Source organism: Scyliorhinus canicula, unplaced genomic scaffold, assembly GCF_902713615.1.
Source record: "Scyliorhinus canicula unplaced genomic scaffold, sScyCan1.1, whole genome shotgun sequence".
Lineage (NCBI taxonomy): Eukaryota > Metazoa > Chordata > Chondrichthyes > Carcharhiniformes > Scyliorhinidae > Scyliorhinus > Scyliorhinus canicula.
In genome coordinates, this window is record NW_024055499.1 from 2,184,403 (window position 1) to 2,316,645 (window position 132,243).

General features: G+C 46.3%; 3 protein-coding genes, 3 long non-coding RNA genes, 1 pseudogene and 1 gene segment (V, D, J or C); 6 read left to right on the forward strand and 2 right to left on the reverse strand.

Moving 5' to 3' along the window:
* Positions 1–6,532: 6,532 nt before the first annotated feature.
* On the forward strand, positions 6,533–7,096 carry LOC119960405 (annotated as a pseudogene).
* Positions 7,097–8,208: 1,112 nt separating this feature from the next.
* On the forward strand, positions 8,209–25,110 carry LOC119960406. The segment is given in 4 exon segments: positions 8,209–8,261; positions 23,349–23,648; positions 23,856–24,164; positions 24,785–25,110. Coding segments are annotated over 4 exon segments (954 nt in total).
* A 5,937-nt stretch (positions 25,111–31,047) lies between these two features.
* Positions 31,048–31,863, forward strand: LOC119960414. The gene is made up of 2 exons (XR_005459407.1): positions 31,048–31,248; positions 31,388–31,863. It is a non-coding gene; the product is annotated as an uncharacterized LOC119960414 (long non-coding RNA).
* Positions 31,864–34,631: 2,768 nt separating this feature from the next.
* Positions 34,632–39,862, forward strand: LOC119960411. Its single transcript, XR_005459404.1, has 2 exons — positions 34,632–34,760; positions 39,612–39,862. It is a non-coding gene; the product is annotated as an uncharacterized LOC119960411 (long non-coding RNA).
* An 8,702-nt stretch (positions 39,863–48,564) lies between these two features.
* On the reverse strand, positions 48,565–51,938 carry LOC119960419 (zinc finger protein 239-like; the record flags this gene model as incomplete). Its single annotated transcript, XM_038788140.1, has 2 exons — positions 51,877–51,938; positions 48,565–49,507 (listed from the first exon to the last, which is right to left on the reverse strand). A coding segment is annotated over exon 2 (585 nt), but the record flags the coding sequence as incomplete, so codon positions are not given.
* A 2,711-nt stretch (positions 51,939–54,649) lies between these two features.
* Positions 54,650–56,081, forward strand: LOC119960418 (gastrula zinc finger protein XlCGF8.2DB-like). The gene has a single exon (XM_038788139.1). It carries the CDS (start codon positions 54,695–54,697, stop codon positions 55,658–55,660), a length of 966 nt encoding a protein of 321 aa, XP_038644067.1. The 5' UTR covers positions 54,650–54,694; the 3' UTR covers positions 55,661–56,081.
* Positions 56,082–59,178: 3,097 nt separating this feature from the next.
* LOC119960416 (oocyte zinc finger protein XlCOF6-like) lies at positions 59,179–119,968 on the forward strand. Its single transcript, XM_038788130.1, has 5 exons — positions 59,179–59,390; positions 60,930–61,045; positions 63,629–64,751; positions 97,982–98,954; positions 119,305–119,968. Exons 3-5 carry the CDS (start codon positions 64,040–64,042, stop codon positions 119,966–119,968), a joined length of 2,349 nt encoding a protein of 782 aa, XP_038644058.1. The 5' UTR covers positions 59,179–59,390; positions 60,930–61,045; positions 63,629–64,039.
* On the reverse strand, positions 86,804–95,545 carry LOC119960420. The gene is made up of 3 exons (XR_005459409.1): positions 95,478–95,545; positions 88,447–88,556; positions 86,804–87,309 (listed from the first exon to the last, which is right to left on the reverse strand). It is a non-coding gene; the product is annotated as an uncharacterized LOC119960420 (long non-coding RNA).
* Positions 119,969–132,243: the final 12,275 nt, after the last annotated feature.

Here is a 132,243-nt window from a genome sequence, read left to right on the forward strand (position 1 = left end):
TTAATTGTTCTACTATCAGGACTGGATGTGGGTGAACTGCAAAGTAGATCAGATCCATTGAAAACAGGATCACAGTGATTGTGTGATATAAACATTGACATGTACTGGTGCAGTATTAATTGAAACAGAGTGTCGTGTAATGTGAACAGAGACATAGTCTAGTCGAACAAAAATACAGGTGGAACCCAATTTAAAATTAACAGAGACAGGAATTAGTGCAGTAATTATTGAGGCAATGTCTGCTTCATGTAATGTAAAGCATCTCGATTTAAATTCCATCTGCTGGCCAAATTTTGCAATTGCAGTTACTGTGAAAATGTCGTTGTCAGGTATAATCCATGATGTTGATGGGTCAATAATTCATTTCCACAAATGTAATATCACATCGCCTTCTGCGGAGCTGCTAAAATCTCAGGTTTAACTCATTGCAGGTGTTGGTGGCTAATTCTTGCGCAGTGAGGTCAGCACCAGAGCAAAGCGGCACAATCCCTGGTCGCGTTTTTGTTCATCTTTGTTAAATGGAGGAGAGTGTTTGCCTGGGCCCTGTATGAAGTCCATAGGAAATTTAACATTCACCTTAACGTACATGATGTTGGGGCGAATTCGTTGGTTCATTATACCAGCTGAAAGACGGTTGGGGTCATTGTCTCCAAAGCCTCCAAGGAAGTTAAGATGGGATCTTAAGTTGAATGGGAAATGTGGGTGTGCGTGTAAGACAGAGCGAATGCATGTGTGAGAGGTTGTGTCTGTGTTTCGAGTGTGTGTGCGAAAGCGAATTTTGCGTGTCGTTGTGTGAAACACATCATGTTGTGTACAACTGAATTTCACTGAGGTCACAGGCATCCTTCTATTTCCAACAGATACACAACAAATATCCACTGATTTTGACGCAAGTGTTGCAGATGAAGCTCCCAATTGTCGTTCTGGGTTTTCATAATCTCGGTTTGTGTCTATTTCAAAGCTGCTATATCCACTGGTCCTGGTGGCTCACACCAGCCCACCGGAAGTGTCGCCATTTTTTTTCGTTTGCTGCTGGTCACACCCAATTGCGATGCTCAATATTTAGATTTAGGGACATTATGTCACACTTAGAAGAAACCTTGAAGTGGAATATCTGGCTCCCCACTGGATGCGTGGCCCCGGCTGCTTCGCGAAGTGGAAATTCCTTGGTCATGTGGCCATCTTCCATTTGGAGACCACACTAGAACCGTGCAAACCACCTCTTGATTGTTTTGAAGGGACTTGGAAGCTCTGTCTTTGAGAGAACTGCTGCATTTCTGATTTTGTCCTGCCAGTAAATATCCATAATGCACATAATGCAACAAAGATGAAATTTTTGAGCTATTTTTCTTGACAGCTGCAAGTGTTCCTTGTTTCACAGACATACAACAAGGTTCATAGAATCATAGAATTTACAGTGCAGAAGGAGGCTATTCGGCCCATCAAGTCCCTTGGAGACAGCATCCTACCTAACCCGTACCTCCACCCTATCCCCACATCTCCACACTATCTCTGTAACCCCATCTGACCTTTATTGGATACTAATGGCAATTTACCATAGCCAATCCACCTATCCTGGACATCTTAGGACTGTGGGAGGAAACCGAAGCGCCCGGAGGAAACCCACGCAGACACGGGGATAATGTGCAGACTCTGCACAGTGACCCAAGGCGGAAATTGAACAGGTGACCCTGAAGCTATGAAGCAACTGTGCTTGCCACTGTTCTAACTTGTTGACCTAAGGTTCTGAGAGTTTAGGCCTTTTAAACCCTTAGCTCATTCCAAAGCTTGATGTTATTCCATGGACATTTTAATGAGTCAAACAAAGGTAGTACCTGCTTTCCCCATGTCAGCATCAAGTTCTACATCAAGGCAGAAAGTGCAACACCTTGTCCACGATCACTGTTTTCCTCATGCTTATGGCAAGGAAGAACAAGTTACAGGCATTGGGGACAGAGTCCATGAGTCTCTGTGGATGAGGTTTTGTTTGGATGATAGAATTTTCAGCGTGGAGGAATTCTCTGATGCGGATGCATTGTGATTTTGTCTCCGTTTTGATGACTGAAAGGTTGTAGGGGTTGCAGCCTGACGGAGTGTGCTAGTGGATTTCATCCATATCTTCAGGGAAGGCAAGATCAGCAGCTTGAAGTGAAAGCTCCCGAATAGAGTTGGGTCAATCACACGGTCTCTTTTACTCAATTATTCACTTAGAATCTGTCGGAAGTGGAATCGTCAACCTGTACAATGCAGTGCATTTTGCCATGGAAGAGTGAATGAGACAGGGGAGCTTTGACAGACAGCCAATTATCCCCAAATCTTATAGTCCTGCTCTGCTGACGGTGCCGAATGTTATTGAGATTGATGAAAGCAAGGTGAAGAGGTAGACTTGTGGTATATGGAACAGATCACGCCCAGAGTAAATCGTGCGACACAAACACCACACCGTGCTTCCAGCTACATTCGGCCTGCAAGCAGATGATATGTTCAAAGTGTGAAGCTAGCAAAGGCCTTTCCAATGCTGCTATGAATGAGATATGTCAATAGTTGTTGCAGTCTTATCTGTCCACTTTGTTTTCAGATATTGGTTATGATTTTGCATCGTGAATCTCCTGTGGGATGGTTTATATCTTCCATCAGAGAAGGAGCAGGCCACGAATGTTCAGAAACATAGTAATTATACACATCAATCTTCATTCAATTATGAATATAAATAATTGAATTCACCAATTACCGTCGTTTCATAAAAATTGGTACAGTTTTAAATTAAGTTATATGGTGCGGGTGCGCTAGCTCGGCCATGATTTATTGACCATCGCTAATTGTCTTTCACAAAGTGGTGGTGTGCTATCTATTTGAACCTCTGCAGTCACTCTGGGGTCGGTACACTGACGGTGCTGTTAGGGAGGGAGTTCTAGTCATTCGAACCAGCGACACCGAAGATGCTGCGATATGTTTCCAAGTCAGATAGTGAGTGATTTGGAGGGGAATTTCCAGGTCGTGACCTTCCATGTGTCAGCTGCCTTTTCCTTCGAGAAGGTAATGGGCCTGGGTTTAGAAGACGTTTCAAATGAGACTTGATGGGTTTCTGCGGTGCATCTTGCGGATGGTAAATTATTGTCATTGTTCGTCGGTTGTGGATGGAACCTTGCCTCGCACATCTCCTCTAAACTTTTCCCCACGGACCTTAAACCTATGCTACCTGGCGACTCACCTGGCCACCCTGGGAATGAGTTCCTGCCATCCATTTGTCTTTTGTACATGAAATGACCACATGCACAGATATTACAACCGTCCCTCCTCAATGTAAGCATGTTCCCGCTTTCTGTCTTTGAAATGAAGATTCGCCATCAGCAGAGAGAATCACTAGAACCGCAGGAATATCTCTATTCCTCTTAGTGACGTCCAGCTCGTCAGTTCCCGATAGTCTGGGGATGGAATTCACCCAGAAAAGCTTCAGCCACCGAATATATTAGTCTGGCACTAATTATCATATTCATAGAGCATCATAGAATTCACAGTGCAGAAGGAGGCCATTCGGCCCATCGAGTCTGCACCGGCTCTTGGAAAGAGCACCTTACCCAAAGTCAACACCTCCACCTTATCCCCATAACCCAGTAACCCCACCCAACACTAAGGACAATTTTGGACACTAAGGGCAATTTATCATGGCCAATCCAACTAACCTGCACATCTTTGGACTGTGGGAGGAAACCGGAGCACCCGGAGGAAACCCACACACACGGGGAGGATGTGCAGACTCCACACAGACAGTGACCCAAGCCGGAATCGAACCTGGGACCCTGGAGCTGTGAAGCAATTGTGCTATCCACAAATTATGAAGGACCTGCTTTAATTTATCAAGCGCAAAATTGAGAATGTGGAACAACATCTTTCAGACCATCTATCCATCCATCAACCACATTCACTGATTCCTCATTTAAAATATTCAGGCATCCAACCAACATCCATCCCTACATAAAAGCAGTCATCCCTTTATCTTTTGGCAGTGGTGGTGTAGTATTCATGTTATTGTACCAGTAATCCAAAGGCCCAGGCTAATTCTGTGGGGACTCAGGTACAAATCCCACTATTGTCAGTGGCGGAATTTGATATCATAGAACATAGAACAGTACAGCACAGAACAGGCCCTTCGGCCCTCGATGTTGTGCCGAGCAATGATCACCCTACTTAAACCCACGTAACCCGTATACCCGTAACCCAACAATCCTCCCATTAACCTTACACTACGGGCAATTTAGCATGGCCAATCCACCTAACCCGCACATCTTTGGACTGTGGGAGGAAACCGGAGCACCCGGAGGAAACCCACGCACACACAGGGAGGACGTGCAGACTCCACACAGACAGTGACCCAGCCGGGAATCGAACCTGGGACCCTGGAGCTGTGAAGCATTGATGCTAACCACCATGCTACCGTGAGGCCCCCTGCTACCGTGAGGCCCCCCATATCAATTAATAAATATGGAATACATAATAATGGTGACCATGAAATCCCTTCTGCATCATCAATGAAGGAAATCTGACATCCCTCCCTGGTCTCACCTACATGTGGCTCCAGTCGGACAGCAACATGTCTGACTCTTCAGTTCCTTCTGAGCTGGCCCACTCAGTTCAACAGCAATTAGGGACAGGGAACACATGGTGGTCTTGCCAGTGAGTCCCACATTCCATGGAAGAATAAAGGGAAAACACATGAATTACGTGTTTATCTATTACAAAATGTACCCTCTGTCTGATAGTCTGCTTGTATTTCTATCCATCATCACAATGTTATGAGGTGTGGGAGAGATCCTCCAGCCGGTTAGTGTTGTTAAGAGAGGCTAGAAAAGCTGGATAACTCTCCTTTCCTTAGAGATGGGAACAGTTCAAATAAATTCGCAATTTAAAACATAAAATGATCTCCAGTACTGTTGCTGGGTAGATTTGTTTATAAATAGTCCTCATTGACAATGTTAAGAATTTGAAGTTGGCTTGCAGCCAAGCGGTTAGTACTGAGCAAACAGATCTCTGAAAAACAAATCCAGATGCTTCCTGTAAACAACATTGAACATTCGAGCCTCCCTGACTGCAGGCGACTGGATTGCTGCCAAATACTGTGTGGGCAGATTAGCCTGAATATGAATGGATAAAATGGGATTTATCCATTCAAACAATAAATGTTTCAGTCGCACATGAAGTAAACGTTTTAAATGGTGATCCATGCAAAGAAATATATTCACTGAATGTTTTGTTCACTATGAGATTAAACACAATGGGAAAATAGTTAACTGACCAGATGCTATTTAATTTATATTAGTTCCGAGGCAAGGTCACTCTAGTTATTAAAGTCCGTTTGTTAAGAGCCTAATGAAGTGAGAGTGAGTGGTGTTAATGGACCCAATCCACAAGTTCAATAAGATGACTTCAATTACAAAAAATAAAATAAAATGAATTTAAAGTAAATAAACTGCATTAAACTCGCGGGGATTCCTAGAATATTCTCCGAATTCTTGATCTCCTTGATCTCTTATACCCGATTAACACCGTGTTATGTACAGTTTAATTTGTCTGGATTTCAATTGCTTAACAGTCCCTCTCATTGCTGCCAATGAGTGGAGAAATGACCAGTTCATGACCTGCTTTCGTGGAGAATAAAACATTTATTCCTGTGATATTGTGTAATATGCCGCAAAGTCCTGATATCCTGTGTTCCCAACAGCAGTGAATGTTAGACAGCCGCTGGTCAGTAAAATTAGCGGCAACGATTTGGATGCTAAAGGATAACTTTGCTGATCGCCGCGTCCGTTCTGATTCATTAACTTCTCTGTCAAAAGCTGGTCTGAATTTTATGTTTCTCTGTCAACTCACTGCTGAATTATCAGGCAAGCGGCTTCTTTTACCGCTAATGTTCACAGGACTGTCTGAGGCTCAGGGGCAAATCGAGAAATGTAAAGAGAGGCATTGTGTAATGTGAGGAGTTTCTTCTTGTCGACAGACCCACATTGTACAGTGATGGCCATCCGCACTGCAAATGTAATCACGTCATTCATTCCCTCATTTAGTTACATTTCGTCTGATAAATTATACTTTGCTGTTGTAATTGGATAGACAGACGATTTATACCCTGAAAATGTAATTTATTCTGTTTATGTTCATCCCTTTATATTGGAGTGCAGAAATAAAGAGACTTAATGTAATGGAATTAGATTTTACTCAGAGATGCTCAAATATAATTTTCCATTCGGATGAGGATAGACATTACAATGAATCCTTTCAGCCAAACAAATATACCGATCTAATGTCACTTTTTAATAATAACCTATAGTAAATATCTGAGTCCATTCTGTTGGGGGTGTGGAAGGTGGGACGTGGATCCAGGCGCCGCCTCCAGGGAATCAACAGGCGGCGCCTGGAAAGCCGCCCCCTTCTGCCGGGTATTTAAATGCCGCTCACTGGGACCCGAATCCAACAGTCCGGGCGCTGGTTTGTTCACTGAGTTCCTGACAACCATTTCCCCCAAATGACCAGAAGGATGAGGTGGGCCATTTCTCTCAGTTTGTTGCTGACTTTCTTATCCCGTGAGTAGTTTTTATTGTCCAAGTCTCTCACTGTTACTGTCTCAGTGTTCGTCTCTCTCTGGAATGTTCCAGAGTCACCAATCATTTCACCAGCATTAATCCTCGGGCTTTTTGATATATTTGTACAGGTGTCCAGTCGGATGTTGTGTTGACTCAGCCGGAGGCAGAGACCGGGCGTCCCGGAGGCTCCCTGACACTGACCTGTAAAACCAGGGTTCAATCTCGGCAGCTTCAGCATGTACTGGTTCCGGCAGGTTCCCGGACAGGGGCTGGAGTGGCTGCTTTACTATATATCATCCAGCAACGGCTACGCCCGAGCCATTAAAGATCGATTCACTGCGTCCAAAGACACTTCGAACAACATCTTCTCTTTGGCCATGACGAACCTGAAGATCGAAGACACCGCCATCTATTACTGTGCAAGAGACCACAGCGAGAGGAACCAGGGCTGGACCCGCACAAGAACAGCTCGAGGGGAATTCAGCAACTTGCAGCTTAACCTGAAGGTCAGCACTTGATTCAAATGTAATATTGATGTCAGTGATCAGAGTCATTGCACAAGCTGCTTCTCACATAACTAACGCAGAGAAAATTAAACAGTGAAACCTAACAAACTAATCGATCTAATAGGATGAGCTTGTGTCAGTTTACATTTACTGTTAACAGTTTCAGCAATTAAAGACTTGGATATAATCATCGTTTTATTATTTCTGATACTTGGGAAATCTATGTACATTGGATTTGATAAACTGCTGTAAATTGTAAATTAGATCAGAAGTAAACGTGTATTTGAAGTGAATATTGAGCGGCAGGACTGAACAGAGAGTGAGTGCAGTTTTTGTGCGGGTGTCTGTCACTGTGACTACAGTGGGTCACAGTGCTGTGCACAGCGACATCTTCACAAAAACCTCAGTGATAGAGTTTGTTCAATTGGTGATCAGCGCCACAACAGGATTGTCAATGTCAATGAGTTTTAAATAAAACAACGTTTGGAAGTAATATTAGTTTGCAAAGGTATAAAAATCTCCACTTTGTCACTGTTGACCGACTCCTAAATCTGCCCAGAGGGTTTAAAAGTGTTCCCATCCTCTTTATAAATGGAATGACCGGAAGCTGAAATAACTCACCCATTCGCTCTTGGAAGAGACAGAGTTAGTTTTTTGAGTGAACAGTGAAATTAAATCTCTGTATTTTACAGTTAACAGTCTGCCGCAGTATTTGACACGCTGTGTCTCATGTGATACTGGCGCAGCACAGCAGTTACTGTCAATACAAAAAGCCTCAGCACTAATTCACTGAGGCTGGCTCAGTGCTCGTTTATAATCCAACTTTATTCACAGTGAAGCATTATTTGATTCCAGCACTGACAAAATAATAAGAATTAATGTGGAAAATTGGGGGTCGTTATTTAGTCAGTTCGTGTTTTCAATAACATTTCCATGTCTGTGAAATGTAAAACATTCGGTCATTTATGAAGAGAGAACGGTATCCACAAATATTAATATAATTTCCTGAAAATTAATCGTGAATTTTCTTTGCCGTTGGTTTGTGAATATTTAAAATAATGGTGGATTTCTATCTATTTTGTGCAGGTGCGGTTATTGAATGGAGCAGACCAGGGAATGTGACACTGTGACTACTTCGACTACTGGGGACAAGGGACCATGGTGACGGTGACTGCAGGTAAGAACCATTCTGTCATTTACCAACTGTTTTACTTGAGTTTGTTTTATATTTTTCTGCATTTTAAAATCCATTCGTTCACTGAAATGTGTTTTGGTGGATCATGTATTGAGATGTTGTTGCAATGTTTCATTTGATTCTGCTGAAAGGGGGATATAGAATCCCCGGTTTCTTGACAGAAGATGCTGCTGAGGGATTCAGTCCCTGTTTGCTGTGATTTGATGTTTATTTGCTGAGGATACTGTGTGGCTGGGTTACTTTAAATACAAAATGTCTGTTTTTACCCCATGTTTAATCTCGGTTCTATCTAATGTCTGCAGCTTGTACCGTCTTCCGCACAAGTGTTTGAGATCGAACCCAACATTGACAAAATGTGCTAAAGTTTCTGTACTATCTTATTGAACATGTTCTGCTTACTGAAAGTGCTGATGATTTATTCAAGTTTTCTGTTTAGTTTACCTGTTCATTCATTTGATGAATGAGGGTTTGGTGCATTCTAAATTGAGATTTCTTGCAATGTTACATTTGGTTCTGTTGGAAGTGTTTGTAGAATTGAGCTGCTTCTCCGTGATGTTTCATTCCTTCAGTGATGTGATTTGGTGTTTTCCTGCTGAGGAATGTTTTTGGGTGACTTTGTGTAGGAAAGTTTGTGAAACGGTTTGGCGTGTCTGTATTGTTTCAACTCGGTGACACTGAGCGGTTACACGTTTTGTGATTGAATGCAAAGAGTCTACGTGTTTGAAACTGCTTGTCGCACGATTGTAGGCAGAGAACAGGGAGGCTGTTAGTGCATCGTGAAAAAGCGAAAATTGCAGATTAAACTAAGCCACGTTTTACGACAATCCTTTCCGAGCACAGTTGGTGCTGCAATCAGTTTGCCGTTTGTGCAAAGTTTAATCTCGGTGGCATCTGATGGTTGCAGCTTTTACCATCGACTGCAAACATTAAAAGCATTTAAATATGTTTGAAAATGACTCAATATGAAAAAATGTGGTAACGTTTCAATATTTATTTGTTAAATATTCCAGCTCCTCGCAATGCTATTGCTGTTATTCCACATTTCTGTTTAGTTAAATAATTCATACATTTGGCGATGAGCTGGTTTGCTGGATATTTTCTTGCAATGTTAAGTTTGATCCTGTTCGATGTAGAGTTGAGTTGCTTCTCCATAAACGGGTTTCATTGATGTGATTTAGTGTTTTGTTCTGCTGAGGAGATTGTGTATCTGGGTGACTTTAAATGATTCAGATCTGTCAAATGGTTTAGCGTTTCTGCATTGTTTCTGCATTGTTTAAACTCGGTGACACTGAGTGGTTACACGTTTTCTGGTTGAATGCAAACAGTCTCGGCATTTGAAAATGCTTGAAGGGCGATTGTCCGGAGAAAACAGCCAGTTTTAAGAAAATAATCTAATAACAATATGTTGTTGCATTTTGTAATTTTAACTGATGTTTCTAGATGAAACGAAATAATGACGGAAACGCCCATGCAGAACATAGTAACATTTATATAATTCAAACCATTGCAATGCGGTGATACAACTCCATATTAACCAAAGGTTATTTATATTAATATAATTCATCATTAATCACCTTTCACAATCATGCTGTGTTCTGCACGAGGTTGACATGACCGGACAGGTTTCTAGGCTGGAAATACTTTGTAGTTCCAGTTATTATATTATTTCTGTGCCGCTGCAACCATATTATACCTTCACTGTAATTTGTAGTTCGATAGCGAGGGAATTATCACTAATCTAACCTGAAACAGTTTCTGAGATGGAAGTGCTGCCAATCAAGGAATTGTTCCCATGATTTTATTTGTATTGTAGGAAAGTTCAGATTGCACATGGCAAGAGATTGAAAAGTAAAGCTTGAATGTCAAACCGATTTATTTATTTACAAAAGGTTAACAGTACCTTTGCATTTTATAATGACATCCTGTCTCCCACGGCTGTGCTCTACACACGATAGAATTATAGGAAGAACAGATGATAGGAAAGAAAGAATGATTATATCTTAGCTTTAGGCTTAAATTTTATTAAATGCTAAATTCAACAACAAATTCTCCACTCCACTTGCTCATAATGGGTGCGTTTTGCAAATGATTTGAACAAACTCAGCTGTTCTCGTTATATTCATTACTTTCTGAGAATAGTGGGGTTATGATTTATCAATGTGTTCAGAACGGCGCATATTTTACACGTTTGTAGGTCGAATAGAGCAATTGGAGTGAAATAAATGTGAATAGAGTCAGTTAAATGTAAGATGTTTCCATCGAGTAATTTGGAGTTTACTGTTCAATATTGTTTGATTGTCAGGTTGTTTTAATTAAACCCCAATTATTTCATAAAGCTCTGGGTAAAAACAAATTGGGGATTATTGAATGCTTTTTTATTATATTTATTATTATAGTACAGATAATCCAATAAAGAATTAGCTGACAATTAACAATAACTTACAATACAATATCAGTGAGAATTAATTCACATAAATGATCTCCTACAATTGAGTTGTATCCTGGCGTGCAATATCTCAAATGTTTTAGAGAATTTTAATAATATCTGAAATTAATTTAGGAAACCATACATTCTTTATACTGCTGTGTGCAGCTAAATTCTTTTTCTGATTACATTCTTTTGCCCTGATTCTTTTTCTGATTTATTTAGTTGTGTTTTTAGATCACATCAGTGGGTAATGTGAATATTTCCTGGTTTGTTTAATTATTGCCCTGTCACTGAGTCTCTGTTCCGTCATTAATCTACCCTGAATCTGTAATATTTAATTTGCTCATTTTCAGCAAAACTACTTTTTGCCCAATTATCGAGTTTTGAGACAGACAGAGAGAAATAGTTAAAAACCGAATGCAGTTTTGAAATTAATCATATCAGTTTAATTTCAAATAAGTCACTAAATTATTGTTGTCGGAAGTTGGCCATTGATAAATTAAAATCAAACAGTTTCATGAAACTGACAGATTGAACAGATCTATCTGTGGAACTCGATTGTTGTCATGTGTATCTGTTCAGTTTCTGTGCGCGCGGTCACTGTGCTGGGACCAGGAATCTTCCTGACTGGTTGTAAATCTTCTACTTCATTTTCCAGTATTTCAGGGAGTGCAATTTGATCAAGTCCTTCAATAAAACTTGTATATGTGTGAATGTGGAAATTATACTTGATGTTTGACTAGGCGACTCAGAAAGGGGATTCCAACCCCAGATTGTGACAGTCAGAAAGAATTCAGCAACGCCAGACAGGCTGGAAAGGAGATTTGGTTGATTTTTAAGCAGTGATATATCGGTCTTGGGAATTTTCGATTCGGCAATGCAGAGAGTGATTTATTGGGTTACGTTCCGTGCTATGGCAGTCTTGATCTATTTAATGGGTCAGTGCAGCGGATAAATCCTTTGCATTTTATTTTTAATCCTATCCTAGGATTCTGGAGGCGCTGGCAAGGCCAGTTTATTATATATGCCTAAGGGTTCTTGGGAAAGTTTTGATGCGAAGCATCCTTGAATAGCTGCAGTCCATGTGGCGGAGGTATATCTGCAATATTGCTAGGGACGGAGGTCCAGAATTTTGACTCGGCGACAGTGAAGGATTGGCGGTGTGTTCCCAAATCAGGATGGTGAGTGTCCTGGAGGGAACTTGCAGGTTTTGGTGCCCATACATCATCACAAACACATACATACTCTCGCTCTCTACACATTCTCTCTCATCCTCACACAAACTCATTCTCTCACACATAATCACAATACTTCTTTCAAACATACACACTGTGCCTCACACGCATCACACACTCACAATCTCACTCACACACTGTGATGATCTCACTCACACGCTCTCTCACTCACACACGCTCTATCTCACACGCGCTCTCTTTCACCAAATCCTGACACACCTTGTCTCACTCTCACACCCACTCTCAAACACACAGACCGTCTCTCTCCCTCACATACATGCATAATCATCTTCAAACGTAGCATTTTTTCTTTCAGGCTCTCTCTACACACATTCCCTTATATACACACACAATATCTCAGACGCACACAAACTCGCCAACACATTATTACTCTCTCACTCTCCCGCTCTCAGGCACTGTCACAAGTGCACCCGGGCACACCCTCTCTCTCTCTCATGGACACTGTCTCATTCTCTCTCTGACACACAATCTATTTCTCCTTTCAGGCATGCAGTATCTCACACTCTCTCACATTCTCTCTCGGACATACGTACTCTCTCTCATACGCACATTTTTCTCTCACACACTCCCTCTCGATCAGACACACTATCTCAGACACACAGTTATCTCTCCCACACACAGTCATATCCATAATCGCTCTTCAAACAGAAACATTCCTTCTTTCACACACACAATCTCAAACATACTATCTCTCTCCCTTTCTCTCACACACACTTCCACAGACACACATACGCACCCTGTCACACACATACATTCTGTCACCTGCTCTCTCTCCCATGCACAGTGTCACGTGTCTCTCTCACACAATCTCTCTTTCGCACATGCACACTCATAAACAAAGACACACATACTCACACAAGCACTTATTTCTCTCACACACAAACACTGGTACATACATATCTCGTAAACACACTTTCTTTCACTCAAACACAGACATGTTGTTTGGCACACTCTCACACGTTCTCTCATAAACACACAACTCGTCCGCACAATCTGTCCTTCTCTGACACACCGTCTCTCCCTCACACAGACACAAACACTCGCACACAAACAGCATCTCGCAAACACACACATTCTCTCACTCAAACACACATGTTCTTTGGCACACTCTCACACACAAACGCGCCCCCACATTCTGTCTCTCTCTGACACACGTGGTCTCTCTCACTGTCTTCGGTACACATTCACATGCTCTCTAATCTCACACACTCAATCATACACACACTATCTCGAACTCACGCACACAATCTGCCATGTACACACACTCTCACACACATTGCCTCTCTCACACACAAAATCTCACACACACATCCCCTCACACACACTCACACAGAAACTCTCCCTTGCAGATTATTGTATTCTCCCTCTGACACCTATCTCACGTACATACATGTACTCTGTCTGTCTCTCTCTCTCTCACACACAGGAACGCACACATAGGGACACACAGGAACACACACGTATGTTCACACACACTTACACTCAGACGCACAACACGGCAACACACACACGCAAGGAAACACACACACACTCAAGAGCACACATACACTCATCACACACACAGCAACACACAAACAGGAACAGACATACACGCTCACAGACCCACATGATCACCGAGGAACACGTACACAGGGATACAGAGGGACACTCACACACACAGAGGAACAGACACACGCTCACACACACACACACATGAATACCTGGGAACACGCACACAAGGATACCACACACAAGAACACAAAGACAGCTGAGTGTGACTGTTCGTGACATCAAGGCAACATTTGAACCAGTGTTGCATTAAGGACCCCGAGCAAAACTGGAGTCAATGGGAATCGGGGGGAAATTCCCCGCTGGTTTGAGTCATACCGAGCGGAAGATGGTTTTGGTTTCTGGAGGTCAATCATCTCAGTTCCAGGACATCACTGCAGGGGTTCCTCAGTGTCGGTCCCACCATCTTTAGCTGCTTCAGCAATGACCTTCCAAAAGTCAGAAGTGGGGATTTTGGCTGATCATTGAATGATGTTCAGCACCATTCACGACTCCGCAGTTACTGAAGCAGTCCATTGCTAAATGCAGCAAGATCTGGACTATATCCAGGCTTGGGCTGACAAGGGGAAAGGAACATTCGTACCAGACAAGTGCACGTAATGGACATCTCAAACAAGTGAAGATCGAACGATCACCCCAATGCCATTCAATGGAATTACCATCGCTGAATCTCCTGCTGACCATTGACCAGAAACTGAACTGGACTCGCCATATACACTGTGTGGCTGTGACAACAGGTCAGAGACTCGGAATTCTGCAACAAAAACACCTCCTGACGCCCCAAAGCCTGTCCACCATCTGCAACACCAAGTTAAAGTCCGACAGGTTTGTTTAGAATCCCTAGCTTTAGGAGCGCAGTCCTTCATCAGGTGAGTCACCTGAGTGAGACTTCTTACTGTGCTCACCCCAGTCCAACGCCGGCAGCTCCATATCACGTCCACCATCTGCAAGGCACATTCAGGAGTGTGATGGAATGCTGTCCACTTGTCTGAATGAATACAGCTCCAACGACACTCAAAAACTGAACATCATCCAGGACAAAGTAGCCCGTGATTGGCACACCATCGACAACCACTCCCTCCCCCCACCACTGAGGAACACTGGCAGCAGTGTGTAACACCAACAACATGCTCTGCAGGAACTCGTCATGGCTCCTTCGACAGCAGCTTCCAAACTCACAACAGCTACCATCTGCACAAGGACAGCAGACACATGGGAACATCACCAACTGGAATTTCTCCATCCAGCCTCTCACCATCGTGATCTCCAAATATCACATTGTTCCTTCACTGTCCATGATTCAAAATTCTGGAGCTGCCTCCCAAACACCACATGGACGGCAGTGGTTGAAGAATGAAGCTCACCACCATCTTCTCAATGGCACTGAGGGATGGGAAATAAATGCTGGCCCAGCCAGAGACTCCTACAGCACAAAATGAAGAAAACACTCTGACACAATATGACAACAATTTTACGGCCTGAAATTGCCATTTGTAAAATGAAAATCTCAAGTTGCAGGAATGTTCATTGTTGAAGTTCCGAATTGTTTTGCACAAAATGAAATTACATCGGCATTAAAGCAGCTGCCCAGTGATCTACACTGCTGTCTGACTGTACACAGCCGGTGTTACTGAAAGTATTAAAGCAGCTGCCCAGTGATCTACACTGCTGTCTGACTGTACACAGCCGGTGTTGCTGAAAGTATTAAAGCAGCTGCCCAGTGATCTACACTGCTGTCTGACTGCACACAGCCGGTGTTACAGAAAGCTGATCAATGTGGAGAATCAGGACAGGATGGATGGAGAGGAAGAGGAGGAGGTGGGGTGGTGGAGACAAATGGAAGAGCCCCCAGCTCGACTGTGGACAACAGTCAACAGGAAGCTGAGCCTGAGCGGAACCTCATCCAGAGGAACATCGTCCTAATGGGCTGGGAGCACCTGGGAAGGACCATCGCGGTCACTCACTCATCCACGCTCATTCGCCCTCACTCACCAGTCTTCACTCACTCACAATCACTCATTCACCCTCATTCATCTATCCTCAATGATACATCTTTCCTTAACAACCCTCACACCACCCTCCCACACCCACAATCACACCCACCCTCACTCACTTACCCTCACTCACCCACCCACCCTGACACACTCTCACTCACCCACCCTCCCTGACACACTCTCACTCACCCCCCCCCGACAGACACTCACTCACCCACCCTCCCTGACACACTCACTCGCCCTCCCTAACACACTCTCACTCACCCACCCTCCCTGACACACTGTCACTCACCCACCCTCCTAACACACTCTGACTCACCCACTCTCTGATACACTCACCCACCCTCCCTGACACACTCTGACTCACCCACTCTCGGTGATACACTCACCCACCCTCCCTGACACACACTCACTCACCCTCCCTGACACACTCTCACTCACCCACCCTCCCTGACACACTCTCACTCACCCACCCTCACTGACACACTTTCACCCACACTCCCTGACACACACTCACTCACCCACCCTCCCTGACACACAGACACTCAGCCACCCTCCCTGACACTCTCATTCACCCACCCTCCCTGACACACTCTCACACACCCACCCTCCCTGACACACTCACTCACCCACCCTCCCTGACACACACTCACCCCACCCTGACACACCTCCCTGATCCACTCTCACTCATGCACCCTCACTCACACACCCTACCTGACACACACACACTCACCCACCCTCCCTGACACACTCTCACTCATCCGCCCTTCCTGACACACACTCACTCACCTCCCTCTCTGACGCACACACACCCCCACCCTCCTCACACACTCTCACTCACCCACCCACCCTGACACACACTCACCCCCACACTCCCTGACAGACACTCATTCACCCACCCTCCCTGACACATTTTCACTCACCCACCCTCCCTGATACTCTCTCACTCACTTACCCTCACTGACCACCTCTCACTCACCCACCCTTCCTGACACACACAGACTCACCCACCCCTCCCTCACTCACTCTCTCACCCACCCTACCTGACACACTCTCACTCACCTACCCAGACACACTCACCCAGCGTCCCTGACGCACTCTCTCTCACCCACCATCCCTGACACACACAGACTCATCCACCCTCCCTCACTCACTCTCTCACCCAACCTCCCTGACACACTCTCACTCACCCACCCAGACACACTCACCCAGCCTCCCTGACGCACTCTCACTCACCCACCCTCCCACACTTCCTCACTCACCCACTCTCCCTCACTCACTCACTCACCCACACTTCCTCACTCACTCACTCACCCACCCTCCCTGACACACTTCATTCACCACCCACCCTGACACACTCACCAGCCTCCCTGACACACTCTCACTCACCCACCCACCCTGACAAACTCTCTCACACACCCTCCCTGACACACTCTCACTCACCCACCCTCCTGCCCACACACTCATGACCCACATTCCCTGACACACACTCACCACCCCCCCCCATCCCTCCCTGACAGACACTCACTCACACACCCTCCCCGACACACTTTCAATCACTCACCTCCCTGACACACAGTCACTCACACACCCTCCCTGACACACTTTCCCTCACCCACTCTACTGACACACTCTCACACACCCCCCGTGACACCCTCTCACACACCCACCCCATCCCTGACACACCACACTCTCACCCACCCTCCCTGAAACTCTCACACACCCACCCTACCTGACACACTCTCACTCACCCACCCTCCCTGACACACTCTCACTCATCCACCCTCCCTGACACACACTCACCCCACCCCACCCTCCCTACCACACTCCACTTACCCACCCCTTGACATACTTTCACTCACCCCACTCTCCCCGACACACTCTCACACCCACGTGACACACTCTCACACACCCACCCCCTCAATGACACACACACTCTCTCCCACCCTCCCTGACACACTCTCACTCACCCACCCCTCCCTGACACACTCTCACACGCCCAACCCAGCCTGACACGCTTTCACTCACCCACACTCCCTGACACACACACTCACCCACCCTCCCTGACACACACACTCTCACCCACCTCCCTGACACACTCTCACTCACCCACCCTCCCTGACAAACTCTCACTCACCACCCTCCCTGACACATTCTCACTCACCCACCCTCCCTGACACACTCTCACTCGCCCACCCTCCCTGACACACACACTCACCACCCTCCCTGGCACACTCTCACTCGCCCACCCTCCCTGACACACACACACTCACCCACCCTCCCTGGCACACTCTCACTCCCCCAATGACACACACACTCTGACCCACCCTCCCTCACACACTCTCACACCACCCACCCTCTCTGACACACTCTCACTCACCCACCCTCCCTGACACACACACACTCACCCACCCTCACCTGGCACACTCTCACTCCCCCCACCCTCCCTGACACACTTTCACTCACCCACCATCCCTGACACACACTCACTGACCCACCCTCCCTGACACATCACTAACCCATCCTCCCTGACAGACCCTAACTCACCCACCCTCCCTGACACACTCACTGACCCTCCCTCCCTGACACACACTCACTCACCCACCCTCCCTGGACCCACTCTCACCCATCCACCCTGACACACTTTCACTCACACACCCTCCCTGACACACTCTCACTCACCCACAAACCCTGACACAATTTCACTCCCTCACCCTCACACACACAGTCACCCATCCTCATTCACCACCACTCGCCCTGATTGACTCACCCTTTCAGGCCCAACCTAACTCGTTCACCCTCACCACACACTCTCACCCCACTCATCCTCAAACCAACGCCCCATCCTGATTCATCCTCACCCACTCTCCTTCAGGCTCTCACCCTCACTCAGTCACCCCCCCCCCCCACACTCATCCCCCACCCTCACTCCACACACCCTCACTCCCCCACCCCACACACCACCCTCACGCACGCTTATTCACTCACCCACACTCACCACACCCACCCTCACGCACCCTCAATCAGTAACCCACCCCTCACTGACACATTCAATCTCCCCCCTCACTCAAATACCACCACCCACCCTAACTCCCCCACACTCACTCACCCTCCAATCCACCATCGCTCTCGAATCCCCCTCACACATCCACCCTGACTCATTTATACTCCCTCACCAGCCTCACTCATTCACCCTCACAAGACTCGCACCTACCCTCTTTCACACACCTTCACTCACAGATCCTTACCCTTCCTCACTCATACACCCTCACTCATTCACATTCCCTCATACACCCTTATTGAGACACCCTCACCAGACGCACCCACCCTCTGTCACCCACTACACTCACCCCCACTCACCCACCCATCCTCACACACCTCATTTACCCTCACCCATCCCTCACTCACCCTCACTCACTCAACCACCATCACACACCCACCCTCGCGCACCACCCACACTCATTCTCTGCCACTCACACATCCTCACTCACCTTCGCACACCCACTAATTCTCAATGACTCACCTCACTCACTGAGCCACACTTACATCCTCACTGACCCGCACTCACTCATACATCCTCCCTCAACCATCCTCACTCAATCACCCTCACTCGACCACGGTCACTGACTCCCCCTCATTCATTCACCCACTACATTCACTCACCAGCAGTTGACCCCCGACTCACCCAAGCTCACTCACTCACCGACCCCCTGACTCACCCACCCTCGCTCACTCCTGTTCATTGACTCTAACTACACAACCTCATTCACCCAGCGGCACTCATTCCTGCGTCTCACTCACTCTCCCTCACCCATCTTGGCTCATTCGTGCTCGGTGACACAGCCTCACCCATTACCCTCACTCAGTCATTCACTCTGATCTGCCACTCATCAACACTAATACATCCTCAATCAGCCAACTCAATCACCCGCACTCACTCTCCTACCCTCACTCAGTTACTCACTAACCACACTCACTCTCCTACCGTCACTCAGTTACTCACTCACACACACTCACTCTCCTACCCTCACTCAGTTACTCACTCACCCACACTCACTCTCCTATCCTATCTCAGTTACTCACTCACCCACACTCACTCTCCTACCCTCACTCAGTTACCCACTCACACTCACTCTCCTACCCTCACTCAGTTACTCACTCACCCACACTCACTCTCCTACCCTCACTCAGTTACTCACTCACCCACACTCACTCTCCTATCCTCACTCAGTTACTCACTCACCCGCACTCACTCTCCTACCCTCACTCAGTTACTCACTCACCCACACTCATTCCCCTACCCTCACTCAGTTACTCACTCACCCGCACTCACTCGCCTACCCTAACTCACTTACTCACTCATCCCCACTCACCCTCCTACACTCACTCAGTTACTCACCACACCACACTCACTCTCCTACCCTCACTCAGTTTACTCACTCATCCTCTCTCTCTGATGCTCAGGAAATGGGCAAGGGAGCGTCTGCAACGGGGGAGGAATAGAGAACTGGAGCGAAACTGATGTCCAGTGGCGCCCGAATGTGGCGGCATGACACGGGATGCCGGGAGCCAGAGGAAGGAACAGAGAGCCGGGGAAAGTGCGGAGAGCCGGGGGAAGGGGCAGAGAGCCGGGCGAAGGGGCAGAGAGCCGCGGGAAGGGGCAGAGAGCCGCGGGAAGGGGCAGAGAGCAGGGGGAAGGGGCAGAGAGCCGGGGGAAGGGGCAGAGAGCGGGGAAGGGTCAGAGAGCCGGGGGAATTAGCCGAGAGCCGGGGAGAAGGAGCCGAGAGCCGGGGGGGGGGGGGGGCAGAGAGCCGGGGAAGGTGCCGAGAGCCGGGGGCAGGAGAAGAGAGCCGGAGGAAGGAGCAGAGAGCCAGGGGAAGGCGCAGAGAGCCGGGGGAAGGGGCAGAGAGCCGGGGGAAGGGGCAGAGAGCCGGGGGAAGGGGCAGAGAGCCGGGGGAAGGGGCAGAGAGCCGGGGGAAGGAGCAGGGAGCCGGGGGAAGGGGAGAGAGCCGGGGAAGGAGCAGAGAGTCGGGGGAAGGGGCAGGGAGCCGCAGGAAGGAGCAGAGAGCCGGGGGATGGAGCAGAGAGCCGGGGGAAGGGGCAGAGAGCCGGGGGAAGGAGCAGAGAGCCAGGGGAGGGGCAGAGAGCCGGGGGAAGGTGCAGAAAGCCGGGGGAAGGAGCCGAGAGCCGGGGGAAAGTGCGGAGAGCCGGGGGAAGGAGCCGAGAGACGGCGAAAAGGCAGAGTTGGGAGGAAAGCACAGAGATGCAGGGGCATGGGCAGAGATGCAGGGGAAAGGGCAGGGATGAAGGGAAAGGGCAGAGATGCAGGGGAATGGGCAGAGATGCAGTGGAAAGGGCAGAGATGCAGGGGAATGGCCAGAGATGCAGTGGAAAGGGCAGAGATGCAGGGGAATGGGCAGAGATGCAGGGGAATGGGCAGAGATGCAAGGGAAAGGGCAGAGATGCAGGGGAAAGGGCAGAGATGCAGTGGAAAGGGCAGAGATGCAGGGGAATGGGCAGAGATGCAGGGGAATGGGCAGAGATGCAAGGGAAAGGGCAGAGATGCAGGGGAAAGGGCAGAGATGCAGTGAAATGGGCAGAGATGCAGGGGAATGGGCGGAGATGCAGGGGAAAGGGCAGAGATGCAGGGGAATGGGCAGAGATGCAGGGAGTGGGCAGAGATGCAGGGGAATGGGCAGAGATGCAGGGGAAGGGGCAGAGATGCAGAGGAAAGGGCAGAGATGAAGGGGAATGGGCAGAGATGCAGCGGAACACACAGAGAGCTGTAGAAAAGGACAGGGAGCTGGAAGGAAGTGCAGGGAGCAAGGGAAAGGTGCAGAGAGCCGGGGGGCAAGTGGGAGTGCAGGAGTCGGGAGAAGTGCAGGGAGCCGGGGGAAGGCGCCAAGAGCCGGGGAAGCAGCAGAGAGCCGGGGGAAGGGACAGAGAGCCGGGGGAGGAGCAGAGAGCCGGGGGAAGGCGCAGAGAGCCGGGGGGAGGCGCAGAGAGCCGGGGAAGGGGCAGAGAGCCGGGGGAAGTGGCAGAGAGCCGGGGGAAGGAGCAGAGAGCCCGGGGGTGGAGCAGAGAGCCGGGGGAAGGGGCAGAGAGCCGGGGGAAGGAGCAGAGAGCCGGGGGAAGGCGCAGAGAGCCGGGGGGAGGCGCAGAGAGCCGGGGGGAGGGGCAGAGAGCCGGGGGAAGGGGCAGAGAGTTGGCGCAAGTGCAGAGAGCCGGACGAAAGTCCATAGAGTGGGCGATAAGCCATAAGAATCGGGGTAAAGCGCACAGTGCTGGCGAAATGTTCAAAAAGCCCGGGGAAAGTGCAGGAACCGGGAAAAGTCGAAAGAACTGGGAAAGTGCAGCGCACATGGGCAAAGAGCCGTTGAAAAGAGCAGAGAGCTAAACGATAGTGAAGGGACAAGGAGGAAGGTGCAGCAATCCAGCGGGAACCGCAGAGAGATGGGGGACGCACAGGGAGCGCGGGGCGGGGGGTGGGGGGATCGCAGACAGCCCGGTCTCAGTGACAGGCGGAATGTGGGGTTAACACCACAATCAGCACAGCCGGGATCTTATTGAATGGGGGAGGAGACTCCACGGATTGAATGGCCTCCTCCTGCTGTCAATGTGCATGGTCCTAAAATTAGTGAATGTTGCAATTACTCAAATGTAGAGTTTTATTGTAATTATATAAAGATGCATTCAGAAGGTGTTTTTGAAGCAAAGCCACTATTCTCTGGTTTGGGGAGTGGGAGTAGTGAGATGGAGAGAGGAGGGGCATCAGTCAGTTTGAACAAAGGGAATTTCCCAAAACTGCAAAGATACAAATGAAGAGACAACTTTTGTAAGACAAATTGATTGTGACGTACACAGCTCAATTAGCTGGATTATGACCTACACAGCTCAGTTAGCTGGATTGTGACGTACACAGATCAGTTCGCTGGATTGTGAAGTAGCCAGCTCAGTTAGCTGGATTGTGACGTACACAGCTCAGTCAGTTGGTTTGTGACGTACACAGCTCAGTCAGTTGGTTTGTGACGTACACAGCTCAGTCAGTTGGTTTGTGACGTACACAGCTCAGTTAGCTGGTTTGTGACGTACACAGCTCAGTCAGTTGGTTTGTGAGTACACAGCTCAGTTAGCTGGATTGTGACGTACACAGCTCAGTTAGCTGGATTGTGACGTACACAGCTCAGTTAGCTGGATTGTGACGTACACAGCTCAGTCAGCTGGATTGTGACGTACACAGCTCAGTTTGCTGGATTGTGACGTACACAGCTCAGTTAGCTGGATTGTGACGTACACAGCTCAGTTTGCTGGATTGTGACGTACACAGCTCAGTTCGCTGGACGGCTGGTTCGTGACGAAGAGCGATCCCAACAGCGTGGGTACGATTGCTGTACCGGCTGAGGTTATTCATGAAGACCCCCATTCTCAACCTTGCTCCTGGCCTGATGTGTGGTAACCCTCATGTTAAATCACCACAGTCAGCTCTCAAAGGGAAAGAACAGTCTCCGGGACTATGGCCTCATTTGCATTTTATATTACATGGTGGCTGAAATAATGGGGGAAACGCTCTGCTCTTCTCTTTCAATCCAATGAAAGTTACACCATTCAGATTACATCAAAATATGTTTTTTTATAGAGACGGAGAAAGAGGTGAGTTTCTGAAGAAGGGACAAAAAGTAGGTGATTCCGAACGATAGAACTGATAGAAGATTCAATGTGGATGTGCGATTTAATCGGAAATGTTAGGATAAAATCATAGTTCTAGTCAAATTATGAAATGCTTGGTTACTTATAAATCACAAATACCAGAGTCTAACTTGCTGAATGGGCCATTCTCCCCCAGTGACACCGACTCCGCCCACTCTCTACAGTCTGGTCTCCTCCTGTCAGCAACATAACACCGACGGCTCCGTGACCTACGGCTGTTTGGCGATGGACTACTCCCCAGAAATCACCAGCCTCACCTGGAAGAACGATGGGCAGCTGATCACCACTGGAGTTAAGAAATACCCATCAGTAAAAAACAAGAAGGGAACCTACACCCTGAGCAGCCAGTTAACCATCACCGAGTCAGAGGGGGGATGCAGCAACATCAGCTGTGAGGTTCGACACAGCGGCTCAGACAAGAGCATTGGAATGGAATGTAAGTGTTGTGGAACTGTGAGAAATAGAAAACCTATGATTACCTTATATAGGGTCTTGGATATAACTCATTTGTAATACTCTGCATATTCCTGATCCCTGGAAAATCCAGCTTAGTGTCTATTGACCACAAACATTTTTTAAGTATATGAACTCATTTTGTTTATCAATTTCTTCTGCAAGAAATATCTCATTGTGTTTCTTGAAGGTCCCAAAATTTATGCTCCAAATGTTCTCCTCACCGTGAGTTCCAGTGAAGAAATCACAAGACAGAAATTTGCAACCATCGTCTGTTCAATTAACGATTTCCAGCCAAATTCAATGACGGTGAAGTGGCTGAAGAGTGGACAAGCCATGGGTTCAGGAATTGTCACCTCTTCCGTCTGTGAAGTGAACGGGAACTTCTCGGCGAGCAGTCGGCTGACAGTCTCCGCTGGGGAATGGTTCAGCAAAGCGGTCTACACCTGCCAGGTCACTCATCAAGAGGTCACCCAAAGTCACAACATCACCGCATCTGGTAAGAGACACAAACAGAGGAAACAATAAATCATCCTGCACTCTGATGTTAATCAAAATCAGGTATTTATTAAAATCAGTACAAAGCACAAAATAACTTCTAATTTACTGCCATGTAGTTTGTGTTTCATTCTGATGTAAGAGCTGCATTAGGATTGCTCACCATTCAGGATTTGATCAGCAGAGAAATAAATGTTTGCCTCTAATTTGAATTCATTTAGTGAGTGAGGTGGCCTTGATATCAGCTTTATCCTGAGACAGCTGATTATATTTGAGAGGCAGTGGGTGTCTGAAACACTTATTGATAACAGCTCCAAGGTAAAGTGTTGGAAAGTTCATTCAACCGATTTATAAATCAGCCTTCCCTATTTGGTTTCCGAGATAAGGATTGGAATATTTGTATTGGGAATGCTGCAATACTCATTCATTAGAATGCCATTGTGGCTCACTGTATTTCACAATGAGAATCGTTTAAGGTGACAAAACTGGTGTACAGAAGATTAATGGCGATCATTAGAAGTTTCGAAGTTAATTTATTCCATTTAGAGAGTGAAGGCTGAATCCTGCTGTCCTGATTCTGAAGCTGAAACTTGGGTTGATTTCCACTTTTTTCATTCACAGATCCTTCCGGTTGCACTACCGCCTCAGTAACAATACTGCCACCGCCAATAGAACAGGTCTTACTGGACGCGACTGTAACCTTAACCTGCGTCATTTCGAATGGTCCTTATGGAGTCAACGTGTCCTGGAGTGAAGCGAAGAAGCCGCTGAAATCAGAGATTGCCGACCAGCCTGGGGCAGATACTGAGAGCGTGGTCAGCAAATTAAACATCTCGACACAAGCCTGGCTGAGTGGGGCTGTGTTTGACTGTGTGGCGAGCCATCAGGACTTGCCAACTCCTTTAAGAATTTCAATCCACAAAAAAATAGGTGAGCGGCGAAACTGAAGCAATAAGTGAGTCATTGTGTCTATTTCTAGTGTCAGTGCAGCGGTCAGTATTTAGCATTCAGTGTATTTATGGGTCCATTCTGATTGGTAATTCCACGACTAAATATTTTGGGCCTGTTGATCTTAAGGGGGAAATTGATACGTAGATGAAGGAACAATGAATTAAAAGCAGTGATATGGGCTTTAGACGGAGCTAGACCAATGACCACAAGACTTAGGAGCAGACGTAGGCTATTCAGCCCAACAACACTGATCCAGCCTTCAATGAGGTCATAACTGATCTGATGTGATGATCTTCAACTCCTCTTTCCCGCCTTCTCCCGCTGTTACCAGACACCTAAACGACCCCCTAACGGACTGACCTCATTAACACTACACCTCTGTATGCTTCACCCGATGCCGGTGTTAAGTAGTTACATTGTGTACCTTATGTTGCCCTGTTATGTATTTTATTTTATTTCCCTTTCTTTTTCATGTACTGAATGATCTGTTGAGCTGCTTGCAGAAAAATACTTTTCACTGTACCTCGGTACACGTGACAATAAACAAAATCCAATCCCATATCTCTCATTGGTTTAAAATATGTCTCTCTCAACCTTGAACATACTGAACAACCCAGAATCTACAGCCCCCTGGGTTAAATAATTCTACAGCTCCCCGATGCTCTGAGAGAGGAAATTCCTTCTCATCTCTGTCTGAAATGGGCGAACATTGACTATGTGATCCTGCACTCTGGTCCGAGATGCTCCCACAAGGGAAAACAATCTCACAGCGACTACACTCCGAAGCTCCCTGAGAATCTTTCATGTCTCGATTAGGCCGCCTTCATTCTTCTAAACTCCAATCAGTCCAGGCCCAGCCTACTTAACCTCTCCCTGTAAGAAAATCCCTCCATCCCTCGTGATCCTTCTCAAGACTGCCTTCAAAACCAATCTGTCTTCCTTAGGTAAGGCCACGAAAACTATTCAAAGTATATCAGGTGTAGTCTAACTAGTCTAACTAGTCTAACTTTGTATAGTTTGAGCCAGACGTCCCCATGTTTATATTCTATTCCCTTTGAAATAAATGTCAACATTCAATTTGTCTCCATATTACCTGCAAAACTTGCTTTGTGTGGTTTCTGCATGAGGGCCCCCAATTCCCCCGTTACTTCAGCTTTCTTCAGTCTTTCTACATCTAAATAATATTCCGTTATGTTCCTCCTCCTACCAAAGTGTCTAAACTCACATTTTCCTACATTATGTTCCATCTGCCAAGTTTTTACTCAGTAACTTAAGCCACCTCTGTCCCTCTCTAGATTTTCTGTAACCTCACCACTTGTCTTTATATTTTTGTCATCTCCAGCCGTGGGAATAGTACATTCATTTATTAAACACAGTTTTGAAATTCATGTATATTACATCTACTGATTCCCCCTTCTCCAGCCTTCTCCTTATCACCTCGAACAAGGGCAATAAAGGTTTCAGGCATGATTTCCCCTTCACGAAGCCGTGCTGACTCTGTTTGATTATATTATGTATTTCGAAATGCTCAGCTATTGGATCTGTTATAATGGACTCGAACCGTTTTCCACTGACAGATGTTAAGGTCCCTGGCCTATAGTTACCTGTTTTTGACGCCCTCCCTTTAGAATAAAGGTGTCACATTGGCAGTTTTCTAATCCTCTTGGGGTAAGGTGGGAGGAGCCTGGTGTGGAGTTTATACACCAGCACAGAATAGTTGGGCCGAATGGCCTGTTCCCCTGCTGTACACTTTCTGAAACTTTCGAATCCAATATCCGTAAATTCTCAGGGAAAAGGATTGTGTCCACCTCTGCTCCGAGCTGGGAACCCGGACAGATCCCAAAGTGGAAAATGGAAACCTTTAAAATCCAACACAAAACACATTTCTCTCACATCTAACCCGCGGTTCCATTGTCTCCGGAATTTCCCATTTTATTGACATTTATTGTACATTTTCTGCAGATCCCAATCCGCGGGAACCGTCCGTCTCTGTCCTCCTGCCCTCGGCTGAAGACGTCTCCGCTCAGAGATTCGTCTCCCTCAGCTGCTTAGTGAGAGGTTTCTCCCCCCGAGAGATCTTCGTCAAGTGGACCGTCAATGACAAGCGGTGAATCCCGGGAACTACAAGAACACCGAGGTGATGGCGGAGAACGGCAATAGCTCCTTCTTCATGTACAGCCTGTTATCCATTGCAGCGGAGGAGTGGGCCAGCGGCGCTTCTTACTCCTGTGTGGTGGGACATGAAGCCATCCCCTTGAAGATCATCAACAGAACGGTTGATAAATCCAGCGGTAAACCCAGTTTTGTGAACATTTCCCTCGCTCTGATGGACACCGTTAATTCATGTCAATGAGAATCGATTGGTTATATTTCGAACTAAAATAAAAATAATAAAAACGTTTCCTCTAATTGTGATTTAAACATACAGCCACTTGATTAATGGTGTTTCCACTTTACTGATGTTAGATCTGAAAATGAAATGAAAATCACTTATTGTCACAAGTAGGCTTCAGTCAAGTTATTGTGAAACGCCCCTCAGCGCAACATTCCGGCGCCTGTTCGGGGAGGCTGGTACGGGAATTGAACCGTGCTGCTGGCCTGTCTTGGTCTGCTTTAAAATCCAGCGATTTTAAACCAGTCTCTGGTCAATGAGACCCGGATTTCTACAGGTCTCAGCCCCAAGTCTGATACAACCAGAGCTCTCAGCTCAGAAACACCCTGGGTTAGAGACAGAGTAAAACTCATTCATTCCAGGATTCAGCAAAATATCTTCATTGACTTTCCTCCAGATGAGGAAAAATCGGACAATTTCCCATTTCAGACAAACAAACCCATCACATTTAGATCTCGGTGTTCCTGCTTCTCTCATTGTCCATCCCTTTAAATTAATGTCAGCTTTAAGTTGCTGCATGAGACCCACTGGGAACTGATTTGAGGGTCACACAGAAACATGGACCAACAATCTCCAGTCAAAGAGAGGGGAAAGTGAAATTATTAATCCACTGTACCCCCACCTCCCCAACAGAGAGAGCGGGAGGGGTATTAGTTATTCCACTGTCTCACCACCCACCCACCCACCTCCCACACAGAGAGAGGGGGAAGGGCATTAGTTAATCCACTGTACCCCCACTTCCCCAATAGAGGGAGGGGGAGGGGTATTAGTTAATCCACTGTACCCCCACTTCCCCAATAGAGAGAGGGTCTTTAGTTAATTCACTGTACCCCCAATTCGCCAACAAAGAGAGGAGAGGGGGGCATTAGTTAATCCACTGTACCCCACCTCACCAACAGAGAGAGTGGGAGGGGCTTTAGTTAATACACTGTACCCCCACTTCACCAACAAAGAGAGGGGCATTAGTTAATCCATTGTCTCCCCACGTCCCCAACAAAGAGAGGGTTGGGGCATTACTTAACACACTGTACCCCCACTTCCCCAGCAAAGCGAGGGGAGGAGCATTAGTTAACACACTGTGCCCCCACTTCCCCAGCAAAGCGAGGGGAGGAGCATTAGTTAACACATTGTGCCCCCACTTCCCCAACAAAGAGACGGTGGTGGTCTGAGTTAATCCACTGTACATCCGCTTCCAACAATGAGGGGGGGGGTGTACATTAGTTAATCCACTGTACATCCGCTTCCAACAATGAGGGGGGTGTACATTAGTTAATCCACTGTACATCCGCTTCCAACAATGAGGGGAGTGTACATTAGTTAATCCACTGGACACCCGCTTCCAACAATGAGTGGAAGGACATTATTTAATCCACTGCCTCCCCACTTCCCCAACAAAGAGAGCAAAGGGGCAATACTAACACATTTTACCTCCACTTTCCCAACCAAAAGAGGAGGAAGGTGATGAGTGAACTCTCTGTATCTCCACCTCCAACAGGGAGAACCCAAAGGCAATTTGCTGACCTGACCAGAGAGAGGGAGATTATTAACTCAATATCTTCCCAGTCCCCAAGCAGGAGTTTGGAAGTAAACGTTTGTCTGGACTAAGAACTCAGTTACTGACATTACAAGACGCCATGTAGTTTACAGGCTGAAACATTAGAAAGATGTTCTTAAAATATCTATTTATGCAACATAATGTTTTTAGCACCCTTGTTCCTCTTATCCGTATGCTAAAACCGATTCCCCATAATCCAAATCCAGACTGGTGATTGAATTCTCCCTGGGTTTTCATTGTTCTCTCCTGAGGCACCTCCTTGTATTTTTGCATTAGGCCACCTGATGTCAGCTTGCAACTCACGGAAAACACATTTATATGCAGAAAGTTCAAAATATTCTACATCGGTATCAATAATACCCACAACTGGCAAAGCTACAGACAGCTGATACAAATACACAGACAGATAAACAGACACAGACACTACACACACATGCACACAGACCCAGAAACACACACACGCTCACAAGTAGACACAAACACACACATGGACACACACATAGAAACACATGCACAAACATACACCCAGGCACAACGGACCACACATATTTTGACACAAAAACACACGCAAATGTGCACAAAAATTCACAAGCAAGCACGTAAACACAAAAAGCACATGTTTAGAAACACACAGACTCACGTGCACATCCACACATACAAACACAATTCCATACGCATAAGTGGGTACACGCATGTACACAGACATATACAACCACATGTCGACACAGATACACAGACATATACAGCCAGACAAGCAGGCTGACAGAAGAATATGAAACAGAAATGTAACCAATAACATGTAAATTAGCAGAATTTCACGATGACAGAAATATTTCCATTCAGAGACAATAATCCACACTAACGGACACACGTAGATACATATTAGCTGACTCGTACACACGCTAACACGAACACATATGAATACACATAGAATCATCAATACACATCAATAGATAGTTATAATCAAACATCAGCGCATAAATAGCACCTCTGCCGCATAGCGCCATAATCCCGGGTTCAATTCCAGCCTTGGGTGATTGTCTGTGTGGAGTTCCCACGTTCTGCCGGGTCTGTTCCTGTTTCCTCCACGTGCTCCTGTTTCCTCCCACAGTCCAAAGATGTGCAGGTTCGGTGGATTGGCCAGGCTATATTACCGCTTAATGCCCACAACGTTAGGTGGGGTTACGAGGTTCTGGGGACAGGGCAGGGGCATGCGTCCAGGTAGGGTGCTCTTTCGGAGGGTCGGTGCAGACACAATGGGCCGAATGGCCTCGTTCGGCACAGTAGGGATTATATTTAATGATGATTCTATGATGAAATACAGGCATCAACAAACACACACACACAAACGCACTTATCCAGACACAAACATTAAGACACTGACATGCATGTTGAACGTATAAAGACACATTAACACTTTCATTACTGGACAGGGAAGTATGAACTTATATTGAACAGGCATTAATATATAAACATAGACTTCAACACACAAACACACACAATAAAACACTCAGATATACACATTAACAGAAGATAAACAAAGTTCACACAGGCGCTGACACACAAATATACAGATCAATACTCATTGACACATGAACACACAATGACACTTATAAAGACATCGGGACACACAAAAGAAGAGTAAAGAAATACGAATTTCGCATCCACACAGACACAAAAGCTAAAGAACAAACACAAACGTCAGGCAAGGGCGGCACGGTGGCATAGTGGTTAGCACTGCTGCCTCACGCCACCATGGACCTGGGGTTGATCCCGCTCCTGGGTCTGTGTCCCAGTGGACTTTCCCAGTGACCCGTGGGTCTCACCCCGATAACCCAATGATGCGCAGGGTAGGTGGATTGGCCATGCTAAATTGCCCCTTAATTGGAAGACAAAAGTTACAGAGATCGATTTCTGAGTGTCATGAACTCAATAGTAGATATGCAATGACAAATATGTTAAAGAATGAATTAGCAGCGGGAGAAAATGAAACGAGAATATTAAAAAACATATCCTGGATTAATAAACAAACTAATTATATTTGGCTCGATCCTCGTAGATACCACAGACCACACCTGGACTGAAGAAAATGAGGATGATAACGGGAACATCTGGACAACCGCTTCCACATTCATCACCCTGTTCTTCCTGAGCATTTCCTACAGCGCTGCAGTCACTCTGGTGAAGGTGAGAAGATTCAATCCACTCACACTTCAAACTGACAGAGGCCGTTTAAAACATCTCTAAATGTTTGATTGATTAAAAACTCTAACATCAATGTCCCAGATCATAAACATCTGCTTCATCATTTCTCTCTCTTTTACAGATCAAGTGATCGGTTGACGTTCGGACGCTGTAGATTTCCCTCAGCTGTTTATTATGATCTGTGTGACAGAAATACAATATCTCCTCTTGGTGACTCTAACAGTAAAATTATCTCAGTTTATTATTCTGCATCTGTAACTGAGACAATCATGGACAGTATTTCTGCTTTTCAGTTTAAAATGTACGCGATAATTTTGGCTGTAATGTAATTGTAGTTAATAATTTCTCTCAATGTCATGTCTAAATAAGTAACTTACCTCGTACCTTATTTACAACAGTTGCCTTCTCTTTATGTTGAGCTCCTGTTCTCTCTTGTGTCTGTTACAGTTGTACATACATTTGGCAGCTCAGAGGGCGTGTGTTCTGTTCTCACTGTGACCCTCAATCGTTATGTTCCCTTTTGTAAACATCAAAATAAACTTTTGTGCTATATTTTCTCTGAAATTTTAATAAATATTGAATGAAAAATGAAGAAAACAAGTCTAATCTGAACTCCTTTCTCTCAGGTCCATCGGAAGCGCTCCATTTCCCCGATTACACAGTTTTCTCCCCTTTCCCAGACAGATATTTCTCACCAGTCCTGTCTGGGATGTGTCTGAACTCAAGGCCCCTCAGTGAAAGAGCCACTGCGCCACCAAGCGGCCCATCCGGGTTAAGCCACCTTCACCTTTGCCTTTTTATGGTAAACTCCAGAGACAGAATGATTGCACAGCTGAAGAATTCCACAGATTCACTCCCCTTTGATGGAAGAAATGTCTCCTCACCTCTGTCCTAAATTTGAGATCTCTTACTCTGAGATTATGCCCTCTGGTCCTAGACTCTCCCACAAGAGGAAACGATGATTTTTCAGGCTGTGTAACTGGTTGAAGCTCTTTCCACAGTCAGTTCACTGGAACATTCTCCCTCAGGTGTGTGTGGGTCTCGGGGCTTTTCCAGTCACACTGATGTTTGAAATCTCTTCCCACAGTCAGAACAGACAAACACATTGACAGTTTGTGATATGTAGGTCCTAATGAATTGAGTCAGATCTTAATGTTATATTTGGTTCGAGTTGCCCAGCTGCCAAATCTCCCGTTCTAATGCCTGAAAAAGAAGTTTTGAACCAGAATATTGTCCCCAGTGTCTCTCTGTCCGCTGAGGTATCCACTGGGTGTGGAAGGTGTCACGCATTCCGGTGGATACCACATGCTGCCTCTGCAAGACCACTGGGAATAGACAAGACCACAGAACAGAAGTCGGCAGCCAGAGTAACCGCCCACCCCCTCCATAATAATAATAATAATCTTTATTGTCACAAGTAGACATTAACAATGCAATGAAGTTACTGTGAAAAGCCCCTCGTCACCACACTCCGGCGCATGGTTGGGTCACAGAGGGAGCATTCAGAATGTTCAATTCACAGCACGTCTTTCGGGACTTGTGGGAGCAAACTGGAGCACCCGGAGGAAACCCACGGGGAGAACGTGCAGACTCCACACAGACAGTGACCCAAGCTGGGCATCGAATCTGGAACCCTGAAACTGTGAAGCAACAGTGCTATCCTACACCACCCAGCTACAATGCACTGTTTTAATCAGACTCAAAGTAGATTCACGCTCAGCACAAGAATATTAGATAGTATACTGTCAGATCCACAAACTCTGCCAAAGTGGCTGCAACTTAACAGGTTACTGTGGACATTAAACTGTGGGCAATATTCGATGCTGTGACCAATATTTAGTTAAACACGGACCTGAATAAGGAAACTTTGCAGCCACCTGTGAAGTTTAAATGTGTCGTTGTGTCAGGATGAACCAGCATTTGAGGAATATGAAATCTCGGGACTGTTGGTCTCCAAGTGCCGTATTGAACACAGGAGAATGACCTTGAATTGGGACAGAGATAAGCGTGAGTGAGCATCGCAAACTGCTATTGTATCGGGGTGTTCTGGGCCCCAGAGATTTAACCCTGCAGTTAATTGTCAGGGACGCAGTATAATAAGCTCTGAACAAAGCAAATGTGTGTGTGAGAAGCACCAGGAACCAGCTGAACCAGCAGAGCTGAAAGTCTCCCAGTGCAGCCAAAGGACTGACCTTATTCCAGCTTCCAAGCCCACCTCAGACCCAACCTCCTGGCTCTTCATCTACAAGAACGTTTGAGGACTTTGGGTCTGTACTCGTTGGGGTTTAGAAGAATGATAGGGGATCTTATTGAAACTTACAAGATACTACGAGGCCTGGATAGAGTGGACATGGAGAGGGTGTTTCCACTTGCAGCAAAAACTAGAACCAGAGGATACCATCTCAGAATAAAGGGATGATCCTTTAAAACAGATGAGGAGGAATTTCTTCAGCCAGAGGATGGTGAATCTGTGGAAAACTTTGCCGCAGAAGGCTGTGGAGGCCAATTCACTGAGTGTCTTTAAGACAGAGATAGGTAGGTTCTTTATTAATAAGGGGATCACGGGTTATGGGGAGAAGGCAGGGGAGTGGGGATGAAAAAATATCAACCACGATTGAATGGCGGAGCAGACTCGATGGGCCAAATGGCCGCATTCTGCTCCTATGTCTTATGGTCTTATAAGAAGCTTCAGAGACTCATGATCATTATTTGTTTTTAAAAACGCTTCACTCCAACTAAAGGATCAGCTCAATAAGAAGACATCAGACCTGCAGCGATATAAAGATTGCAGTCTACATTCCATTTTCATCATCATAGCTTCAACTTGATCTGTATCTAATTTCTGTCTATGTCAGTGAGTGAAAGAGCTGAGAGACTTAGATGCTCAAACATCCAGGGGAAGATTGTAAAAAATAAATAACCTTTATTCCTTTAAAAATCACCAGTAAGCCTGCTGCTGAACTGTATTTTAAATAAAGAAATATCACGCTGAGGGTCAGGAAATATCACACAAACATCCTGATAATGGACGGGAAAGGTCCACGAAATGTAATCAACCGTTGTATAACCCCCTTCAGGTAGCTATATAGAGGCTGCAGCCTCTCACACTAAATGTATACGTGATCCACAGACACCTCCAGGCTACAAACAGCAGCTTCAGCCTGGGAGTGGGTGAAACATTTAAAAAACCTGTTACAATATAAGCGATCTTGGGGCGCTAGGACCCGGCTGGGAACAGAAACCTTCAGGTTCCGCCCACCAGTTGTTGCATCCCAAGACGCCAGCGCATGCGCTCTGCTTCCCCAAGATGGCGGCTGTGACCAGGGCCTGGTCCCGGGACAGAGAGCTGACCGGCGGTGATATGACCTGAGGATCACCACACCTCAGGCAAGGGGCCAGGTTGGGAAGGCGGTGCCTTCAGGAATAACTGGGAAGGTGATGTTTGGTGAGTTGCTGCAGTCTGTGTAGTGAAGGTGCTGTCACAGTGGTGTGAGGTAAGGAAGTACAGGATTATTACACAGCAATGATGAATTAAGGGGAATGTAAATCCAGCTCAGGCTGCTTTCAGATTGGAAAGGGAGCTAAGGTGTGTCCTTAGAGCTGGTGAATGTTCTGGCTTTGGCAGTTTCTCTGTAAAGTCCTTCTCATTCATTCCCTCTCTTTACAGCACAGATAGAGGCCCTTTGGCCCATTCATAATAATCTTTATTATTGCCACAAGTAAGCCTGACATAAATTCCGCTACCTGGGGATCCAAATAGCCCATGACTGGAAAGGGATCCACAAATGGAACCTCACCAGCCTGGCGGAGGAAGTAAAAAAGGACCTGCAAAGATGGAACACACTCCCACTCTCCCTCGCAGGAAGAGTCCAGACGATCAAAATGAACGTATTGCCCAGGTTCCTCTTCCTGTTTAGATCCATTCCGATCTACATCCCCAAGGCCTTCTTCATAGCGCTGGACAAACTTATCATGGCGTTCGTATGGGGGGGTAAAAATGCTAGGATCCCAAAGAAGGTCCTACAGAAAACAAAATCCAGGGGGGGGGCTAGCCCTCCCGAATCTACAATTCTACCACTGGGCGGCAACAGCCGAGCGAGTAAGGGGATGGATCCAGGAGCCAGAAGCCGAGTGGGTGCGTGCGGAGGAGGCCTCCTGCATGGGGACCTCCCTCCGGGCCCTCGCCATGGCAGCACTCCCATCCCCACCCAAAAAACACTCCAGCAGCCCAGTGGTGACAGCCACCCTCCAATCCTGGAACCAACTGCGGCAGCAATTTGGCCTGAACAAAATGTCGGACAAGGCTCCCATCTGCAACAACCATAGGTTCAAACCAGCACTGACTGACGCCACCTTCAAAAGGTGGAGACAGGACAGGGGGACACTGACAGTCAGGGACCTATACACGGACGACAGGATTGCAACACTGGACGAACTGACAGAGAAATTTCAGCTAGCTGGGGGGAACGAGCTACGGTACCTGCAGCTCAAAAACTTCCTACGAAAGGAGACAAGGACGTACCCACAACCGCCACGACAGACACTACTGGAAGACCTACTGGACGCAAGTATCCTAGAGAAAGGGAACTGTAGTGACATGTATGGCCGACTGGTAGATAGGGACGACACCGTACTGGACGCAACAAGAAGGAAATGGGAGGACGACCTGGGGATGGAGATAGGGTGGGGACTCTGGAGCGAAGCACTGCATAGGGTCAACTCCACCTCCACGTGCGCAAGGCTCAGCCTGACGCAACTAAAAGTGGTACATAGAGCCCACTTAACGAGAAACCGTATGAGTAGGTTCTTCCCGGAGGTGGAGGACAGATGTGAGCGGTGCCAAAGAGGCCCGGCCAACCACGCCCACATGTTCTGGTCTTGCCCCAGACTTGTGGAGTACTGGACAGCCTTCTTCGAGGCTATGTCCAAAGTGGTGGGGGTGAGGGTGGAGCCATGCCCGATAGTGGCGGTCTTCGGGGTTTCAGACCAGCCAGATCTATTCCTGGGGAGGAGGGTGGACGCCCTTGCCTTTGCCTCCCTGATCGCCCGCCGTAGAATCCTGTTTGGCTGGCGGTCAACAGCACCGCCCAGAGCTGCAGACTGGCTGTCCGACCTCTCGGATTCTCTCCAAATGGAGAAAATCAAATTCGCCATCCGAGGGTCGGACGACGGTTTCCACAGAACGTGGGAGCCATTCATGCAATTGTTCCGGGACCTGTTTGTGGCCAACGTACAAGAGGAAGAATAGTCGGGGGAAGGTAGCCGGCGGGGAGGGGGGGGGGGGGCTACGGGCTCATTACGGGGGTTTGATGGCTAGCTAAGGCCCAAAACCAAACTAAATAAATGCCAATAAACATGTTGGGGAATGTAAAATATGTATGCCGGCAAAGAGGGGGAGGCCACAGTTATTACTACGAAGATGCTCACCTGTAAATATATATGTTAATTTTTGCGTGTTTTTTTTTCTCTCTCTAACAATTTGTAATTTGTTCAATATAAAACATGAAAACTGAATAAAAAACATTTATAAAAAAAAAAAAAATTATTGCCACAAGTAGGCTGACATTAACACTGCAATGAAGTTACGATGAAAATCCCCCAGTCGTCACACTCCGGCGCCTGTTCGGGTAGACAGAGTGAGAATTCAGAATGTCCAATTCACCTAACAAGCTCATCTTTCGGGACTTGTGGGTGGAAACCGGAGCACCCGGAAAAACCCCACGCAAACACAGAGAGAACATACAGACTCCCCACAGACAGTGAACCAAGCGCGAAATTGAACCCAGGTCCCTGGTGCTGTGAAGCAACAGTGCTACCCGCTGTGCTACCATGCCACCCATAAGATTATTAGATTACTAGGTCTGGACGAATTGTGTCCCAGGATGCTGTGGGACATGAGGGAGAGATTGCAGTGGCTCTGACCCAAAGTTTTAACCACAAATTAGGCCTGTATTTGCTAGAATTTGGACATTTAGGGTGTGATCTAATTGAAGTATTTAAGATATTAACAGGGAAAGACAGGGTCGATAAAGATCACCTATTTCCACTGGTTGGAGATGCTAAAACTAGGGATCATTGTCTAAAAATCAGGGCTGGACCGTTCAGGAGAGATGTTAGGAAGAACTTCTTCACACACAGGGTGGGAGAGGGTTGGAACTCTCTCCCACAAACAGCAGGTGAAGCTGGAACAGTTGTTAAGTTTAAATGTGAGTTTTGTTGAGCAAAGGTATTAATGGATATGGCGTTAGGTCACAGATCAGTCTGATCCCACTAAATGGCAGGACAGACTCGAGGGGCTGAATGGCTTATTCCTGTCCCTGTGTGTATTTCTGTGATTCTGAAATTCAGACAACACCATGACAGGGAAAGAGTCTGGATTAGAACCTGAGTTAGTCCGAGCTGTAAACCATCCCTCCAGATCCTGGCCCTTCATGGATTTAATAAAGGTCAAGGCAATAGTTGGATTATTGAAAGACTTGACGGAGTTGTTGGATACCATTTTTTAGGTCTCAGGATAAAGCCTGACGTAATTCACTCCCCACAGCCTTGAGCTGCATTTGAACTTCATCGAAGCCTCGATGTTTTGTTTGTGTTGCTGCCGAAAAGTCCTTGAAGAAGTAAATCCTCACTCCTTCCTGGAGCTAGGTGCTACCTCGCCGTTCCCTCTCCAGGACATACTTTCAAGTTGTGGAAGCGAATTATTACAGGCCTGGGATGAAAACTATCCCTCGGACTCAAAGACCAATGCACGTTTCTAATTTGAAACGCCCAGGCTTTACATCCAGCTTGAGAAAACGTGGCAGTCGGTCCTTGAAGAACCTAACGGGAGTCTTACCCTCCACACTAAATGGACAGAAAATAACATCATTTATGGGCAGCACGGTAGCACAGTGGTTAGCACAGTTGCTTCAATGCTCCAGGGTCCCAGGTTTGACTCCTGGCTTGGGTCACTGTCTCTCTGGAATCTGCACGTTCTCCCCGTGTCTGCGTAGGTTTACTCCGGGTACTCCGGTTTCTTCCCAGAGATCAAAGATGTGCAGGTTAGGTAGATTGGCCATGATAAGTTTCCCCTAGTGCCCAAATAAAAGGTTAGGTGGGGTCACTGTGATACGGGGATGGGTTATGGGCGTGGGTGGTGTGCTGTTTCCAAGGCGTAGACTCAATGGGCCGAGTGATCTCCTGCACTGTAAATTCTATGATGACCATCCGACAGGCCAATGGCTCGGATGTTCTTTCTCCGACCCTCGGTCTTCCAAGTCCTCCAGCACCTCCTTGGCTGGTTTTCAAAGGATTGAATACGGAGGCATCTTGCTGAATGTTCAGGATTCTCTCCACCGGATCATCGAGCCTCTTCATGGTGTTTTGCAACTGGGCCGCATGAGTTCACAGATATTGAGTCAGCACACTCAGCCTCTGGTCAAAACCACGGATAATGTCGGCAGTCATCATTTTCGCCACCTCCCAGAGAGCCCCGGAGAGTGGGGGGTCGAGAGACCTCCTGAGGGTCAGGCAGCCATGTTGAAAAGGCGGCTCCATCCCCGCTGAATCCACCTGCGCTGTTTATCGATGATTTCTTCACTTTTTCCAGCATAATCCTACCAGACCAAACCCCGAGTCTTCCAGGAACACGATAACAAATATTAATGCAAGGATTAGGTAGATGAGTGCCAGGCAATCAGGATGACTGTCAGATTATAGTTTAGTGGCACCAGAACCTGTGGTAAGGCAGCTACTCCCCCACCCATATCACATGCCTGACACCCCCCCCCCCCCCCCCCCCCCCCCCCACAGCCACAGACAGATTTCTGATTGAGGTTGTGGAGGGTTATGGGGAACTGGCAGGTAAATGGAGAGAAAGCTGAGATGAGATGGGATTTCTTTATTCGAGGATGTGGTGAAGGTTTTGGAATTCTCTACCTCCGAGGATTCTAGAGCTTCAGTCATCGAGTATTTTCAAGCCACGGACTGATAGGTTTCTAGATATTCAAGAGGTCAAGGGACATGAAGCTAGCGTGGGAAAATGGTGATGAGGTAGATCGGCCAATGATCTCATTGAATGGTTCAGGTTTGATGGGCCGAATGGCTGACTGCAGCTCATATTTGTTCTGATCTCCTGGACAGGAAGCTGTGAGTTTGGATCTGTCAATCAACATTAATCAGCACCTTCAGGAGAATTGGGAGGGTGAATATTAGATACAGCAGAGTGAGAATGGAGGGAGAGTGTGTGGGATGGAAATTTGCAGCTTTCGGGGAATAAGAGAGAGAAAAAAATGTGACATAGAAACTAGAATTGTCTGTTTCTGCCCTGTACTGACAGTGATGAATTTTGTAAATTGTTTTTACAGGATATTAGACAAGGAGGAATTACAGACAGAAATCTCAAAAGACACGTCTCGACCTGATAGTCACTCGATTCCTTAGAACCTGAATATCATCGGCCTTTGAATCAAGAAATGAAATGTTTACCGGAACTGTCAGCTAAAGATTTCAAACATCAGTGTGACTGGAAAAGCACCGAGACCCACACAACACACACCCGAGTGAGAGTGTTCCAATGAACTGACTGTGGAAAGAGCTTTAACCAGTTACACAGCCTAAAAAAACATCACACTATTCACAGCGTGTAAAGACCGTACTCGTGTTGTGTGTGTGGATGAGGCTTCAACTGATCAACCAGCCTAGAGAGACACGAGGAGACCCAAAACATGGAGAAACCGTGGAAATGTGAGGACTGTGGGAAGGGATTCCAAGCCCCATCTCAGGTGGAGATTCATATACGCAGTCACACTGGCGAGAGGCCGTTCACCTGCTCTCAGTGTGGGAAGGGATTCACTCAGTTATCCAGCCTGCAGACACACCAGCGAGTTCACACTGGGGAGAGGCCATTCACCTGCTCTCAGTGTGGGAAGGGATTCAGTGATTCATCCGGCCTGTGGAAGCATCAGCGAGTTCACACTGGGGAGAGGGTGTTCACCTGCTCCCAGTGTGGGAAGGGGTTCACTCAGTTATCCAACCTGCAGTCACACCAGCGAGTTCACACTGGGGAGAGACCATTCACCTGCTCTCAATGTGGGAAGGGATTCAGTAATTTATTCAATCTGCAGACACATCAGCGAGTTCACACTGGGGAGAGGCCATTCACCTGCTCTCAGTGTGGGAAAGGATTTACTCACATTTCCCACCTGCGGAGCCACCAGCGAGTTCACACTGGGGAGAGGCCATTCACCTGCTCCAAGTGTGGGAAAGGATTTACTCAATTATCCACCCTGCAGACACACCAGCGAGTTCACTCTGGGGAGAGGCCTTTCACCTGCTCTCGGTGTGGGAAGGGATTCAGTCAGTTAACTCACCTGCAGACACACCAGCGAGTTCACACTGGGGAGAGGCCATTCACCTGCTCTCAGTGTGGGAAAGGATTTACTCAGTTATCCACCCTGCGGAGACACCAGCGAGTTCACACTGGGGAGAGACCATTCACCTCTCAATGTTAGACGGGACTGCATGTTTCACCACACCTACTGTGACACCAACAATTTCACAATTGATTACAGGGGTTGGATTCTGCTGTTATTGTTTCTGCTCCGCACCCAGAACTACATTTAGTTCATTCTGACAGGTGGTCAGTGGGGATGGTCGAAGGGTTTCTTTCTGCTGGACTGGCCGGTCTCACCACTTTGCCTCCAGTGGGCTGATGCTGTTTGAGCCTTGTTGCTAATACCTGGCTTCAAATTGCACAAGGATCTCAGAGTGAAAGGGTGTTTGGAATTGTGGAGATATTTAGTTTCCATTTCTGTTTGGAAACCCCCCCCCCCCCCCAAGCAATGATGCCATGGAGATGGGCCCTGGTGGTTACATGGTTCCTTTGTTTAATTTATCTGGATGTCCTCACAGAAGAAAACTATCAGTGTATGAGGGGCAAGTTGTCTGAGGTTGACTGGGAAACTGATTGGTACAGGGAATACCTAATATTTAAGGAATTATTACATATTTATCAGGGGGTCGATTAGCTCAGTTGGCTGGACGGCTGGTTTGTGATGCAGAGCGAGGTCAACAGAGAGGATTCAACTCCCGTACTGGCTGAGTTTATTCACGAAGGCCCCCCCCCCCCTTCTCAACCAGGCCCCTCGCCTGAGGTGTGCTGACCCTCGGGTTAAATTACCCTCAGTCAGCTCTCTCTCTGTCAAAGGGGAGAGCAGCCTATGGTCCTCTGGGATTTTTGCAACTTTTATTTCACACATATACAAGAAATATAGATTCCTTTAAGGAACAAAAATCTAACAGGAAAAATGATGTAACCGTGGCTAACAAGGAAAGTTAAAAGATTCCATGAGATCCATTAAAATTCAGCAAAGGAGGACCAAGAAACTGATGAGAGCAAACTGGCGAGAAACATAAAAACCAACTGGAAAAGCTTCGACAGGAATGTGAAAAGGAAAAGATTAGCAAAGACCAATGTGGGTCCATTCCAGGCAGAGACAGGAGAGTTTATAATGGGGAGTAAGGAAATGGCAGAGAAACTAAACAATGTGTGTCTGTCTTCACAGAGGAAGATACAGAAATTGTCCCCGAAACACCAGAGAACCAAGGAACAGTAAGAGATGAGAATTAATGAAAAGGTAGCACTGGAGAAATTAATGGGGTTGAAAGTGAATAAATCCCCAAAAGCTGATGATCTACATCCCAGAGTGTTGAACGAGGTGGCTATAGAGATCTCTATTCTTCATTCTAAATTCTCCTGACTCTGTCTGGAACAGACAAAACTTTTAACTGAGCCAAACGTTTCCTTTTTACGTAGCCATAGAAACTTTTGCAGTCCATTTTGATGTATTTTGCTCGTTCACATTCTATTCTATTCTCCCTTTGTCTCTCGGTGTCTTGGTCGAAGAACGGACATAAATCCTCAGGAATGAATCATCACCTTGGACAGGTTCTGAGACAATTAAGTTTCGACTTATAGGGCCGGGTAACTATAATCGTGGAGTGTGGTTTTAGATTGTGCAAACGGGCAACGTTCTAGTTTATAGTTTAATATGTAGGTTTCCGAGTTAAAGTAGCTTCTCGTTTGTTTGTTGCATTAAAATCATAAGACTTGAAGTCCCGCCGTGTGATCCTTTAATTTGTTGACTGGGAATTTGATTTTTTTGAAGACGTTGCTGACCTTTATGGGAGTCTAAATCCACAAGTTCTGTCTTCCTATTTGAGCCTCGGGCACCTTTCTGTCTCTATTGCTCGTGTCAATGACAGCCAGGTGATGGAGCTGAGGGCTGAATTTAGCTGAGAATAACGGGGCCTGTTCCCCAGTTGGGAAACTGCCATGGGCGTCGCTAATAGAGACAGGAAGGTGCTGGAGGACTGACAGGGAACTGGACATCCAACCAATCAGGGTTCGGGGTGAGGGGGGGTGACCGGGGCGAGGGGGGGGTGACCGGGGCTGACGGTGATGTGACCCCCAGGGTTCAGTGCCCCCGTGTCCAAAGCGGGGAGTCACGGGAACAGGGTACAGAGGAGCTGAAGGGAAACCATTTGGGTCCAGAACATTGTGAACATCCTGTTACTCTGGTTGTCTTTGATCCTCAAGTAATTTTCTGTTAGTTTTTTTTTAACCATGTTCTGCTTTATCAATAAACTTTTAACAGTAAACTATTTGAATTTGTTGGACTTTTCCTGATTAAATTTGTTCACTTTCGGGAAAGTAGGTGAGAGGGGTTGACAGGCTCTTTAACAGAAAGTGAGTCCGTCTGAGGTAATTGGCACAGGAGCCAGAGGGGTAGAGGAAATCGGATTTTTCTTTTGACAGTGATTGAAAATGGGTTCATGAAATCAATCGTGATTGACTAATTTATTAAGATTCTTTGAGGAGGTAACAAGGGATGTCAATAAAGGGGAACCTGTAGATGTGCTTTTATCATTTCCCAAGGTGTCACATCAAGTTATTACACAAAGTAAGAACTCATGGCATGGGGTCAACATATCAGCATGTATAGAGGATTGGTGGGCGAACAGGAAGCAGCCAGTAGGTATAAATGGGTCATTTCTGGGTGGGTAAAATTTGACAAGTGGAATGTCACCAGGATCAGTGCTGGGCTCCCAACCATTTACAATCTGTATGAATGTGTTGGATGATGGAATTGAATATCTGCGGCTAAATTTTCTGATGCCTCAAAGACAGGTCGGACAGCAATTTGTGAAGTGGATTTAAGTACTCTGACTACAAATAGGTTAAGTGGGTGGCAAAAACCTGGCAGATGGAGCATAACTTTGGAAAATGTGAATTGTCCACTTTGTCAGGAAGTATTAAATAAAACAATATTACTTAAATGGGGAGAGATTGCAGAACTCGGAGATACAGAGGGATCGGGTGTCCTGGAATCGCAAGTTAGACTGCAGGTACACCAAGTGATTAGGAAGGTCAATGGAATATTGTTAATTGCAAAGGAAATGGAATATAAAAGTAAGGATGTTTTGCTGCAGTTGTACAGGGCCTTCGTGGGACCATATTTAGAGCACTGTGTACCGTTTGGGTCTCCTTATTTTAGTAATGAGATAAGTGCATTAGAAGCAGTATAGAGAAGGTTGACTCTGGATTCCTGGAATGAGGGGGTTATCCTCTGAGGAAAGGTTTGACAGGTTGGGCCTGTATCCTTTGCAGTTTAGAAGAATGAGAGATGATCTTATTTAAACACAGGAGACGCTGAGTGGAATTGACAGAGAGAATGTTTCCCCTTGTGGCAGAGACTAGAACTAGGGGACACCATTTACAAATAAGGGGTCTCCCATTTATGATGCTGATAATTTTTCCCCCTGATGGCTGGGTCTATGGATCCTCCTTCCCCAGAGAGGGCTGGAGGTGGGGGTCATTGAATCTGCTTTAAGGCTGAATTTGATCGATTCTTGATTGACAACAGAATGAAAGGATGGAGAAGGAAAGTGGAGTTGAGACCACAATCAGATTAGCCCTGATTTCATTGAATGGAGGAGCAGGATCGAGGGGACGAATGGTCGACTCCTGCTCCTAATTTATATTGACCCCTAACACCCCCGCTTCCCCAAACTCTGAAATGATTCACAGTTATAGCCCTTATTGGTGGCAGTGGTTAGATTTTATTCAGTATAAATAAGAGTTGACAGTCTAATATCTGAGCAGTAGTATCAAAGTGCAGCAGCATTACCATTGCACTCTGGGTAGAAGCACCATTTCCATTGGTTGTTTTAAAGTCAGTTTCTCTCTGGAGTGTGTGTCAATGCTTTGATGCTGTCACAATATTGTCTCAATCCCTTGGTCACATTAACATAGAACATTACAGTGCAGTACAGGCCCTTCGGCCCTCGATGTTGCGCCGTCCTGTGAAACCCCTCTAAAGTCCCTCTACACTATTTCCTTATCGTCCATATGCCTATCCAATGACCATTTGAATGCGTTTAGTGTTGGCGAGTCCACTACTGTTGCAGGCAGGGCATTCCACGCCCTTACTACTCTCTGAGTAAAGAACCTACCTCTGGCATCTGTCCTATATCTATCTCCCCTCAATTTAAAGCTATGTCCCCTCGTGCTGGACATCACCATCCGAGGAAAAAGGCTCTCACTGTCCACCCTATCTAATCCTCTGATCATCTTGTATGCCTCAATTAAGTCACCTCTTAACCTTCTTCTCTAACGAAAACAGCCTCAAGTCCTTCAGCCTTTCCTCATACGATCTTCCCTCCATACCAGGCAACATTCTTGTAAATCTCCACTGTACCCTTTCCAATGCTTCCACATCCTTCCTATAATGTGGCAACCAGAACTGCACACAATACTCCAAATGCGGCCACACCAGAGTTTTGTACAACTGCAACATGACCTCATGGTTCCGAAACACAATTCCTCTACCATTTCATCTCCTGCTGTGTCTCAAGTAGCTGTGTGTGTTTGGGACCCGGTCTTCAGCCCATTTCACCGTAAATTTACACTTGCTATTTTTCACATGTAACAAATCATATCTACACACTCACACCAGTGTACCAAAATCATGTCACACACTCTTAACTCAGATGTGTTGATGAAAAGACCAAAGTGAGTGTCTGTCTTTCTTATTTCCCTGTTACAGTGCTGATATTTAACATAGTGGCCGGGCTTTCAAATGTGGATTTCTTTAAAACAAAATTCATGGGCAAGGATGGAAATATTTCCAAGAGAAAGTGATCAACTCATTCATCCCATCTACACATTCCAGGCTTTCACTAGAACGTATGTGGATACCAGATTGAAACATTCCATTCAGACACACCCATGGTAAAGTATTCCAATTCATTTATTGTCCAGGACAATATATTCACAATATCTTTAAAACAGAAAATGAACGTTCCTCTGTGATTTCAGACATTAACATATTCGGTTTGTTCTTTATGGTCGATGTCAGGCTGGGGTTGTTCACCTTTTCGCAAAGGAGGTTGAGGGGAGAGTTGATAGAGGTGGACAAGATTATGACAGGTTTCGATAAGGTGGATAAAGAAAAGTTGTTCCCATTAGCTGAAGGGACAAGGACAAGGGGGAGAAAGATTTCAGGTTTTGGGTAAAAGATGCAGAGGGAATGTGAGGGAGAATATTTTGATGCAGGGAATGGTAATGACCTGGAACTCGTTGCCCGTGAGGAGGGTGGGAATGAAGACAATGGAAGATTTCAAATGGAAACCGAATGGGCATCTCGGGATCTAAACTTGCACGGCTACAGGGATACAGAGACTGACTAGTTTGCTCCAGGGAGCCAACAGGGAATCAATAGGCTGAATGGCTCCCTCTGATATCATGACAGATCTCAAAACAACAATTGCAGCTGCTCCAGTCTCCCCCGCTCACTGAAGTCCCTCATCTCAGGTACCATTCTCGTAAATCTCCGCACTCTCTCCGAGAACTTCACATCTTTCCTAAAGTGTGGGGCCCATATATAGGGTTCCATTCCAGAGGGAGAGAATTGAAAAGCAGGAAGTTATGTTCAACTTGTTTAGATCCAGGGCTGGACGACACTGGGAGCACCGTCAACATTGGTGATCTCCATTTAGAAAAAGGAAATAGAGGCTCTGGAAAAGGAACAAAGATTCCAAGACTATACGAGAACAGAGCATTTAATCCTTAGGAAAGACTGGGACTGCTTTTCTCTAGAAAAGAGAAAACTGAAAAGTGACCTAATGGAAGATTATGAGGAGGTTCAATAATTCAATAGGAATTTCAGCAGAAACCTCTTTACCCAGCGAGTGGTGAGAATGTAGAACTCACCACCACAGCGAGTGGTTGAGGTGAACAGCATGAATACATTGAAGGGGAATCTGGATACAGACATGAGGGAGAAAGGAATAGAAGGAGATGCCGATGGGGGAGATGAAGAGGGGTGGGTGGAGGATCATGTGGAGAATAAATACTGACACAGACCAATGGAGCAAACTGGCTGCAGACTCAATGGAACACAGATAAATGTATTGATTTTAGATCCACCTGTACTGATATAGAACATCTCTATTCCTCCCACTGTGAAGGCCAACATACCATTCTATTGACATAGAAAAATAGAAGCAGCAGGAGGCCCTATACAATTGCAGTAAAACAGGCCCTTTGAGCCTGTCCACCATTCATTCTGATCATAGCTGATCATCAAGTTCAATACCCTGGTCCCGCTTCTCTCTCTCCCCCCCCCCCCCCCCCCCCCCCCCCCCCCCATTTCCCTTGATCCCTCAAGCCCCAAGAGCTGTATCTAATTCCTTCTTGAAATTACACTATGTTTTGGCCTCAACAATTTTTGTGGTAGCGAATTCCAGATTCCCCACTCTCTGGATGAAGAATTTTCTCTTCACCTCAGTCTGAAAATGTTTCCCCTTATCCTCAAACTATGACCCCTAGTTCTGGACTCCCCCACCATCGGGAACATTCTTTCTGAATCTACCCTGTCTAATCCTTTTAGAATTTTGGAAGTTCCGATGAGATCCCCTCTCACTCTTCTAAACTCCAATAAATATAATCCTAACCGATTTAGTCTCTCCTCATATGACAGTCCCACCATCCCAGGAATCAGCCTGGTAAACATTCACTGCACTCCCCCCATAGCAAGAACATCCTTCCTCAGATAAGGACACCAATCTGAACAAAATACTCCAGGTGTGGCCTCACCAATGCCCTATAAAACTGCAGTAAAATATCTCTATTCCTCCCGTTATGAAGGCCATCATACCATTTGCCTTCTTTCCTGCCTGCTGTACCTGTGTGCTTACTTTCAGCGACTGATGCACGAGGACACAGGCCGCGCTGAGTATCCACCTCTCTCAAATTACACCCATTCAAATAATAATCTGCCTTCCTATTTTTGCTACTGAAGGGGACATCCACATTATACTGAATCTGCCATGCATGTGCACTCACTCCGCCTGTCCAAATCCTGCTGAAGCATCTCTGCATCCTCCTCATAGCCATCTGGCCCATCGAGTCTGCATCAACCCTCTGAAAGAGCACTCCACCCAAGTCAACTCACCCATTCTATCCCAATAACCAAACCTACACATAGGCACAAATGGGCAATTTAGAATGGCCAATCACCTAACCTGCACATCCTTGGACACTGAGGCAATTTGGCATGGTTGGTGGACCTCAAAAGAGTGGCCAATCCACCTAACCTGTACATCTGTGGACTGTGGGAAGAATCAGGATCACCGGGAGAAAACCCACGCTGACACGGGGAGAAGGTGCAAACTCCACACAGGCAGTCACCCAGAACTGAACCCTATACAGGATGAAATAAATGTCCTTCATCATCTTTTGTGGATCATTTCAGTGGGAAGGTGCTCTTAAGACTCAACATCAGCCCACTGGGAGCTACGTCGGGAGACCGGCCAGTCCAGCAGAAAGAAACCCTCCCACTTCACCAAATGTCAGAATGTCAACCCTGGATGTGATTAACAGGAGCAGTAACAGCAGAATCCAGCCCTTGTAATTGCTTGTGAACTCGCTGATGTGTCTGCAGGTTGGCTGACTGTGTGAATCCCTTCCCACAAACAGAACAGATGAATGGTCTCTCCCCAGTGTGAACTCTCTGATGTGTCAGCAGGCTAGATGACTGAGTGAATCCCTTCCCACATTGAGAGCAGAGGAATGGCCTCTCCCCAGTGTGAACACGCTGGTGTTTCAACAGGGTGGATGAATCTCGGAATCCCTTTCCACAGGCAGGGCAGGTGAATGGTCTCTCCCCGGTGTGAATTCGCTGGTGAGAGAGCAGGATGGAGGACTGAGTGAATCCCTTCCCACAGTCAGAACAAGTGAACGGCCTCTTCCCCATTGTGAACTCGCTGGTGTATCAGCAGCTTGGATAACTGAACAAATCCCTTCCCACATTCAGAGCAGGTGAACGGCCTCTCTCCAGTGTGAACCGGCTTGTGTGTCAGTAAGTGGGTTAACTGAGTGAATCCCTTCCCACACTGAGAGCAGGTGAATGGCCTCTCCCCCGTGTGAACCCGCTGGTGTTTCTGTAGATTGGATGAATTAGTAAATCCTTTGTCACACTGGGAGCAGGTGAAAGGCTTCTCCCCAGTGTGAACTCTCTGGTGTGTCTGCAAATGGGATAACAGAGTGAACGCCTTCCCACATTCAGAGCAGGTGAATGGCCTCTCACCAGTGTGAACTCGCTGGTGTGACTGAAGGTTGGATGATCGACTGAACCCCTTCCCACAATCACAGCAGGTGTATGGCCTCACCCCGGTGTGAACTCGCTGGTGCATTAACAGGTTGGATGAATCACTGAACCCCTTCCCACAGTCAGAGCAGGTGAACGGCCTCTCTCCAGTGTGACTGCGTCGATGGATCTCCACCTCAGACGGAGCTTTGAATCCCTTCCCACAGTCCCCACATTTCCACGGTTTCTCCATAGTGCGGGTGATCCTGTGTGGCTCCAGGTTCGATGATCAATTGAAGCCTCGTCCACACACAGAGCACGGGTGCAGTCTCTCCTCGCTGTGAATGGTGTGATGTTTTGTCAGGCTGTGTAACTGGTGAAAGATCTTTCCAGTCAGTTCACTGGAATTCTCTCACTTGGGTGTGTGTTGTGTCGGTCTCGGTGCCTTTCCAGTCACACTGATGTTTGAAATCTTTAGCTGACAGTCGGACAAACATTTCTCCTTCTAGATTCAAAGGGTGATGATATTCAGGTTCAAGGGAATAGAGTGACTGTCAGATTGAGACATGATGTTTGAGACTTCTGTCTGTAATTCCTCCTCATCTAATATCCTGTAAAAACAATTTACAAAAGTCATCACTGTCAGTACAGGACAGAAACTCAGAACAGACAATTCTAGTTCCTATGGAACATTCTTTCCTCTGTTATTCCCGAAAGCTGCAAATCTCCATCCCACACAGTCTCTCTCCATTCTCACTCTGCTGGATCCCTGTGGTGTGCCACTTTACACTGGCTTCCAGTCACAAAAGCAGCCATCTGTCATCACAGCTCCAGGGTCCCAGGTTCAATTCCCGACATGGGTCACTGTCTGTGGAGTCTGCACATTTTCCCCGTGTCTGCATAGGTTCCCTCCGGGGCTCCGGTTTCCTCCCACAGTCCAAAGATGTGCAAGTTAGGTGGATTGTCCATGCTAAATTGTCCTTAGTGTCTAAAAAAGGTTAGGTGGGGTTACTGGATTATGGGGATGGGGGGAGGCGTGGGCTTAAGTAGGGTGCTCTTTCCAAGGGCCAGTGCAGACTCGATGGGCCGAATGTCCTCCTTCTGCACTGCAAATTCTATGATTCCAAAGCTGTTGGAGGTTTTCTTTAAGAATATTACTACTGTCTCTGCGTGGGTTTCACCCCCACAACCCAAAAATGTGCAGGTTAAGCGGATTGGCCATGCTAAATTGCCCCTTATTTGGAACAAAACAAAATTGGATACTCTAAATTTATTAAAAAAAAAGAATATTATTACAGAACAGATAAGGTGAATCAGTGGATATGGTGCATTTGGATCTTCAGAAGACTTTCGATTAAGTCCAACAGAGGAGGTTAGGAACATCTGAGTGGGGGGGGGGGGGGGGGTATACTGGCACGGATTGAAGATTCATAGAAAACATCGAGCAGGAATAAATGGATCATTTTCAGCTGGGCAGACTGTGGCCAGTGAGGTATTACAAGGATCAGTATTCGGGCTCCAGCTGTTCACAATCTATATCAATGATTTGGGTGCGGGGACCAAATGCAATATTTCCATGATTGCTGATGACTCAAAACTCGGTGAGAATGTGCGTTGCGAGGAGGATGCAAAGAGGATTCATGAGGATTTAGACAGGCTAATGAATGGGCAAGAACATGGCAGATGGATTATAATGTGGACAAAATATGAAGTTATCCTCTTTGGTTCGAGGAAGGTGATGTAGAATATTTCTTAAATGGTGAGAGATTGGGACGAGCCGACATCCAGAGGGATCTGGGTGTCCTTGTTCATGAGTCATCAAAAGCAGGTGCAGCAAATGATCAGGAAGGCAAATGGTATGTTGAACATTATTGAAAGAGGATCTGAGTATATGTTGAAATTTATTATCAGGTTAGCAAGACTTTATTAAAACCAAAATGTTCAGCATGTAAAAGCCTGGGGCTTCTGACCTGGTCTAGCTTTGAGCAGAGGAACCAGATGAGAACAATGTGCTGATTACACTCACAGCTCTTTCTAATGTGTCCTCCTTTGAGTATCCAGTAATCTCACGGTCTCAGTATGCAGTCACTTATGTAATAGAAATAATCTTTAAATGCCCATTGTTTCCTACTTTCCTACTGTTTAATGGAGTCTGGATACAGCGACTTCTGTAAAAACACAATGTATATTGAACCTGTTGGGGAGAAACAATCTGTTATAATTTGAAATGAAGTCCAGGATTTCTGAAAAGCTGTGGCTCCATTATCAGCAAAGCTCTTTTCATCCATGAAGCAGATAAATTACTGAGTGAATCTCCTCCCACACACAACCACGAAACCTAGAAGGACAAGGGCAGCAGATGTATGGAACATCACTTCCTGGAAGTTCCCCTCCAAGCCACGCCATTGGGACTTGGAAACATATCATTGTTCCTTTACTGTTGCTGCATCAACATCCTACCTAACAACACTGTGGGTAGACCAACACCACATGGACTGAAGAGGTTCAAGAAGGTGACTGTGAGAGGAAACCAGAGCACTGGGAGGAAGCCCATGCAGACACGGGGAGAAAGTGCAAACTCCACAGTCAACCAAGTCTTGGAATCAAACCCAGGTCGCTAGCAGTGCTACCATGCTAATCACTATCTACCATCCCGCCTGGGTTCCTATTGTTACTGATTTCCGCCCCAATTGCTAAATCAAAGCACAATAAATTCACAATTCCCTGGTTAGTTGGTAGCTGCCATGGCGAGGACTTTACCCGACACCCCCCCCCCCCCCCCCCGGCGGTGGTGGTGGTGAATGTCCTCTCTCCAGAGCACAGGAGAGCAGTGCGCAGGCGCAGCAACGCCCTGCACAGGATCATGCGCAGTGATAGGGATGGGAAGCCTAGTGTTTATCGGATCTCCAAACCGGTGAGGATGCGGAAACGCGGAGGGGGCGATGAAGCCGGCGGGTGGACGGGGAGGGTTTCTAAACACCTGGTGAAGGCATCAAGCCCCGAATCCGAAGCTGCGGGTCCCACATTTGCAGCTCCGGGTCTTTTCCCCGGAGACTGACCCAGACTAACGGCCGCCATCTTATTTCAATGGAGAGACTGCGCATGCGTTCGTGTTTTGGCGAATTCGAAAGATGGTGGGCGGGGCTTCAGCGCCTCTGTTTCCAACCGGGTCCTAGTGTTCGGGAGGAGCATTAGGCTGCAGGCGCTGCTTCCAACCCGGAGAATTCCATGGGCCATGTCTTAATTCAGTGTGGGAGGTTGCAGTCCCGATAGTTAGTTATCTGCAGCAGCTACTTCTCAAGTTTTAGTTACACTTCAGTCCCCTGCTCCTAATCTTTGGCTGCCCGGTGTGGAGGGACTGGGTAAGTCAGAGGATCTTGTCCTGGACTTGCTCTTGGGCCTGGTTAAAACAGCAATTTATAGAATTTGGATGATCAGGTCCCATTTGGTGGTGGGAATTACTCTGGTTGAATATAAGAAATAGGAGTCAACAACTTCACCACTACCACTGCGCCACTACCTCCTGTGGGGTGGCAGTGACGGTGTGGTATTGTCACTGGACTACTAAACCAGAAATCCAGGGTAATGTTCTGTTACCCGGGTTCGAATCCTGACACTGCAGATGGTAAAATTTTAATTAAATAAAAATCTGGAATTAAAAGTCTAATGATGACCATGAAACCATTGTCGATTGTCGTTAAAACTCAACTGATTCACCAATGACCTTTAGGGAAGGAAATCTTCTGTCCTCACCTGGTCTGACCTACATGTGACTCCAGACCCACAGCAAAGTGGATGACTCTTAACTGCCTCCTCCAGGGCAATTAGAGATGTTCAATAAATAGGAACCTTTTTTAAAAAATCAGTCTATCAAGCCTGCTCCACCATTGAATAAGGTCACTTTACTGCCGACCCCCATAAGAGGCCTCTCTTCCATGGGCCTGCATGTGTCTGGGTGGCTCTGGGAAACAGTTGACACCTTCCACAATCAGTGGGTACCTCAGAGTACAGAGTGTTTCATAGACATTGGTAAAGACATTCTGGTTTAGTCAGGAAGATTCTCTTTTGCTCTTGTTGGGATTTTGTTTCTGATTTTGATTTATTTTATTTTGATTGAACAACACGTTTAAGAAAACAAGAAAAGAAAGAATGTTGCATAGAAACTAGAATTGCCTATTCTAAATTTCTGTCCTGCACTGACAGCAATGACTTTTGTAAACTGTTTATAGGATATTAGAAGATGATTTGTGGATGGGAAACTCAAACCAAGCATCACATTAAGATCTGATCATCACTTAATTCACTCGGAGCTGAATATCATCAAGCTTTGAATGTCAAAGCAGAAATATTTATCAGTTTTGGCTGCAGGAAATAATTTCAAACATCAGTGAGACTGGAAAAGCACCGAGACACACACACCCGAGTGAGGGAAGGGATTCATTTCATCATCCCACCTGGTGAGACACCAACGGATGTTGATGAGACAAGGGAGAAGATATTCACCTGCTCTGTGTCTGGGAAGGGCTTTACTCAGTCTTCCAACGTGCTGAGACACCAGCAAGTTCACACTGGGGAGAGGCCGTTCACCTGCTCTGTGTGTGGGAAGAGATTCGCTCAATCATCTCACTTGCTGACACACCAACGAGTTCACAAATGACTGCGGAGGTCAGATTCTGCTGTTAATCACATAATTCGTTTGTTTATGTTGCTGTTAGTAACTCCTGTAACTGAGACACAGTTAATTATCTGGATATCTGTTTAAAAAATCGGTGATGATGAAAGTAGACAGCGCCGTTGGAAGCAGATAAGGGTTAGGAGCAGGATCAGTCCAGACAACCTGTCTCACCTACACTGTTATTCAATACAATCATGGCTGATTCAGCCTCAATTCCTCCCTCCTGCCTGTTCACCAGAACCCTTAATTCTCTGAGAGACCAAAATTCAGTCTATTTCAGTCTTAAATATGCTCGACAATGGAAACAGAAAATTTAAATTCATAGGACCAAAGGAGGCCAGGTGGCCCATCTCTCTGTCTCTCCTCTCTCGCTCGCTCCCTCCCTCCCTCTCTGCCTGGAACAGTCCCTTGTTAACACTCAACATCCTGCTTCAGCCACTGGAGGATGGTTCACATCAGAGGATGGGGGAGGGGGGATAATAAATAAGAGCTGACACTTTGCACTGAAATTAATGAGGACTCTGAGCTCTGGGAAACTATTAACAAATGTCTCCTTGTGAAACATCAGCTCAGGATTACACTGGGCAGGAAGAGAGCCAGAAACTACAACAGGACAAGACACTGAGTTTCACAGAGAGAGAGAGAGGGAATAGAGAGAGAGAAAGATGAGGATCTGCAGTGGAATAAGTGAAAAAAATGTTCCATAGGAACTAGAATTGTCTGTTATGCATTTCTATCCTCCACTTACAGTGATGACTTTGGTAATCTCCTTTTACAGAGCATGGGAAGGTGAGGATTTGCAGATGTTTAAAGCAGTGAAACAAAACATCATGTCAAGATCTGACAGTCATTTGATTCACCAGGACTTGAATATCATCAGCCTTTGAATGTGGAAGGAGAAATGTTTGTCTATTCTGTCTGTGGGAACAGAGTTCAAATGTAAGTATGACTGGAAAAGCACCGAGTCCCACACAACACACACCCGAGTGAGAGTGTTCCAGTGAACTGACTGTGGAAAGAGCCTCCACCAGTTACACAACCAGAAACCTCACAGTAACATTCAGATTGGGGAAGAAACTGTACATGTGTCCTGTTTGGACGAGGCTTCAACTGATCGTCCAACATGGAGAGTCACAAGGACACCGGCACCATGGAGAAACCGTGGAAATGTGGGGACTGTGGGAAGAGATTCAATTATCCATCCCTGCTGGAAACTCATCAACTCAGTCACACCCGGGCCAGCATCACACAGAGACTATTGAAATGTGGAGACTGTGGTAAAGTTATCAGATCCCCATCAGAGCTGGAAATTCACCAACGCAGTCACACCGGCGAGAGACCATTCAACTGCTCTAAATGTGGGAAGGGATTCACTCAGTTATCCACCCTGACTAGACACCAGCGAGTTCACACTGGGAAGAGGCCATTCACCTGCTCAGAGTGTGGAAAGGGATTCACTCAGTCATCCCACCTCACTGAACACCAGCGAGTTCACACTGAGGAGAGGCCGTTTACCTGCTCTGAGTGTGGGAAGGGATTCATTAATTTAACTAACCTTACTTCTCATCAACTTGTTCACACTGATAAGAGACTTTTTAAATGTTCTGACTGTGATAAGAGCTTCAAAAGCACAAGGGATCTAAAGAGACACCAACACATCCACTCTAGTCAGAGCCCATTCGCCTGTTCCGTGTGTGGGAAGGGATTCCCTCGGTCATTCAGCCTCCTGAGACACCAGCGAGTTCATACCAGGGAGAGACCGTTCCCTTGCACTAAGTGTAAAATGAAATTCACTCGGTTATGCGTCCTGCAGAGACATCAGAAAGTTCACACTGTGGAGAGTCCATTCACCTGCTCCGAGTGTGGAAAGGGATTCATTCAGTCATCTGCCCTGCTGAGACACCACCGAGTTCACACTGGGGAGAGGTCATTCATCTGCTCCCAGTGTGGGAAGGGATTCATTGAGTCATCCCACCTGGTGAAACACTGGCGAATTCACACTGGGGAGAGGCCGTTCACCTGCTCCAAGTGTGGGAAGGGATTTGCTCAGTCCTACCACCTACTGAAACACCAGCAAGTTCATGAGTGACTGCAGGGTTGGATTCTGCTCTTATTGCTTCTGTTAATCACATCCAGGACTGAACTATGTCCATTCTGACAGGGCGTGTTTTCCCTTCCATTAATAATGCCTGTGACTGGACTGGAGTTTAATATTTTGATATGCGTTAAGTATAACAGTGTTTTCTAAATACAGTGTGTTAGGTATTTGTTTTCCCCAAGAGGAGACTAATTGCTGTCCTTGTTGTGATATCAAGTTCAGGAGATTTTTTTGTGAGGAAGTAACCAGGATGTAAAGCAGCTTGTGATCAGCAGCTAGTATTGGGTAGGAATTGCAGGTAAATCCCCAGGGTCTGAGAATCTGGATCCCAGAGTGCTTAAGGAAGTGGCTCTGGAAATAGTGGATGCATTGATGGTTATCTTCTGGGATTTTGTAGACTCTGGAACAGTCCCTGCAGTTTGGAGGATATCTCACGTCACTCCAATATTCAAAAAGGGAGGTAGAGAGAAAGCAGGAAATTATAGACCAGTAAGCCTAACATCGGTAGGGGGGAAAATGCTTGAATTCATTATCAAAGATAGGTGCTGGTTTAGCACACAGGGCTAAATCGCTGGCTTTGAAAGCAGACCAGGGCACGGTTCGATTCCCGTACCAGCCTTCCCGAACAGGCACCGGAATGTGGCGACTAGGGGCTTTTCACAGTACCTTCATTTGAAGCCTACTTGTGACAATAAACGATTTTCATTTTTTTTTCATAGAATTTACAGTGCAGAAGGAGGCCATTTGGCCCATCAAGTCTGCACCGGCTCTTGGAAAGAGCACCCTACCCAAGCCTATACCTCCACCCCATCCCCATAACCCAGTAACCCCACCTAACACTAAGGGCAATTTGGACTCTGAGGGCAATTTAGCCTGGCCAATTCACCTAACCTGCACATCTTTGGACTGTGGGAGGAAACCGGAGCACCCGGAGGAAACCCACGCGCACACGGGGAGAACGTGCAGACTCCACACAGACAGTGACCCAAGCCGGGATTCGAACCTGGGACCCTAGAGCTGTGAAGCATTTGTGCTAACCACTATGCTACCATGCTACGTTATTTCATTTCAAGGACTTTATGGCGAAACATTTAGGAAGCACTAGCAGGATCAGTCAGAGTCAGCATAGATTTATGAAGGGAAAATCATGCTTGACAAATCTGTTGGAATTCTTTGAAGATGTAACCAGTACAGTGAGTCAGTCGATGTGGTACATTTGGACTTTCAGAAGGCGTTTGACAAAGTCTCGCTTAAGAGATTATTGTGCAAAATTAAAGCGCATGTGATTGGGGGAAATGTATTGAGGTGGATAGAAAACTGGCTAGCAGAGAGGAAACGAAGAGTAGGAATTAATGGGTCCTTTTCAAATTGGAAGGCAGTAACTAGTGGGATCCCTAAGGGATCGGTGCTGGGACCCCAGCTATTCACAATATATATTCATGATTTGGATGAGGGAACAAAATGTAACATCTTAAAGTCTGCAGATGATACCAAGTTGGGTGGGAGGGTGAACTGGGACAAGCATACAGGGATTCTATAGCAAGATCTGGACAGGTTGGGCAAGTGGGCAAATCAATGGCAGAGCTATATAATTTGGATAAGTGAGAGGTTATTCGCTTTGGAAACAAAAACAGGAAGGCAGATTACTACCTGAATGGTTGTAAATTGGGAGAGGGGAGTGTGCACTGAGACCTGGGTGTCCTTGTGCACCAGTCGCTGAAGGTAAGCATGCAGGTGCAGCAGGCGGTAAACAAGACTAATGGTATGTTGGCCTTCATTGCGAGAGGTTTCGAGTACAGAAGCAGGGATGTGTTGCTGCAATTATACAGGGCCTTGCTGAGGCCACACCTGGAGTATTGTGAGCAGTTTTGGTCTCCTTCTCTGAGGAAGGATGTTCTTGCTCTCGAGGGAGTGCAGCAAAAGGTTACCAGACTGATTCCAGGGATGGCGGGACTGTCATATGAGCAGAGATTGACTCGGTTGGGATTGTTCTCGCTGGCGTTCAGACGAATGAGGGGGCATCTCATAAAATTCGAACAGGACTAGTCAGGGTAGATGCAGGGAAGATGTAACCAATGATGGGTATGTCCAGAACCAGGGGTCACAGTCTGAGAATTCAGGATGAACCATTTCGGACAGAGATGTGGAGACATTTCTTCACCCAAAGAGTGGTGAGCCTGTGGAATCCATTACCACAGGAAGTAGTTGATGGTAAAACATTGAATATATTCAAGAGACGGCTGGATATTGCACTTGGGGTGAATGTAATCAAAGGCTATGGGGAGAAAGCAGGATTAGGCTATTGAGTTGGATGATCAGCCATGATGGTGATGAATGGTGGAGCAAGCTCAAAGGGCCAAAAGGCCTCATCCTGCTCCTATCTTCTATGTATCTATGTACTGTCTGTAAATAATGGTTGCTGAATCCCAAGTGTAGATCTGTCTACTGAGCCATCTTGTCATGTATCTTCAATTAAACCAAAGCTATGACTAGTTCAGCAATCCTGTGTGACATTGGTTAATTGGTGCAAAGACACATCAACACAACATGGTGACAGCAGTGGATTTGCGAACCACAGGAGCCGCCATGGAAAAGATTTAATGCAAATCGGAAGCTGTATGTGTATGGAAGCCACAGAAGGAAGAGTCCCTCCACAAACAGTGATTTGCAGAACAGTGAATATCTGATGTGTGGGATTACTGGGTTGAGGGTGAAAGTAAAGCCACAAGTGAGTTCAGGGTCGTGCTGTGCAATCGGTTTTGAATCTGGCATTAAAAGCTGCAGGGCCATTGAAACATCCTTGGGGCCATTCCTGTGCAAAAGACAACAGTACGTGAGGAACTGCTGCCAAAAGAAGAAAGGAAAAACAAAACCAACAGCTGAAATGTGAATCTCCCCACAGAGCAGAGAGGTTACATATCCCTTTCATATCAAGGTTGTCCGTAAAACACCGGGAACATCAGGAAGGTGACCACCAAATCCCCTAGCAAGAATTGGAAAGCCACAGATATCCAATCTACATTTAGGCTTTTCAAACAAAGGATGGAATTACACTTCTGATTTAGCCATCACTTAACTGGATGAACGTGCAGTGAAAATGAAGATAGGTCATGAATTCAAAGGGCTGTATCGAGTCAACACTTGGGGTCTGTCTGAGGAGTATCAGAACAAGCCTGTTAAACTATGGAACATGTTGAAAGAGCAGCTTCATATAAAGGTGAACTTTAGAATACACTGAATGGAGCTGATCACTTACAGGCAACGGCCAAATAGTCAATCAGTTCGTCAGTAGGCACCGTGATAGGAGAAATGAATATGATTTTTTCAGAAGCTGAGCTATCTGAACAGAGTTATTTTGTATTATCTATTTGACGTTTCAATGGTGCATTCATTACCCATGATTCACCGCGGTTGTGAATGTGCCCTATTCACTGCACAGGGGCCCAGTGCGCCGACGCAGCTCTGGGCTTTATCGGGAGCATGCGCGGTTTCATATTGCTCGGAGACCTTCGAGTGCGGTAATGGATTGTTCCGTGGGTGAGAGTCGGTGGGGCGGAAGGAGGAATTAAGCGGGAGTCGGGATGCGGAGGGTGCAGAAACTTTATAAACAGCCGGTGTATGCCCTAGGACCGGCATAAGACCCTGAAGTTCCCGCGTTTGCAGCTGTGGAGCTTTTCCCTGGGATCAGGCCCAATTCCAAGGCCGCCATCTTAGTTCAGAGGTGAGCAGAGCGCATGCGCGGCCATCTTTGTGACGCAACGGTAAGTAGGTCAGTGTTCAGGTGACCAGGAGAGAAAATGTTGGATTCCTGAATTGACAGGGGGCCGGGTTGACCGACACCTCGACATCGCAGAGCGCATGTGCGGCCATCCGAATCACAGAAGAATAAGATTGTAGAATCTGTACAGTGCATATGGAGTCCATGCGGTCCATTGAGTCTGCACAGACCCTTCTAAAGAAAACTCTACAGATGCACTCACCCATCAATCACGCGCTATCTCTGCAACCCCATAATCGAACCTGCACATCCATGCACACTAAGGGGCAGTTTATCATGGCCAATCCACCAAACCCTCACTTCTTTGGACTGTGGGAGAAAACTGGAGGAAAACCATGCAGACACCGGGAGAACTTGCAAACTCCCCACAGACAGTGACTGGAATTGAACCTGGGTTGCTGGCACTGTGAGGCAGCAGTGCTAACCACTGTACCACCATACCATCCGAGCACTGAGGCCTCAGCGCCAGGGACCCAGGTTTGTTTCTGACCTCGGGCGACTGTCTGAGTGGAGTTTGCACATTCTCCCTGTGTCTGCGTGGGTTTCCTCCGGGTGCTCCAGCTTCCTCCCACTGCCCTAAGATGTGCAGGTTGGGTGCCTCGGCCATGCTAAAATTGCCCCTTAATTTGTCCAAAGATTAGGTGGGATTATCGACATTGGGGGAAGTGGGCCTAGATAGGGTGCTTTCAGATGGTTCATGCAGACATGATGGGCTGAATGGCCACATTCTCCACCATTGGGGCTGGTTTAGCTCACTCAGCTAAATCGCTGGCTTTTAAAGCAGACCAAGCAGGCCAGCAGCACGGTTCGATTCCTGTACCAGCCTCCCCGGGCAGGCGCCGGAATGTGGCGACTAGGGGCTTTTCACAGTAACTTCATTGAAGCCTACTCGTGACAATAAGCCATTTTCATTTCATTTCATAGGGATTCTATGTTTCTAATTAGGAGCAGGAAGAGGCCACTTGGACAAACCGGCTCCCTAACCTTTGACTCAGTTGTAGGTAGAAATCTCTCAGAGGGAGAGAATTCTGCCGGCTCTCTGAATCACAATTTCGCCACATCTCTGTCTGAGACTCTTATTTTTAAACTGTCCCTGCAGATTGAGATTTCCTGTGAAGAAAAATCATTTAAGCAGTTACCCTGTCAAGCACCCTCAGAATCTTCAAAACTACCTTTCATTCATCTAACTCCAATCAGTTATAGAGACCCCGTCCAACTTTCCCCCATAAAACCCTTCATACCAGGTATCAGCTGAGTGAATCTTGTCTGAACTGCTTCCAATGTCAGTGTATCCCATATTCTGTAATCCTGCACCAGGAAACCAGAGAGGATGTTATGAATTTATATCCGGACTTTGAAAACTCCTTTCAGAGGGAGTTAGAAGGGGAGGATTTACACACAGCAATCTCAAATTTAAGTTAAAATGTTTCTCTTCATTTCTAACCACAATTGACACATGACTCTTGTAATCTTCTTTTGCAGGGAGTGAGAAGGTTTGAAGACTGAGAATTTTCTCTGATTCCAGTGCTTCTGATATCTTTCCAGCTGCAGCTCCAGCAGGTGGTTTGAAATTTGAAAACAGTGAAATTGTTCCAGAGGTGAGTATTATTGAGCATTCATCTATAATTTAAAGTTTTTAGCATTGTGCTTTGTTATCTGTGCTCTGGTTTCAGGGCTCTGGGGCAGGTTTGTCTCCTTTACTGTGGATCTGAATCCATGTTCACACATTGCTCTGTTTCAGCTCTGCCCTCCCTCATCACCTCTCTGCCATTGTTTAACGTTTTCTGCCTCTAATAGTGGATTTATTTTAACCATGTTTGGTATTTTATTGTTATTTCTTCCAATGTGTCTCAATGAAGATTTCACTGCTGCCCATCGCTTGGCTATGTGCTGCTGATTTACCATCTTTATCTTCCCATGGTCAGGAATTGTTTTTCCTGCACTAGAGATCATTTCTCTTCTGTTCATCAGCTAATATTAACCATCAAATTCTGCACCATATTTATTCCGTGTAATTGAAGATTTGAGATTACTATCAGACCAGCCACGACCTTATTAAATGGTGGAGCAGGATTGAGGGGCTGAATGGCGACTCCTGCTCCTTGTTCTTATGTTTATTGATTCTGTCACCCTGAGATGTTAAATCTGTTTCTCTTGCCACAGTTACTCACTGACATAATAAGTAGTTTCATTTCAGAATATTTTTATTTCAGATTTTCAGCAACCAGTATTTTGCTATTATTTTGTTGCAGACATTTCTCACAGAAGCAAGTCTAGAAGCAGAGATAGACCAATTAAGAACTGATTTGTGTTGGGGGGGGGGGGGCGGGGGCGTTGTTTGTGGAGGTTAGTATCTGGCCTCCAGTTACAGTCCTTTTTCACAGAATCATTGAATGATTACAATGCAGATGGAGGCCATTCAGCCCACCATACCTATGCTGCCTCATCCCACTCCCCTGCCCTTTCTTCACTTCCTTGCAGTGTTTTTTCTTTCCAAGGTCTTGTCCAATTCCCTTTGGTTTGTTCTATCAGTTTGGCTGGAATGGAGATGCAGGAGAAGCTGCTGGGTTTAACCCCGAGGACTTTGTAACCCAGTATTGAGCAATAATTTCAGATGTGAAGTTGTCAAGGGAGGTACGGGGAACGGCACTAAGTCATCATCCTCATTTGGAGATCCGGTGCAGACACAATGGGCCTTCTGCACCCTAACAATTCAGTGATTGGGTGATCTATAATAGTTTGCTCTGTGGCCAGCTGTTCTTAAGAAACTGCCCCCAAAACACTCTCTATGTGCTCATCTGCAGGGAAGCACGGTGTTGCAGTGGTTAGCACTGCTGTTTCACGGCACTGAGGACCTGGGTTCGATCTCAGCCCTGGCTCCCTGTCCGTGTGGAGTTCGCATATTCTCCCCATGTTTGTGTGGGTTTCACCCCCACAACACAAAGATGTGCAGGATAGGTGGATTGGCCGCACTCAATTGGAAAAAATGAACTGGGTACTCTAAATTTAAAAAAACAAATGAGCTCATCTGCCTGGCTACCTTTGCCAATCTGATTTCCACAATCTATATGTGGATAAAAATCACATGATTATTGCAGTACTTTTCTCACAAGCCCTTATTTCTTCCTGTATTCTCCGTCCTACAGTGTGGTTATTGTTAGGGGGTGCCTAGAAACTACTCCCACAAGTGACTTCCTACCTTTATCATTTTCTATCGTTACCCAATGTGATTGTACATCTTGATCTCCAGAACTAAGGTCATCTCTCTCTATTGTAATAATGTCATCCTTAATTAACAGAGCTGCCCCACCGCATATTCCCAGTTTCCTGTCCTTCTGAAACGTCACGCTCCCTTGAATATTCAGGTCCCAGCCTTTGTCATCTTGCAGCCGTGTCTCTGTAATGACTATCAGATCACAGTACCTGGAGTACGGTGCACACTTTTAATCTCCTTCACTAAGGAGGGTGATTCTTGCATTGGGAGCAGTTCAGAGAAGGATCATTGGGCTGATTCCTGGGATGAAGGTGTTGTGTTGTGAGGAAAGGTTGGGCCTGGACTCATTGGAGTTTAGAAATGATCATATTGAAACAAAAAAGATTCTGAGGTAACATGATAGGGGAGATGAAGAGAGGATGTTTCCCCTCATGGGGGATTCAGGAGCGAGTGGGCAGATTGTCAAAATAAAGGGTCCCCATTTCTGATGGAGATGAGGGGAAATGTCTTCCCTCAGAGGGGGGTTAGTCTTTGCAATTCTCTTCCCCAGAGAGAAGTGGAGGCTGCATCATTAAATATATACAAGGCCCAGTTAGAGTTTTGATCAAAAAGGGAGTCGAGGGTTACGGGTGACAGGAAGAAAATGAAGTTCAGGTCACAATCCGATCAGCCATGATCTTATTAAATAGAAAAGCAGGTTTGATGGGCTGAATGGCCTTCTCCTGCTCTTATTTCTGAGGATATAAGATCTCTTGGTCGAGAACAGGAAACGCTGAGTGTTGATCTGGCGATCAGCGTGAATTAGCACCTTCTGGAGAATAGGCAGTGTGTATCTTAGATACAGCAGAGAGAGAATGGAGGGAGAGAGAGAGATAGAGTGTGTTTGTGTGTGAAAGTAACTAGAATTGTCTGTTCTGAATTTTTGAGCTGTACTGACAGTGATGATATTTGTAAACTCCTTTAACAGGATATTCAAAGGCGAGTATTTGCAGCAATAAATCTCAAACCAAACTTCACATCAAGATCTGACGGAGTCGGCCATTTTACCATCAGTGTGACTGGAAAAGCACCGAGACTCCCGCACCAGGGGGAAACCGTGAGGATTGTGGGAAGGGATTCACTTCCCCATCTGAGCTGGAAACTCATCGACTCACTCACACAAGAGACCGTTCACCTGCTCTGTGTGGGAAAGGATTTACTGCTTCATCCAACCTGCTGACACACCAGTGAGGTCACAGCGGGGTCACACTGTTCACCTGCTCTGTGGAGGAAGGGAGTTACTACTTCATCCAGTCTACGCAAACACCAGCAAGTTCACACTGGGGAGAGATTTGTCCTTTCATTCATTCTGCTTACACACTGGCAACTTCACACTGAGATGCCGTTTATCTGCTCCGTGTGCGGGAAGGGATTCGGAGATTCATCCAAACTGCTCACACACTCCCGAATTCACACTGGGGAGAGGCCGTTCACCTGTTCTGACTGTGGGAAGGGATTCGCTCAGTTATGCAGCCTGCTGAGGCACCAGCGAATTCACACTCAGGAGATGCCGTTTATCTGCTCCGTGTGTGGGAAGGGATTCGGCGATTCATCCAACCTGCACACACACTCCCGAGTTCACACTGGGGAGAGGCCATACACCTGTTCTGACTGTGGGAAGGGATTCTCTCAGTTGTCCAGCCTGCTGAGACACCAGCGAGTTCACTCTGGGGAGAGACCATTCACCTGCTCCGTGTGTCGGAAGGGATTTGGAGATCCATCCAGCCTGAGCAGACACCAGCGAATTCACACTGGGGAGAAGCCATTTACTTGTTCCGTTTGTGGAAACAGATTTGTTGATTCAATCCACCTGCAGAGACACCAGCGGGTTCACACTGGGGAGAAGCCGTTCACCTGCTCAGTGTGTGGGAAAGGATTCACTCAGTTAACCAACCTGCAGACACACCAGCGAGTACACACTGGGGAGAGGCCGTTCACCTGCTCTGTGTGTGGGAAGAGATTTGTTAATTCATCCAACTTGTTAACACACCAGCGACTTCACACTGATGAGAAGCCGTTTATCTGCTCCGTGTGTGAGAAAGGATTCAGAAGTACAGCCCACCTGCAGAAACACCAGCGAGTTCACAAGTCATTACAGGGGTTGGATTCTGCTGTTGCTGCTGTTAATCACATCCAGGACTGACCCACGTTCATTCTGACAGTGGGTGAAGTGGGAGGGTCGGGGGAGGTTTCTTTCTGTTGCACTGGCCAGTGTCCCAATTTTAAGAGCAAAGCTACTGATCAGCTGTTCTGGAGGAATTTGCATACGTGCAGTGCGGTTAGCCTAAGTTGAAGGTGGTTTGTGGAAGGGCTGTTGGCAAGTGACAGTCTGGCACGGAGTCTGTCCCTGTTGCTCAGAAGGGAAGGGGGCAAAGGAGTAGAACATTAGTAATTGGGGACTCAATAGTCAGGGGCACAGATAGGAGATTTTGTGGGAGCGAGAGAGACTCACGTTTGGTATGTTGCCTCCCAGGTGCAAGGGTACGTGATGTCTCGGATCGTGTTTTCCGGGTCCTTAAGGGGGAGGGGGAGCAGCCCCAAGTCGTAGTCCACATTGGCACTAACGACATAGGTAGGAAAGGGGACAAGGATGTCGGGCAGGCCTTTAGGGAGCTAGGATGGACGCTCAGAGCGAGAACAAACAGAGTTGTTATCTCTGGGTTGTTGCCCGTGCCACGTGATAGTGAGATGAGGAATAGGGAGAGAGAGCAATTAAACACGTGGCTACAGGGATGGTGCAGGCGGGAGGGTTTCAGATTTCTGGATAACTGGGGCTCTTTCTGGGGAAGGTGGGACCTCTATAGACAGGATGGTCTACATCTGAACCTGAGGGGCACCAATATCCTGGGGGGGAGATTTGTTAGTGCTCTTTGGGGGGGTTTAAACTAATTCAGCAGGGGCATGGGAACCTGGATTGTAGTTTTGGGGTACGGGAGATTGAGAGTATAGAGGTCAGGAGCACAGATTTGACTTCGCAGGAGGGTGCCAGTGTTCAGGTAGGTGGTTTGAAGTGTGTCTACTTCAATGCCAGGAGTATACGAAATAAGGTAGGAGAACTGGCAGCATGGGTTTGTACCTGGGACTTCAACGTTGTGGCCATTTCAGAGACATGGATAGAGCAGGGACAGGAATGGTTGTTGCAGGTTCCGGGGTTTAGGTGTTTTAGTAAGCTCAGAGAAGGGGGCAAAAGAGGGGGAGGTGTGGCGCTGCTAGTCAAGGACAGTATTACAGTGGCGGAAAGGATGCTAGATGGGGATTCTTCTTCTGAGGTAGTATGGGCTGAGGTTAGAAACAGGAAAGGAGAGGTCACCCTGTTGGGAGTTTTCTATAGGCCACCTAATAGTTCTAGGGATGTAGAGGAAAGGATGGCGAAGATGATTCTGGAAAAGAGCGAAAGTAACAGGGTAGTTGTTATGGGAGACTTTAACTTTCCAAATATTGACTGGAAAAGATATAGTTCGAGTACATTAGATGGGTCGTTCTTTGTACAATGTGTGCAGGAGGGTTTCCTGACACAATATGTTGACAGGCCAACAAGAGGCGAGGCCACATTGGATTTGGTTTTGGGTAATGAACCAGGCCAGGTTTTAGATCTGGAGGAAGGTGAGCACTTTGGAAACAGTGACCACAATTCGGTGACCTTTACGTTAGTGATGGAAAGGGATAAGTATACCCCGCAGGGCAAGAGTTATAGCTGGGGGAAGGGCAATTATGATGCCATTAGACATGACTTAGGATGTGTTGGTTGGAGAAGTAGGCTGCAAGGGTTGGGCACACTGGATATGTGGAGCTTGTTCAAGGAACAGCTATTGCATGTTCTTGATAAGTACGTACCAGTCAGGCAGGGAGGAAGGGGTCGAGCGAGGGAACTGTGGTTTACCAAAGAAGTGGAATCTCTTGTTAAGAGGAAGAAGGAGGCCTATGTGAAGATGAGGCATGAAGTTTCAGTTGGGGCGCTTGATAGTTACAAGGAAGCGAGGAAGGATCTAAAGAGAGAGCTGAGACGAGCAAGGAGGGGACATGAGAAGTCTTTGGCAGGTAGGATCAAGGAAAACCCAAAAGCTTTCTATAGGTATGTCAGGAATAAAAGAATGACTAGGATAAGGGTAGGGCCAGTCAAGGACAGTGGTGGGAAGTTGTGTGTGGAGGCTGAGGAGATAAGCGAGATACTAAATGAATACTTTTCGTCAGTATTCACTCAAGAAAAAGATAATATTGTGGAGGAGAATGCTGAGACCCAGACTATTAGAATAGATGGCATTGAGGTGCGTAGGGAAGAAGTGTTGGCAATTCTGGACAAGGTGAAAATAGATAAGTCCCCGGGGCCGGATGGGATTTATCCTAGGATTCTCTGGGAAGCCAGGGAAGAGATTGCTGAGCCTTTGGCTTTGATTTTTAGGTCATCATTGGCTACAGGAATAGTGCCAGAGGACTGGAGGATAGCAAATGTGGTCCCTTTGTTCAAAAAGGGGAGTAGAGATAACCCCGGTAACTATAGGCCGGTGAGCCTAACGTCTGTGGTGGGTAAGGTCTTGGAGAGGATTATAAAAGATACGATTTATAATCATCTAGATAGGAATAATATGATTAGGGATAGTCAGCATGGTTTTGTGAAGGGTAGGTCATGCCTCACAAACCTTATCGAGTTCTTTGAGAAGGTGACTGAACAAGTAGACGAGGGTAGAGCAGTTGATGTGGTGTATATGGATTTCAGTAAAGCGTTTGATAAGGTTCCCCACGGTCGGCTATTGCGGAAAATACGGAGGCTGGGGATTGAGGGTGAATTAGAGATGTGGATCAGAAGTTGGCTAGTTGAAAGAAGACAGAGTGGTAGTTGATGGGAAATGTTCAGAATGGAGTTCAGTTACGAGTGGCGTACCACAAGGATCTGTTCTGGGGCTGTTGCTGTTTGTCATTTTTATAAATGACATAGAGGAGGGCGCAGAAGGATGGGTGAGTAAATTTGCAGACGACACTAAAGTCGGTGGAGTTGTAGACAGTGCGGAAGGATGTTGCAGGTTACAGAGGGACATAGATAAGCTGCCGAGCTGGGCTGAGAGGTGGCAAATGGAGTTTAATGTGGAGAAGTGCGAGGTGATTCACTTTGGAAAGAATAACAGGAATGCGGAATATTTGGCTAATGGTAAAATTCTTGGTAGTGTGGATGAGCAGAGGGATCTTGGTGTCCATGTACATAGATCCCTGAAAGTTGCCACCCAGGTTGATAGGGTTGTGAAGAAGGCCTATGGTGTGTTGGCCTTTATTGGTAGAGGGATTGAGTTCCGGAGCCAAGAGGTCATGTTGCAGTTGTACAAAACTCTAGTACGGCCGCATTTGGAGTATTGCGTACAGTTCTGGTCGCCTCATTATAGGAAGGACGTGGCAGCTTTGGAACGGGTGCAGAGGAGATTTACCAGGATGTTGCCTGGTATGGAGGGAAAATCTTATGAGGAAAGGCTGATGGACTTGAGGTTGTTTTCGTTAGAGAGAAGAAGGTTAAGAGGTGACTTAATAGAGGCATACAAAATGATCAGAGGGTTAGATAGGGTGGACAGCGAGAGCCTTCTCCCGCGGATGGGGGTGGGTAGCACGAGGGGACATAGCCTTAAATTGAGGGGTAATAGATATAGAACAGAGGTCAGAGGTGGGTTTTTTACGCAAAGAGTGGTGAGGCCGTGGAATGCCCTACCTGCAACAGTAGTGAACTCGCCAACATTGAGGGCATTTAAAAGTTTATTGGATAAGCATATGGATGATACGGGCATAGTGTAGGTTAGATGGCCTTTAGTTTTTTTCCATGTCGGTGCAAGATCGAGGGCCGAAGGGCCTGTACTGCGCTGTATCGTTCTATGTTCTATGTTCTCATTTCTGTCGGCTGAATCTCTGAGCGAGGGCACATTTCTACTGAAATGATCCACAGAAGGAAATGCATTAATTTTATCCTGGACAGTTCTGATGAATGTAGGAAATTTTTATACATTCAATTTTATATATATTGCAGAAATATTTTTGAAAATCTACATTTACAGTATCACTATACTCTGCATCACCCAATATCTATGTCTATGCATTTACATTGTGTATTTATCGTATGTCCTATGTTATTTCACGCAAGGAACGATCTGCCTGGATTGTATGCAGAACAATAGTTTTCACTATCTCTGCACATGTGACAATAAATCTGAATCTAACATACAGGCAGATGGTATGCCTGCAAAAGATGCAATTAAAATTTTGTAAAAATGGGATAATCATTGAATCTAACCATTTAATTGTTTTCCTAAATTGGGCGAATGAAATCTAGTTTATAGAAAGGTTCACTGGGGTTTAAGATAATTGAGGAGTTGTGTTTAGCCTTATTAAAATGGCAATAAGACAGTTAGCGGGGTAGCAAAATGTAACTAATGAGTCAAAGACAGAAAGCTGAAAGGTCTCTCACTTCTACTGAAAGCAACTCTACACAGAGGACAGCAAAGATCCCTGTGTTTGCTAACTTTATTTCCAAGTGGCTTTGATTAATTGGAGAATAAGAAGCTCTCGGGTAGTAATTAAGAATAGGTTACCTGTTAATTGCAGCTATTCTCTGTGATGTCAGTGTAGTTGGTACTGTGTTAATAATAAAGTTTGTTTTAATATAAAAGATCGCTGTCAGTCAGTGGAATCACTCGTGGGATGAAGTATCTTTTCCTCACAGTTTTACAAATTGAAAAACGTTGGAGTCTCGTCCGGATTCCTAATATAAATAGGGGTCTGGTCTGGTATCCATAACACAGTAAATAAATGATGCAAAGTTGGGTGGGAGGGTGAACTGTGAGGAGAGACGCTTCAGCAGGATTTGGACAGGCTGAGTGAGTGGGTATATACATGGTAGGTGCAGTATAATGTGGATAAATGTGCAGTTTCAGCTTTGGTCGCAAAAACAGGAAAGCAAATTATTTGTTGAATGGGTGTAAATTGGGAGAGGTGGATACTCAGCGAGACTTTGGTGTCCTCGTGTATCAAACGCTGAAAGTAAGTGCTCAGGTACAGCAGGCAGTAAAGAAGGCAAATGGTATGTGGGCCTTCATAGCGAGAGGATTTGAGGATAGGAATAGGGATGTTTTACTGTGATTGTACAGGGCATTGGTTCGGCAAAACCTGATGTATTGTGTTCAGATTTTGTGTCCTTATCTGAGGAAGGAGGTTCTTCCTATGGAGGGAGTACAGCAAAGGTTTATCAGGCTGATTCCTGGGATGGTGGGACTGTCATATGAGGAGAGACTAAGTCAGTGAGGGTTATATTTATTGGAGTTTAGAAGAGGGAGAGGGGATCTCATCGAAACTTACAGAATTCTAACAGGATTAGACAGGGGAGATTCAGAAAGAATGTCCCGATGGTGGGGGAGTCCAGAACTAGTGGTCACAGTTTGGGGATAAGGGGTGAACCTTTTAGAACTGAGGTGAGGGGAAATTTCTTCACCAGAGAGTAGTTAATCTGTGGAATTCACTCCCAAGAAAAGTAGTTGAGGCCAAAACGCTGTTTAATTTCACGAAGGAATTAGATTTAGCTGCGGCGGGGTGGGGGTGGAGGCAGGATCGGGGTATTGAATTTGATGATTAGCCATGATCATAATGAATGGGGGAGCAGGCTCGAATGGCCTCCTCCTATTTTCTGTGTATATTTGAAGTAAATAGTCTTTTTCTTACCACTACAGGTGTCTTGTCTTTCAGCTGTCCTCATTCCGGAGGTTAGCCGCACTCTGAACCATCTTTCTCCACTGACATTTAATTTGTTAATTTAATTAATATCTATTTGAATTTGGTGGACTTTTCATTGTTAGATTGATGCCCTCCCCTTGAGGGAAAGTGAGTGAGAGGGGTTGGCAGGCTCTTTAACAGAAAGCCAGTCCCTCTAAGGCCATTGGCAAAGGAGCTAGAGGGAGAAGAGATTTCATTTTTCACAGCGAGTTGTTCTGATCTGCCTGAAAGCAGATTCAATAGTTTCTTTCCAAAGCGTAAGTACTTGAAAGGGAAGAATTTGCAGGGCTGTGGGGGAAGAGCTGAGCAGGTGGATGAATCGGAGTCCTTTCAAAGAGATAACAGGGGCATGATGGACCAAATGGATTCCTCCTGCAGCCTGTGAATCTGAGCCTCCTCTTTTTGTGCAGGTTAAAAGGGACAAATTCCATTTCAGCCCCTTCCCTGTTTATGTATTTAAAGAGAAGATATAACAATGTTTTCCTCTGTGTATTTTAAACATTGAAGTCTTGCACGGCCGAATATAGTCAACAACCTTCCCTTAGCTCTCTCTGGACACAGCAAGAAAGCGTTCGCTTAACAATAGCGGGTTCCACTGAATATGATCTAACCACAACAACAAAAACAACATTCATTTGTATAGTACCTTTAAACTTCCCCAAGAGCTTCACAAATGTGAATACCAAAGAGAATTTGACACTGAACCACAGAGGCAGGTTTAAAACAGAGTCGTTAATTTAATGGCAGTTAATGCAGGTCAGGGAAAGCTGGGGATGATCGGTGAATGGAACTCAGTGAGAGTTGAGAGGGCAGCAGAGTTTCTCTATTAAAGAAAACTGGGACAGTTCTGTACATTTCCCATCATACTTTATGGCTAAAGTTCAGCTGACATCACAGCATTCCATTGGGATTGTGGAATCTACTGATGTCATCACATTCTATTGTGATGTCATAAAATGACATCAGCCTTTTTGTGATTCCATAATCAGCTGACACCAGACTGGGCGTGTGGGATTAGCTGATGGCAGCACATTCCTCAATCATGTACAGTGAGCAGAATTTATTTATTTTTAAAATTTATACATAGAATTTGTACTACATGTATATAAGGGGAGTTTAGTAAGTGAACAGTTAAGCTCTGAGTGGGAGATGGAGCGGAAGGAAGTCTGAGCAGCTGGGAAAAGAAGAACAAAAAGGTTGATTGGATCTCCATACTGGATTCCCCCAGAGGTGGCGAATCCGGCCGTGAGAGATCCAGAGGTGGGGAATCCAGCCGTGAGAGATCCAGAGGTGGGGAATCCAGCCGTGAGAGATCCAGAGGTGGGGAATCCAGCCGTGAGAGATCCAGAGGTGGAGAATCCAGTCGAGAGATCCAGAGGTGGGGAATCCAGCAGCGAGAGATCCAGAGGCGGGGAATCTAGCAGCGAGAGATCCAGAGGTGGGAAATCCAGCAGTCAGAGATCCAGAGGTGGGGAATCCAGCAGTGAGAGATCCAGAGGTGGGGAATCCAGCAGAGAGATCCAGAGGTGGGGAATCCAGCATGTGAGAGATTCAGAGGTAGGGAATCCAGCAGTGAGAGATCCAGAGATGGGGAATCTAGCCGTGAGAGATCCAGAGGTAGGGAATCCAGTAGTGAGAGATTCAGAGGTGTGGAATCCAGCAGTGAGAGATCCAGAGGCTGTGACTCTTTCTAAAGTATAAATTTAGAGTACCCAATTCATTTTTTCCAATTAAGGGCAATTTAGTGTGGCTAATCCACCTAGCCTGCACATCTTTGGGTGGTGAGGGTGAAATCTACGCAAACATGGGGAGAATGCAAACTCCACACGGACAATGACCCAGAACCGGGATTGAACCTGGGACCACGGAGCCGTGAGGCAGCAGGGCTAACCCACTGCGTCACCGGGCTGCCCCCAGAGGCTGTGACTCTTGGGGCTGCCTGTGGGAATGGGCTGCGGGGAGACATCTGTCTGAAGAGACTTCAGTCAACCTCCTGTAGGAGGTAAATAATTGAATCTGTACCTGAGTCTATCTGGGGATTGTAACAACAGAGATATTTCTCCAGTTGTAATGGTACATATTGGGTATATTAATTTTGGTCCTGCTGTAAAGTACATGTATTATTTCTGTTCTTGTAATGCAATACTGTTATGATGTTAAATAAAAGCAAATTACTGCAGATGCTGGAATCTGAAACCAAAAGGGAAAAATGCTGGAAAATCTCAGCAAGTCCGGCAGCATCTGTAAGGAGAGAAAAAAACTAATGTTTCGAGTCCAGATAGTTATGTTATATATTTCCAGTCAGAGAGATGTTGCAGCATAGAGGGAGTGTATTCTGAAACTCAAATCCAAGCCAACTCTCTGTAGAGCAATCCAACCAGTCCCATTCTCCCTCTGTATCGCTGCCCTGCAAGTTTATTTCATTGAAATGACCATCCAGTATAATTTTGAAATCATGAATTGTCTCTGCTTCCACCATCCACATACAGAGTGAGTTCCAGTTTATGACCACTTGCTGTCCACGTAAAGCTTGTCCTCACATTCTCCAGTTATCGCTAATTAAGTAATATTGTATTTTACACACTGTTAGTCCAGTTATATATACAAAAATGGGATGCATATGTATAAAGTATATATAAAGGCAGGAGGTTTAGAGGAGATGTGAGGAAAACCTGTTTTACCCAGAGGGTGATTGGAGTCTGGAACTTGCTGCCTGAAAGGGTGGTGAAGGCAGAGACTCCAATAACATTGAGGTGTTTAGATGTGCACATGTGATGTCAGGGCCGACAAGGCTATGGGACAAGTGCTGGGAAACGGGATTACAACAGTTTGGTGGTTATTTTTGACCAGTGCAGCCACAATGGTTTGAAGGGTCTTCACTGTGCTGTAGACCTCGAGGACTATGGCCTTGGAAAGGCTGCAGGGATTCAGTACGGTGACAGGAATGAGGAGCTTCAGTGATGTGAACACAGTGGAGGGGCCGGTTTTCTTCTCCTTGGAGTAATGAAGATGAGATTTGACAGAGATATTCAAGATCGTAAATAGTTCACATTGAATAAATAAAGATAAACTGTTTTCACAGACCAAAGGGTTGTTAACCAGAGGACACACACCAGGAGGCATAGTGGCGCAGTGGTTAGCACTGCTGCCTCATGGTGCTGAGGAACTGAGATCGATCCCGGCCCCAGGTCACAGTTGAGTTTGCACATTCTCCCCGTGTGTGTGTGGATTTCACCCCCACAACCCAAAGATGTGCAGGGTCAGTGGATTGGACACACTCAATTGCACCTTAATTAGAGTTTCTTTTAAAAAATTGAAACCAGAGGTCACAGATTTAAGGTGATTGACATAAAGGTCAGAGAGGAAGATTGAATGAGGTGTTGTTAACCGGAATGCACTTCCTGAAAGGCTGGTGGAAGCAGATTCATCAAAGGGAGTTGGATAAATACTGGAAAGGACTAGTTTGCAGGGTTCATGGGAAAGGGCAAGATAGTGGGACTAATTGAGTAGTTCTTTCAAAGAGCCAGCACGGGCTCGATGATCAGAATGGCCTTCTGTGCAGTGAGATTCTGTGATCACAGATAAATGTGTGCTCCCCGTGTCTGTGTGGGTCTCACCCCCTTTGATAAAGCGAGAGGACTCCAACGAGTTTCTTAAAAGTCATTTTTTATATTCAGCAACAGCAATATTCCCACAGAGCCGGGTTACAATTCACCGGCTCCTCTCTCCTTTTTAGCTGGCTCGACAGTGGCCGGCCTTTTATCCCAGTACTGGGTTAACTCAGTTTAATGAGCGCAGGGAAACAATCATCCCCAGCTGGAGGAGTCCTGTATAGGTTATCAAACCCCCACAACCCAAACATATGTGCAGGCTAGGTGAATTGGCGATGCTAAATTGCCCCTTAAATAATTGGAGAAAAAGAATTGGGTACTCTAAATTTATTAAGAAATAAATGTGTCTTCAATATGTACAGTAATGTCTGGATTTCCCATCATTCCCTGCTATCTCTTGAATTCAGCCAATTGCTTTGCTCTTCCCCCACAGCTCTGCAAATTCCTCTCTTTTAAGTATTTACCCTTTGGAAAGAAACATTGAATGTTTTCAGGCAGATCAGAACTCACTGCGTCAAAAAACAAAATAAAATATCACCCTCTGGCTCCTTTGCCAATGACCTTGGAGGTCCTCACTTTCTGTTAAAGAAACTGCCAACTCCTCTCACCCACTTTCCCGAAAGAGCATCAATCTAATCATGAAAAGTCCAGAAAAATCTAATATTTCTACTGATAAAAGTTTATTAATGAAACTGAACATGATTAAAAAGAAAAGGAAATTACTTGAGGATGAAAGACAACCAGAGTAACAGGATGTTCACAATGTTCTGGGTCCCAAATGGTTTCCCTTTGGCTGCTCTGAAATGAAATGAAAATTGCTTATTGTCACGAGTAGGCTTCGTTGAAGTTACTGTGAAAAGCCCCTAGTCGCCACATTCCGGCGCCTGTTCGGGGAGGTTGGTACGGGAACCGTGTTCCCGTGACTCCCTGCTTTGGACACGGGGGTACTGAACCCTGGAGGTCGCATCACCATCAGACATGGTCACCACCACCAGGCAGCATGGTGGCGCAGTGGTTAACATTGCTGCCTCACAGCACTGAGGTCCCAGGTTCGATCCCGGCTCTGGGTCACTGTCTGTGTGGAGTTTGCACATTCTACCTGTGTTTGCGTGGGTTTCACCCCCACAACACCCAAAGATATGCAGCTTAAGTGGATTGGCCATGCTAAATTGCCCCTTAATTGGAAAAAATGAATTGGGTATAAAAAAAGACACCGCCCCCTCCAGTGCCCCATTTCGAACCCAGGGCCTCAGCCCATTAGCAGCAGTGCTAGCCACTGTGCCGTCATGCTGCCCACCTCTCTGATTAACTACCACTCCAGCCAGGTGACATCCTGGTAAATGTCTGCACCCTTTCCAGTGGTATGACATCCCTCCTGCAATGCAGATTCCAGAACTGCACACAAGACTCTAACTGTGCCAAACCAACATTTTATTCAGTTCCAACATAACCTCCCTGCTCTGAAACTCTGTGCCCCGGCTAATAAAGGCAAGTATACTTTGCCATCGAAATTAAAATGCCCATAAAAAAATGGTCATGTCGAGATTGCGAAGGCAACCAATTCTCAAATTCGGCCAGGAACACATTCCCCACTCTCCTCAAGGGACCTGGTGTGCCGGCATACTCTGTCCGGCCCCAACTCTGAGTCGGTCAGAATAATCAACACACCGTGCAACAGGATTTTGTATTCATATGAGCCCTCACCGGGTAGTTTGCCCCATCGAGCAAAAGGATTCTCATCTCCGCTTCCACTATTCTCTCAAGGATATTTCGCAGTTCATCAAACTGAGCAGCAACAAGCTGCGTCACGGAGCAGAGACTATCGGCCACGACATCCTTCCTAATGGCAGCCACCATCACAATGTCAACAGCACAGCCGGGGTGTAGGCCTGCTCACCAGCAAAACCACCACTGCAGGCTGGGCCCACCCCAACCACTGAGTCCTCAACTCGGATCCTCATCGCTAAAGTCCAGCCAGGATCTTCCAGGGACATAGTACAAGTCACGTGCTTCAAAAGGAAGTAATTATGTAATGTCCATCCAGATTAAAAACAAGGATTAAAAGATGAGAAGCGCCAGAGCTCGAGAAAATGCAGCCGCTTCCTGTGCTCACATGTCCACCCCCTTCCTTGTTTTGCAGTTCGATGAGGGTCAGAGTTCTAACTGCCCCCACCGGGGGTTGAAGGTAAGATGGTGGACAGCGCAGGCTGCGTGCCTGGAGCTACTGTTTCCCGGAGATCCAGCAGAGACTGCCAGAGTTCAATTCCACAGGACAATGTTACAAGTGTGAGCAGCTTGGGGAAGGCCTTCCACCATTTCTCCGAGATGTTGAATAACGGATCATTTTCCCAGGGCTGGAAGCTCGAGGCATTCAGTTGTAATCAGGGTTCCTTTTATTCTTCAAGACACTGGTTTCATGTTCAAACCTTTGCTTCAGAACAGTTAATGTGAGGCCATTGGCACCATTATTGAGGGTAGCCATGATGTTTGAAACAAACCTGTTGGATTGTAACCTGGTGTTGTAAGACTTCTTACCATTATTGAAGATTAGGATTTGCAACCAGATGGCTTTGTTGGTAACTGGTTGGGGCAGACAGACCCACCGTTTGCTGGGCCACTGTGTGGCTTAGCTGGAATGTTCATGTGATGCAAGATGTGTTACATTCCAGGACATCTGGGGTGTTAGCCTTTGTTCACTTTGAAACTCCTCAGAAACTTCCAGAACCCAGCATGTGACCTGCTGGAACCAACCTGTCAGCTCAGCAATTGTACCTTCCGAAAATCATTAATAAAAATACTTTATATAGTAGCCCAGCTGACATATGTTTCATCTTCCGTCTTGACGGTGACGTACTTTTAATTAAAAGTTTTTAAAAATCTTTTTAACTTGTTACTTTCCTACCTCTGAACAGTTACTGAATCCTATGAATTGACCATTTGAATTGTCCATTCTGGCTGGATGGTTAAGGCTTGTGAAACTTGATTCATTTTGCAATGGTAATTTCTTGTACCCCATAAATCAACCTGTCATTTGTGAATTTGCTGGTGTTTCTTGAGTGTGGATGACTGAGTGAATCCCTTCCCACAGTCAGAGCAGATGAATGGTCTCTCTCCGGTGTGAAGTCGCTGGTGTGACAGCAGGGTGGACGAACGACTGAATCCCTTCCCACAGGCAAAGCAGGTGAACGGCCTTTCCCCAGTGTGAATTCGCTGGTGCTTTTGCAGGTTGGATGAATCACTGAATCCCTTCTCACACTGAGAGCAGGTGAATGGCCTCTCCCCAGTGTGAATTCGCTGGTGTTTCCGCAGGGCGGATGACTGATTAAATCCCTTTTCACACACTGAGCAGAGGAACGGCCTCTCCCCAGTGTGAACACGCTCATGTTTCAGCAGGGTAGACGAATCAGCGAATCTCTTCCCACAATCAGGGCAGGTGAACGGCCTCTCCCCGGTGTGAACTCGGAGATGTCTCCGCAGCGTAGATGATTCAGTGAATGCCTGCCCACAATCAGGGCAGGTGAATGGCTTCTCCCCGGTATGGCGACGCCGATGGATTTCCAGCTGGGATGGGCAAATAAATCCCCTCTCACATTCTCCACATTTCCACGGTTTTGCCATGCTCCAGATGTCCCTGCCTCTCTCCCAGTTGAAAGATGATTTGAAGCCTTGTCCACAAACACACAGAACACAGTACGATCCCTCCCCGCTTTGTGAGTGGCGCAATGTCTTTTTCCGACTGTGTCAGTGTTTAAAGCTCTTTCCACAGTTTGTACAATGGAACCCGCTAAATTGGGTGCCTGTGTGTCTGTGTATCCCGGTGCTTTGGCAGTCACACTGATTTTTAAAATCTTTTGAAGCAGCTGGAACAGGCAAACATATCTCCTTCTAGATTCAAAAGCCGATGATATTCAGGTCACTATGAACTGAGTGACTCGGTCAGATCTCAACTTGCGTTTGGTTTGAGATTTTCCTCCGTCAATCCTCTCCTTCCATTATCCTATGAAAGGAATTTACAAAAGTCATTACAAGATAGAAATTCAGAATAGACAATTTTAGTTCATGTGAAATTTGTTTCCTCTCTCATTTACTGAAGAGCTATAAATCTTCATTCAACACATTCTCCCTCCATTCTCACTCTACTGCAGCTGATACCACCCTCCAAATTCTACTGAAGGTTTTGGTTAAGGCTGATTGACAAATCTATGCTCACTGCTTCCTATCCTGGGCACAGAGACCTCACAATCTTCAGGCAGGCTGCCAGACAGATGCATGTCCCTGGCCCAAGGCTGGAATTGAAGCCGGGTTCCTGGTGCTGTGAGGCAGCAGTACACCACTGTAGCTGCCCTCAAAGAGACCGATAGACCAAGTGGCCTCCTTGAGGGCTGCACTGTGGCACAGTGGTTAGCACTGCTACTTCACAGCACGAGGGACCCAGGTTTGATTCTGACCTTCAATTCCTTGCTTTGTGGAGTTTATATGTTCTCCTCTGTCTGTGTGGGTTTCCTCCTACAGTCCAAAGATGTGCAGGTTAGGTGGATTTTCCATGTTAAATTGCCTCTTGGTGTTGTTACATCACCCTGGATTAATGTGCGGTCAATTCCAGCCCCACAGACCCAGCGTCCCAACACGAGTGAATTAACTAACAATTTGTAGAAAGTATCCAAGATCTTTGGCCCTAAACTGCTCCAATAACTTACAAGCATCAGGTTTGTAAGTGAAACACGACAACTGATAATTCATAACAAAGATAGAAATAATTCAAGCAATAACTATAATAGAATAATAGCCAGATAATCTACCAGTCACCCCCTTTTACCATCTGACCTTCCACCAAAACACACACAAGACGGAGACACACAAAGGGAGGAAAGGCGGTAAAAATAATAAGAGGATGAATATGAAATGGAAGATGGGTGTTCTTGCTTCGGATGCTGATATCGTTGCAGCAGCAGCTGTCCTCCCAAACCGAGGGGTGATTGTAACCGCCAGTTGGATCGCTAATGAGGATCTTTTGGCAGTAGCATTCAGCCAGAAGTCCCAGCTATAGGATTCCCAATGGGGGAATCACTTTAACTTGTGTTAACCTGGGCCTTCACTCCAAACGAACAGCCTCAGTGCTGTGTAATTCTTAAGCTCTTGGTCTCACTTTCTCCCCAGCTTCAACTCCCCAGCTTTAACTTGATTTAAACTTCACTGCTTTCTAGACTCACCAGAATGTCCCCGAGCTTTACTGAGGAAAATGGAGTATCAGAGAAGAATCTTCCACAAGATCTTAGAAATGTGTGGTAACCTTTCAGGGAGTGAAACCCAAAGAGTTCCCTCAAGCTCTGTCTTCAGGATTAAACACCCACAGGCTAGTTAGAAAGGGAAAGTTAGCGGATCCATTTACCTGGAGTTTGACAGAGTTTTGACAGTTTCATAGAACAGTACAGCACAGAACAGGCCCTTCGGCCCTCGATACTGTGCCGAGCAATGATCACCCTACTCAAATCCACGTATCCACCCTATACCCGTAACCCAACAAACCCCCCCCACCTTACTTTTTAGGACACTACAGGCAATTTAGCATGGCCAATCCACCTAACCCGCACATCTTTGGACTGTGGGAGGAAACTGGAGCACCCGGAGGAAACCCACGCACACACGGGGAGGACGTGCAGACTCCGCACAGACAGTGACCCAGCCGGGAACCGAACCTGGGACCCTGGAGCTGTGAAGCATTTATGCTAACCACCATGCTACCGTGCTGCCCAAGGCACTCAAGCCCAAGGCAGCCCAAGAAACTCAAAGAGCCTCCTTCAGCTCAGAGTTTTAAGAAAAAACTAAAAAACAGGAAACACAGTCTCACAGAGGATGGACTGTTCCAGAGAAAAACCTGACCAATTAGCACAACCCATTGATAAGGCCCAGCAATCTGAACCAGTCTATTGGCCGACGGCCAAGTCCATTAAGATGTGCCATCATTGATGTCAGACCAAATAGCATAGCCTGCTGGAGATCCCTGTTTTAAAATTAAAGCTGAAGTCCATCTTAAAGATATTGGCATATTGTTGTCCATATACAAATAATTAAATAGAATCATAAAAACATCATAGAATCCCTGCAGTGCAGAAGGAGGCCATTCAGCCCATCGAATCTGCTCCAACCCTTTGAATGAGCACTCTACCCATTTACATTCTCTCTTCTACTCGTCTTAACCCCATAACTGAGAACCTAACCTGCACATCCCTGGACATTAAAGGGCAATTTAATGTGGCAAATCTACGGTTGCACAGTAGGTAGCACTGTTGCTTCATAGCTCCAGGGTCCCAGGTTCGATTCTCGGCTTAGGTCACTGTCTATGCAGAGTCTGCACGTTCACCCCACGGCTGCGTGGGGTTCCTCCGGGTGCTCTGGCTTCCTCCCACATGTCCCGAAAGATGTGCTTGTTAGTTAATTTGGACATTCTGAATTCTCCCTCTGTGCACCCGAACAGGCGCCAGAATGTGGCGACTAGGGGATTTTCACAGTAACTTTATTGCAGTGTTAACGTAAGCTTACTTGTGACCATAAAGATTATTACCTAACCTGCATATCTGTGGACTCCACATGGAGGCCGGAATTGAAACTGGGTCCCTGGTGCTGTGAGGCTGCAGTGCTAACTATTGTGCCGCCATGCCTTTCTAAATAGAAAAACAGAAATTAAAAGGGAAAGAAAGGGGCAGACAGGGATCAAGAAGAGGATCCTTACAATGTCCAAAAGGTCAGGTGGGGTTACAGGGGAGCGGGCATGGGCCGAGGGAGGGTGCTCTTTCTGAGAGTCGGTGCAGAGTCATTCCTTTCCCTTCAATTCCTGCAAGTTAATAATTGAAGCCCAAAGTGAGAAAACAAATAGAAAGCGGGAGAAAAGTGTTTTACTCACAGGAGGAGGTATCAGTCTGTCCAGCTCAATTTTCATTCACACAAAGCCCGCGCTGATTGACTGGAGGACCAGAGTCCTTCCGGTCCTCCAACACTTCCCATTGGTCAATATCTCAGCATGCAGCTCACGGAATAACCCGCACATGCGCAGCTTACCCCCTCCCTTGGACATGCGCAGTCGCAGGTCACGGGGAGGGGAGATCACCGGAGTGGCAGCCGGCTGCTTGGAAGTCGTGTCCGAGATGGGTGGGGGCGGGGCTAGGCCTGGGCTTTGGAACCTGGAGACGTCACCACGGAGCAGAGTGATTTCTATTGGCTGATTCAGGCAGGATTCCATTGTGACGCCACAATACGGAAGTTGAACAATGAAATGAGCAACATCTGGGAGGAAATCAGTGTTTCCCCCTTTCCATTTCTCTTCTCATTCTGGGGGCAAATTGGTGACTAAACCCTAAATTTCCTCTGGTAGCCACAGGTGACTGACCTTTTTGGGTTCTTGTGTATTGAAGGAATATAAACAATGTAATAATTATGGAGTCTATCAATCGCCTGTGTACCGTCACACCTTTTAATGTATTTTCCCCAATCCACCACAGCTAATTTGTCCTTTAAACCTTCATAATTTCCTTTGTTCAAATTTAATACCCTGGTTGCAGACTGAAATATGTAAGTCTACCATAATCTGGTCACACATCTCTAAACGTTCTTTTACAGCAACATTATCATTAACCCTTTATCATTACATAATACTCGATCTAAAACACCTTGTTCCCAGTCTGTTCCTCAATAAGGCAGCCTGCCTCAATGACTACCGGCCGGTGGCTCTGACATCTGACATCATTAAATGTTTCGAATGGCTAGTCATGGGCCGGATCAATGCCAGCCTCCCAGGCGGTCTTGATCCATTGCAGCTCCCCTATCGCTGCAATCGGTCGACAGCAGATGCTATCTCTTTGGCCCTACAATCAACACTCAACACCTTGACAACAAGGACACCTACATCAGATGTGTTCATAGACTACAGCTCCGCCTTCAACACCATTATCCCGACAAGACTAATCTCAAATAATGACGGGTCAGTCAACAGAAGGGAGATAGATCACATGGTTGCATGTGTACCGAAAACAACCTCTCTCTAAAAGACGGAAAGACTAAGGAACTGATCATCGACTTCAGGAATTGTAATACGACACATGCCCCCATCTACATCAATGGCTTCGAAGTGGAGATGATCGATAGCTTTAAGTTCCTTGGGGTCACCATCACCAAGTCTGTCCAGGTCCACTCATGATGATGCAACAGTCAAGAAAGCCCAACAACGTCTCTACTTTCTACGGAAGCTAAAGAAATTCGGCATTTCTGCATCGACTATCACAAACATCTACAGATGTGCGATAGAGAGCATCCTATCCGACTGCATCACAGCCGGGTATGGCAACTGCTCAGTCCAAGATCACAAGAAAATATAGTGTGGTGAACTCAGCCCAACGCATCACACAAGCGTGCCACCCGCACATTGATTCTGTCTACACCTCCTGCTGCCTCAAGAAGGCAGTCAGCATTGTCAGAGACACGCCCACCCAGGGTTCGCCCTCTTCCAGACCATTCCATCAGACAGAAGATACAGAAGTCTGAAGACCTGCACATCCAGATATAGGAACAATGTCTTCCCTAAAGCTAATAGACTCTCAACAACGCTCCCTCAGACTGATCTGTTTCTTGTAAGAACACTATTCACAATGCCCTATGCTGCTCTTGCTCATGTATTTTCTTTGTTTGGCAATTGTTCCGCACTGCAACCAATCACTGTTTGTCAACGTACCATTTGTCAATGTGACTCTGTCAATTATTCTTTTTGTCTACTGCGTATGTACCGAGTACATTCCCTTGGCCGTAGAAAAATATTTTTCACTGTACTTTGGTACGTGACAATAAATCAATCAATCAAACTCTGGCCCCATCTGCCCTCTCAGTTGGGTATAAAAGTTCCCATGATGTTATTCCAAAGAGCAGTGGAGTTCTCCCTTGTTTAGTGCTTAATATTTATCCCTCAATAGGCATTACTGCATGACACTAAGGACCTGGGTTCGATCCAAGCCCCAGGTCACTATGTGACGTTTGCACATTCAGATTAATGTCTCTCACAAGTCATCAATGAAGTGAATTATAAAGCATATTCTCACCTCTGATTATATAAATGTGGTTAAAAAGGTACAGAAAGGATTATCGAACATTGTATTTGGATTTCAGCCCCAGGGAGGAGGGAGGAGTGTGCGGGATGGGGATTTACAGCTTTGGGGAAAGAAGAGAGGAAAAATGTTACCCAGAAACTGGAATTGTCTGTTCTGAATTTCAGTTACAGGGCATTAGGAGAGGACTTTCAGACTGGAAACACAAATCAAATATCACATCAAGCACCGACAATGTAATTCGGTTAATCAGGACCTGAATATCCTCAGACTATGAATGTGGAATGAGAAAGTTTCCTTTGTGGGAAAATATTCAAGCATCAGCATGACTGGAAAATCACTGAGACAGACGCACACCCGAGTGAGAGTGTCCCAGTGAACTGACTGTGGAAACATCAGTGTGACTGGAAAAGCACCGAGACCCACACAACACACACCCGAGTGAGAGTGTTCCAGTGAACTGACTGTAGAAACATCAATGTGACTGGAAAATCACCGAGACAGACACGCACCCAAGTGAGTGTGTTCCAGTGAACTGACTGTGGAAACATCACTGTGACTGGAAAAGCACCGAGACCTATACAACACACACCCGAGTGAGAGAGTTCCAGTGAACTGACTGTGGAAAGAGCTTTAACCTGTTACACAGCCTGAAGGAAAGATCACACCATTCACTGCCGGGAGAAACCATCCATGTGTTTTGTGTGTGGCCGAGCTTCAACTGATTGTCAAAAGAGGAGAGGCACAAAGACACTGACTCCATGGAGATACCATGGAAACATGGAGATTGTGGAAGTGGCTGTTCAGCAGGTTAGTGAGAATCAGGTCAAAGGAGCAATGGGTGAGTTTCACAAACAAGATGAGCTCTGAGAGAGCATGGTGGGAGACAGCAGGAAAAGAGGGGAAAGATGTGAGTTCAGAGCTTTGGCAAGAAAGGACTTGAGGCAATTTTACTGAGTTGTTTAGTGGAAGAGGAGGAGCAGGGATTTTCACAGTAACTTCATTGCAGTGTTAATGTCAGCTTACTTGTGACAGTCATAAAGATTATTAGAATGAACAGAATCAGATTGTTTCAATGGGTGGAATTTTCCAGCCCTTACCGCTGGTTGGATCTTCCAGACTCACCAACCGCCTTGCGGCGGGGTCCCATGCGGCAGGACGGGTGAACCATGCAAAAGGCCGTAGTCTTTGACAGGACTGGAAGATCCTGCCTGTGGCCAATGGGAAGCCACAGGAGAACCAAAAAACCCTGCCCAATCTGAATGACAAAGAAGCCACAGGAGAACCGGAAAACCCCGCCCAATCTGAGTGACACAGAAGCCACAGGAGAACCGGAAAACCCCGCCCAATCTGAGTGACAAAGAAGCCACAGGAGAACCAGAAAACCCCACCCAATCTGAATGACAAAGAAGCCACAGGAGAACCGGAAAACCCTGCCCAATCTGAGTGACAAAGAAGCCACTGGAGAACCGGAAAACCCCACCCAATCTGAATGACAAAGAAGCCACAGGAGAAGCCACAGGGGTGAAGGTGGAGGAACAGGGCAGAGGGAGAACTTAGGTTAGAGATATTAAAAAGACTCAACACACAGTATTTAACACAAATAATTGGCCGCAGAAAAATACTTGTCACTGTACTTCAGTGCATGTGACAATAAATCAAGTGAATGGCCGACTTCTATTCCTTTTTTATGAATTTTGAGTACCCAATTCATTTTTCCAATTAAGGGGCAATTTACCATGGCCAATCCACCTACCTGGCACAGCTTTAGGTTGTGGGGGTAAGATCCATGCAAACATGGGGAGAATGTTCAAACTCCACATGGACAGTGACCCAGAGCCGGGATCAAACCTGGGACCTCGGTGCCATGAGGCAGCAGTGCTAACCACTGCGCCACCCTGCTGCCCGAGCCTATTCCTATGGAATATTCATTGTTTTACAGAATGATACAGCACAGATTGAAACCATTCGGCCTAATATACCAGTGGTGGCTCTTTGAAACATCCATCCAATTAATTCCACAGTCAGACTGGCTGAGCCAGAACAATGAATATCTGCTGTAGTAATCCGAGAGACTAATGGATGCAGTTGGATGCTTCAGAGGCGCTCGCTGCTTTGTGGAGAAAATGATTGACCTGTGTATTAAGCTATTTTAAAAGCTCACTGACATCAAAACAGAAAGTTCTGGAAAAGCTCAGCAGGTCAGGCAGCATCTGTGGTGAGAGAAACAGAGTTAATGTTTCAATGCTAATATGACCCATCTTTGAACCTGAACTGGACACTCTTTTGTCCTTTATTCTGACATTAAAACTTCCTGTAATTTCTTTCTTTATCAAAACCATTACAAGTCCACTTGCAAAGATGATGGAGTCAAAGACCTTGGATAAAAATGGACTTGGGAGACAGTCTGGCCCGGTGGGCGAGTGGAAGGAGGGAACAGCAGACAGATGATCAGACTGTCTCAATCTTAGTGACAAACTCCACGAGCTCCTCACGCTTGTTGTTGGAGATGAGGATGGAGGATACGGAGAGGAGAGCCCTTCAAAAGGAACTAACTTGTTTAAGCGATATTAATAAGACTTAACACACTATAATTAACACAAACTGATTTTTATTCAGAATTTAATTCTTAGAGCTAGGTTGGAGTTTATGAACATCGGCAGCAACTGACCCCAATTAACGTGTTTCAGTCCAGGATGTGATTACCATAAAAATCCAATCACTGAAGTCACTTGTGAACTTGCTGGTGCATCAGCAGTTTGGATAACCGAGTGAATCCCCTCCGACACTCGGAGCAGGTGAACGGCTTCTCCCCTGTGTGAACTCGCAGCTGTAGTGAGGCGAGAAGATAATCTGAACCCAGTTCTACAGCGTGAACATGTTAAGAGGACATCAGTTATCCAGAATTGTTTTAAAACTCCTCACAGTCGGGATGTTTAAATGGTCTCTCCCCAGTGTGAACTCACTGATGTCTCAGCAGATTGGAGGAATGTGCAAATCCCTTCTCACAGTGGAAGCAGGTGAGCAGCCTCTCTCCAGCGAGAAATGTTGGTGCAGCTGCAAGTGGTGTGAGTGTGTCAGCCCTTTCCCACACTGGGAGCAGGTGAACGGTCTCTCCCCAGTGTGAGTGCACTGATGGATTTTCAACTTGGATGGGTAATCAAATCCCTTCCCACAGTCTCGCCATTTCCATGGTTTCTCCCAGTGTGACTGCATTTATATACTGGCAGGCCAGATGATTGGCTGAAGCCTCGTCCACACACAGGACACGTGCGGTTCCTCTCCACTGTGAACGGTGCTTTTTCCTGCTATGTTCAAAATCTGATTCAGTTTCCGATAAATTCGGTAAGTGTTAGATGCTGATATGATGTTTGGTTTGTGTTTCCTAACTGCAAATCCTCTCTTTCAAAGACCAACTATATTAACACCTATAACTGAGCTGGAGTTATTTTTTAATTAAGCAGAAACAGACTCAGATGGACATGGTTCAGTCCTGAATATGATCACCAGCAAATTCCAATCACAACAGTTACTTATGAATTCGCTGGTGTTTCAGCAGGTTGGATGACTGACTGAATCCCTTCCCACACAGGGAACAGGTGAATGGCCTCTCCCCAGTGTGAATATACCGATGTGCAAGTAGGTGGGATGATTGAGTGAATCCCTTCCCACACTGGGAGCAGATGAACGGCTTCTCCCCAGTGTGAACCCGTTGGTGTAATGCTAGGTTGGATGACCGATTGAATTCCAACCCACACTGAGAGCAGGTGAATGGCCTCTCCTGAGTGTGAAGTCGCTGGTGTCTCAGCAGAGTGGATGTGTGAGCAAATCCCTTCCCACACTGAGAGCAGGTGAATGGCCTCTCCCCAGTGTGGCTGCGTCGATGAGTTTCTAGCTGGGATGGGTAATTGAATCCCTTCTCACAGTCCCCACATTTCCACGGCATCTCCCTGTCCTGACTGCAATTATGTTCCAAAAGGCCAGATGATTGGCTGAAATCTTGTCCACACACACAACACGTGAACAGTTTCCCCCCACTGTGATCGGTGCTTTTTTCTTCCATGTTCAAATTACGATGATGTTTAGGTTACAATAAATTGGCCGTCTCCATCAGATTCTGATATCATTTTCGATTTAAGTTTCCTGACTGCAAATCCTCCTCTTCTAACACCCTGTGAAATTGATTTGAAACAGAATAAAGGGAGTGAGAGAGAAACCACAAAAACACAAAGGCAGATTGTGAAATTGAGCTGAATGAATCTGGTCATTTGTGGGGCCGGCACTAAGAAAAAGTGACCACGAAAACTGCTGGATTGTTGTAAAAACCCAACTGGTTCACGAATGTCCTTCAGGGAAGGGAATCTGCCAAAGTTGAGTCCCACTCACTTACCCATCACCTCCTGTGCTCATTGACCTACATTGGGCCCTGGTTAAGCAGTATCTCAATGGAACATTCCCATCCTTGTTTGCAAATCTTGCTCTATCCTATTTTCAGCTGCACAGATGTTTAAATCTTTAACCACAGATCAAACAGAAACACTTACATTTAGGTCCTCATGAACTGAGTGTCAGATTTTGAAGTGAATCTTGGTTGAGTTTTCTGAGGGAGGGAGGGAGCGAGCGAGAGAGAGAAAGAAGGGATTTTATATGTCAATAGCTGGTAGCCCTCACCCTCCACGGGCGTTTTGCATTGTTTTTTGAGAGTCACACCAGCTCCAGAGACATGGAACCCCTCACAGGTAACAGAGCAGAGCACTAAAAGCTCAAAATTGTTGATAAATGCTCAGAAATACTGAGCTGTGAAGCAGTTTCATTGTTTTCAATATTAAAATGTCCCGCTGTAGCCTGCAGCTGGATAGATATCAGCAACTCTGGAGTCGGAGGAAAAGTTTCCTAGTTGAGGAAATATCGGGGAACGGGGGGTGATGTCACCGTGCAAGTGTCGGTGCGTGATGACATCACAGACAGGAAGACAGAACATCTGGATCTGTGCAAACCACATATTATGGAGGATGTGACGGTCCTTGAAAGAGTGCAGGGGAGACTTACCAGAATAGTTCCAGGAATGAGGGATTTTAGTTGCAATGTTAGGTTGGAGAAACTGCGGTTGTTCTCCTTGGAAGAAAGGAGATTGATTTAGGTACAAGTTTCTGATTGATCTCGGTAAAGTAGTTAAAGAAACGTTGCTCTTTCCAGCTGATTGCAAAAGGATTTCAGGACACAGATTTAAGATTTGGAGCAAGATCTACAGGGTGATATGAGGCAGAAATTTTACAGTGAGTGGTAATGACTTGGAACTCAATGCTTACACTGAAAGTGCAATAATATCCAGGTCCTGATGATGTAATTGAGTGATGCTGTAGGAGTTTGATGTCAGGATTCGCTTGTGTTTCCTGCCTGCAAATCCTTTTCTAATACCCTGAAAATGAAAGTTACAAAAGCCATCTTTGTCAGTCCAAACAAGAAATTCAGGAAAAAAGTAAACCTATTCTTGGTTTGAGTTTGCTTTGTGTAAATCCTCCCTTTCTAACCCCCTGTAAAAGGATTTTCCAAAATTAATCACTGTCAGTCCAGGATAGAAATTCACAACATTCTCTCCTCCTGCTCCCTGGTCCAGGATGAACGCTCATACTCCCTGCTACACTTTGCCCCTCCATGTCATCAGCAGTCCCTCTATTCGAGGATGATGTTTACTCAGGGTAGGTTGAGAGATTTGACATGGTTCTTCATGTGACTGGACACAGTCGTAGGTCTTTGGACACATGGAGGAGAATAGCTCAAGAGGTAGTGAGAACTGAAAAGCAGAACGTCTTTCTCTTCTTTTCCTGCTCTGCTTCAACAATAAGACGTTGGGACTCAAAGACTAATGTAGATTGATGGTTGGCTTCATTCTGAACATAGGGTAACAAATGCCTCCCAAAACAATCACCTCCTTCAACACATCCCAAAAGACATGCTGTTAGGCGAGTTGGACATTCTGAATTCTCCCTCTGTGTACCCGAACAGTGCAGAAGGAGGCCATTCGGCCCATTGAGTCTGCACCAACCCTTCGAATGAGCGCTCTACCCATTTACATTCCCTCATCCACCCACCTTATCCCCATAACCAAGAACCTAACCTGCACATCCCTGGACATTAAGGAGTAATTAAGCGTGGCCAATCTACGGTAGCACAGTGATTAGCACTGTTGCTTCACAGCGTCAGGGTCCTAGGTTCGATTCTTGGCTTGGGTCACTGTCTGTGCAGAGTGTGAAGATGTGCTGTTAGGTAATTTGGACATTCTGAATTCACGCTCTGTGTACCCCAACAAGCGCTGAAATGTGGTGATAGGGGATTTTCACAGTAACTTCATTGCAGTGTTAATGTATGCCTACTTGTGATGATAAGGATTATTCTTTTTTTAAAAACATTGCCTCCAACAAAGATGGCGGCTCCACATGCGCCCTGGTGCGCTTTACCCCAATAAAGGTGGTGGCCATTCACCCGGGTCTAACATGAGGATCTGCAGCCCCGCTCGGCACAAATTGGGTCAGGTAAGCTCTTTTCCCAGATTTGCAGCTCACACAACATGTTTACGGAGCTTTTCCGCCTAACCACGTGCTTCTTCGCTCCCTCCGCCCCATCAATTGCCTCTTCCCAATTTTAGACCTCAACAAGGAGCTGCTGTCCATCACCATTACCCACACTGCGCATGCTTCAATCAAATCCCCTCATTCACTCCGATTGGTTGGAGGACCAGCCGCGCTCGGTCGGTCCTCCAGCCCCACCCATGCTCTTCCTATTGGTCCAGAGCTGTCGTCAATCACCCGGGCATTGTGACGGTTCCAGATGGTGAGAGCGGCCACAGGCTCAGGCTGACTGACTCCCTGATTGTCCAATAATAACAGTGAGAGTCTCAGTGGGACAATCAGACAATAATAGTGGAGATGGGGCCCAGAGGAGAAACAGCAAAGGATTCACTCAATTTGAGAGTAAGAAACAGTTCATAAGTTCATAAGATATAGGAGCAGAATTAGGCCATTTGGCCCATTATTATTATAAGTGAGTCTGATCCGCCATTCTATCATGGCTGATATGTTCCTCATCTGTCACCTCATCTGCAGAGCAGGAGCTGGATTGCAAAATCAGCTAGAGCATCTCCTCCCTCGAACACATGACCTAGGAGCAGGAGTAGGCAATTTAGCATCCAGAGCCTAAACACCTTCAATGTGATCATGGCTGATCTCGTAGTGCCTCAACTCCAATGTTCTGCCCGTTCTCCATAAACCTTTATCCCCATTACCAATTAAAAATCTGTCTAACTTCTCCTTAAATTTACTCACTGTCCCTGCATCCACCGCACTCTGGGGTAGCGAATTCCACAGATTCACAACCATTTGGGAGAAGTAGTTTCTCCTCAAGTCTGTCTTAAATTTTCTACCTCTTTAATATGGTCTTAAGAAAGCAAAAAGGGAGCATAACAGAGAGGCCACAAAAACAAGTAGACAGGTTGTGACACTGGGCAGAATCGATGGGACCAGCATTAGAAAAGGAGATCATGAAACTGCTGGATTATTGTAAAAACCCAACTGCGATGTTAATATCCTTCAGGGAAAGGTACCTGCCATCAGCTCTGAACCTACACAAGAGTTTGCCAGGACATTAACAGAACCTGTCACACCACCAGCCATAAAGACGAGGGCACCGGTGCAGACAAACACCATCACCTACAAATCCTCTTCCAGTCACACATCATTCTGAGTTGGACATATATCCCTGTTCCTCCATCGTCAGTGAATGGAAATTCTGCAATTCTACCAAAATGTATTTTGGAACACCTTGGTAGCTTGAAACACTCAATGGATATACTTGTTAATCAAACAATGCTGTATTCTATAGCAATGTTGGAACAACGACTGCTTAACAACCAATTTCTCCTGGAACCTACCTCCCTTTAGTGTCCCGCATTGGAAATTTCCGGACCCAACAAGACCACTGTGGTTTGGACCCGTGGGAAAGACGAGAACGAGGTTACACACTTTTAAGAATGAAACATGGGAGGTGTGGGGGGGGGGGGGGGGGGGGGGCAGCACGGTGGCACAGTGGTTAGCATTGCTGCTTACAGCACTGAGGACCTGGGTTCGAATCCCGACCCTGGGTCACTGTCCGTGTGGAATTTGCACATTCACCCCTTGTTTGCATGGGTTTCACCCCCACAACCCAAAGATGTGCAAGTTAGGTGGATTGACCATGCTAAATTGCCCCTTAATTGGAAGAAATAATTGCGTACTCGAAATTTATTTTTTAAAAAGAATGAGAGATGGGGAGAACATGAAGTCTAAAATGAGGATAATTTTTTTCCCCCGAAGTTAGTGGAATTCATTTCCCAGAGAACAGTGGAGGCTGCGGCATTGAATTTATTTAAGGCACAGATAGACAGATTTTTGATAGACAAGGGAGACAAGGGTTCTGAGTGCAGGGGTTGGTGGTGCAGACAGGCAAGGGGAACTGAGACCACAACCAATTCAGCCCTGATTTTATTGAATGGTGGAACAGGCTTGGAGGGCTGAATGGCCTGTTTCGGCTCCTAAATCATAGTCAAATGGGTTAAACCCAACAGTATCTCCTCCATCTCCACTTCAGCCCAAATTGCTTTGCATCCAATGCCCATTCTAACTGAACCCTGCTCTTATTTGGTCTGCCCAGCTTTTCTGTACCTGTGCATTCAGTCTTTTGGATTAAGAGAAGATGTATTCACACACACAACTGTTTTTTAGGTTGAACTGTGCTCCTTGGGAGAGGTGTACTTTCTCTCTCGCTCTCTTCCGCCGTGCCCCATATCAGTGTGTGCTTTACCAGTGGTCTGTGCTGCCCGTTTGGGAGCATTTCTGCTGATGTGGTGGTGGTGGTGGCTTGAAATCTGGTGGTATTGGTTTCTTGTTGATTATTCATTGGTTTCTATTTTATAACAATAACTTTTATTGTCACAAGTCGGCTTACATTAACTGCAATGAAGTTACTCTGAAAATCCCCAAGTCGCCACATTCCGGCGCCGTTTGGTTTCACTGAGGGAGAATTCAGAATGTCCAGTTTTGGTGTATTGTGGATATTTTTACTGTATTGCTGATTGTTTTGTATTCAGCTCTGTTCTTTTGTAATATGGAGTTGTTCATAAACTAAAATATCTGTATTTGCCCATGCAGGGAATTCTGGGTAGCATGGTCCACCATTTAAATGGAAGAAAGGAGAAAGATGATGTGTCAAAATCATAGAAAAGAACAACGATATAAAACACTAACATAATTCGCTTCCATTCCCCATCAGTATCAGCCGAAATTAATATATTCATTGCAATCAAATACTGTGACTTAAATCCTTAAGTTTATCAATTGAATCATGTTTCTTTAACTGTATTTCTGAATTCAGATTCATGTCCTCATTTCTTTCCCCCTCTGAGCCTCTGAACTCTATCAGACAGAGTAATGTGGGAGAGTGGACATTGATTGTCCTGGGAACAGCAGCAAGAGGAGCTCACAGGCCAGAAGGGCAAGGGAGCAGTGAGGTCTGTCACCAGACTTGAGGGCTGGAATCTGAGTGAATGTAATTTTTTTAATAGTGTCACAAGTAGGCTTACACTGCAATGAAGTTACTGTTCGGGTACACTGAGGGAGAATTCATAATGTCCAATTCACCTAACCTGTGGACTGTGGGAGGAAACCGGAGCACCTGGAGAAAACCCACACAGACACGGGGAGAACATGCAGATTCAGCACAGACAGTAACCCAAACAGGAATCAAACCGGGGTCCAACAATTTATATTTTAAAAATGTCTTCCAACAACTGAGCAGTTTGCTATTGGTCAGTACTTTGATTTCCTGAAGCTCCTGTTTTGAGTTTTTGACAGTTCTATGCCAAGTGAGGTGTTTAAAGGCCTTTCATCTTCCTCTCTACATATCGATGTTCATTAAAGAACAAAGAAAATTACAGCACAGGAACAGGCTCTTCGGCCCTCCCAGCCTGCGCCGATCCAGATCCTTTATCTAAACCTGTCTCCTATTTTCCAAGGTCTACTTCCCTCTGTTCCCGCCCATTCATATACCTGTCTAGACGCTTCTTAAATGATGCTATCGTGCCCGCCTCTACCACCTCCGCTGGTAAAGCATTCCAGGCACCCACCACCCTCTGCGTAGAAAACTTTCCGCGCACATCTCCCTTAAACTTTCCCCCTCTCACCTTGAAATCGTGACCCCTTGTAACTGACACCCCCACTCTTGGGAAAAGCTTGTTGCTGTCCACCCTGTCCATACCTCTCATAATTTTGTAGACCTCAATCAGGTCCCCCCTCAACCTCCCTCTTTCCAACGAAAACAATCCTAATCTACTCATCCTTTCTTCATAGCTAGCACCCTCCATACCAAGCAACATCCTGGTGAATCTCCTCTGCACCCTCTCCAAGGCATCCACATCCTTCTGGTAATGTGGTGACCAGAACTGCACGCAGTATTCCAAATGTGGCCGAACCAAAGTCTGATACTACTGTAACATGACCTGCCAACTCTTGTACTCAATACCCCGTCCGATGAAGGCAAGCATGCTGTATGCCTTCTTGACCACTCTATCAACCTGCATTGCCACCTTCAGGGGACAATGGACCTGAACTCCCAGATCTCTCTGCACATCAATTTTCCCCAAGACCCTTCCATTAACCATATAGTCCGCTCTTGAATTTGATCTTCCAAAATGCATCACCTCGCATTGGCCTGGATTGAACTCCATCTGCCATTTCTCTGCCCAACTCTCCAATCTATCTATATTTTAGGATACATAAATTATTCTCCCCGTGTCTGCGTGGGTCTGACGCCACAATCCAAAGATGTGCAGGGTAGGTGGATTGGCTACACTTAAAAGGATACACAAATTGATTTCCCTCTCATTAGATATCTATTTTCCAATATTAGATGGATAGGGTTTCCTACATCGACGCTACGACCAAGAAAGCATAACAGCGCCTATACTTCCTCAGGAAACTCTGGAAATTCAGCATGTCCATGTTGACTCTTACCGGTTTTTACAGATGCTGCATAGAAAATATCCTCCTGGCTGCGTCACAGCCTGCTGTGACAACTGCTCAGCACAAGACCATCAGAAACTACAGAGATCCATGAACACAACCCAGTCAATCACGCAAACCCGCCTCCCATCCATTGATTCTGTCTACATCCCCCACTGTCTTGGGAAAGTGGGCAGCATAATCAAAGACTCCTCCCATCGGACAGGAGACACAAAGGTCTGAGATCACGCATTAACAGATCCAAAACAGCTTCTTGAACGCTGTTATCACACTCCTGAATGACCCTCTTATGGACTGATCTGATCTCTCCACGAACTTCTCGACTGAATAATGCTGCACTCCGTATGCTTCACCCAATGTTTGTGTCTATGTATTTACATTGTGTATCTGTTGTATATCCTCTGTTTTTCATCTAAGGAATGATCTGTCTGGATTGTACGCACAACAAGGCGCTAGATTCTCCGATCCCCGACACGGAAATCGTGTTCGGTGACGGGGCGGAGAATCTGTTTTGACGCCAAAATCGGGATTGCCACGGGTATTCGGAAGCTCTGCCCCCTGAAAATCGGTGCATTCTAGGAGTATGCCGCATGGCCTGAGACCATTGCCGGAGGACCGCCCCGGAATGCTCCGTCTCCAACCGGCCGATTTCGCGACGCGTCGGATTCTCATGGTCCCAGCCGTTCAGCAACCTTGCATCATATTCAGTCGGGGAAGGGCCGATCTGCGAGCAGGGAGGGCTTCAATTGGGAGCACTGTAGGGGGGAGGTCCGGGGCATGCGAGCGGCCAAAGTGGATACTACTTTTGCGGTTCGGGTCCCGGGCATAGTCTGCCTTGAAGCACAGCGAGGCCGCTGCTGGTCTCACCGTGTGCATGCGCAGCCACGGACCCAGCAATCCTCCAGGCTGTATCAGAATCTAGAGATGGGAGCTATACGCTGCCTCCCTGCTAGTCCCCGACCCCCTCCCTCGGAGCAGAGAAATCAGTGGCTGTTTTGTGCCAATTTTCCTGGCATAAAACACCAACTCTTGCACGCTGGCGTGGGGACTTCCCGGCATTCCCCGCGGTGGTGAATGTCCCCGATCGACACCGCAGGACAGCAGTGCGCAGGTGCATTGACTGGGAGTAGTTGGAGCATGCGCAGTGTGTGATGGCGCCTGGGAAAGACGCTTCTTTGTGTCCTCGGCAGCGGGTAAGGATGTGGAAATCCGAACGAAGCGATAGAGCCAGCTCTGGAAGGAGAGAGTTTTTAAACACCGCGTGAAGGCCCTAAACCAGGAATACGTACCTGCAGGTCCTGCGTTTGCAGCTTCGGGTCTTTTTCCCGATAACAGGCCCAGTTTAACGGCCGCCATCTTGATTCAGATGGAGCAGTGCGCATGCGGGGTTGTGGTGACGTCAATAATGGGCGGGGCTTCATAGTCTGTTCCAGGCCAGGTCCTAGTGCCCGAAAATACTTCACAGCTTACAGTGTCCCTCAGCTTGATTCATTTATTTGTCAAGTTAAAAGGATGATCTCTGTCCTAATGTTCCCAATTAAAGGGCTGGTTTCCCCAGGATATGGCTGACATTTCAGGGACAGTAAATTAACATTGGCCAGAGATATATCTAATGTAGCGGCACGGTCGCACAGTGGTTAGCACTGTTGCTTCACATCGCCAGGGACCTGGGTTCGATTCCCACTTGGGTCACTGTCTGTGCGGAGTCTGCACGTTCTCCCCGTGTCTGCATGGTTTCCTCCCGGTGCTCTGGTTTCCTCCCACATGTCCTGAAAGATTTGCTGTTAGGTAATCTGGAGATTCAGAATTCTCCCTGTGTACCCAAACAGGTGCCGGAATGTGGCGACTAGTGGCTTTTCACAGTAACTTCATTGCAGTGTTAATGTAAGCCTACCTGTGACAATAAAAAAGAATATGATGTTCTGAAGGTTAGTCTTTGGATTTCTCTACACAGTGAGCAGCGAAGTCTGGGGGTCATTGATTATATTCAAACACGGGTTTGACAGATATTTGACGGACAATGGAGTTAAGAGTTATGGGGTTCAGGCAGGAAAATAGACAGAAAGCTGAGCTGAGGAGGGATTTTTTTTTTGGAATTAAAACAAAAGCTATCACTGTCAGCCCAGGGTAGAAATTCTGAACAGACAATTCTAGTTTCTCTGGAACATTTTTTCCTCTCTTGCTCCCCCAAAGCTGTAAATCCCCATCCCACACACTCTCCCTCCTCCCTGGGCTGAAATCCAAACCCATCTCACCATCTGCACTATTTCTTTCCTCCACTCCCAGTTTTCTCCCTCCCTCTCCTCTGCCTGGGTTCAGTTCTCCAGCTCCTGTCTGCAGACTGACAATAAAACCAATGGGTCTTATTGGGGGTTTGGGGCCCCCAGCGGGTGTTTGTGAATCCTCCCCGCCCACCTGCCAGGGTTTCCTTCCTTGCCAGAGATCAGAGTCGTCATTGATGATTTCAGCCATCCTAGAACTAAGCTAAATTGCCCCTTAATTGGGGAAAAAAATTACATGAAGGTTCACGGCTCCACAAAGTGTTTCCAACTCCTCCCACCCATCTTCTGAACAGGTTGGCGCGTTTATTTGTCTGACTAAAGGAATGGTTTCTGGTGGCACAGCGATTAGCACTGCTGCCTCACGGCGCCAAGGACCCGGGTTTGATCTCCTTCTCGGTTCACTGTCCGTGTGGAGTTTGCACATTCTCCCTGTGTCTACATGGGTATCACCTCCACAACCCAAAGATGTGCAGGGTAGGTGCATTGACCACAGTAAATTGCACCTTAATTGGAAAAACAATAATTGGTTACTCTTAAAAAAAAAAAAAATTTTTTAAAGTATGGTCTCTTTCCTAATGTTCACAATTAAAGGGGTGGGTTCCCCAGGAGATGGCTGACATTTCAGGAGACATTAAATTAATAATGGACAGAGATACATCCAGTGTTGTTACATGGTACAGATTAGATATATTATTTACAGTTCTGTAATAAATTAAATATTATTATTTCTTGTCTTGTAATATAGACTGTAGTTACATTATAGATTTCCGAATGGCCTACTCTTGCTCCTATTCTAATCTCTGTGTCCTGGTCAGCAGTGAGCTGAGCTTGGATCTGTCAATCAACATGAATCAGCACCTTCAGGAGAATTGGGAGGGTGAATATTAGATACAGCAGAGTGAGAATGGAGGGAGATTGTGTGGGATGGAGATTTACAGCATTTGAAGAACGAGAGAAAATTATGTTCCATAAGAACTAGAATTGTCCTGAATTTTAATAATAATGATCTTGATTGTCACAGGTAGGCTTACATTGCAATGATGTTCCTGTTAATTTCTATTCTGTACTAACTGATGACTTTTGTGAATTTAAAGGATGGTGGAAGAGGAGGAATTATGGACAGAAATCTCAAACATCACGTCTCGATGTGACAAACTCTCTCGATTAATTCTGAACTGAATATCATTGGGTTCTGAATATCATCAGCAAGAAGGAGAAATGTTTGTCCAATCTGTCGGCTTCAAAAGATTTAAATGTGAATGTGACTGGAAAAGCACCGAGACCCACACAACACACACCTGAGTGAGAGTGTTCCAGTGAACTGACTGTGTAAAGAGTTTCAACTATTACACAGCCTGAAAAAAATCACGTCTTTCACAGTGAGGGGACACAGTGCACATGTTCTGTGTGTAGACAAAGCTTCCACTGATTGTCCAATCTGGAGAGACACGAGGAGACCCAAAAGATGGAGAAACCGTGGAAATGTGGGGACTGTGGGAAGGGATTCAGAGTCCCATCTGTGCTGGAGATTCATCGCCGCAGTCACACTGGGCAGAGGCCATTCATCTGCTCTCAGTGTGGGAAGGGATTCATTGATTTATCCACCCTGCGGAAACACCAGCGCGTTCACACTGGGGAGAGGCCATTCACCTGCTCCAAGTGTGGGAAGGAATTCACTCAAGCATCCAACCTGCAGAAACACCAGCGAGTTCACACTGGGGAGAGGCCATTCACCTGCTCTCAGTGCGGGAAGGGATTTATTGATTCATCTACCCTGTGGAAACATCAGCGAATTCACACTGGGGAGAAGACATTCACCTGCTCTGAATGTGGGAAGGGATTCACTCAGTTATCCACCCTGCAGACACACCAGCGAATTCACACTGGGGAGAGACCATTCACCTGCTCTCAGTGTTTGAAGGGATTCACTCAGTTATCCACCCTGCAGTCACACCAGCGAGTTCACACTGGGGAGAAGCCATTCACCTGCTCTCAGTGTGGGAAGGGATTTATTGATTCATCCACCCTACGGAAACATAGGCGAATTCACACTGGGGAGAAGCCATTCACCTGCGCCGTCTGTGGGAATGAATTCACACAGTTATCCAGTCTGCAGTCACACCAGCGAGTTCACACTGGGGAGAAGCCATTCACCTGCTCTCAGTGTGGGAAGGGATTTGTTGATTCATCCACCCTGCGGAAACATCAGCGAGTTCACACTGGTGAGAAGCCATTCACCTGCTCTCAATGTGGGAAGGGATTCACTCAGTTATCCACCCTGCAGTCACACCAGCGAATTCACACTGGGGAGAAGCCATTCACCTGCTCTCAGTGTGGGAAGGGATTTATTGATTCATCCACCCTGCGGAAACATCAGCGAATTCACACTGGGGAGAAGCCATTCACCTGCTCTCAGTGTGGGAAGGGATTTATTGATTCATCCACCCTGCTGACACACCAGCGAGTTCACACTGAGGAGAGACCATTCACCTGCTCGCAGTGTGGGCAGGGATTACATAGAAAATAGGAGCAGGAACAGAGCATTTGGCCCTTTGCGCCTGCTCTGCCATTCATTATGGTCATGGCTTATCATTCAACTCAATAGCCAAATCCCGATTTCCCCTCCATATCCTTTGATCCCCTTCGCCCAAAGTGCTATATCTAAATGTTTCTTGAAAACATACAATGTATTGGCCTCAACTATTTCCTGTGGTAACAAATTCCACAGACTCACCACTCTCTGGATGAAGAAATCTCTCCTCATCTCTGTCCTAAACTGGGGCAGCACGGTGGCACAGTGGGTTAGCCCTGCTGCCTCACGGCGCCGAGGTCCCAGGTTTGATCCCGGCTCTGGGTCATTGTCCATGTAGAGTTTGCATATTCTCCCCATGTCTGTGTGGGTTTTGCCCCCACAATCCAAAGATGTGCAGGTTAGGTGGATTGGCCACGCTAAATTGCCCCTTAATTGGAAAAAATTAATTGGGTACTTTAAATTTTTTTTAAAATGTATGTCCTAAATGGTCTCCCCCGTATCCTCAGATTGTGACCTCTGGTTCTGTACACGCCCACCATCGTGAAAATCTTTCCTGCATCTACCCTGTCAAGTCCTGTTAGAATATTATAGGTTTCAATGAGATTTCTCCCCCCCCCCACCCTTTCATTCTTGTCAATGCCAGCAAATACAAACCTAACTGATTCAGTCTCTCATGCAACTGTCCCACCATGCTAGGAATCAGCTTGGAAAACCTGTGCTGTGGTCCCTCTTGAGCAAGAACATCCTTCCTCAGATTCGGAGACCAAAACTGCACACAATATTCTCACCAAGACCCTGTATAATTGCAGCAAGATATCCCCGCTTCTGTACTCGAATCCGCTCGCAATGAAGGCGAGCATATCATTTGCTTTCTTTACCGCCTGCTGTAGCTGCATGTTTACCTTTAGCGACTGCTGTATGAGGATACCCAGATCTCGTTGCACATTCCCTTCTAATTCATGACCAATCAGATAATAGTCTGCCTTCTTGCTTATGCTCCCAAAAGTGGCTAACCTTGCATTTCTCATAATTATACTGCATCTGCCATTCATTTGCCCACTCACTCAACTTGTCCAAATCACTCTGAAGGATCTCTGCATTCTCCTCACAGCCCCCCTCCGCCTCCCGGCCCAAGCAACTTGGTGTCATCTGCAAATTTGGAGATATTGCATTTTGTTCCCTCATCTAAATTGTTAATATATAGGGTGACACAGTGGTTAGCACTGCTCCTTCACGGAGCTGAAGACGAGGGTTCAATCCTGGGCCTGGATCACTGTCCATGTGGAGAGAAGTTCTCCCCCTGTTTGTGTGGGTCTCACCCCGATAAACCAATGATGTGCAGGGTATGTGAATAGTTTTTGAACCAGTTTTCTGACCATCTCAATACACTACCCCTAATCCCATGTGCTTTAATTTTACACGCTAATCTCTTGTGCGGGACTTTGTCAAAAGCCATCTGAGAGTCCAAATATACCACATCCACTGGCTCCCCCTCATCAACTCTACCAATTACACCCTTGAAGAATTCAGTAGATCTGTCAAGCATGATTTCCTCTTCACAAATCCATGCTGACTCTGTCCGATCCTGCCACTGGTTTCGAAGTGCTTTGCTTTAAAATCTTTGATAATGGATTCTAAAATTTTCTCCACTGCCAATGTCAGGCTTACTGGTCTATAATTCCCTGTTTTCTCTCTGTATCCTTTTTAAATAGTTGAATTTCATAAACCACCCTCCAGTCTGTAGGAATTGTTCCAGGGTCTATGGAATCCTGGAAGATGACCACCAATGCATCCACTATTTCGAGAGCCTGAAGTACTTTGATCGCAGATTATCAGACCCTGGGGATTTATCAGCCTTCAATCCCATCAATTTCCCCAACACCATTTCTTTACTAATATTGATCTTCAGTTCCTCCCTCTCACTAAATCCTGCGTTCCCCAACATTTCTGGTATCTGATTTGTGGCTTCATTTGTGAAGACAGAATCAAAGTATGTATTTATTTGCTCAGCCATTTCTTTGTCGCCTATTATACATTCCCCTGTTTCTGACTGTAAGGAACCTACATTTGTCTTTACCAATCTTTTTCTCTTCACATACCGATAGAAACTTTTACAATCAGCCTAATTTCCTGTTTTATGCCATTCCCAACATCACCACTGCAGTTTGGGGATTTCTTTACTAATTTATTTCCACCTTGGTGTTTCTCAGCTCTACCCACACAGATTCCACATTGTCGGAGCTAATATCCTTCCTCACTATTGCATTAATTTCCTCTTTAACCAGCACTGCCACTCCACTACCTGTTCCTTTTTGTTCAGGCCGTTCAGCTGCCCTCAATGTGCGAAGGGATTCATCGCTCTTTCTGAGACACCAACAAATTCACAACTGATTACAGGGATTGGATTCTGCTGTTATTGTTTCTGTTCTCAATTACACCCAGGACTGCATTTTGTTCATTCTGTTGGTCAATGGGGATGGTCAGAGGGTTTCTTTCTGCTGGACTGGCCGGTCTCACGGCTTCTCCCCCAGTGGGCTGATTCTCTCTGAGCCTTCTTGCAAATTCCTGGTCTCACATTTCACAAGGATCAAAAAGTGAAAGGGGGTTTGGAAATTAGAAGATGTTTCATTACCATTTCTGTTTGGAAACCCCAAAAATCATGCCACATTGCCATGAACATGGGCTATGGTGGTTACATGGTTCTTTTGTTTAATTTATTTTGGTGCTTCTCACTGAAGAAAACTATCAGGGTATGAGGGGAAAGTTGTCTGAGGTGCACTGGGGAACTACATTAAATAGTATGGTGGGAGACAGGCAATCACTGATATTTAAGGATTTATTACAGATTTACATGGGGATCGGTTAGCTCAGTTGTCTGGATGGCTGGTTTGTGCTGAGTGACACCAACAGCACAGGTTAAATTCCCATAGCGGCTGAGGTTAGCCATGGTCTGTGTCAGTATTTATGCTCCGCATGAGCCTCCCCCATCAACCGATACAGACATACATCCCCTCATGTATGTATCTAGCTTTACGTTCAATGGATTCACGCTGTTCACCTCAACTACTCGCTGTGGTAACGAGCTCCACATTCTCACCACTCGCTGGGTAAAGAGGTGTCTACTGAAATTCCTCTTGGATTATTGAATCCCTTCATAATCTGAAAGACTTCCATCAGGTCACCCATCAGTCTTATCTTTTCCAGAAAAAAGCAGCCCCAGCCTTTCCTGAGTGTTAAATGCTCTCAGTTCTGTATATTATGAATCTTTGTTGCACCTTATCCAGTGCCTCTATTTCCTTTTTCTAAATGGAGATCGCCAATGTTGTCAGTGCTCCCAGTGTAGTCTAACCCTGGTTCTGAACAAGTTGAACATTTCCTCCGTGCTTTTCAATTCTATCCCCGATGGAACCCTAGATATGGGCCCCACACTTTAGGAAAGATGTGAAATTCTAAGTTAGGGTGTAGAGGACATTAACGAGAATGGCACCAGAGATGAGGGACTCCAGTTAGTTGGAGTGACTGGAGCAGCTGAATTTCTCTCCTGAGATCACAGCATCTGGATGTTGGGGAATGGAGCCATTCAGCCCTTTGGGACCGTGTCGGCTCCCTGTGGAGGAAGCCAGTCTGTCCATTGCCCCATTCCCCGAATCCCTGTGGGTTTATTTCTCTGAGTGCCTGTCCAATTTCCCATTGAAATCATTCCATCATCTCTGCATCTCCAGGGCGGCATGTGGTGTAGTGGATAGCACTGGGACTGCGGTGCTGTGGACCCGGGTTCAAATCCCGGTCCTGGGTTACTGTCCGTGTGGAGTTTGCACATTCTCCCCATGTCTGCGTGGGTTTCACCTCCACAACCCAAAAGATGTGCAGGATAGGTGGATTGGCCACGCTAAATTGGCCCTTAATTGGAAAAAAACAATAATTGGGTACCCTAAATTTATTTTAAAAAAGAAAAAAAATCTCTGCATCTCCGACCCTCATAGGCAGTAGATTCCAGGTTGTTACCACTCGCTTTACATGTACACAAGGCAGCTAGAGCGCAGAGGAGTCTATTTGGCCCATTTTTCCCATGCCAGCTCTTTGTAGAGCGACCCATTTAATCCCATAGTTCGACGATTTTGTTTTCTTTTCCAGAATGCACCAAATTCCCTTTTGGATGTTCCAGTCCAATCAGATTCCAGCACCATTTATGGACAGTGCATTCCAAATCACAACAACTCGCTGTGTTTTACAACAAATAATTGCATATGGTGTGTCTGGAGTTTCACAGAGTATTCAAAATGGTGTCAACACCGTGGTTATTACACAAAATTAAGACTCCAATCTTTTATCAATGATTCTGGTGAGGACACTGAGTGTAATACATCCTAATTTGTGAACAATTAGAACAAATGTACATTTCTGTAAAACCTTACTCCCATTTGACCTTCTAAAGTGTTTTAAAGCCAATGGAGTACTTTTGAAACATATTCATTCTTGTAATGTAGGAAGCTGTAAGTGCGCATGTGTAATCACATTTAGTTTTAAAATTGTTATTTTCATAGTGTATTCACTGTCATTGGTAACAAGGTCAAGAAAGCCCTTTGATACCTCGAACATGTGGCTTCCTGCAGCCATTTCACCTTCTGTACCTTTTCTATACAGTATTAGCTATGTATTGATTTCATTGCAAAAAAATAATAATTAAATTAATGATTATTCAGTAGTGAACATTGATCATCATTAGTGAATTGGTGTATTGGGTAATTATATTGTAAAGACTAGATCTTTATTTCAAAAAATAATACGATCAACCAAAATGTTTCCAGAAACTGCAGAGCTATCTGAATTTGTTTGAAAAAATAAATTAATTTATAATTTTGTGAAGTTACAAGACATCATATTCTGCTAAGACTGTGTGGGCCAGGCAGTGGAGTAATGGTATTGTTACTGGGCGAGTAATCCAGAGACCCAGGTTAATGCTCTGGGGATCTGGGATCGAATCTGCCTGTGACAGATATTGAAATTGAATAAAAGTCTCAAATTCAAAGGTAATGATGACATTGTGGATTGTTGTAAAAACCCGTCTGGTTCACAAATGTCCTTTTGGAAATCTGCTCTCCTTATGTGGCCTAGCCTTCACGTGACTCCAGATCCACAGCAATGTTGTGTTTGACTTGAAATTGCCTCCTGAAATAGCCTCACAAGACACACAGTTCAAGGGTAATTGGAATGAGCAGTAAATGCTGACCCAGCCAGTGACCCCCACCTCCCATGAATTAATAATGTTTAAGGCGGCTCATTGTTCAACCTGAAGACGGGTAAGAAACTGTCTCTTTGATTGGATTTGATTTATTGTCATGGGTACCGAGGTACAGTGAAAAGTATTGTTCTGCGCACAGTCCAGACAGATCGTTCCATACATGAAAAAACAAAGTGCGGATCTTGGCAGTTTGGTCAGTTTACAAAAGAATTTAATGACTTTGTAGACGTAGTTTATATTTTAATCACCACCCAAAACAAATTGAACATAGAACAGTCGAATGGTAATGTGTCCTCAAATAGACAGACATGAATTGGAGGAAATGGCAGAGATTTAACTGAACTATATTTTTGAAAAATTCGGCCTTCATGATGGAGAAACAGGAAAAGTCACTGAGGGAGGTGAGAAAATCCAGGCTCAGTACGGATTTGCTGTCACCCCTCCTTTCTTATACATGAACGGGATTTCGGCTGCAGAACGTTTCACACCAAAACACAGGGGTCAAATATAAGTGACAGATAATTCTCAATTCACTCCCATTTAACTATGTTTGACATTGTTCAAAAGCTGGGGGGGCAATTTAGCGTGGCCAATCCACCTAACTTGCACATCTTTGGGTTGTGGGGGAAACCCATGCAGACACGTGGAGAATGTGCAAACTCCACACTGACAGTAACCTAGGGCTGGGATACAAACCCAGGTCCTCCGCGCCGTGAGGCTGCAATGCTAACAACTGTGTCAAATGCTACCCTAAATGCTTCCTATATATGGTGTGGCGATGCTGGCGTCGGACTGGGGTAGGCACGGAAAGGAGTCTTCCAACACCAGGTTAAAGTCCAACAGGTTTGGAATCACTACCTATCGGAGCGCAGCTCCTTCCCCAGGTAAATAAAGAGGTGGGTTCCACAAACACATATAGAAAAATTCAATGATGCGAGATAGTACTTTGAATCCGAGTCTTTGCAGGTAATTAAGTCTTTACAGGTCCAGATGGTGCGACTGGAGAGAGGGATAATCACAGATTAAAGAGGTGTGAATTGTCTTAAGCCAGGACAGTTGGTCGGATTTCGTGAGAGCAGGACAGATAGTGGGGGGGTGAATGTAATGCGACATGAATCCTAGGTCCCGGTTGAGGCCATAGTCATGTGTGCGGAACTTGGCTATCAGTTTCTGCTCAGCGATTCTGCGTTGCCATGCGTCCTGAAGGCTGCCTTGAAGAATGCTTACCCGAAGATCAGAGGCTGATTGCCCTTGGCTGCTGAAGTGTTCCCCGATTGGAAGAGAACATTCCTGCCTGCCGATTGTCATGCAGTGGTTTCGCTCAGTGGGCTAGACAGCTGGTTTGTGATGCAGAACAAGGCCAGCAGCGTGGGTTCAATTCCTGTACCAGCTTACCCAAACAGGCGCCAGAATGTGGCAACTAGGGGATTTTCACAGTAACTTCATTCAGCGTCTGCATGGTCTCGCCAACGTACCACGCCTCGGCATATCCTTTCCTGCAGCATATGAGGTTGACAACGTTGGCCGAGTCACCACGAGTATGTACCGCATATCCGGTGGGTGGTGTTCCCGCGTGTAATGGTGGTACCCATGTTGATGAGCGGGCACATCTTGCAGAGGGTGCCATGGCAGGGTTGTGTGGTGTCGTGGTCGCTGTTCTCCTGAAGGCTGGGTAATTTACAATGGTCTGTTTGAAGTTGCGCGGTTGTTTGAAGGCAAGTAGTGGGGGTGTGGGGATGGCTTTGGCAAGATGTTCATTTTCATCAATGATGTGTTGAAGGCTGCGAAGATGATGTTGTAGTTTTTCCGCTCCAGGGAATTCATCAGGCAAATGAGGCTCTGGGAGTTCTTCCACAGACCCCAGGAGGCCTACAGCGAACACAATGAGACAAACAGTGAACCGGAACAGCAGTCCGAGAGATCTGTGGAAGATCCAGCCAGCAGGAAGGACTGGAAAACCCAACCCATTGAACCAATCCAACCAGCTGATTCTGCTGCTCCTCTTGCACGAAACCACTCAGTGAACCTGCCTCGAAAGTCATTTTTTGTCCAAATTCTGAACTCACATCTTTCTCCTCTTTTCCTGCTATCTCCCATCATGCTCTCTCAGAGCTCATCTTGTCTCTGATACTTACCCTTTGCTCCTTTGGCTTGATTCTCATTAAACTGTTGAACATCCAACTTCCACATGTTTCCACGGTGTCTCCATGGAGTCAGTGTCTTTGTGCATTTCCTCTTTAGACAATCAAGTGAAGCTCCGTCCTCACACAGAACACGTGTATGGTTTCTTCCCTTAGTGAATGGTGTGTTTTTCAGGCTGTAACTGGTTAAAGCTCTTTCCCCAGTCAGTTCACTGGAACACACTCACTCAGGTGCGTGTGTGTCTTGGTGCTTTTCTCGTCACACGTATGTTTGAAATATTTTCCCACAAACAGAGCAAACATTTTTCATTCCACATTCATAGTCTGAGGATATTCAGGTCCTGATTAATTAAGTGATACTGCCGGATCTTAATGTGATATTTGGTTTGTTTCCTGTCTGAAAATCCTCTCCTAATGCCCTGGAAAAGGAGTTTACAAAGGCCACACTATCAGTACAAGATAGAAATTCAGAGCAGACAATTCCAGTTTCTGGGGAACAGTTTTTCTCTCTTTCGCCAAAGCTGTAACTCCCCGTCCCACACACTCTCCCTCCTCCCTGGGGCTGAAAACCAAATAAAGTATTAGATCATTATTTTTGTATCTTTTTACCAAAGTTATACAATTAGAGGTAAGAATATGCTTTATAAGTCACTTCATTCCTGTACCAGCCTCCCCGAACAGACGCTGGAATGTGGCGACTAGGGGCTTATCACAGTAACTTCATTTGAAGCCTACTTGTGACAATAAGCAATTTTCATTTTAATTTCATTTCATTCATGACTTGTGACAGACTTTAATCTGAATCATCCTGACTGAGCAGACAGAATAACAAATGTTAACCTTGTGTCCAGAACTGACTGTGTGGAAATTTGATGAGCAATCGCAAAGGTTGTTTCTCCAAATCTTCCAGGGTTTCCTTTGTTTAACCTCTCCCTCTTGAAATAAGTTATACCAGATATCAGACTCAGGGCCCATTCTGGTTCTCTTCCTGTTGACTAAATATCTTCAATCAAATATGGAGAAGACTGAATCCACTGTTCGGTCCCTGCACCAATCTCCATTCCTGACATACCGACTCTATCCATCTCCCTGGCAACAGTCTGAGACTTAGCCAGTCTCTTTGTAAACTTGGTTTCACATTTGATCCCAATATGAGCTTCTGACCTCATAGAATTTACAGTGCGGAAGGCCATTCGGCCCGTTGAACTGCACTGGCCCTTGGAAAGAGCACCCTAGCTAAGCCCACACCTCCACTTATCCCTGTAACCCCCCCTAACCTTTTTAGATACTAAGGCAATTTACCATCTTCACCTTGCGATTCGACAATTCCATTACACATCTGGCTGCTCTCCCACAGTCTACCTCTGGAAACTTAAAGCCATCCAAAAGTCTGCGATCCATGTCTTAATTCACAGCAAGTTCCTTTCCCCTATGTGCTCCGATACGTGCATTCGCTCCCAGTCAATTCTCACCCTTGTTTTCAAATCCCTCCATGGACTTGTCTCTTCCTGTGTCTGTCATCTCCTCCAGCTCCACAACCCCCTGAGATATCTGCACAGCTCTGATCCTGGACTCTTGCACACCCCCGATTCTAATTACTCCGCCATAGTTTTCAGTTCCCTTGGCCCCAAGCACTGAATTCCCTCCTTGAACCTCCCCGTCTCCACCTCACTGACCTCCTTTCAGACTCTTTAAAACTCACGTCTTTGACCAAGTTTTTGGTCACCTGTCCTAATATCTCCTTTTGTGTCTCGGTGTCTAACTTTGTTTTATAATGTTCCTGTGAAGTTGACTGGGATGATTTATGATGTTAAAGGTGTTATATAAATAGAAGTTGTTGTTGTTGACTAACCCTGATCTCCTGTTTTACAATATCTCATTGGTTTCACAACAAACTCTATCTCTGATGTTTTGCCCCCTGCGGGTTTGCAGCCTGTAAAGACGGCGGCCGTTAACTCAGGCCTGTCACCGGGAGCAGGCCGCAGCTGTCCCCCCGCTCGATGCAAACCCGGGCCGGGAAACTTCTTATTGGGGTTTGGAGCCTCCACCGGGTTTCAGTGAAACCTGCCACTTCGCGGCTCTGCCAGAGACCTGCTCCTTTTGCGGCCTGGTGGAGACTGTGGAGCATGTTTATGTTGTCTGTCCCAGGCTGCACCCCCTCTTTGATTTCTTGACGTTGTTGTTGAGGTTTTGTTTGCACTTCAGCCCCACGCTCCTGATCTACGGACATCCGGGGCGGGGAAGGCGGAGGACGTCCGCGTGAACCTGCTCCTGGGCCTGGCCAAACTAGCCATTTATCGGTCCAGGCAGCTGGCGAGCGAGGGGGTCGTCCAGCCCGACAGACTGCCCCTCTTCCGTGGCCGGCTGTCCCTGGTGAGGGAGCATGCGGTGTCCACGGGCACACTGGAAGTTTCCGTGCTCGGTGGGCGCCGCAGGGGTTGAATTGCCTTATCTACCCGATTTTTAGACTCTAATTTGACAGGTTTTAGATAAGTTTCTGTTCCCTTTCTTGTTCCATTTGGGTTGTGCTCCACTCGTTGTTTTAGCAGCACTCCCTTCTTTTGTTTTATCCATTATTTACTTTATTTTCTTTTGCTTAGTTCTTTTCACACCCAGCGTCATGCTAAGGCTTAATCCTGCACATGAACATAAATTTGCAGGTCTCAAAACTCACAAAATAATTTTTTTTTTTAAACGAACATCAACATCAGGCATAAACTAAAGTAGTGAAGCCCCAAAACAGCTTCAGTGAAACCTCCCGGCCGAGTCCAGCATGGGCACTGCGCATGCCCCAGCTCATAATGCCCTGGGAATGATTGACGGCAGGTCTGATCCAATAGGAAGAGAGGGATGGGCTTGGAGGACCGAGTGGTTGCAGCGAGTCCTCCAACCAATCGGAGTGAATAAGGGGCGGGGTCTGAGCCCGGTCTCCCACGTGAGGTGGAGCATGCGCTGTGCCGAGTACAGTTCAGGATTCAGGCGGTGGGCTGGAGATCCCTGGTCAGATCCCGCTCGGTGAGTCATGAGGGAGGGATGGAGCCGGCGGATGGGTCGGGAGGCTTCATAAATACCGTGTCACCCCGAATACGAATCTCGGATTTGCAGTTGAACCGGCGAAAGGTGCTCGGCCTTTTCACCGAGATAGGCCCAGGTGGCCTGGCGCATGCGTACGGAGCGAGAGTCCCGGCTTTGCTCCGCCTCCCATTCACTCTGATTGGCTGGAGGACCAGCCGCTCCCGGTTAGTCCTCCAGCACCGCCCCCTGAGTTGGAGCAAACCCTTCAGCTTCATCCAACAGATAGAACATAGAAACATATCGCACAGAATAGGCCCTTCGGCTCACGATGCTGTGCCCAACTTTTGTCCGAGATTAATTTTAGATTATCATAGAATCTACAGTGCAGAAGGAGGCCACGCGGCCCATCGAGTCTGCACCGGCTCTTGGAAAGAGCACCCTACTCGAGGTCAACACCTCCACCCTATCCTCATAACCCAGTAACCACACCCAACACAAAGGGCAATTTTGGACACTAAGGGCAATTTAGCATGGCCGATCCACTGAACCTGCACATCTTTGGACTGTGGGAGGAAACCGGAGCACCCGGAGGAAACCCACGCACACACGGGGAGGATGTGAAGACACCGCATAGACCAGGGGTGGGCAAACTTTTCCGTGCAAGGGCGCCACATTCAGAAATTCACAATTTTAAAGGGCCGCATAGTATATTAAGTAAAATAATTACTTCACCCGGTTATGATTCTGGGCGCCTCATATAGAACAGTACAGCACAGAACAGGCCCTTCGGCCCTCGACGTTATGCCGAGCAATGATCACCCTACTCAAGTCAACGTATCCACCCTATACCAGTAAGTAACCCAACAGCCCTCCCCATTAACCTTAAAAAAAATTTTGAAAAAAAAACATTTTTTTTTTTTTTAATGAGTTGGTGGGCCGCATAAAGACCTTTGGCGGGCCACATGTGGCCCGCGGGCCGTAGTTTGCCCACCCCTGGCATAGACAGTGACCCAAGCCAGAAATCGAACCTGGGACCCTAGAGCTGTGAAGCAATTGTGCTATCAACAATGCTACCGTGCTGCCCTTAAGAACAAATTAATCTACACTTCATTATTCTACCATAATCCATGTACCTATCCAATAGCCGCTTGAAGGTCCCTAATGTTTCCGACTCAACTACTTCCACAGGCAGTGCATTCTATGCCCCCACTACTCTCTGGGTAAAGAACCTACCTCTAACATCCCCCCTATATGTTCCACCATTCACCTTAAATTTATGTCCCCTTGTAATGAACATAGAACAGTACAGCACAGAACAGGCCCTGTGGCCCTCAATGTTGTGCCGAGCAATGATCACCCTACTGAAGCCAACTTATCCACCCCCCCACCCCCCCCTCAATTAATCTTATTTTTTAGGACACTAAGGGCAATTTAGCATAGCCAATCCACCTAACCCGCACATCTTAGGATTGTGGGAGGAAACCGGAGGAAACCCACGCACACACGGGGAGGACGTGCAGACTCCGCACAGACAGTGACCCAGCCGTGAACTAAACCTGGGACCCTGGAGCTGTGAAGCATTTATGCTAACCACCATGCTACCGTGTTGCCCCGTAATGGTTTGTTCCACCCGGGGAAAAAGTCTCTGACTGTCTTCTCTATCTCTTCCCCTGATCATCTTATAAACCTCTATCAAGTCATCCCTCATCCTTCTCCGTTCTAATGAGAAAAACCCTAGCACCCTCAACCGTTCCTCATAAGACCTACTCTCCATTCCAGGCAACATCCTGGTAAATCTCCTTTGCACCTTTTCCAAAGCTTCCACATCCTTCGTAAAATGAGGTGACCAGAACTGCACATAGTACTCCAAATGTGGCCTTACCAAGGTTTTATACAGCTACATCATCACCTCACGGCTCTTAAATTCAATCCCACTGCTAATGAACGCTAGCACACCATAGGCCTTCTTCACAGCTCCATTCACTTGAGTGGCAACTTTCAAAGATCTATGAACATAGACCCCAAGATCTCTCTGCTCCTCCACAATGCCAAGAACCCTTCCGTTAACCCTGTATTCCGCATTCATATTTATCCTTACAAAATGGACAACCTCACACTTGTCTTACAACACCAGGTTAAAGTCCAACAGCTTCAAATCACTAGCTTTCGGAGCACTGCTCCTTCCTCAGGTGAATGAAGAGGTATGTTCTAGAAACATACATATAGACATAGTCAAAGATGCAAAACAATGCTTTGAATGCGAGGATTTGCAGGTAATTAAGTCTTACAGAGACAGGGGTATATCATAGTTTGCGGGCTACTTGAATAAATGAACATTTCTATAAAACCTTGCACTGCCACTGTCTTTTAAAGCCAATGAAGTACTTTTGAAACATATTCACTGATGTAATGTAAGAAGCTGTAAGTACGCATGTGTAATCACATTTAGTTTTAAAATTGTTATTTTCATAGTGTATTCACTGTCATTGGTAACAAGGTCAAGGAAGCCCTTTTATACCTCTAACACGTGGCTTCCTGCAGCCATTTCACCTTCCGTACCTTTTCTATATTAACCATGTATTGATTTCATACCACAAAACAATAATTACATTTATGATTAATCAGTGGTGAACATTAATTATCATTAGTGAATTGGTGTATTCGGTAATTATATTGCAAAGGCTAGATCTTTATTTTTAAAAATAACACCATCAACCAAAATGTTTCCAGAAACTGCAGAGATATCAGAATTTGATTGAAAAAATAAATTACTTTGTAATTTTGTGAAGTTACTGGACATCATATTCTGCCAAGACTGTGGGCCAGGCAGTAGAGTAATGGTATTGTTACTGGGCGAGTAATCCAGAGACCCAGGTTAATGAACTGGGGATCTGGGATCGAATCTGCCTGTGACAGATATTGAAATTGAATAAAAGTCTCAAAGTATAAGTCTAACTGTGACTTTGTCGATTGTTGTAAAAACCCGTCCGGTCCTTCAGGAAATCTGCTCTCCTTAGTGGCCTGGCCTACACGTGACTCCAGATCCACAGCAATGTTGTGGTTGATTTGTAAGTGCCCTCTGAAACAGCCTCACAAGACACGCAGTTCAAGGGCAATTGGAATGAGCAGTAAATGCTGGTCCAGCCAGTGACCCCCACCTCCCATGATTGAAGAATTTTGAAAAAGGCTCAGTGAGGTACAGTGAAAAGTATTTTTTCCATATAAATTTAGAGTACTGCTCCAATATAGCTCAAAGGAAACTTGAGAAACAGAACCTCATCCTTGATCAGGCAATTTATCTTTTATTTGTATAAATTTAGAGTACCCGATTATTTTTTTTCCAAATTAAGGGGCAATTTAACATGGCCAATCCGCCGAACGTGAACAATTTTGTGTTGTGGGGTTGAAATCCACGCAGACATGGGGAAAATGTGCAAACTCCACACGGACAGTGATCCAGGGCCGGGATTCGAACCCGAGTCCACGGTGCCGCAGTCCCAGTGCTAACCACTGCGCCATATGGTGCCCCGTATTCATTAAAAATTACTGTATTAATTAGCTAAAATTCTGCAACAGATGATTAAATAAGTGGTGATCATTAATTGAGTTACAATTAATGAAACTATTTTTTAAAATTCATTGGACGTGGGCATCGCAGGCTGTGCCAGCATTACCCATCCTTAATTGCCCTTGTGGGCTGGTGAGAGTCAACCACATTGCTATGGGTCTGGAGTCACATGTCGGCCAGACTGGGTAAAGACGGCAGATTTCCCTCCCGAAAGTACATTAGTCAACCAGCTGGTTTCATAGACTTTTAATTCCAGATATTCTATTGAGTTTAAATTCCATCACCTCTGGTAGTAGGATTCAAAACCGGGTCCCCAGATCATTATCCTGGGTTTATGGATGACTAGTCCAGCGACGATACCACTACACCACTGCCTCCCCACTGTGTAACTGGTTAAATCTCTTTCCACAGTCAGTTGACTTGAACTCTCTCACTCGGGTGTGTGTTGTGTGGGTCTCAGTGCTTTTCCAGTCACACTGATGTTTTCACAGTCAGTTCACTGGAACTCTCTCACTCGGGTGTGTTGTGTGGGTCACGGTGCTTTTCCAGTCACACTGATGTTTGAAATCTTTTCTCATTGAGAACAGAGAAACATTTCTCCTTCCACATTCGAAGGGTGATATTCAGGGCCTGATGAATCAACTGACTTCTGTCCGACCTTGATGCAATATTTAGTCTCAATTTACCGAATACAAACCTTCTATTGTCCCGTAAAAAGAGTTTACAAAACTACGGTACTGAGGACCCGGGTTTGAAACCCAGCCCTGGGTCAATGTCCGCATGGAGGTTCTGTTCCTCGAGTTTCCTTTGCGCTTTATTGGAGCAGTGCAGGAGGCTGTGGACAGAGTGGGAGTGGGGCAGGGAATTAAAATGTTAAAATGATCAGAAGCTCAGGATTATGTTTGCAGACTGAATGGTGATGTTCCACAGTTACCCAATCCAGATTTAATCTCCTCAGTGTAGGGGAGACCAAATCGTGAGCAGTGAATACACAACACTGGATGGCAAGAAGTACAAGTAAATCACTGTCACCTGGAAAGTGTGTTTGGAATCCTGGAATATGGGAAGGATGGCGATGAACTGGTGGTTGTTGCATCTGTTGTGTCTGCATGGAAATGGTTTACAGTGATGTTCATAAGAACACATAAAATGGAAGCGGGGGGAGCCTAGATGACTCCTCGAGCCACTGCATTTCTTGCTGGCTGTAATCTGCCCGTTCAGGCATCATTCTGATATACTTTCCCGTATCGTCCCCAGTCCTTCCAGATCCATTTTATGATATGGATACATCAGCTCAACAATCCTGTGAACTAATTTAGTCTGGCCCAGTGTCACCGAGCTGAAATCCAGTCTTTCTCTGAACATTTTCTTAATGCCATAACTGACAGGTTAAGAGTTTAGCAGTAAGGGGAAGAGGCAGGTTTGTAGATGCCCTTCAGTGTTACAGACTGGCTCGTTGGATCTTGTTCTGTCCCATCTTACATTCAGCTAACAGTAAAATTACTAAAATACTGCAACATACAGGCATTTGTGGACAACAGTGAGTTTGCTGCTCAGATTAGTTAAAGTCTCCATATTGTAAAATGGATCTCGAAGGACTGGAGAAGATGCAGGAAAAGATATTTGAATTATGCCTGAACTGCAGCTTATACCCAGCAAGAAAGATTGGACAGGGCATCACCTTTTCTCTGGAAAAGGGAATGAAGGATGACCTGATCCTGCAAGATTATGAAAAAGTTTGATATGATAGACAAGTGGAAGATGTTTCCATTGGATAAGAATAAATATGAGTTAGTCATTAATTAATCTAATGTGCAGTTCAGGAGCAGTTCAGAGGGAGATCGCTCACACACTTCATGTGTGCAAAGAAATGGAGCCGGTGGGTAGCCGGAAAGCAATAGAAGCTGCGGAGTGACTTGGGGAGGCTTCAGAAAAACCCTGAGGAGGCTTAAACTCCTGAGTAAAATGTGAGAGCTGAGCGGTGACAGGCCCGGGTTACCGGCCGCCATCTTTACAGAGGACAAGGGGCCACAGGGCGCATGCGCTGTCAGCCTGGACCGGTTGCCAACTTTCCCAGATTGACTGACTGGAGTCTCCAGGATTTTATTTTATTAATTTGTGGGAGTCACTGGCTGGGCCAACATTTATTGTCCATCCCTAATTTCCCTCAAACCGAGTGGCTGGCTCGGCCATCTCGGAGGGCATTTAAAGAATCAACCACATTGCTGTGGTTTGGAATCGTGTCGGCCAGACCAGGTAAGGATGGCAGATTTTATTTTCTATTCATTCCCGGGATGTGGGTGTCGCTGGCTGGGCCAGCATTCACTGCCCAGCCCTAATTGCCCCTGAACTGAGTGTATCTCAGAGAGCATTTCAAGAGTCAACCAGCTGACTGTGGATCTGGAGTCACGTGTAGGCCAGACCAGGTAAGGATAGAAGATTTCCTTCACTGAAGGACAGGAGTGAACCAGATGGGTCTTTGCAACAATCGACAATGGTTTCATGGTCATCAGTAAACTTTCAATGAATTCAAATTTGAATTCTTGGTGAGATTCATACCTGGGTGTCTGGGAAATCATTAGGACAGTAAAGAAGAATTTTTTGAAATTTTCTTTGAACATTTCTCTTCAGCGGATATAAAAATATTGAAAATGGGATAAGGGTTGTTTGGCTGACAGTCCATCACTGTCCTGTAAGGTAATGAGTCCTTTTGCTTCCCAATTGGCCGAGGAAGGCAGTGTGTCACAAGGATGGATGTGTTGACCGATTAATGGCTGGAGGATGGGGGCAGGTCATGTGATCAAACCTTTCCTATTCATGCATCTGTCCAAATGCCTTTTCAGTGTTGGCAATGTCCCTGCCTCAACTCCTTCCTCCGGCAGCTCATTCCGTACTATCCTCTGTGTAAAACCATTGATCCTTAGGTTCCCATTAATTCTTTCCCCTCTTAACATAAACCTCTGCCCTCTGGTTCCCGACTCCCCAGCCCTGAGAAAAAGACTGAATGCATTCACCCTGTCCATGCCTCTCATGATCTTATACACCTCTATAAGATCACCCCTCAGTCCCCTACGCTCCAAAGAAAAGGGTCCTGGCCTGTCCAATCTCTCCCTATAACTCAGTCCCTTGCCTGGCAACATCCTTGTAAATCTCTTCTGCGCTCTCTCCAGTTTAATAACATCTTTCCTATAGCAAGGCGACCAAAACTGAACACCACACTCCACGTGCAACCTCACCAACATTCTGTACAACTGCAACATAACTTCCCAACTTGTATACTCAATGCCCTGACTGATGAAGGCCAGCACGCCAAAAGCCTTCTTCAGATAATTTACAGTGCAGAAGGAGGCTATTCGGCCCATCGAGTCTGCCAGAGCTGGATAGCCCTGACAAAGAGCACACCACCCACTGATCTACCCTATCCCCGTAACCCAGTAACCCCCAGTTAACCTTTTTTTGGGACACTCAGGGTAATTTAGCATGGCCAGTCCACCTAACCCGCATATCTTTAGACTGTGGGAGGAAACCAGAGAACACACGCAGACACGGGGAGAATGTGCAGACTCCGCACAGACTGACCCAGCTGGGAATTGAATCTGCGACCCTGTAGCTGTGAAGCAACTGTGCTAACCACTATACTACCGTGCTGCCCTATCTACCTGTGACTCCACCTTTAAAGAACCGTCCACATGAACTCCAAGATCCCTCTGTTCCATGATACACCCTAAGGCCCTACTATTCACTGTGAAAGTCCGACCTTGGATTTGACTTTCTGAAATGCAACACCTCACACTGATCTGTATTGATCACCATTTGCCATTTCTCGGCCCACTTCCCCAGCTGATCAAGATCCTGCTGCAATTTGTGATAACCTTCCTCACTGTCTACAATACCACCTATTTTAGTGTCATCTGCAAACTTATTGACCTTGCCTTGTACATTCTCATCCAAATCGTTGATTATAGATACTAACAGCAATCTCCGTGTTACTGATCTCCGAGTTACTCCCTACTTAGTTAATTACTCCAGTTTCTCAAATTTAGAACAGATTCCCAACCAGCCAATCAGCTTTACTCTGAGGTAAGTTATTTATATTTACTGTTCCGAAGCTCCTCCTGTCCGAGTTCACACCAACTCCGCTCCCTGTGTTGGTGAGATTCAGACCTGGGTGTCTGGAAAATCGTTAGGACAGTAACTGTCCTGTAAGGTAATGAGTCCTTTTGCTTTCCAATTGGCCGAGGAAGGCAGTGTGTCACAAGGATGGATGTGTTGACCGATTAATGGCTGGAGGATGGGGCAGGTCATGTGATCAAACCTCCAGGAATACATTTAATCAAAAGTTGGCGAGGAGAGAATGTTGGGAATTTCTATCCTGAACTGACAGTGAGGTTTCTGTAAATTTACAGGATACTGGAAGAGGAGGTTTAACAGACGGGAAAGTGCAAACCAAACGTCACATCGCGATTTGACAGAGTCACTCGATTCATCAGAACCTGAATTTTGTGGAAGGTAAAAGGTTTGTCTGTTCTGTCTGTGAGGGAAGATTTCAGGTCTCAGTGTGACTGAAAAGCCCCGAGATTCACAAACCCTGGTTAGACCAAACCTGGAGAACTGTGTTCAGTTCTGGGCAACAATCCTGAGGAAGGATAGAATGGCCTCGGAGGGAGTGTAGCACATATTTACCTGAGTGATATCTGAATCCTCCGGGGTTAAATTACAAAACTAGATTACACAAAAGAGTCAGAGACATGATGGCACAAGAAGGAAATTCAGCCCATTGAGCCCATGCTAGCTCCCTGGAGCAATCCAGTCGGTCCCATTCTCCTGTTCCCTGTATCCTCGCAGTTTATTTCCCTCAGATCTCTATCTAATTTCCTTTTGTAATCAAATGATTCATTGTGTCTATTTTCAAACTCCCTCATATGCAGCAAGTTTCAGGTCATTGCCGCTCGCTGTGTAAAAACATATCTCATATCACCTCATATCTCCTGTACTTTTTACATACAAACTAGGAACAGGCCACTCGGCCCCTCGAGCCTGCTCAGCATTCAATAAGATTGCGGCTGATCTCATTCTAACCTCAACTCCACATTCCTGCCTACCCCTGATGACCTTTCATCCCCATGCTCATCAAGAATCTATCCAGCTCTGCCTTAAACATATTCAAGGACTCTGCTTCCACTGCCTTTTAAGGATGTGATTTCCAAAGTCTTACAACCCTCAAGAGAATAAAAAATCCTCATCTCCATCTGAAATGGGTAACTCCTTATTTTGCAACAGTGATGTCCTCGATCTGGAGGAAACATCCTCTCCACATCCACCCTGTCAAGACCCCTCAGGATCTTGTATAGCTCAATCCAGGTTTTACCCAAAACTTTAAATGTGTCCCGACTGTATGATCAGTGAATGGAAATCTGGCATAATCCTGTGGACCTGAATCAAACCTCCCCTCAACCTCCTTTGCTGGAACCATTCTGCCAAATCACCTCTGCACCTTCTCCAAGAACCTTCACATCCTTCCTGAAGAGTGGTGACCAGAGCTTTATAAAGATTCATAGAATAGCATTAGAACCATAGAATTCCTACAGTGCAGAAGGAGGTCTTTCGAGTCTGCACTGATTCTCTGAAAGGGATCCCTGCCTAGGCCCACACCCCTACCCTGTCCCTGTATCCCCAAAGCCCCACCTAACCTGCCCACCCCGGACACTAAGGGGCAATTTATCAAGGCCAATCCACCAAAATTTCCCTTCTTTGGACTGTTGGAGGAAACCTGAGCACCGGGTGTAAACCCACGCAGACACCGGGACAAAATGCAAACTCCACACAGTCACCAAGGCTTTAATTGAACCGAGTCCCTGGCACTGAGGCAGCAGTGCTAATCACCGTGCCACCAGAAGCATAGTTTTCGTATCAATATTGCTGTTTATGAAGCACAAGATCAAGTATGCTTTGCCGTCTATTCTCTTTAATATGTCTTGTAGATATACAAAATCCCTCTTCACCTCTTTCTCTCTCCTCCCAAAGAGGCCAGTTGGGTTTTTATGACAATCCAGCAGTTTTCATTGTCTCTTTTTGCAAGAGCCGGCCCCACAAATGACCAGATTTATTCAGCTCAATTTCACAACCTGCTTTTGTGTTTTTGTGGGTTCTCTCTCACTCCCTATTTTCTGTTTTAAATCAGTTCCTCAGGGTGTTCAAAGGGGAGGCTTCAATGTCCGGAAACTCAAACCAAGCATCACATCAGGATCTGACAGAGTCCTCAATTTATCATATCCTGAATATCAGCGTATTTTGAACATGGAAGGAAAAAGCATTGTTCACAGTGGGAAGAAAACGTATATGTGTTGTGAGTGTGAACGAGGATTCAGTCTATCATCAGGCCTCACAAGGCACAAATGCAGTCACACTGAGGAGAAACCGTGGAAATGTGCCGACTGTGGGAAAGGATTCACTTTCCCGTACCAGCTGGAAACTCATCGACGCTGTCACACTGGCAAGAGACTATTTACCTGCTCCGAGTGTGGGAAGGGATTCACTCAATCATCCAACCTGTTGACACACCAGCGAATTCACACTGGAGAGAGACCATTCAACTGCTCCAAGTGTGGGAAAGGATTCACTCAGTCATCCACTCTGTACGCACACCAGCGAGTTCACACCGGGGAGAGGCCATTCAGCTGTTCCAAGTGTGGAAAGGGATTCACTTGGTCATGCAACCTGCTGAGTCACCAGCGAGTTCACACTGGGGAGAGACCGTTTCAATGTCCAGAATGCGGGAAGTGCTATAAAAGTTCTGGGGATCTGAGGCGCCATCAACGTGTTCACACTGACGAGAAACCGTTTAGGTGCTTTCACTGCGGGACTGGGTTCATACAATCATTTGAGCTCACTGTACATCAACGAATTCACACTGGGGAGAGGCCATTCACCTGCGTCAAGTGTGGGAAGGGATTCACTCAGTCATCCCACCTGCTGAGACATCAGCGAGGCCACAAGTAACCACAGTGATTGAATTTTGCTGTTCCTCACTATCAGGACTGAACCATGTTAATTTGGGTCTCTTTCTGCTGATAACAAACTCCAGCCCATTTACAGGGACTAATATTCTGGCTAACAGTCAAATAAATTAGATTTGTGTTAAATACACAGTGTGTCGAAACTTTTTAATATCTCTGACACAAGTTAGTTCCTTTAGAAGTACTCTCGCTCTCCCCTGTCTCTTCAATCCTCACCTCCAACAAGAAGTGTGAGGAGCTTGTGGAGCTTCTTTGTGACTGAGATTGAGTCAATCTGATCAGCTGCCTCTGCTGCTTCCCTCCCTTCCACGAGCCCACCGGACCAAACTGTCTCTAAATTTCATCCTTTCCCGGGAGCTAAGCCCACATCGTTCTCTGGTTTCTCTCCCTTCTCCCCTCATGCCCTCTCGGAGTTCATCTTGTCCATGAGACCCAGCTCCTGCTCCATCGACCCTATTCCCACTGAGCTACTGATCAGCCAACTACCCTGTGTCCACGGATATTGTCAACATTTCTCTCCCTTCAGGTATTGTCCCCCTGTCCTTCAAATCTGCCATCATCACCCCCTCCACAATAAAACAAACCCTTGACCCAGCCATCCTTACAAATTACTGCCCCATCTTCAACCTCCCTCCCTTCTTCAAACTCTTTGAACATGTTGTCACCTCCCAAACCTTGCCCATCTTTCCCAGAGCTCCCATGTTTGAATCCCTTCAATCAGGTCTCTGCCCTGTCACAGTGAAATACAAGAGACAAACAGAATGTTACCCAGAGAGAAGACAGACAATCTGGGAGATTGGATGCGAGGGTGGCACAGTGGTTGGCACTACAGGCCACAGCGCCAGGGACCTGGGTTCAATTCCCGGCCTAGGTCACTGTGCAGAGTCTGCAAGTTCTCCCCGTGTCTGCGTGGGTTTCCTCCGGGTGCTCCACTTTCCTCCCACACTCCGGAAATGTGCAGGTTAGGTGGATTGACTATGCTAAATTGGCCTTCATGTCCAATAAAGTTAGGTTGGGTTACGGGGATAGGGTGGAGGTGTGGGCTTAAGTAGGATGCTGTTTACAAGGGCTGGTGCAGACTCGATGGGCCAAATGGCCTCCTTCTGCACTGTAAATTCTATGAGGTGAGATTGTCCTTTCTGAGCTCCAGCCAGGTGATGTTAAACACTCAGGCGGGAAAGACAAAAATCTGCAACGTGTTTAAAACAGCTGATTTATTTCATCAATATCAAGAATGTTCAACTCCAGTCCCTTAGAGGTTATTATCATCAAAAACAAACTCCAACTATCAGAGTAAAAACCTCAAAGTTCTGGTACAGAGAGAGGCCATTTGGCCCATTGTGTGTGTGCTGGCTGAAGTGGAGCTATTCAGCTTAGTCCCATTTTGCAGATCTCAGTCGATTGCCCCGTATGTCCCAACCCTTCAATTGGATCTCCAAGACATTTATTTTACAGTGATCAGGATTTCTGATTCTTTGACCTATCAGACAGTGAGTTCTAGACTCCCACCACTGAAATGATTCCCCCCCCGGAAGCCATAGCTTTGCCAAAAGAAGTATCCATTCTAAAGTGTAAGGCCCATACTCAAGACAACACCATAGAAGCACAAGGAAACACCCTTGCAGACCGAATAGCAAAGGAAGCTTCCTCCCAGTGGGATTCTTCAGGAGAACCAAGACACATCTACAGATATTCTACCTACAATGGCGACTATCATGGTAATACTGTATATCCTTGGCTCCCAGTGAGCTGGAGATTCGCCCACCATTGCCTTTCCCTAGCCAATACTATAAACACAGACCCAAAACATGGACCTCTCATCCCACAGTTTGAGAAATATCAACCTGTCACTATCATCAAGAGGTCTAAACATGAGATCACAGGGGCTGAGAAATTCTTTTCTGCTCTCATCCCTGCCTATGGCATCATCGTACTGACCAGAGAATACAATAAATTGGCCGCAGCCTTAGAGAAAATAACCAATGACACTGCCCGAGCCCTAAGTAGCATTTCAGCAGAGACGCTGGCCAATCGAACTGTGGCTTTGCAGATCGATGGCACTTGACTATTCGCTGGCCGAAAAAGATGGCACCTGTCCCCTGATTGGTGCAGAGTGTTGCACCTACACCCCAGATAATTCAGAAGAAATCAAAAGCTGGTCAGCACATATTCAAGAAGAAGTCAGTAAACTTTACCAACCCTCTGACAACACTCTTTGGGGATGGCTCTCTGGATGGGTGGGTGGCACAGGAATTTTCATCATTCAGAGATTTCTCTTATTTTTTTGGGCTTCAGCATTTAGGTAGTGATCTTGCTGACCAGATACATTGGCCAGTGAATGGTTACCCATAATGCCCTGTAGCCACCTGGGTTGGCCACTTCCCGATTCCAAAATGGATGTCCGCTAAGAATGCAGGGAAATTCTGTCAGGCACAGGGAAACAAGCAGGTGCAAGGTTTCCTGTGTACTAAGACTTGCAAAAACCCAGACAGAACCAAAACCAGCGACCATCTGCATAATAATGGGCGATTCCCAGGAACAATTGGATACATTAAAGTAATCGAGACCAAACCAGACTCCTTGGCTCCAGCAGGAGCCAAAACAAATGAAGGTCAACGGACACATAGGAACCGCCCAGCGATCAGGGAACAGCTCCAGTATTGGAGAAATCGATGGAAGTGATTGGGACTTAGCCCAATCAATTGCAATCAGGTACGGGGTCCGTCCAAAAGGGCACACAACCCCTGGGGACTAGAAAATAAAGTCCCCAAGTTCAATTCGTCCTTGGCAGGGTCTCTCAGCAGCTCGAAACAACTCTTGACTGTGACCTGCCTAGCAGCTGCACCAACCAAGTAAGTCTCCAGTCAACGCACGCTACGAGATAGGCGCTCCTATCTACTAGTCCATACCAGCTTTGAAGCCTGCAGCCTCAGAATCGAACAAAATGCCATTGTTCTCCTGACCTGGTGGGCCATTTGCAAAGCTAAGTATAGGCCTTTTAGTGTTAGAGATAGTCTAGTAAGTAGAGTTTTATGCATGAGTAGTGATTGACTGTGTGTATAATAAATGTGTTTTGATTTGAACCTTACTAACTGGTGTATTGAATTATTGATCAGCACTTGGCTTTGAACCTCATGGTGGTATCAGAAAGATACCTGGCGACTCTAAAGCAAAGGTTATAAAACAGAGCAATTAAGTAAAAGCACAATTAGCAACAGCCCCAACAATCAAAGTGGTTCATAGTGGTCCAACTGCACCACCAGCCCATGACATTGAACAAGGCTCATAAATTGAGCTGTTATTACTGCATTATTACCCAATTATTACTGCAATTATATAATCAGCTTCCATTATTGCTGAATTGTTATTGTACTATATAATCACTTTTTTGAATGAAATACCTCCAGAATGCTTGTAATGCTTGGAAAGCTTTGCTCGCCCCAGTGCTGAAGGCTGTCCTCAAACAAGTGAACCATGAAAGACAATGTGAATGAGTTCCTCTCTGCGCTTACTTCTATCCTGTTGCATTTCTTCCTTAATTTATATTTGTTATTTTGATTCATCTTATTCTTTAGAAGAATCAAAAGGGGGAGCACGGTAGCATAGTGGCAGCACGGTAGCACAGTGGTTAGCACATTCGCTTCACAGCTCCAGGGTCCCAGGTTCGATTCCGGCTTGGGTCACTGTCTGTGCGGAGTCTGCACATCCTCCCCGTGTCTGCGTGGGTTTCCTCCGGGTGCTCCGGTTTCCTCCCACAGTCCAAAGATGTGCAGGTTAGGTGGATTGGCCATGATAAATTGCCCTTAGTGTCCAAAATTACCCTTAGTGTTGGGTGGAGTTACTGTGTTATGGGGATAGGGTGGAGGTGTTGACCTTGGGTAGGGTGCTCTTTCCAAGAGCCGGTGCAGACTCGATGGGCCGAATGGCCTCCTGCACTGTAAATTCTATGATAATTCTATGATAACTTGAGTGCAACAATAACTGGAAACCCATTAAGGGTTAATCAGGATCATACACTTTAATTTTCTTTCATTCAACCAAGATTTTAACATTTGCAAACTGCCTGAGACAAGCAAGGTCAGTGACGCCAACTAGCTAAAAGACCCCATTGTCTGCTGCTGCTTTTCCAGCATGGGCAGTCCCGTTTCCATAGTAATAGACTGTCTAAGATCATAATGCCCTGAAGGCTGTGTTTTTCCTAATTAATACTGAGATACAGGTGTTGATAATGTGGAAAATTGGCAAGCGATGGAATGGGAAAATTACACCAACATATTCAAATACCGACATCTCTTAAATTGACACTTTGGCTTTAACTAATTTATAATTTATCAACTCGACCAATCAGCAGTAAAAAGGCCAGACTTTGAGATAACAATTCTCTTCAGAATCACTTACCGGAATGGAAATGTGCTTCTGTTGCTCTGTTCTGTTTCTCTTCTTGCTCACTCCATCTATATTTCTGAAACCATTGCTGCTCGCTTTGCTAATCGCAATTAGCCAGTTATTTTATCTGGTATGTTATGACTTGAATGAAAACTCAACTTCTGTATTCGCTAAAGACAATTAATCTGACTAGTTTGCTGCAGGCAAATTTCTAAATTTTGTATTAAAAACAATTTTTCCAGTGTCACAGCTGATAAATAAAGTTCAACTGGACTTTGCCAAAAAGCACAGACTTGGCCTCTGTTATTTGGGAACTGAGAAGGGAAACGCATATCCAGGGTTCCGAATAGACACAGAAATCCATTATCCCCCTCCACTCCCAATCCTCTGCGAATTACTTTAAATCTAAACCCCTTGGTTATTGATCTGTTAATGAAATAGATCCTTCTTATCCATTCTATCTGGGCCTCTCATAATATTAAACACCTCAGTTAATCTCTCCTCAGCGTTCTCTGTTCCACAGAAAACCACCTCGGCCTCTCCAATCTTTCCTCATTGTTAAAGTTCTCCATTTGTGTCAACATCCTGGTCAATCTCCTCTGCATCCTCTCTGGAATGAACACATCCTTCCTGTAATGTGGTGACCAGAGCTGTACTCAGTAATGCAGCTGTGGTTTAACTAGTGTTTTGGACAGCTCCAGTATAACCTCCCTGATCTTATAATGAAAACAGAAAATGCTGGAAATACTCAGCAGCTCTGGCAGCATCTGTGGCGAGAGGGGTTTCAGTTCTTTCCTCCAAAAGAAATTGCTGGGAATATTCTCTGCTCTAGTACTCTATGACCCGTGAATGACAAAGTATCCTCTCTGCCTTTCCAATCACCGTATCTACCTCTCCTGTCACCTTCAGGGATCTGTGGACATACACTCTTCTTTTTAAAATGTTTTTATTCGCCATTTTCACATTTTGCAAAATTTACACCCCACCAACAAGCAGTAAATGGTAACAGATACAAAGTCAATACCCTTAACATCAACAATGATCCCATCCTCCCACCACCCCAACCAACGGCCCAACTGTCAATATATGCATCAAATAAAACAATTCTATAGGTATGTCAGGAATAAAAGAATGACTAAGGTAAGAGTAGGGCCAGTCAAGGACAGTAGTGGGAAGTTGTGCATGGAGTCTGAGGAGATAGGAGAGGCGCTAAATGAGTATTTTTCGTCTGTATTCACACATGAATAAGAGAAAATTGTCGAGGAGAATACTGAGATACAGGCTACTAGACTAAGGGCTTGAGGTTCACAAGGAGCAGGTGTTAGTGATTCTGGAAAGTGTGAAAATAGATAAGTCCCCTGAGCCGGATGGGATTTATCCTAGGATTCTCTGGGAAGCTAGGGAGGAGATTGCTGAGCCGTTGATCTTTAAGTCATCTTTGTCTACAGGAATAGTGCCAGAGGACTGGAGGATAGCAAATGTTGTCCTCTTGTTCAAGAAGGGGAGTAGAGATAACCCCGGTAACTATAGACCAGTGAGCCTTACTTCTGTTGTGGGAAAAGTCTTGGAAAGGTTTATAAGAGATAGGATGTATAATCATCTGGAAAGGAATAATTTGATTAGAGATAGTCAACACGGTTTTGTGAAGGGTAGGTCGTGCTTCACAAACCTTATTGAGTTCTTCGAGAAGGTGACCAAACAGGTGGATGAGGGTAAAGCAGTTGATGTGGTGTATATGGAATTCAGTAAAGTGTTTGATAAGGTTCCCCACGGTAGGCTATTGCAGAACATACAGAGGCATGGGATTCAGGGTGATTTAGCAGTTTGGATCAGAAATTGGCTAGCTGATAGACGACAAAGGGTGGTGATTGATGTGAATTGTTCAGACTGGAGTCCAGTTACGAGTGGTGTACCACAGGGCTCTGTTTTGGAGCCACTGCTGTTTGTCATTTTTATAAATGACCTGGAGGAGGGCGTAGAAGGATGGGTGAGTAAATTTGCAGATGATACTAAAGTCGGTGGAGTTGTGGACAGTGCAGAAGGATGTTACAAGTTACAGAGGGACATAGATAAGCTGCAGAGCTGGGCTGAGAGGTGAAAAATGGAGTTTAATGCAGAAAAGTGTGAGGTGATTCATTTTGGAAGGAGTAACAGGAAGACAGAGTACTGGGCTAATGGTAAGATTCTTGGTAGTGTGGATGAGCAGAGAGATCTCGGTGTCCATGTCCATAGATCGCTGAAAGTTGCCACCCAGGTTCAGAGGGTTGTTAAGAAGGCGTATGGTGTGTTAGCTTTTATTGGTAGAGGGATTGAGTTTCGGAGCCATGAAGTCATGCTGCAGTTGTACAAAACTCTGGTGCGGCCGCATTTGGAGTATTGCGTGCAGTTCTGGTCACCACATTATAGGAAGGATGTGGAAGTATTTGAAAGCGTACAGAGGAGGTTTACAAGGATGTTGCCTGGTATGGAGGGAAGATCATATGAGGAAAGGCTGAAGGACTTCAGGATGTTTTCGTTAGAAGAAGGTTAAGAGGTGACTTAATTGAGGCATACAAGATGATCAGAGGATTAGATAGGGTGGACATTGAGAGCCTTTTTCCTCGGATGGTGATGTCCAGCACGAGGGGACATCGCTTTTGAGGGGAGATAGATATAGGACAGATGTCAGAGGTAGGTTCTTTACTCAGAGAGTAGTAAGGGGGTGGAATGCCCTGCCTGCAACAGTAGTGGACTCGCCAACACTAAACGCATTCAAATGGTCATTGGATAGGCATATGAACGATAAGGGAATAGTGCAGGAGGACTTGAGAGGGGTTTCACAGGACGCCGCAACATCGAGGGCCGAAGGGCCTGTACTGCGCTGTAATGTTCTAATTTTATGGGATAAATCAGTGAAGAGTGAGACAGTCAGGAGAAATTCCCCTCCGGTGTATGGAAAATTGGACCAGAAGTGGCTGTGTGAGATGACAATGTCTTATAAGGGAGAAGCAAGCAGAGCTGGGAACACGGGACAGCACGGCGGAGAGAAAGGGCCGCGGGGAGACAGCACAGTGGTCGACGAAGCAGCTGGTGAAGTTTTTCGAGGATTGCTTCGCCAAGTTGAAGAAGGACACGCTGGACCTGATTAAGGCTTCGATTGATCAAGTGGTTCAGAATCAGGAAACCATGGGGGAGCAATCCAGGAGGTCGAAAAAAAGTTGTCCAAGCACGAGGAGTATGTAACCGTGCTGGAAAGCAAGGTTGGGATGATGTACGACCGCCAGAAAAGAATGCAGAAGAAGCTGGAGGACCTGGAGAACAGGTCCAGGAGGCAGAATCTTAGAATTGTTAGCCTCCCTGAAGGCACTGAGGGATCGGATCCAAGGTCCTATGTGACGGACATGTTGGAGAAGTTGATGGTGGCTGGGGTGTTCACTCGGCCCCTGGAATAGGACAGAGCGCACAGAGCCCTCGCGAGGAAGCCCAGAGCGAACGAGCTGCCGAGGGCCATGGTGGTACGTTTTCACCGTTTTGTGGAGAAGGAACACGTTTTGCAGTGGGCCAAGAAAGAATGGAGCAGCAAGTGGGAGAACTGTGAGCTGCGCATCGATCAGGACCTGGGAGCGGATTTGGCCAAGAGGCGAGCTGGGTACAAGCGGGCAAAAACTGCTCTCTTTAAGAAGGGGGTGAAGTTCGGGATGCTGTACCCAGCCTGCCTGTGGGTCACACATGAGGAACGGTACTTCTACTTTGAAACGTCGGATGAAGCATGGACCTTTATTGAAGAAATGAAGCTGGAGGCGAATTAAAAGACACTTAAGCCTTGGAGAAGAACTGTGGCAGCGATTTGTAGTCCTGGATTGTATAAATTTAAGTATTTCTATGTGAAAGAATGGGCTGTGTGGATGGTTAACGGTTGATCTGTCTTGCAGCGACCTTGTTAGGGGGGGGATGGGCTTTGAATTTAGTTCTGCTTTTTGGGTGACTATTTTTCTGAAGTGACTGCTTCTTCGCTGTTTTTTCTGTTGCTTGTTTACTGGGGAATGTGATGCATTTAAAATGTTCATTCATGTGGGAGGGAGAGAGGAAAGTACAATAGGGAGACAGACTGTTTGGTGCCAGGGACTGGAGCTATCGAATCAGCATGGGTCAGCTGACTCTTGGAAGCGCAGTGGGGGGTGAGCAGGTGTTAAGCAGGAGCTTCACTTGGGGGATTGGGTTTCTAGTGTTGCTGGGGGGGGGGGGGGAAGAGGCAGGGAGGTGGATGGGCCGGTCGAGAGGGCTCGCGTGTTCACGCACTTGAGGGAACTGAAGGCGGACGTGGCAGCGCTACAAGGAACACACCTAAAGGTTACAGACCAGACTAGATTGAGGAAGGGGTGGGTTAGCCAATTCTTCTACTCAGGACTGGACTCAAAGACCAGGGGGGTACCGATCTTGATCAGCAAACGAATGGCATTCGAGGCAGGAAGAATCGTGTCAGACAAGAGGGGTAGGTACATAATGGTGAATGGGAAGCTGGGGGGGGGGGGAGGGATGCGAGTGGTACTTGTGAACATATATGTTCCGTATTGGGACGACGTGGAATTTATGAGGCGGGTGTTAGGTAAGATCCCAGATTTAGTCACATAACCTGATCATGGAAGGGGACTTCAACACAGTCATTGATCCAGAATTGGACCGGTCAAAATCCAGGACAGGGAGGAGGTCGGCTGCGGCAAAGGAAGTGAAGGGTTTCATGGAACAGATGGAGAGAGTAGACCCCTGGAGGTTTGCACGGCCGAGGATCAAGGAGTTTTCCTTTTTTTCACATGTCCACAAGGTATACTCTCACATCGATTTTTTTTGTTCTGAGCAGGGCGCTAATACCAAAGGATATTGAGTATTCGGCAATTGCAGTGTCGGATCAGGCCCCGCACTGGGTGGATCTACGGGTTAGTGTGGAGAGAGGGCAACACCCGCTATTATAACTGGATGTGGGGTTGCTAGCGGACGAAGGGTTAACAAGTCCATCTAGAACTACCTGGAAACAAATGACACGGGGGAGGTCTCTGCAGCGACGGTCTGGGAAGCTTTGAAGCCAGTAGTCAGAGGGGAATTAATCTTGATACGGGCCCACAGAGAAAAGGCAGGACGGGCTGAGAGGGATAGATTAGTGGAGGAGATACTCCAGGTGGACAGGAGATACTCGGAGGCCCCGGACGCGGGGCTACTGAGGGAGCGGCGGAGGTTACAGGTGGAGTTTGGGCTGTTGACCACAGGGAAAGCAGTGGAACAGTTGAGGAAGGCAAGGGGGGGGGGGGGGCGGAAGGCAAGCAGAATGTTGGCGTACCAGCTCAGGAAAAGAGAGGCGGCTAGGGAGATAGGTAACGTAAAGAGTAGAGACTGTAATGCGTTCCTGGACCCAGCGGGGGTGAACAAGGTGTTTCAGGACTTTTACAGTAAATTATGAGAGTCGGAACCCCTGGCTGGGGTGGAGGGGATGTGGCAATTTCTGATCAGTTGAGGTTCCCGAAGGTGGAGGAGGACCTGGTGGAGGGGCTGGGAGTCCCAATTGAGATTGAGGAAATAATCAAGGGGCTGGAGGGCATGCAGTCGGGCAAGGCCCCGGGGCCGGACGGCTACCCGGTGGAATTCTATAAGACGTTTTCAGAAATATTGAGCCCACTGCTGGTGAGGACATTTAACGAAGCAAGAGAGAAGGGAGTCCTCCCCCCAACAATGTCGCAGGCCTCGATTTCATTGATCCTGAAATGGGAGAAGGATGCGGACCAATGCGGGTCATAGACTGATTTCTCTACTGAATGTGGATGCCAAACTGCTGGCTAAGATACTGGCCACAAGGATAGAGGACTGTGTCCCGGGGGTGATAGGGGAAGACTAGACAGGATTTGTTAAGGGCAGGCAACCCAAGGCCAATGTTCACAGGCTTCTAAATGTTATTATGATGCCCTCAGAAGGTGAGGAGACGGAGGTGGTGGTAGCGATGAATGCGGAGAAGGCTTTTGATCGGGTGGAGTGGAATTACCTGTGGGAGGCGCTGGGAAGGTTTGGGTTCGGTGAGGGCTTTATTGACTGGGTACGGCTGCTCTATCAGGCACCAGTAGTGAGAGTGCGCACGAACCAGCTGAGGTTGGCGTATTTTGAACTACACCGAGGGACGAGGCAAGCGTGCCTCCTCGCCCCGTTACTGTTTGCTCTGGCCATAGAGTCATTGGCCATGGCGTTAAGAGCCTCGAGTAACTGGAAAGGACTGGTTCGAGAAGGGGGCGGGTTGGAGCACCGGGTCTCTCTCTACACAGATGACCTGCTCTTGTACATTTCGGACCCGTTGGAGGGGAGGGGGGGGGGGGGGGGGGGGGGGGGGGGGGTGAGTAATGCAAATTTTGGGGAATTTAGCAATTTGTCGGGGTATAAATTGAACATGGGGAAAAGCGAATTGTTTGCGATCCAGGCAAGAGGACAGGGGACTGAGACAGCTGCCGCTTAGAATGGAAGGGAAGAGCTTTCGATATCTGGGAATCCAGGTGGCCCGGAAATTGGAGGTAATACATAGGTTAAACCTATCCCGGTTGGTAGAACAAATGGAAGGGGACTTTAAGAGATGGGACATGCTCCAGCTATCACTGACGGGGTGGGTACAGACCATAAAAATGACGGTTCTCCCCAGATTTCTGTTTGTCTTTCAGTGCCTCCCCATCTTCATCCCGAGGGCCTTTTTCAAGTGGGTGAATAAGATTATTTTGGGCTTTGTGTGGGCGGGTAAAACCCCGCAAGTGAATAAAGTGTTGCTGGAACGCAGTCAGAGGGAGGTGGGTTAGCGCTGCCGAACTTCTGCAATTCCTACTGGGCAGCTAATATAGCCATGATTAGGAAGTGCGTAGTGGCGGAGGGGTCGGCATGGGAGCGGATGGAGGTGGTGTCATGTAAAGGCACTAGTTTGAGCGCATTGGTAACGGCATCTCTGTCATTCTCGCCGGCCCGATACTCCACAAGTCCGGTGGTAGTGGCAGTACTGAGGATCTGGTGACAATGGAGCAGATAAGAGAGTGGAGGGAGCATCGATTTGGACCCCAATTTATAATAACCACAAGTTTGTACCAGTTCGGCTCAATGGCGGGTTCCGGAGTTGGCAGAGGTTTGTACTGGTTCGGCTCGATGGCGGGTTCTGGAGTTGGCAGAGGGCAGCAATTGGAAGGATGGGAGATCTATTTATAGACGGGAGCTTTCCCAGCTTGAAATCTTTGGAGGATAAATTTAAATTGCCAGCAGGGAACGGTTTTAGGTATTTGCAGGTGCGAGACTTCCAAAGAAAACAGGTGCTGGCCGTTCCGCTGTTGCCACCACGGGGGATACAGGATACAGTAGTTTCCAGTGCCTGGGTGGGAGAGGGGAATGTATCGGATATTTACCAGAAGCTTTCAGAGGTGGAGGAAACTCCGGTGGAGGAGCTTAAAGGCAAGTAGGAGGATGAGCTAGGAGGAGAGATAGAGGCGGGGCTAGAGGCGGATGCCCTAAGCAGGGATAATGCCTCCTCATTGTGCGCCAGGCTCAGCCTGATACAATTTAAGGTAGTCCACCGGGCGCACATGACTTCGGCTAGGATGATATGTTTTCGAGGTAGAGGATAGGTGTGCGAGGTGCGCGGGAAGCCCAGCAAATCATGTCCACATGTTTTGGGCATGTCCGAAGCTTAGAGGGTTTTGGCAGGATTTTGCTGAGGCAATGTCCACTGTACTAAAAACACGAGTGGTGGCTGAGTCCGGAGGTAGCGATGTGGAGGGGACTCGAAGTCCCCGCGTGCAGAGACCTGGGTTAGTGACATGGCTGGGTTTCTCATTCTCGAGAAAATAAAGTTTAGCTTAAGAGGGTCAATGTTAGGGTTCTGCCAGA

Coding starts and splice junctions, on each gene's coding strand:
- LOC119960416 (XM_038788130.1), top strand. CDS start 64,040: ATGCCGTTTATCTGCTCCGTGTGCGGGAAGGGATTCGGAGATTCATCC. Junction 64,752..97,981: donor GTGTGAGAAAGGATTCAGAA/GTACAGCCCACC, acceptor AGGGATTCAGAG/TCCCATCTGTGCTGGAGATT. Junction 98,955..119,304: donor GTTCACACTGAGGAGAGACC/ATTCACCTGCTC, acceptor TGGGAAGAAAAC/GTATATGTGTTGTGAGTGTG.
- LOC119960418 (XM_038788139.1), top strand. CDS start 54,695: ATGGAGAGTCACAAGGACACCGGCACCATGGAGAAACCGTGGAAATGT.